This window comes from Petaurus breviceps, unplaced genomic scaffold (assembly GCF_028583685.1).
Source record: "Petaurus breviceps papuanus isolate PSGF00001 unplaced genomic scaffold, PetGlider_PUasm1.0 68, whole genome shotgun sequence".
NCBI lineage: Eukaryota > Metazoa > Chordata > Mammalia > Diprotodontia > Petauridae > Petaurus > Petaurus breviceps.
In genome coordinates, this window is record NW_027186452.1 from 403,872 (window position 1) to 532,226 (window position 128,355).

General features: G+C 40.1%; 2 protein-coding genes across 3 annotated transcripts; one reads left to right on the plus strand and one right to left on the minus strand.

Annotated features, from left to right (window-relative positions):
• The first annotated feature begins 10,220 nt into the window (after positions 1-10,220).
• DYNC1H1 (dynein cytoplasmic 1 heavy chain 1) lies at positions 10,221-110,960 on the plus strand. 2 transcript variants are annotated; one of them, XM_069104194.1, is made up of 78 exons: positions 10,221-10,926; positions 22,161-22,248; positions 26,945-27,118; positions 27,261-27,516; positions 29,509-29,695; positions 30,302-30,573; positions 30,666-30,893; positions 32,519-33,595; positions 34,529-34,708; positions 38,065-38,214; positions 39,703-39,849; positions 40,903-41,043; positions 42,143-42,319; positions 42,437-42,547; positions 42,629-42,748; positions 43,253-43,492; positions 48,608-48,763; positions 48,851-48,964; positions 49,248-49,358; positions 49,440-49,649; positions 50,140-50,286; positions 51,241-51,407; positions 51,509-51,682; positions 55,543-55,708; positions 55,792-55,980; positions 56,082-56,282; positions 57,468-57,750; positions 58,052-58,152; positions 58,780-58,939; positions 59,791-60,034; positions 60,209-60,392; positions 62,351-62,563; positions 63,041-63,279; positions 63,622-63,778; positions 64,759-64,986; positions 65,458-65,688; positions 65,877-66,017; positions 66,467-66,700; positions 66,801-67,007; positions 69,417-69,538; positions 70,215-70,380; positions 70,612-70,775; positions 72,046-72,175; positions 73,372-73,505; positions 73,785-73,899; positions 74,249-74,410; positions 74,491-74,705; positions 74,816-75,020; positions 76,386-76,559; positions 76,686-76,805; positions 76,919-77,039; positions 79,030-79,225; positions 79,909-80,026; positions 80,137-80,352; positions 80,695-80,907; positions 81,056-81,183; positions 83,343-83,496; positions 83,888-84,034; positions 84,132-84,282; positions 90,244-90,497; positions 94,348-94,482; positions 94,603-94,697; positions 95,049-95,223; positions 95,430-95,505; positions 99,405-99,565; positions 100,644-100,755; positions 100,850-100,910; positions 101,014-101,137; positions 101,299-101,412; positions 104,397-104,567; positions 104,781-104,998; positions 105,197-105,300; positions 105,967-106,178; positions 107,272-107,425; positions 109,214-109,356; positions 109,703-109,871; positions 110,138-110,265; positions 110,599-110,960. In XM_069104194.1, exons 1-78 carry the CDS (start codon positions 10,671-10,673, stop codon positions 110,725-110,727), a joined length of 13,947 nt encoding a protein of 4,648 aa, XP_068960295.1. In that variant the 5' UTR covers positions 10,221-10,670; the 3' UTR covers positions 110,728-110,960. The 2 variants fall into 2 exon arrangements, with proteins under 2 accessions (XP_068960295.1, XP_068960297.1); XM_069104196.1 differs by lacking the exon at positions 79,030-79,225 and adding an exon at positions 79,553-79,748.
• Positions 110,961-121,756: 10,796 nt separating this feature from the next.
• LOC138174053 (uncharacterized) lies at positions 121,757-127,201 on the minus strand. The gene is made up of 3 exons (XM_069104197.1): positions 127,019-127,201; positions 126,017-126,067; positions 121,757-122,351 (listed from the first exon to the last, which is right to left on the minus strand). The coding sequence occupies exons 1-3, from the start codon at positions 127,172-127,174 to the stop codon at positions 121,788-121,790; spliced, it is 771 nt and encodes a 256-aa protein (XP_068960298.1). The 5' UTR covers positions 127,175-127,201; the 3' UTR covers positions 121,757-121,787.
• Positions 127,202-128,355: the final 1,154 nt, after the last annotated feature.

A 128,355-nucleotide genomic window follows, 5' to 3' on the forward strand; every position in this document is an offset into this window, starting at 1 on the left:
CAGTGAGCACGTCATCCTGTTCTTCCCCAGTGATTTGCTTATTGAATAAAGGTACATTTTTCTGTTCACATTTACCTGTTTATTAAAATTGCTGTCAATGTTCATTAAAATAAGCCCTCCCCTGAAAATAAGCCCTCTGGTGTTTTTCTGTCCAAAAAAATAATAAGACAGTGTCTTATTATCGGGGAAACACGGTATTTCCCAGTGAATTATGGTCAATACGTCTGCGCAGTTGACATTAAAAGTGCATGTTCCTTTAAGCACTGACCACTCCTTAACTCCTCCCTAATTCCACCCTTACTCACCTAGTTAGCATAATTGACATCTGATTAATTGCCTAGACTCCTTAAAAACTATGCCTATGTCTTCTTTAAGTTTGCAGGTTCTCTAAGAACTCTTGCCTGCTGTAAATAGTAACAATAAACTTTTACAATCCTGACTTCAAGAGTTCTTGGGCCTACTGAATTCTTTTCCAGACTGAATCGAAGGCATTCTGGTCAGTGATATTGATCAGAGTTCCTGTATAACCTATTGCCATCCCCCCATCAGTCTTGTGAATTGTTTCAGTTATGTCCAATTCTTTGTGACCCCATTTGGGGTTTACTTGGGAAAGATACTGGAATGGTTTACCACTTCCTTTTCTAGCTCTTATTACAGATGAACAGGGTTAAGTTACTTGCCCAGGGTCACATAACTATTAAGTGTCTGAGGATGGATTTGAACTCATGAAGACGAGTTTTCCTGGTTCCAACTTTAGTGCTCTATCCACTGCCCCACCTAACTGCCCTTCTCCAATAGTTACAAGGTAGTTATTATACACCAAAGCCCCCTAAACCTGCCAGAAGGGGCCCCTACCAGGGTCCCTGAAAACCACCTAATAGGCCATAATAGTGAGGGAACGTTTCACCTGTGTTGCTAGAAACGTGCCCCAGATTCAGGTCTGTTTATGTTTGTATCCAGGGCCTTGCTAGGTAATCAAGGCTTCACTAGAAACGGCATTAACGGCATTACACCCCCTACCCCCCTTGGAACCACATTTTGTTGACTAGCAACACCTAACTCTATATAAGAGTATCTTACAGAAGACTCCGTGCTGTCTTCCCTACTGGGGAGGCAGTCACCGGCCGCTTAATAAACACTCCTATCAAACTATAATTGGTTTCGATGTCTTGCTTTCTTGGCTGTCCATTACAGTTATTTGGTATTTACTTACATTTACTCTTTCTACTTAGTCTGCACTTGTTATCTTCCTGCAGTAAGAACAATATTCTAACCCTTCCTCTCCATGCAGGTTAGGCTAACTTTTCCTTAAAAGGTATTGAGATATTTATAGGGCTTGGTTGGAAAGAAAAGGGAATAAGCACCTACTATGGGCCAGACACACAAGAAGTAGCTAGGCGGTTCAGTAGATAGAACACTAGACCTGGAGTCAGGAAGCATTTAGTTCAAGTCCAGCCTCAGACACTAGCTATGTGACCCTGGACGAGTCATTTAACCTCTGTTTGCCTTAATCTACTGGAGAAGGAAATGGCAAACGGCTCTAGTAGTTTACCAAAAAAATGCCATGGACAATATGGTTCACCGGGTCAGGAGAAGTGAACTGGATTTAACAACTGAGCAACACTGAGCCAGGCACTGTGGAAAACACTTCACAAAGATTATCTCCTTTGATTGGTTGTTCAGAATGTTGGTGTTACTTCATCGGCTCCTGAATACAAAGCGTTCAAGAGGAAGGGAGAGACTAGGCTGGTAGGAGGGGGAACAGGATCCAGATGAAAGCTTTGGATCAGTTAAATCAACTCTAGAGGTTCTCAATGCCTCTCCTGTTGAATATTCTCCTACTATGGTGAAGTCAATGACTTTTTAATAATTGTTGAATGACTTTTAGGTGTTTCATTTTATTCCATTAAACCAGTTAGGCCCAGCTGAGGCTACTGCTCCATTGGTGAGTAGGGATTGTTTCATTATATTTATATTTCTAGTGCCTAGCTGTGTCTGGCACTCTTAGCAGGTGCTTAATAAATGCTTGTTGATTGATAAGCCATACCTAAATTTTGTCTTAAAGAGTTGGGGTAACGGGGAGCCAGAAAGAGAGAAAGCCTGACACCTCCCTCTTTGGGGTCACGATCACCCCTTAATTGAACTTGAGTCTCTGTGGACCAGATTGGAGCGTGTGTGGGTGTGTGCCTGAGTCTGTAGGCGGTTGGGGGGGAAGGGGGGGCCAGGGTTTAGCCATGGGATTAAAGCAATAATGATAAGGTTTTCAAAACACTTTGGAATCATTGCTTTATTTGATCCTGAAAACAAGCCTGTGAGGTAAATACTATAGATTCTATTATTTTTATTTTACATTTAAGGAAACTGAGTCCCAGGAGAGTCAGAGTGATCTACACTACAAATGGGGTTCAAACCCCAGTCTTTCCTGACTCAATTCCAGAAATCTTTCTACTTTATCACAATTTCTACAACAGAAAATCAATAATGTTTTTATTTATATTTTTTAAATAAAGTTTTTTGAAGCTGGGCATGCATTTCTTCTTGCTGCTGACACATCAAGGTCAGTGTGCAGAATCTTTATGAAAGCAGCTTCATAGGAGATGGGTTTTTTTTTCCACCTGGAATTCCTGCCAGACTGCAGGGCTGAAGCATTTCCTCAGACACTGGAGAGCCTGCCAGTTAAAAGGGTTCTTGCTGACTCATAAAGGGCCTGCAGACATCTTTGTGTGGAGATATTCCCTTCCTGGACTTTGGTACTGAAAATGCTTAGTCACCTACAGAGGCAGCAATGCGACATTTCTCTGAGCCTGAAATCAGATTTCTCTCTTCCCCACTCAACGAGGCCCTTAGGCTACTTTCTAATCCTTTCCTTCACCTCTGATTAACTCTTTATAAAGCTCCCTGCAGGGGCTGATCCAAACCTCTTTCCTCAAGCCCCTCACCTCTCTCTAAAAAAAAAAAATCCTTACATCGTGGTCACAAAAAAGATCCCGATATTTTTTTATGGGGGGGGGCAGGTTACAGTGTGAGGTCGGCCTATTCTATTTTAAAAAGTGCAGCCTATTTAAAACTTGCTAGCCATTACTAGAAGTAAAAATAACTTTAAAGAAATAGAAATTTGTTCATCTTCATTGAAGTCTCTCCCTTTTCCTATCCATCATCCAAATTCTTTTTTTTTTAAATTTTTTTTGCTTTTTGGAGGGCAATTGGGGCTAAGTGACTTGCCCAAGGTCTCAAGGCTAGCTTTTTTGTTAAGTGTCTGAGGCCGAATTTGAACTCAGGTCCTCCTGACTCCAGGGCCTGTACTCTATTCACTGTGCCACCTAGCTGCCCCTATTACCCCTTTTTTACAGATAAGGAAACTGTGAGGTAAGCAAAGGTGCAGTAACTTGCCTAGCTAGGATCAGACAGCTAGAAAGTTTCTGAGGTTGTATTTGAATTAAGGTCTTTCCAAGCCCAGCACTCTCCACTGTGTCTCCGACTACTTCATGTGGCAGGGGTAGAATAATGATGGCAGTAATTTCCGAACTTTTAGAGCAGAGTGCTATGGTTTGAGCTGTGTAACTTGCATACGATCACTTAAAAGTTTTTATATTTTAAGCTCTGAATTTTCGTCATTTTTCTTCCATCTTTGCCCTAGTGAGAAAGCAAGAAAAACGAAACTGGTCATCATTTAACATGTATAGGCAAGGAAAACAAATTCCCACCTTAATTACCAGAAAAAAAAGTCCAAAATTAGACAAAACTCCCATTAACTTTAATTTCCATTCCATTAACCATGTTTGTTCATGAACCTGAAATTATGGGTGGTCTTGGTCTTCATTATTAAGAATTCCTAAAGTCACTTTAAAATGTTATTGTTACAAAAGTTGTCCTGCTTCTGCTCATTTCACTTTTGCATATTATTTTTATGGCTATATGTTTCTTAGTTTTCACACATAATAGTTTAATGTTAGTGAGAGCAAATGATAATTTGACTCTTTCAGGGAGACATATCTTTTGTTGTCATTTTGTTGTATTTGTTTTCTTAAAGGAAAAGATGATTTTTTTCTAATTTTTTTTTAAACAAGAAACATACATTTAAAAATTGTAGGTTTTTTCTTTTTTATACTTGAACACCAATCAGAAAGTTACCCTTTAGGAATTTTTTGTCACAAAAGAAGAAAAGCAAGAATACCCCGCTCCATTGAAAACTAGAGGAAATAATGTTTTGTAATGTATGGCTTCATGACATGGGGTAGGGGTTTTTAGACATAAGAACAACGATACAGAATAATTTGCTTCATGTAAACTATGTTTGAGGGTAAAAAGAAAAGTTTAGAGAAAATGCTATAGGTTTTGATTAACCAGTTAAATGTCAACTCTTTCTTTTTCTGATCACTTAAATATTTTTTTTGCAATTTAGGCTTATGGAATGAAATTAGAGAAGTCTGGTGAACTTTCTTCAGCTTTCTTAGCAACAACTCTTTTTGAGAACATTGATGATCTATTTTCTTTTCAAAGCTAATGCTTTCCCTTGTGCCCCAATGCTGTCCCTGTATACATTTTTAGTGAGCTTGCCAATGTTTCTCACTTAGCTTTAAGTTTTCTCTACCTGCTGGGTCCCTCTGTGATGTCTGTAAATGATAGCCTGCATTTACAGTATTTAAGGGTTCAAAGTGCTTTACATATATTATCTGTTTTTATCTTTACTACATCAACAATAAAAATTTATATATAGTACCCACCCTGTACCAAGCAGAGTTCTACCAGAATGTTTTGGGCCATTTAACTCATTTAAAAAAAAACCTGGTAATTACATTTCACTATAATTGGTTTCCTTTGTAAAAAAAAAAAAATTATTTTTAAAATGACTTTAAACACATTATTCCCAGAAAGGGACCACAGGCTTCACCAGACTGCCAAAGGGGTCCAGGACACAGCAAAGGTTAAGCACCCTTTACAGTGAGATAAGAAAACTGAAGGCCTCAGTGGCTACATGATCTGGGGTTATAGTTTATTTTAAAGAACCAGATTTTTAAGTTATGTCATCATTTTATGCATTTAGTCTGAGAATTGAAGGAATTTTCATATCCTCCATTCAACATTCAACTAGGTTTACATTCACTCTTGTATGGGAAGATCTTCAGATTCCCATTCTCATTACAACTCTTTCTATCATTGGGTAATTAAACTCTCAGACCCTCAGTTTTCTTATCAGTGAAACTGGAGGGTTTGACACCATTAGATTCCAGTGCATCAATCCAACCCCACCCCCTTTTTATTCGTTCTCCCTGTGCCCCAGGGTCAATAGGGACTGTTGCCGCTGATTGACTGACTCCTCCCCCCTCCTTCTCCTTCCTTTCCCTATTGAGAAGTGCTTCTGAGACCCTAGTGGTCCAGCTTGGGTGTATTAGGGCTAGACCTTGAGTCTTCTCTGAAGGCTTCATCCTAGGAGCTTGCAAGTTCGAATCTGAAGAAAAGTAGCTGCAGATACAGAAGGTGGGGTTCGTTCACTACTTGGGGCCCTGCTCTTTTATTTTTTTAAGCTACCTCACCGGGTTGTGGGTTTGGATCAAGGGATGTCTTTTTACCCCCTTCCTCTCCCAGTCAGTAGTTACTTATCATTCCTGGGGTTTGAGTGAAGGGGACCACTTCCCTACCTGGAGAGTAGACCCCATAATGGGCTGGAGGGACCCTTTACTCTTTGGTTTGGGAGGACAGGCAAATAGTGCACTTTTCTGTTTTTTTGTCCTAGCATCCTGGCACTGTACAGGGTATAGAACAGCCATGTAATGAATGCTTGCTTACGTGAGTGGGGGACATGGGCGGCATCATAACTTCAGGGGAAGGGCCCTTAACCTGGGGTCCTGGAAATTATTCTTAGAAAAAATTTGCTGATAACAGTTCCAATATATTTTCTTTATATTCCTATGCAATTTTTAAAATTCATTATGAACATTATCTGTTGTGATGAAAACAATAACCTAGAATTGCAAAATTTATGATCAAAAATGCTATTGAAGCCTATTTCCCCTTAACTTTCTTATTTCCTTTTTCATCATGGATAATAAGGAACTATCCTTTGCATGACTTCACATATATAATGGATGTTGTATTCCTTGATTTATCAATGTTTTGCGGGGGAGAAGGGGGAGGTAGACGATTTGAAACTTTAAAAAAGTAAAAAAAAAAATCCTTACAGTGTGGTCACAAAAAAGCCCCTGATTTTTTTTTATTGGTGGGGGGTGGGGCAGGTTACAGTGTTGAGCTCGGCTTATTCTATTTTAAAAAGAGCAACCCATTTAAAACTTGCTAGCCATTACTAGAAATAAAAACGACAACTTTAAAGTCTGGTACAAACACCCCACCCTCCCTCCTTTCCCCCAAAAAGGAGTTTAGTTATTAAATGCCCTGTGTGGTGGTCTTGAATAGAGCCATTCAGAGAACCTGGGGGTAATCAAGATAAGGTAATTCAGAATGTCTTGTTTCATGTTGGTTGAAATGAAGGCCTCAACATAAGTTCCTACATCTCCCCTACAAGATAGATACTAAACATACCTGTGTACAGCATGCCTACAACATATGGTCCCCCATGTAAAAGCATGGTATTTTTGTTGTTTTTGCTTTACTCCAGTTTCAGAAGATAACATAGTCCTTGCCAAGGCTAAACTCTCTTCTCATGCCCCTGATGTCTGTCTCTTCTAGGAACTTGCCCTATCAATCTTTTCCTCTCTGTCTCTTATTTTTAATCTTTTCACCTCCTATAATGTGGTTTCTGATTCTACAGTTTGTACTGAGACATCCAACTCCAAAGTTTCTGCTGAACTCTAATTTTTCAATTCAATGGTCCATTTCCAAGTCTCACCCTCCTTAACATTATTGCAGTTTTTGAGACTATTGACTATCCCACCCTCCTAGGCTACTCACCCCTCCTTTCGTTTCCATGGTGATGCCTCTCTCCTAGTTCTCCAACTACCTCTCTGATGGTTTCTCTTTTGGTGTCCTTTGCCAGATCATCATGTATCTCTGGAGAGATCCTTAAACTTTCTGTCTTGAGTCTTCTTTTTTTATATCCTCTTTTTAAAAATATAAGTAATTTCATTCATTCCCATGTTTTTAATTATAATTTCAGTGTAGATGACTTTCAAATCTATATATACCTGGCTATGATCTCTTTCCTGAACTCCAGACCTTCACAGTCAGGACTGTACCTATTGGACATCCATTCCTCAATGTCCCAGTGAACACCTCAAACTCAACATATCTAAAAGAGAATTCATCATCTTGCTTATCCTCCTTCTTGTCACCTACTTCCATTTCTCCTGACTTACCTATTTCTGTTGAGGACAGCTATCCTCCCACCCACGAAGGTTCAAAACCTCATACATCTCAAATGAGTCTTCATTTTCTTTTCCATAGCTCTTCCCCTACTCCCATATTCAATTAGTTGCCAAATTCTACTGATTCAACTTCTGTAATTTCTCCAGTGGACTCTTCATAACCACACAAAGTCTCATTCTGCCTGAAAGTTTTCCCCATTCAACACATACAAAGAAGGGGAGGTAAGGGAAAGGCTTTTTCTAGTTCATTCACTTGCTTTTGTTTTCACTTCTGTGCTTGGGGGCACAAGAGACCAAGATGAGATTGGGAGTGGGAAAGAATGATTTGGTAGCTTCATTGGGCTAGAAGAGGAGATTCAATAGGAAGAAAGAAATGAGGGCCTGACAGCACTTCAGTAAAAGGACTAAGGTAGACTAGGGTTAGTTTTCAACAGTGTATTAATAGCAACTTGGGCAAGAATTGTTAAAGGAGCCTGGGGAATGGGGTGGGAAAGGGAGGGATACTAAGGGGCTCAGGCTAAAAAGTAGCAGCTGCATTAAGAGGAACCAGAGGAGGGAGGCCTAACAGTGCCTAGTCAGGAAAAAAGATTGTAACTCAAATGGTAGTAAAGGCTCAGGTTCAGAAAAAGCAGAGGGAGGAACAGTTAAAGAGACAAAGAGTAGGGGCAGCTAGGTGGCACAGTGACTAGAGCACCGGCCCTGGAGTTAGGAGGACCCAAGTTTAAATTTGACCTCAGACACTTGACACACTAGCTGTGTGACTTTGGGAAAGTCACTTAACCCCAATTGCCCTCCAAAAAGCAAAAAAAAAAAAGAGAGTTGAGGAAGCAGGAAGATGAACTTTCAACCACCTTCAGACACTTTGAGACCCACTGGAATTCTGTAGAAGGTAGTATCTTCAATAGTTCATGCCCTTCCCCTTCTCTTCAATCACACAGGCACCACGGAGGTCAGGCCTTTATATAGACTATTACAATATTGTTCGTGACTCTTGAACATATTTTTGGGATGCTATAAAGACCTTCCTATCCTCAGATTCTATAATTTTCTAATTCTGTAAAAGGGGATTAATACTTGAATTATTTGCTTCACAGCTTTGCTCTTTCAGCAAGTAGACCAGGGCCTGACCAAAAAAAAACCCAAATATATATATATATATATATATATATGTATGTATATATATATATATACACATATGTTTATATACATTTATATATATATATATATCAGATACTTAGTAAATACATCTTGACTGATTATTGTAAGAAGAGAGGGAACTGTTATTATTTTAATCTACTAGAGGACCTTTATGTTTTTAATGGAGTATAACCTGACTGGGGATATGAATGAATTATTGAGGTTTCCTCTATAATATGCAAACTTTCAGGAGGCAGGACCCATTTTCCCATTTAGATTTCCCATTTTCCAGGTCAGAAAACAAGACCCTATTTCATCAATGCTACAGAGCAAAGAGTCTTAGGGGTTTAGAGCTGCATGGATCTTTAGAGATATCATTTAGTCTAATCCCCTCATTTGACTGATGAGGAAATTGTTGCCCAGAGATTTGTTGAAAGTTACAAAGATCACTATTTGTAAGCAATCAATCATTAAACGTTTATTAAGTGCCTACTATGAGCCGGGCATTGTACAAAGTTCTGGGGATACAAAAAAAGCAAAATACAGTTCCTACCCTCAAGGAGCTCACAGTCTAATGAGGGAGACAATATACAAACAGATATATGCAAAGCAAACCATATGCAGAATAAATAGGAAATAACATAATTTCAAAAGGCCCTAGAATTAAGAGAGGTTGGGGAAAGTATCTTGTAGAAAATGTGAATTTAATTAGGACTTAAAGGAAGCCAGGGAGGTTAGTAATCTGAGCAGAGGAGGGAAAGCTTTCCAGGCACGGGGAACAGAGAATGCCCCGAGACATGTTGGGGTGTAAGGTAACACTGGAAAGGTAGGAGGGGCTAGGTTATAAAGGGCTTTGAATGTCAAACACACTCAAACATTTTGTAGAATGTTCCTGGAGGCAGTTAGAAGCCACAGTGCCATGAATGGACCTTTGTTTTAAGAAAATCACTTTAATGGCTTAATGAAGGATGCACTGGAGTGGGGAAAGTTGAGGCAGGCTGACCCATTAGTAGGCTATTGTAATAGTCCAGGCATGAGGTAATGAGGGCTTGTACCTGAGTGACAGCAGTATCAGAGGATAGAAGGGGACATACATAAGAAATGCTGCAAAGGTACAATTGATAGGCCTTGGCAACAGCTTGGATATGAGAAGACTCCTGGGTTTCAAGATGAGGGGTTGGGAGGATGGTATAGTAGGTACTGTTGAAAAAGAAGGAAAAAAATGTCACCATGGGTTGTATTTATAGGGTTGGAGGGAGCAGATAGTGCCTGAGGTAGGCTTAGAACTATAATTGTCCCAGACTCTAGGTCTAACAGTATACCACTTAGACAGGCTGATAATTTCATCTCTTCCCACAGTTTCATTTTTAATTCTCTGCACATGACTACCTAATCGAGGTATCAATTAAAATTAATTTAGTAAGCATTTATTGAGGACCTACTATGTGCAAGATACCATGTTAAGTGGTCGGTATACAAAAAGAAAAGCTTTTGCCTTCCAACCATCCCCCTCCTAAGCTCTGTCAACAACTGCCTAAGGAGCATCATTTTCAATATATCTAAAATGAAAATTATTGAGTTCCTTTGGAGGGTCAGATGATCTGGGTTCGAATCCTGCCTCTGTCTTTTACGACCTGTGACTTTGGGCAAGGCACTTAGCCTCTTTGGGTCTCAGTCCACACCGGTAAAATGGGCATCATGATATCACTTAAAGTCCTAGGGTTGTCATGAGGATCAAATAATTCAAGTCAAGTCAAAAAGCATTTATTAAGTATATGTTCAAGGCACTGAGAATATGCAAAGCTGTCAGTAAACTTTAAAGGACTATCAGCAGCAGCAGCATCTTCTTTTAATCCCTCCCTAATTCCTCTTGCCCCTCTCCCTTTTTTTCTCTAGCTCTGTGCTAGCCAGTGGGGGCGGCAGGGTGTCTGGACTACAAGTCCCAGGAGTCATTGCGGCGAGGCCGCCGGCGCGCGAGTCTCGTGATGGGCGCTACTTAGGGCGGGGTCTTGCCTCCCCGCCCTGATCTGTCTGTCTCCCTGGCGGCCGGTGGGGTTGTCCACTAGGTCTGAGTCGCTTGGCCTGATCGGTTCCTCTCTCTCGGCTCTCGCCAGTTCTCCCGACACTCTTTATCGGCCACACACGCCACCTTCTCCTCCCTCGCATACACCCTCCCCTCTCCGCGGCAGCCGCAGCCGCAGCGGCAGCGGTCCCATGTCGGAGCCCGGGGGCGGCGGCAGCGAGGATGGCTCGGCTGGCCTGGAGGTGTCGGCGGTGCAGAACGTGGCGGACGTGGCCGTGCTGCAGAAACACCTGCGCAAGCTAGTGCCGCTGCTGCTGGAAGATGGCGGCGAGGCCCCGGCCGCGCTGGAGGCGGCCCTGGAGGAGAAGAGCGCCCTGGAGCAGATGCGCAAGTTCCTGTCCGACCCGCAGGTCCACACCGTCCTGGTGGAGAGGTCCACGCTTAAAGGTGCCTGCCCCACCCCAGCCCAGGGCTCCCAGATCCCCAGCCCCACCCCGTCGGCGGGGATGGGTGGGTGAAGTCTTCCTAGCCTTACCCAAGCCCCCAGCCCGCCGACCCCACCCACCCACTGCAGGGAGGGGCGCTGGAAGCAGCGCCCAGGGGGAGGGCGGAGCCCGCATCCCGGGAGGGGGCACCCTAGCCACGCCATCCCCGGGGAGGGAGGGAGGAAAGCGTTCATCAGTTTCTGTTTCCCGGGTTACCCTTTGGTCATGCAGGGGGACTAGACAGGGCGGTCGCCAAGGTCTTTTCCAGCCCAGACTTTGCACGGGTCCAGGATTCCGAGGCCCTAAGCTGTGGGATTCGGGCAGACGGGTGACCTCAGAGGCTATCTAGACCAAAGCCAGTCATTTGATGGAGGGAGGAGACCAAAGTCATTGTCTCTCCTCCTAGCTCTCAAAATGGCCGTATTGGGTGGAGCCTCTTCTTGTTAAGTTGGAGTTTGGGTCTCTGCCAGCTTTAGTTTCCCTTTCCCAGTGGGAGTAGGATTAGGAACGTATCAGGACCTGAGGAATTACATTCAATCAAAAGCCTTGAGAGACGAAGAAGAATCCTTTACACCCTAGGTTCTATGGTCTCAATTCAATAAAGACAACTTCAACCCCTTTTCTTTACAGATGGGTAAACTGAGTCTCAAAGAAGGGAGCCGCCTTGCCCAACCAAGGTCATGCAGCTACTTAATGATCCAGAAAGGATTAGAATTAACACTTGTTCTCCCTAGCAGCATGGGTAGCTGAAAGAGCATTAGTAATGGGTTCAGGAGAGACCTGGTTTCCAGAACACCGCCTTTGCTTGTTCTTGGCAAATTACATAAATCTTTGACCCTCAGTATTCGCACGGGCAAAATATGAGCCATTTCCCACGTGGAGTTGTTAAGGTTAGATGGGTATTTGTAAAGTATTTGACAAACCTTGGACATGTTACTTCTTATTTTGACTGAACCACCTGGCATTATCACGACCAATAACTGTTCAGACTTTTATCTCCAAAAAAACAAGACCAGGTTTTCTCAAAGAGTCTAAAGCTTGTGTGACGTCGAGAATTTCATCTTGATGCTTTCAGACTGATCAGTTCTTATTCCTAATTGTTATCATTAATACAGAACACAAGTTGCAAGTCATACTATGCTTCTCCTTTTTCAGCAAAGCAATGTATTGGATATTTATTATGTTAATTATGCATTGGCATTATTTCCTTTCCCTGAATATGGGTGTAGAAATCAATAGGGCTAGTTTTTTTTGGTTTTGTTTGTTTGATGTATCACATTCTCATTCTTATGTATTCTTTTCATAATTTGTGTGATAATAGTGAATTATTTTGAAATCCTGGTTACAGACCCAAAGAAATTATTTTATCTGCTTCTAAACCAGGCATTATATTAAAAGAATTTTGTCCTGTGATTTGTTAATAGATTGCTCTTGATCAACCTAGTTTTCTTAAATTCTAACTACTGTAACATCACAATTGCACCTTCTTTTTATTTGAATTGTGTCCATTATTAATAGTATAGAAATACTGATTAGAGAGCATTTTTTTCCCTAAAAAAATTTTCTGCAGTATCCCTTCTGGTACAAATCTAAAGTGGTCTCCCTATTTACTTAATTTTTTCCCCCTCTCAGGAAAAATAAGCATCCCAACTTTTGTATCAACTCCATAATGACTTGCAGTTTTGAAAACTGGCTCAGTGTCTCAAATATTTGAAAATGCAATTTCACTTTTTTATCTTTAAAAATGACTAAATTTTTGTTGTTAACTCCTACGGTAGACATAATTTTGTTTTTTCACTTACTGAGATTTAAACAAAGATTACATTTAAGTTGACATTTAGAAACAAAAATATCTTTGTTGTAAACCTTTTAGCTCATATTTCTTCCACAGTGCCTCATCATGGTGTAACTAACGTGATAACCCAGAGGGGCAACTTAGGGTAAAGGAAGAAGACCTCTATTCAAATCTTACCTCTGTTACTTAAGAGCTCTGGGACCATGGATGTGTATCTAAACCTCTCTGAGTCTGGATATTCTCATCCATAAAAGGAGGATAATAGTACCTCTAGTATCTGTTCTTCATAGGAGTTTGAGACATATATGACATCCTATCATATATGTAAAGCGCTTTGTTCTTATGTCTTTAAGTTGTAGAACAGCTGCTGATTCTCAGCATTAAGAGGGAATTTCCTCACTGGGAGTTTGCTATAAAGATGAAATCACAGTACATGTTGGCAGTGCTTGTTCAAGTTCTAGTAAGTAAATTGGGAGAGGCTTAATAGATGCTAGGTTATTAGGTGTTTTTGTTTTGTTTTGAGGGGAAGGTGACTACAGCAGCTCTTGAAAATGCCCTCTCAAGTATGTAGGGGTTGTAGAGGGAGGGAGTGCCTACTTCAAGGGATGAAATAATAAATCTTTTTGAAGTACTGAAGTGAGCTTAAAGTTACTTGTAGTGTGAGATAAATGTGATGTTTCAGTATTACTTAAGAGCTTTATTATGTTATATTCCTTTTAAGAATTTGTTTTTGTTTTTTGTTTTTTTTTGCTTTTTGGAGGGCACCTGGGGCTAATCGACTTGCCCAACGTCACATGGCTAAATTTTTGTGTTGAGTATCTGAGTCCGGATTTGAACTCAGGTCCTCTTGACTCCAGGGCCGGTGCTTTATTCACTGCACCACCTAGCCACCCCAAGGATTTGTTTTAAAATTTTTAAATTAGGTTTGAAGTTTTCAGTTATTAGGACCTAGTTCATTGCAATACAAATCAGAAAATCTCTGTTTCAGTTAGTATGGAAACAAACCCTACTTGTTCAAACCAACTAAGGACTGTCAACATTGATACACTCATGAATATGTTTAAAATTGCATTTATTTTGTTGAAATGTGTCATTATTAAGTGACAAAAGATCAATAAAACTTTATTTTTATATCTTTTAAGAGGTTAAAAGATTTAAACTGTTTCTTTTCATGGAACACTGCTTTGATACTTTGAATCTGAGATTTCATAGACTCTTAAGATCTGGTAGGAAATTTAAGAGGCCATCCAGTACAAACTATATCTGAGAGGAATCTCCCTTGTAGTAAAGCTGACCAAATGGTCCCCTAGCAGACTTCTGCTTGGGGACCTTCAGTGAGGAGAATCCCTTTACTTCTTCAGATGGCCTTGTTCTCCTTTTGGAGACTGCTCCAGTGGTTAAGAAATGTTTTCTGTCATCCAGACTAAAATCAGCTATGCCACTCACTGTGTCTTGTTCTAGCCAGTAGGACTAAGCAGAATAAGTCAGATCTTTCCACATGAAAATCTTTTAAGATGTTTGAAAACTGTTATCATGTCCCCAAGTCTTCTACTAGGTTTGATGTCCCCAGTTTTTCTACCTATCCTTGTATGGTATCGTCTCTAATCCTTTCTCAGTCCTGATCGCCCACTTTTGAATGAATTCTAGCTTGACTGTATTTCATAAAATTGGACCCAGAATTCAGTACAATGCTTCTGATGCAGTCTGACCATAGCAGAGCACAATGGAACTATTACTTAGCTTTCTGTGAATCCTGTGCCTATGTTAATGCATCTTAAGATGACTTTTTTGTTGCCTGCTATTTCACATCATTAACTTAGTTTGCAATCTACTAAGACTCAAAGATAATTTTCATAAAAGTTGTTGTCTCAGCTATGACTCCCCCATCCTATGCTTGTAAAATGATTTTTTAAAATCCAAATATAGAATTTTGTTTATTTCTTTTAAATTTCCTTGTATTCAGTTCAGTCAGTCATTCTAATCTTTTGAGGTCTTCTTAAAGCCTGTGAACCAACTTAGTCATTATTTTCTAGCTTTGTGCCATTTGCACATGTAATAAGTGTACCTTCTATTTTTATTTTACTTATTCATTTATTTTTGCTTTTTGGAGGGGGAAGATAGGGCATTTGGGGTTAAGTGACTTGCCCAAAGTCACATGGCTAGTTTTTGTTTTAAGTGTCTGAGGCCAAATTTGAACTCAGGTCCTCCTGACTCCAGGGCTGGTGCTCTATTCACTGCACCACCTAGCCACCCCATAAGTACCTTTCATGGCTTTATTCTGAAAATAAAAATTTTGAACAATATATGGCCAAGGATAGTTCCCTGGAGCACTTGACAAGAAAGCTCTCTCCAAATTGACATTAACCCATTGATGACTACTCTTGGTTCTGGTCACTAAATTTCCCTAAATCTATTATGTGTCATAATTTTTTTAATAAATATAGCATGAGAAGCTTTATCAAATGCTTTGCTAATATCTAAGTATACTATATATATATATATATACACATACATACATAGCATTTCCTGTCTAGTTATCCTGTTGAAAAAGAAAAAGTTTGTTCTTTTAATTTTTAAAAATTCTTATTTACTAAGGTTCTTTGGACATGGCAAGTCCGGTAGGAGAATGCCGAAAGCCTGAGTGTTGATCTAGGGCAGAACAGGCTGGAAGGCAGGAGAGAATCCAGGAAGGATTGGGTATCCCAAAACAAGGATATCAGGGCAGATTTGATTGCAGGAGAGCAATACTCCAAGTGGAGTCAGTGACATAATACAGTAGTAGTACTGTATTTCAGTTAACAGGACACTGGGCTGCAAGTTAAATAATCAGGATTCTTAGTCCTGGGTTTTACCATTAATTAAATATCTGGCCTTAGGAAATTCAGAGTCATTCTAACCTCCTTCTTAGAGATAGTTTGGCATGGAGGTTGGAGCAAGAGTCACAGGCAGATCTGAATCTAAATCCTGACTCACATAACCACAAGTCATTGTACTTTCTCTCACCCTCAGTTTCTTCATTACTTTGAAGTCATCAGCACTTCAGACTTGACCCTGAAGGCAAGAGGAGAGCAGTATGTCTTAGATTTCATGTCTACCTCTGACATAGGACTCTAGCATGTTGAAAGATGAAGGCTTACTGCCATGGGGGGCGGCGGGGAGGAGAAGGAAGGGGAGAAAATTTGAAACTCAAGGGATTGTGGAACTGAATCTTGTAAACTAAAACTAAACAAATTAATAAAGACTAAAAAAAAAAAGATAGAGGCTTAGAGTTAAGGAAGTGGGGTTTGCCTTGAAGCATTTCCAACAACTTTACATCTGCCATCTGTGTGTCTAGGATCTCATGCCTGTTGTTCACCATGGCCCATCACTCACCTATACATTCTTGGAGACTCAGATTTGAATTTGAAAGGAAAAGCTAGAGGAATAGCCAGGAAAAGAAGATAAGGAAAACTTCCAAAGATCTCAAATAGATTTAAGACATTCTGTGATAGAAGAAAGGGAATATTGTGAATTAGTAGAATTTTGTGAGTATAAAGGGGAGGAGACAGTTTGTGGATAGGAAAAGGTCGGAGATATAGGAAATAAGTAGGAAATAGGTACATAAGGAAGTAGGGAAGCTGTTTGGTATAGTGAAAATAGTGTTGAATTTGAGGTTAGAAGATGGGTTCAAATTGCACTTCTGCTACTTTCAGGCATTAGCCTCTGGGATCTTGGGTAAGATATTTCATTTTGCTGGGCCAGGGTGAGTGAAATCAGTGTCTCTGATGCTTATTACCTGTATGACCCTGGAGAAGTCTCTTAACCTCCTCAGGCTTTGGTTTCCCCATTCCCAAAGTTAAGGAAATGATCTAAAATCCATCTTAACTCTAGGTCCATTGAGAGTGCTGGTAGACAAGGTAAATATATGGAAATTAGGTAAATAGTTCCAATTTGTAATATACCCATAGGTCATTTATTCCTACCTTAATACCTGTCCTTGCTAGAAAATAATATAATCCTTTAGGTTACCCACCTTTTTTTCCTCTTTGTTTCAGTTACTACTTAATGTTGTGTGGGCAGGAATTCACCTTTTTCACAAGATAATATTGGAAGTCATAAAACATTTGGAGTACTTTAAAACAGTCTAATATAACCTTAAAATTAACTGACATTTTGCACACTGTCCCTGCAAACTAAATCTCAAAATTTGATAAAAGGAAATCTACAATTATGAGTCATTATAATACATGATACTAGCTTGACCTTACTGCCTTTGAAGCAGCTCTATAACAGAGCCTTGGACTTGGGAGTTAGAAGGGCTTGGGTCCAAATTCCACCTCAGACTTTTATTAGCTGTATGACCCTGGGCAAGTGACTCAATCTCTTTGGGCCTCAGTTTCCTTATCTTTAAAATTAGGGGATTGGATTTGACCTCGAAGGTTCCATTAAGCACTAAATTATAATAGCTATTATGTAGTGCTTTTTAAAGGTTTGCAAAGTACATATATAGGGTTTCTGAAAAGTCTTGGTGTAATTTTTATTGATGGTAAAGCTGAAAACTAAACAGACTTTTGGGACACCTTGTATTATCTTTTTGATCCTCTCAACAACCTGTGAGGTAGGTGCTCTTATTTTTTTTTTTTTTAAGCAGTCGGGGTTAAGTAACTTGCTCAAGGTTACACGGCCAGTTATTTCTGGGTCTGGTGCTGAGTATCTGAGCCCGGATTTGATCCAGGTCATCCTGACACTGGAGCCAGTGCTCTTACTCGCTGAGCCACCTGGCCGCCCCTAAGCAATTGGGGTTAAGTAACTTGCTGAAGGTTACACGGCTAGGTGTTTCTGGGTGGGTGCTAAGTGTCTGAGCTCGGGATTCGATCTCCAGGTCTTCTCAAACACTGGAGCTGGTGCTCTTACTCACTGTGCTACCTGGCCACCCCATAGGTGCTCTTATTACAGATGAGGAAACTGAGGCTGAGAAAAGCCAAGTGATTTTCTCAGGGTGACATAGCTAGTTAGTATCTAAGGCAAGTTTTGAGCTCATGCCTCCCTGATTCCAAGTCCAGAGCTCTGGTGCCTAAAGCAGGCTCATCCTATGCCCACTTGCCATGGAGAAGTGTTACTACTTGAGTACTAAGTAGTTTTGAAATGTATCACTAATCCAGGTGGTAATGGGACGGTTCTGACTAATAGGCAACTGATTTGTCAAACATCAGATTCAGAATATTTGGTGGCTTTGGTTAAAATTTGTATATTGTATTTCTGTATATAGAGAAAACTGGTTATTTAGGAGACCTATTAATAGAATACTTTAGGAATGTGCTACTATTGAAGTTAATTGCACTGTCGTTCTTGAGGCAATGCCTCATTAGACTTCATATCTACCTTGGTCATAGGACTCTAGCATGATTGCCTTTTCTTCTACCCTCACCCCTTTTTTTTCTTTTTTCTTTTTGGAGGGGGGGAAGGCAGGGCAATTGGGGTTAAGTGACTTGCCCAAGGTCATACAGCTAGTAAGTGTTAAGTGTCTGAGGCTGGATTTGAACTCATATCTTTCTGACTCCAGGGCCAGTGACTCTATTCATGTGCCACCTAGCTGCCCCTACCCTCACCCTTTGAAACTGATTTCTGGGAAAGTAATAACAATAGCTTATATTAATGTTAGGGTTATAAAGAGCTTTACATGCACCATGTGTTACTTGATCCTCACAAATACCTCGTGAGGTAAATGATGTAAGTCTGTCTACCATCATGTGAGAAAACTGATATTCAGGAAAGTTAAGATTTGCCCAGGGTCACACATGTGGGGTAAATGGACCCAACCCTAGTGGTCTAAGCCTCTTAACCAACACTCCTACTACAGTATATCTGTCTCTCCTAGTCTTCCTTCAGTGTTACTTAATTTGTAAATGTGCTCATCTTCAAAATGGTTGAAAAGCCCAGTTGGATCAGAGTTTGAGAAAATTTTAAGTGAAAATCTACCACTGATAAATATGCTCAATCCCCAATTCATAATTCATAAACATTGAAGAATCACTTCTATCCAATATATATAGAGTAGCTTGTTATTTTTAATGTAGCAAGCTAGTAAAGGCTTTCATAAGTGAATAGCTGTAAGAAATATTGTAACTTAAATGAATAAGGAAATCAGTATGTGTTGTCTTTGGAGATTATGTCACTGGGCGTATTTTTATGCTGCATTGCAGTAGTCTTATTGCTGAAGTGTAAGTATTCCTGATGCTCAAGTGACTCACCATTTCAGTGGGCCTCAGATTTCCTTTTCCTCTTTAAATGTAGTGTAGCCAAAAGATTAGGAATCACAGAAATGGAAATCTTAGCTAGAGACAAAGTTTGGGTTGCATGTTTTCTCCAGGTTTTTATTTATATAGCTAGTCAAAAGGGTTTTTTTTGTTTGGTTGGTTTTTTTGTTTGTTTTTAGGGAAATTCAAAGATAATAGTACTTGAATAATGCCAAACAAAATTTCCTTTTGTAGCTAAATAAAGAAAATGTAACAGATGTGGAGACTGTGGTATCTTTTAACATATATCACAATCTTACTCTGTTAAGAATAGAAATGTCAGTTTCCTGATTGATGTTTTCAATGTGTTTAGAAACACACTGCACTTAGGTACACATCTTTGGGCTTGTTCCCGTCCTAAGAAAATACTTGTTTTATGTTATCTATTCAAGAAACTTTGTTTTTAATAGTGGCATGTAATTATTTTTTTTAATTTGTCTTCATAGAATCTAGTAACATTTAAAGAAAACATTTTGTTGCATTTGTTTTTGAGAACACTTTTGATACTGAAAAAGGTGATTACGTGTTCAATCCTTTTACGTCTTGTAGGCTATGTTTTTTGTGTGTGTGGTATAGCTGAAAGAAACCCCTTCTTTTGTGTTTGAGAACATAGGCTTCATTGATTAGCTGTGTTCCATCAGCTTCTTCCTGCATCATTTGTGTCGAGATTTGACCTGTGATTTCCAAGAGCAATATGGGGTCCTGTATCTATAGCTATGTTTTTTAATTAGACCTGTGATTTCATTACGTAGAGAGCTCCTGACGAAGAATGTCCTCCAGCAGAGCAAGTCCGAGTGTGCTCTACAGGTTGGAGGGTTGGCAGGAACACTGAGATGAAGTGACTGGCTTATACAGGCTCACCCAGTCATTGTGTGGCAGGTGTGACTGACTCCAAAGCCAGTTCTCAGTCCCTTAGAACACACTGCTTCTCTCTTATGAAGTATCTCGGTGACTCTTTGCATCAGTGCTTCTCCTACTGAACTATCAAACGTGTGATATGACTAGGGGTTCAATGAAAACATCCCTTCCCTTCATTTATTCATTAATTCATTAATTTACTTATTTATGGAGTTCATTTAAATTTTTTTTGATTGCCAAATTCTCTCTCTTTTGCCCACTCTTCCCCTCTCCTTGAGAAGGCAAGAAATGTGATATCAGTTATATATATATAGCAAGTCATGCAAAACATTTCCTTATTAGACATGTTGCATAAAAATAATATAAAAAGCAAGAAACCTAAGCAAAAAAGGTATCTTTCCACTGGGGCAGCTAGCTAGGTCCTGGTGCAGTGAATAGAGCACCAGCCATGGAGTCAGGAGGACCTAAGTTCAAATCCGGCCTCAGACACTTAACACAAAAACTAGCCATGTGACCTTGAGCAAGTCACTTAACCCCAATTGCCCTCCAAAAAGCAAAAAACAAAAAAGGCAAGAAACCTATAGAAAGTGAAAAAAATATACTTCAATCTGCATTCAGGGTAATAAATCATTTCAGTATTAGGAAGTTTTCTAAAAGGGATTGGCCCTTCTCCCAACACAGCATGAGAACCTTTGATCCCAGAGGCACTATACTTTGCCAGCCTGCAGCTATGACCTCTGCCTTTTGTATTCAGTTCACTAAAATTATTTGCTGTTTTGTGTGATCACTCTTGGTAATGTACCCTCCCCCACCCCACAAGGTAGCCTTGTGCCTCTACCACAGAGCCCTGAAAAAAAAAAATGGTTGTATTTTTCAGAGATTTTCTCTGACCAAATCAGTTAAGAAACACTGCCTTGGGGTGGCCAGGTGGTGCAGTGAATAGAGCACTGGCCCTGGAGTCAGGAAGACCTGAGTTCAAATCCGGCCTCAGACACTTAACACAAAAACTAGCCATGTGACCTTAGGCAAGTCACTTAACCCTAGTTGCTCTCCAAAAAGCAAAAAAAAAAAAAAAAGACAGAAACACTGCCCTACATGCATAATGACTGATCAGTAACTTGAAAGGTAGATACTCAAAACAGATGGTGCACTTCTTCAAATCAAATATTTTGTTGTTGTTTAGTTCTATCCATCTTTTCATGATCTCATTTGCAATTTTCTTGGCAAAGATACTAGAGTGGTTTGTTGTTTCCTTGTCTAGCTTATTTTACTAATTTGGAAACTGAGGCTATCAGGGTTAAGTGACTTGCTTGGGGTCAGCTAGTAAGTATCTGAGGCCAGATTTGAACTTGTGAAGATGAATCTTCCTGACTCCAGGCCCAGCACTATCCATTGCACTACCCAGCTGCCCTCAGATCAAATGAGATCATAACAAATCAGAGCAGATCAAATGAAATCATATTTGTAAAGCCCTTAGCACAGTGCCTAGCACATAATAGGTGCTTAATAAATGCTCATTTCTTCCTTTATATTCTGTGTAGACATCCAGAGATCCTTCGGTGTAAGTGTCTTTATGTTAACAAATATTATTAAAAAGATTTAAAGTTCTAGTATGTGCCTTGTACTTGTTTTATATCAGAAGTACTTTTCAGATGACATACTTGTGAATTTTGCATATCATTTAAGTTTCCTCATGTGTTAAATGAGGCGGCAGAGCTAGTGATAGGTATAGAACCTTGTAATTGATGGTAAAACAAAAATTATTCATTTGTATGTAGTCCCTTATTAGAAATCTCTATAGATGATTGTTGTTTATATATGTTGTCACAAAAGGAATTTATTTGTAGCTCTAGTTAGCTATCATATTTAGCCTCTATATTGAATTTAACACTTACTAGCTATGTGTCCCCTGGGCAAGTCACTTAACCCTGTTTCCCTTATTTTCCTATCTGGAAAATGAGCTGGAGAAGGAAATGGCAATCGATTCCAGTATCTTTGTCAAGAAAACTCTAAATGGGGTCATAAAATCACTGAACAATAACTGAATTTAAGATTTCTTAGGGTAAACATTGTTTATTAAGGTCATAAAACTTAAGTCATTTATATGAACATTTCTGACTGATGGCTTTTTTATTTTCTTTTAAAAACCTGGAAGAGCCTGGAAACATAAGCCCCCCCCCCCAATTAATGTCTATAATTGCTAACCAAAACTGAAAAAAAAAAATCTGATTAATTTTTTTAAAAAGATTTTTTTGTTTTGTTTTGTAGAGGATGTTGGTGATGAAGGTGAAGAGGAAAAAGAATTTATTTCCTATAATATCAACATTGACATTCACTATGGACTTAAATCCAATAGGTGAGTAGTAAAAGTTAAAATGGAATAAAAGTCATTTATTAAGACTTTACTATGTTTAAAGCATTGTACTAAGCCCTGGGAATATAAATAGAAAGCTGAGATAGTCTGTATTTTTAAGTCATTTTAGTCAACAAATATTAAGCAACCACTCTGTGCTGGGCTGTGTGATTAATGCTGAGGGTACAGATGATGAAACAGTTCTTGCTCTCAAGGAGATAGCATCAAATGGGGAGACAGCATGCAAACCACCATGTGCAGAGGATGAACTGGAGATAATCCCAGCTTCTCATGGAAGGTGGAATTTCAGCTGAGACTTGAAGGAATACAGGTAATGGAGATGATGAGAGAGAGAGAGCTTTCCATGAATTCGGGTCAGGCAATGAAAAGGCCTGGAGTATGGAGAAGGGGGCTCTTATTCAAGCCACGGCAAAGAAGCCAATGTTATTGAATGTCAGAGTGTGTGTTTATGTGTGGGTGGAGTGGAGAGACTAAGATGTAAAAAGCTGGGAAATGCAGGAGATTGTAATGAACATGTCAGAAAGAGGAGTTTATATTTGAACCTGGAAGTGATGAGGAAGCCATTGGAATTTATTGAATAAGGGTTGGCATAGTCAGACCTGTGCTTTGGGAAGAATTCAGCAGCCAAGTGGAGGATGTACTGGAGTGGTGAGACCCACCACCTGTTGCAGGAGTCCTGGTTTGAAGTGATGAGGGCCTGCATTAGAAACTTGAGAGGAGGATAGAGGGGATATCCAAGAGACGAAGCAAAGGTGGGATGGACTGGACTTGTAACAGATTAAATACTGGAGGGAGTGGGAGTGGCAAGAGAGAGGAAGGAGTTGAGGGTGATGTTACTTGGGTAACCGGCCTGGCCGACTGGGAGGATGGCAGTGCTCTCAACAGCGGCGGGGAGTTAAAAAGAGGGGAGCTTTTTGGGGGCGGGGCAGAGTGGGGAGAACATAATGAGTCCGCGTTTTGAACATGATGAGTTTTAGATGTCTACTGGACCTTCCATGCATAATGTCCAGAAGGCAGTTGGAAGATGAGGAGGAGGTCAGGAAGCAGGTTAGAACTGAATAGAGGTCAGAGTCATTTGCATAGAGTTAATAGTTGAGAGGGAGCTGATGCGATTACCACGTGAAGCAGAGTGGGAGAAAGGGGCCGAGAATAAAGCCCTGGGAAGATACCTACCATTAGCAGATGTGATTTGGCTGAAGAACCAGCAAAGGAGATTGAGAAGGAAGAGCCAGACAAGTAGGATGAGAACCAGCAGTGACTTAGAAACCTAGAGAGAAGAGAGTATCAAGGAGAAGAGGATAATTGGCAGTGTCAAAGGCTACAGAGCGGTCAAGAAGGACAAGACTGGAAGATAAAAAGGCCACTGAGATTTGACAGTTAAGAGATTATTGGTAACTTTGGAAGGGAGCAGTTTTAGGTGAATGATGAGCAAGGAAGCTGCTCTGTAGAGTTAGAAAGAAAGTGAGAGAAATGGAAATGGAGGCACTAACTGTAACTGACTTTCTCAAGGAGTTTGGGCCACAGGAGAGGAGACGCACATGATGGAAGAGAGAGGATGATAGCCTTTGGAGATGGATGGATCAAATAAGGGTTTTTTGAGGATGGGGAGTTAGAGGTATTTTTGTAGGCAGTAGGCAAGTAGCCAGTTGACAAGTTGTAAATGTGACTATCGATGGCTACTGAAGTGAAGGTAAGTGAAAGAGTGGGGATGTTAGGGCAGTCTTAGTGTGTTGGAGAAGATGAGATAGAATGGTATTTATTGCTCGTGCAGGCAGAGGGGTTTTCCTTGACAAGGAGAAGAACCACCTCATTAGATAGGAGATGATGGTAGAGGGTATCTCAGTGATGTGAGATGAAGAGGGAGCTTTGTGAATGGGTGCAGTTTTTAAGTGAAATATGGGGGGGGGGGTCCTCAGCTGAGAGGGTGAGCCATGGGAAGTTTGAAGAGGGATGAGAAGGTTTAGAAGAGCCAGAGTGAATTGATTATCAGGATGTGTAAAAGGGTTGACTTGCCACAGTGAAGACCCAGTTGAGATTATGTCACATAGATTTGTAGCAGACCCAGTCACCATGTTCTTTCTAAGGGGGGAGATAATAGATATAGGCTAGAAAAACCTGGTAACCTGTAGGCTATACTGGCAAGGAAGATGGTAAGGCTTGGTGGTCTGGATGGTAAACGATACAGTTTGGCTAGAGTATAGAGGAGACATATGACTGGTATCGTTAGTGTTATTTCAACTGATAAAACTACGTCCAGTTCTAACGTTGAACAACTTAATAGTACCAAAGAATTTGGAGTGAATAATTTTTTCCAGTTCTTTAGTAGCTCTGGCTGCTAAGAAAGTGGAGGCAGCAGCAGTGTTGGCAGAAACATTTGCTGGGGCCATTGGTCCTCTGGGTGACTGTGGGTGGGGTTGGGCTTGTAAGTATGGCCTTGGTAGTGTGCTACTTCTCATGGGCCTCTGGGATGTGGGGTCTGCTGCTTCACTCATGTTACCTCCTTTCTCTCTTGGGGTTCCTAGTTTGCTGTAGCTTAACTTCTTTCCACCTGCTGGTTGGTTGTAGATAGGATGGTGCTGTTCTTCAGTTTAATGCTAAAGTTTCATTCCTCTTAGGGGAAAGAAAGTAGCCATCGATAGTCACATTTACACCTTCAGATAAGTACAACAAAGTAACAATAAGATTTTTTGTTGTGAAAATGAATTTCTGTGTAGGTCCTAGCCTAAGTGAGTATACATTGACATAGTATTGAATCCTTAGAATAAAATGCAGTGTGGTACATGCTGATGCTGGCCTGGGAGTTGAGAATCTCAGATTTCATTCACAGTATTTTCTGGTTGGTTGTGATATTCAGTGTTTCATTGGAATTGATATACTTCTCGAGGAGATAATTGATTCCTTTTACTATAAACTAATGATTCTAATTGGTGTAAGAAGTTAAAGTGCTTTTAAAAGAGAGTGATGATAATTATTATAGCAGCATTTCTTAAGCATCTACTGTATGCCAGCCCCATACTAAGCATGTTACAGTGATCTCATTTTATCCTCATAACAACCCTGAGAAGAAGGTACTGTTATTATCCCCATTTTACAGATGAGGATACTGAGGCAAACAGAGATTAAAGTGTCTGAACTTCAATTTGAATTCAGGTCTTACTGACTCTAGGCCCAGCACTCAAGCCATTTTTCCACCTAGCTGCCTCTCAAAAATCATAATAATAATAGTTTAAGATCCAACATGGAGAGGTTCTCTCCACGCATGGCATTACTTAGCACTGTTCTGTTTCATGTCCACATGACAGACTATTAGTCCCTATCAGAGAATGCATGAAATGTTTGCTGTTAGTTAAGGAGGGTGGGTAGGGAGGAGTTTAATTAAGGAAATCCATCACCTTTTAGTAGAGGAAACTCAGAAGTACATGCCCTTCTGATGGGTTAACTCAGATTGATCATTTAGCTGAGTTATATATTTAAGATTCTTTTTAGCTGTTGTTTTCCTTAATTATAAACTGATAAACATGTAAAAAAGCATGAAATTTACATACCCCAAGAACAGATAGAAAGATTTGCACTGACTGTTATGTTTTTTTATGTGTAAATTTAACACACTTCTATCTACATTGGTTTTTTTTTTTTTGGTTTGCCTTTTGAACGTCTCTCTTCTGTGAATTTTTAAGCATTTTGTTAACATTTTTCTTTTTTTTTCTTTTAGCATCATTCACCAATTCTTAATTCTTATAATTCCCTTCCTCCGTTGGCAGCAAAAGCCCTCCCTTGTAACAATTAAAAATGGTCAGAGAAAACAAGTCCACGTTCCACATGGTTGGCTTTGTCCAAAAATATATGTCTCATTCTGTGTCTCTAGTCTATTATATTTCTGCCAGGATGGGAGAAACGTGATTCCTTTTTATTCTTCTGGAGTTATACATTGTTCAGAGTTCTTAAGACTTTCAAAGTTTTTTCTTTTTTTTTTTTTAAAGCAATTGGGGTTAAGTAATTTGCTCAAGGTTACACAGCCAGGTGTTTCTGGGTGTGGTGCTAAGTGTCTGAGCCCGGATTCTATCCCCAGGTCATCCCAACACTGGGGCCGGTGCTCTTACTCACTGAGCCACCTGGCCGCCCCAAAGTTTTTTTCTTTATGATACTGTTGTTACTGTATAAATTATTCTCCTGGTTCTTCCCTCTTAACTCTGCATCAGTTAATATTTTTATGTGTATAGGTCCTTTCTGTCATTCTTTGAGCTCTTAGTATATGCCAATTTGTCGTATCATTGGATCAAAGGCTATGTACAGTTTAGTAACTTTTGGGGCATACATTGTAATTGCCTTCTGAAATAATTGGACTACTTTTCAGCCGCATGAGCAGTGCATTACTGCCTGTCCTCCTACATTCCCTTCAGCAACTGTCAGTTTTCTTTTTTGTTAGTTTTGCTAATCTGATAGGGGTGGGTGTGTATGTTGGGTGGGTGGGTGTATTTGGGGGGGAACCTAAGAGTTTTAATTTGCATTTCTCTTTATTACCATTGAGTTAGAGCATTTTTTCATGTGGTTATTAGTAGCTTGTATTTATTTTGAGAACTGCCTGTTCATATGTTTTGAGCATTTTTTACTTGGAATGGTTGTTATGTTTAGCTGAATTGAAACATGCTAAAATAATGTTCTCCTGTTTCCTTTTCAGCCTTGCATTCATTAAACGGACTCCAGTGATTGATGCTGACAAACCGGTGTCTTCCCAGCTTCGAGTTCTGACACTGAGTGAAGATTCTCCATATGAGACATTACATTCTTTCATTAGCAATGCAGTGGCTCCATTTTTTAAGTCCTACATCAGAGAGTCTGGCAAGGCAGATAGGTAAAAAAAAAATCTTTGGTTTATTTGAAATATTAAACAGATTGCTAAGATTGTTACATGTGAAGTAATACTGCTTGTTGGAAAGAGGCAGAAAATTATGTAAGCTACTGATAGACTTTTGATATTTTTCCTATCTTTTCAGGGATGGTGATAAAATGGCTCCTTCAGTTGAGAAAAAGATTGCAGAACTTGAGATGGGGCTTCTTCATTTACAACAGAATATTGAAATTCCAGAAATTAGCTTACCTATTCATCCAATTATTACAAATGTTGCAAAGCAGTGTTATGAACGTGGAGAAAAGCCAAAGGTTACAGACTTTGGGGATAAGGTTGAAGATCCAACTTTTCTAAATCAGCTGCAGTCTGGAGTCAACCGGTGGATACGAGAAATTCAGAAAGTAAGAAGGGGAATGAATACCTAAAATGTTTACTTTGTAAAATGTAGTTTGAGATCTTCATGGGTGAATAGGCCTACATTTTTCTCTTAAAGAAAATATTAATGCTCGGACAGCTAGGTGGAACAGTGAATAGAGCACTGGCCCTGGAATCAGGAGGACCTGAATTCAAATCCGGCCTTAGACACTTAACACTTACTAGCTCTGTTAAGTGGGCTAGTCACTTAACCCCAACTGCCCTGCCTTCCCCCTCCAAAAAAAAAAAAATGAAAAGAAAATATTAATGCTGTTACTGAGGATTACTTTAGCCCTTGGTTGAATCTGATGTTTTATATTTGGAATATTAAGATAATCAAGGATTTGTTTAGGATATTTGGAGATACAGTTAGAAATTGTTGAAAAGTCATAACCTATAGGGATACAAGGAATTTCAGAGTTGGAGCAGCCATCTAATTGAACACATGTCCAAAAGAATGCTTACTTCAACTAGTCAGTCACATGGTCACTAAGCCTCTCTTTGACCATTTGACTAGAATGGAAGCCATTTAAGGCTTCTAGTGAGAGGAAGCTGCTGTCTCCAGAGGCAGCCCATTCCGCAGCTTTACAGGTGGTTGTCAGGAAGCTTTTCCTGAACATCAGATCCATTTTTGCCTCTTTTTCTACCCTTTGCTCCTGGTTTTCCCCTTTGGAATCAGTAAACAAATCTAATCTTTTTTCCACATGGCAACCTTTTAAATACTTGATGACAGCTATCATACCTCCTTTGAGGCTTCTCGTCTCTAGGCTAAACTCACCCCTAGTTCCTTCAGCCAGTCCTATGGTGTGGACACAAGACTCTTTCACAGTCATAATAGCTAACATGTGTATCACCTGCAACATGCCAGGCACTGTGCCAAGCGCTTTAACAACCCTAGGAGGCAGGTGCTACTGTTATCTCCATTTCACAGATGGAACCAAGGCAAGCAGAGTGACTTGCCCAGAGTCACACAGTTGGTAAATGCTGAGGCCAAGTTTGAACTTGAGTCTTCCTGTCTCCAGGCCTGGTACTCTATCCACTGTACTACCTACTTTGGTTGTGTTCCTCTAGGCACTTTCCAGCATATATATACATATACCCTTTCCTAAACTGGCATCCAGAACTGAGCACAGTATTCCAGATGTAGTCTAATCAGGGTATAGTAGAGCAGAACTATAAATCAGCCTACTTATTCATAGGAACTTAGAGGTACAAAGGACCTTATTCTTGGAAGCCCTCCCAAGGACACAGTTAGCTTTTTTGGCTTCTGTATAATACTGTTGACTTAGATTGCACTTGCAACTGGCTCAACCCCTCAGCTGTTATTGGTTTGGTTTTTTTTTTTTTTTTAAGAAAGACTGCTGTGTAACAAAGTCTTCTTTTTGTCTCATACTTGTAAAGTTGGTTTTTTAAAAACCTTATTATAAGACTTCATACTTTTTCCTATTAAATTTCATCTCATTAGAGTCACCCCAGTGTTCAAACCTATCAGTGTCTTTTTTAGATCTTGGCTTTGTCAACCACTGTGTTAGCTACCCCTCTTAGCTTTGTGTTTTTTGGAAATTTGAATAGTATCCACCCATGTCTTTAACCAAGTAATTAATAAAGTAGTAAACAACAAAGGACCAAACCACAGATACCTTTCATTTCAGTTTTTCCTAATTTTTATTTCCAAGTAAAACAACTTTCACTCCCAGTAAAGGAAACCAGCTTGAATTATAAGATTGGGTTTTTAATAAATAGATTTAGGTTTTGATTGTGGTGGTGTTTTTAAAAAACCTTTGCTTTTATATTTTGTTTATGCTTATTTCTACATATTGGCTTCCCTCGCAGAACGAACCTCCTAGAGGTTCCTCCTAGAGGGCAGGAACTATTTGATTTTTGTCTTTATATCCCTAGCAGCTAGAACAGTGCCTGCTATATACCACATGCTTGGCAAAAATTTTTTTAATTGATTAATGTAATATCTGTCTTTAAAGGTGACCAAACTAGACCGAGATCCAGCATCAGGAACTGCCTTACAGGAAATAAGTTTTTGGCTAAACTTGGAGCGTGCTTTGTACCGAATTCAGGAAAAACGTGAAAGCCCAGAGGTTCTTTTAACCCTGGATATCTTGAAGCATGGCAAACGATTTCATGCAACAGTCAGCTTTGATACAGATACAGGTAAAAAAGAAAAAGTGCTAAACTCTAACCTGAAGATGATTGACTTGGTTTTTTGGGTTTTTTTGAGTGTTTTATACTAATGGTTTTTGGCAAAGCTCCTGATGTGTTGTGCTTCCTTGCTCACTTTTCCTTCTTTATGCATCTCTTTGGCCATATAGTCTGCCCTTACCATAGCTGCCAACCAAACATTTGACAGCCTAGGAGTGATAGAGGAAAGATGATCAGGATAATCTCCATTTAGAAAACTCAGGGGAGAAAAATGGTTTCCCTGCTATTTACTCTAATTCCTTTCCCCTCACTACTTCTACTTTTTCTCCTTCTACCCCTGCCCTACCATCTAAAAACTCCTGGTCTTCCATGTCTACAGAACTGTTGAGATATGTTTGACTTGATAGTGAGCTGTGGCTGCTGAGTGCTTTCTGAAATTCCAAGATTGGTACTTTGTGAGAAAAGGCTGACCAAGAGGCCAAATAAAAGACTTGGCCTAGCTAGGGTCATGTAGTGGTAAATTCGGAATCAGGACTTGAACCCCAGTCTTCTTACTTCTGATATAGTGGTGTACAGTAGTTATAAGACAATGATTAACTTTTCTCTATTGTACTCTAGGTCTGAAACAGGCTTTGGAAACTGTAAATGACTATAACCCTCTGATGAAAGATTTCCCTCTGAATGATTTGCTATCTGCTACTGAGCTTGACAAAATAAGGCAGGCCCTGGTTGCGATTTTTACCCACTTGAGAAAAATCAGAAATACAAAATACCCTATTCAGAGGGCCTTGCGTCTGGTGGAGGCCATTTCAAGAGACTTGAGTTCTCAGCTACTCAAAGTGCTGGGGACAAGAAAACTCATGCATGTGGCATATGAAGAATTTGAAAAGGTAAGTTTTACTGCAGAGAGAAGCAGTACTTTAGGGAGACAGAGAAGAAGCTTGTTTTGAAAATCTTCCCACCCTTGTTTATGCTCTGGTAGGTCATGGTCGCATGCTTTGAAGTTTTCCAGACGTGGGACGATGAGTATGAGAAATTGCAGGTGCTTCTGAGAGACATCGTCAAGAGGAAGAGAGAAGAAAACCTTAAGATGGTCTGGAGGATCAACCCTGCACACAGAAAACTTCAGGCCCGCCTTGACCAAATGCGGAAATTCAGACGCCAGCATGAGCAGCTAAGAGCTGTCATTGTCCGAGTGCTCAGGCCACAAGTAAGGTTCTAATCCTCAGAGTCATTGGAAGCATTCCTTTTGTACTTTTTCTGCCTGTTATACTCATGACTTACTTCTACTGAATGTGGTTGCTAGAATACACTTAAAACACAGTTAAAGTTTTTTTATTCATAGCTTTTCTTTATAATAACGTTAGCTCCAATACTTTCCTCCTTCCTCTCCTTCCCAAAGAGTCTTTCCTTGAGGCAAAGAATAAAAAAGGAGAAAAGGCAATTCAACAAAACCATATCAAAAACATATCAAACAAGTCTGACAGTGTATGCATTATTCCATATTCATTGTCTCTACCTCTGCAAAGAGGGGAAGGAGTTATATTTTCTCATCTCTTCTGCAGGGTGTCTTCTTTCTTGATTCCTTCCCCCTTTTTCTCTCTCCCTCCACCAAATCACATTTCTTCCACTCAAGCCAACCTCATCATTCATTACTTCCTGGAACAGAAAGATCTGCTTGACTGTCACCTGCACATCCTTGCCCCTCCGTACCTTCTGCATCTATTATTATTCTCTAAAACTCCTGTCTCTTTTCCACCAATCCAAAATCTAGCTTAAAACTCACCTTCTGGGAGCATTCCCTGATTGATTTCATTTTCCACTTATAAGCAGTCAAATACTTAACTGATTGGTGTTCTATTGTACCAAGTGCTTGCAGTTTTAATTAATATGATTTTTAAAGATTGCTTTATAGTGCTAAATAGTGGGTCACATTTTTGAGGGGGCTTAGCTAGATTATAATCTCCTGTAGAGCAGGGACCACGGTATGCTCTTTTAGCATTTACTACAGGGATTAGTACATAGCAGGTTGACAAGAAGTTGTTTACTGACAAATGAAGAAAACAAGTTTTTTTCTTGATCTTTAAAAATCTAATTTAATATTTTACTAAGTTATTTTTACCTATTAAGTTTATGTAAAAATTTGAAAATATCTTTTGCAATTAACTTAATGTTTTGTAATTCATTTATATGACCTAAGTGCTAGTTTTAGTGATATTTAGTTTGTGTACTGATATAATTGTTGGGTTAAGAAATTACTATAGAATTCTAGTATTAAAATACTGGAACATTTTTTCCCCAAAGTAACTAGAACCATTTGGAATTGTTCTTTGAGCACCAGAGCTGTCTTCAGTATATCTCATAGCTGAATTTTAAAATTTAAATTTGCCTAAAGGATAATGGAAAGCTAAATATTGAAAATATAGGTTTGTGCAGTTGTCTGTATTAATAAGCAAAGGATTTGTCTATTTGTAGTAACCCCTTTTTTTTTTAATTTTGCTTTTTGGAGGGCAGTTGGGGTTAAGTAACTTGCCCAAGGTTACATGGCTAGTGGTTTGTTTTTTTTTGTGTGTGGGTGTTAAGTTTCTGAGGCTGGAACCAAACTCTGGTCCTCCTGACTCTGGGGCCAGAGCTTTACTCGCTGCACCACCTAGCTGCCCCCTGTAGTAACAACTTTTTTGTATTATTTTGTTGTGCTGTGGTAATGAAATACTTTGCACTAAGATGAAATATTTCATGGTGGGGAGTGTCTCTCTATGCACTATGGGACATAGTACCTATGCCCAGTAAAATTCAAACTTTTTAGATGGTTTTTGCTGCATGTTTTCTCTTCAGGTCACTGCTGTTGCCCAGCAGAGTCAAGGAGATGTGCCTGAACCCCCGGATATGAAAGTAGCTGAAGTTCTCTTTGATGCTGCTGATGCTAATGCTATTGAAGAAGTGAACCTTGCTTATGAGAATGTCAAGGAAGTAGACGGATTGGATGTTTCTAAAGAAGGTACTGAAGCTTGGGAGGCTGCAATGAAGAGGTATGATGAGAGGATCGACAGAGTGGAAACCCGGATCACTGCTCGCCTTAGGGATCAACTTGGCACAGCAAAGAATGCGAACGAAATGTTCAGAATCTTCTCCAGGTTCAACGCCCTGTTTGTCAGGCCTCACATTCGTGGTGCCATTCGAGAGTATCAAACACAGCTAATCCAGCGTGTGAAAGATGACATTGAATCTCTTCATGACAAATTTAAGGTTCAGTACCCTCAAAGTCAAGCCTGTAAGATGAGTCACGTTCGTGATTTGCCTCCAGTGTCTGGGTCCATCATTTGGGCTAAACAGATTGATAGACAACTTACTGCCTACATGAAACGGGTTGAAGATGTCCTGGGCAAAGGTTGGGAGAACCATGTTGAGGGTCAGAAACTCAAGCAGGATGGAGACAGTTTCCGCATGAAGCTCAACACTCAAGAAATATTTGATGATTGGGCAAGGAAGGTGCAACAGCGTAACCTTGGAGTTTCTGGTCGTATTTTCACCATTGAAAGCACTCGGGTTAGAGGCCGAAGTGGAAATGTTCTTAAACTAAAAGTTAACTTCCTTCCTGAGATCATTACACTTTCCAAAGAAGTTCGGAATCTCAAGTGGCTTGGTTTCCGCGTTCCCTTGGCAATTGTGAACAAAGCTCATCAGGCAAACCAGCTTTATCCGTTTGCTATCTCTCTGATCGAAAGTGTCCGTACATATGAGCGCACATGTGAAAAAGTGGAGGAACGCAATACCATCTCCCTTCTGGTGGCTGGCCTAAAGAAAGAAGTACAGGCGCTGATTGGAGAAGGCATCGCCCTGGTGTGGGAATCGTACAAACTTGACCCATATGTGCAGCGGCTGGCAGAGACTGTGTTCAACTTTCAAGAAAAGGTTTGTTTTGTTGTAAAAGTAATTTGACAGATGTTTTAGAAATCAACACCAGTTGCTATTCTGTGAAATCCATAGGATTTCATACATATTTGTCAGCGGCTGAGGCGGGCAGCGTGGCAGTGGATAGATAGCCAGCCTCAGAGCCAGAAAGAGTTGGGTTCAGTTCCAGCCTTTGACATATATTGACTGGATGATCCTGCCAAGTCACTTAACTTCTCTCCATGCTCTGGGTGACTCTCTAAGACTGCAAGTTTCAAAGAGGGTGCTGGTCCACATTGGTAAGGGAATTTTCCTTGCCAGGGAGTCCCAGTCCACAGTGCATCCCTATCCCTGTTCCTTTGTTAAGTGTTCTAGGGATGTCTTAGATATTTTTCTTTTTCTTTTTTTTTTTTTGAGGGGACAAGGCAGGGTAGTTGGGGTTAAGTGACTTGCCCAAGGTCACATGACTAGTGTTAAAGTGTTTGAGGCCATATTTGAACTCAGGTCCTCCTGACTCCAGGGCCAGTGCTCTATTCACTATACCACCTAACTGCCCCTAGATATTTTAATAGACAAAATAGCTATAATTGTTTCATAGCTTTGATACCTAATTTCTATTGAAGATTAATCCAGAATGTGTTATGGTGGTTTTAAGTAGTACTGAATGCTGAAAGTTGAGCAGTGGAAGAAAAATTCTCTTGATTCAGACTGTTTCAGGATACTATCTTGGTGGTAAGAGTTAGAAAAGAAATGTTATTACATATATCTAGCACTGAAATTTAATGTGTATCATCAGATATTGACATTAACCTCCTTTGAGTATTTGGTTCTTTTCTACTCCTATTATAAACCTGCCAGTAAAATTACTTAAGTGACCAGGGGAAAAGTGAATAAATTGAGATTGTTGCAACAAACTAAAGCAATGGCTTCAATATTATATTTATTGTCCTACAGGTGGATGATCTACTTATTATTGAGGAAAAAATTGACCTTGAAGTTCGTTCCTTAGAAACTTGTATGTATGATCACAAGACTTTCTCTGAGATCTTGAATAGAGTCCAGAAAGCAGTGGATGACCTGAATCTTCATTCCTATTCCAATTTACCCATTTGGGTTAACAAACTTGACATGGAGGTAAGGGATGATTGGGAGTCCTTTTAAATTAGTCTTTTCACTGAGAAAGGTAGCAGTAATTTTCTTTTCTAAGGATAACATAAGCAGTGCCCAGGTGAGGATTGAGTTATATTTTAAAACGTAATTTTATAAATTAGAAATTTGGAGCATTGCTTGAAATTGAATATAAACCATCTTTTCCAGTAGAGTCTTATAAAGGTAGAGGGAAATGGTAAAGTCCAAGGTTAGCTTCAGAATTTTCATTTATGTATAACAAAGTTAACTCACATTAATACTATTTTTGAATTGCTGGGACTTACCTTGTACAAGAAGGAAGAGGGTGGGAAAAACATTCCACCTTTCTTGGGCATGGGGACAGAACTTCAAAATGAAGGCATTTTATCTGTAGTCCTCTTCTCCTTGCCTTTCTATGTCCATTACTTCCCCTTAGTGTTCCCAGTCTGTCTGCACCCCAGACAGGTACTGCTGCCTAAAGGACTCAGTGGTTGGGTTTTTTCCCCTACCCCAAAATCAAAACCACCTATGTGCTCATTATCACTACACTGAGTTTTGGGTGTTAGGAAGGAAATTATTTGATGGAACTAATTAATACAGAGAATGTGAATTAACTCTGCTTCCTGAATTATAAACTGTTTAGAAGAGAATTTTTGGTAGAATTTTCAATACGATAACAAAGCGAAGCAGAAAAAGAAGGGAAGAATATCTACCTGGCCTTCCTCACCTCCCTCCTTCCTGGCTGCTTAACTTTTTCTCACTGCTTAGTTTAGTTTATTCTTCCCTTCATTTTCTGATTTCACATATTCTCTTAAAATCTGGGGGAGTGAGAGAGGGGGGTGTGTGGGTGTGTGTGAGTAGTACACTTGGTAAGGCTTAATGGGCAGGACTGATAAGTTTATTCAGCAAACATTTATATAGGCACTTACATACAGTGTATTGTGCTAACCTGGGAACATTACAAAGAGAAATAGGATCAAGGCAGTGCTCTCAAATTGCACTTACTATCAACTGCTTTTTTTGGGGGGGGGGCATTTGGGGTTAAGCCCAAGGTCACATGGCTGGTAAGTGTTAAGTGTCTTAGGCTGGATTTGAACTCAGGTCCTCCTGACTCCAGGGCCAGTGCTCTGTTCACTGTACCACCTAGCTGCCCCTAATTGCACTTATTATCTAGCAGAACTAAAACAGAAACTTAAAATACAGAAATTCAAATGCATTTGTATCTAAAAGAGAGTACAAAGTGTCATCATTCCTAGCTTCTCATTCTCACTTTTCATAACCAATCTGTTGTCAAGTTTCTACCTTTATGATCTCTCCAGTCTGACACTACCATCACCTGGACATAGGCCTTCATCACTCTATGCTTTGACTCCTGCAGCAGCCTATTAGTCAATCTCTCTGTCTCCACTCTGGTTCATCTCCTGAGCTGTCAAAGTGATTTTTCTAAAGGGCAGGTCTGACCGCGTCACCCCCCATTACTTCCAGGATCAAATAAAAAATTCTGGTTTTTTTTAAGCCCTTTACAACCCGACTCCTGCCTCTCATTTTTCTTCCCGTGATGCTGGCCTCGTTGCTGTTCCCTACACAAGACCTTTCATCTCCCAACTCCATGTACTTTCGTTGCCTGTCTTCCATGCTCTCCTGCACTCTGTCAGATCTCAGCTAAAATCCTCCCTTCAAGAAGCTTTCTCTGCCTCCCTTTAATGCTAGTATCTAATCTCTCTAAGATTATTTCCAGTTTGTTTTGTTTACATATAGTTGCTTGTGTGTCTGTCTCCCCCCACTGGCATATGAGCTCCTTGAGGGCAGGGGCAGTTTTTGCCTGTCTTTGTACCCTTAGCACAATGACTGGCACCCATAAGTTCCTAATAAATGACTGTTGACTGAGCATCTCAGAAAAGAAAATAGATCATCCCTAGCTGTATGGGTTTGATGATTCTGTTTCCTGTTGGCATTTGAGCTTGTCTGTGAAAAAGGATTCGCCTGTTGATAGGTTCAAGGGGATTTGAAATGAGATTGGTGTGGGAGGCTGTTTGAAAAACAAAGAATTTATTATGGAGCGTGCCTGCGTGCGTGCATATGTGTCTGTGTGTAAGTAGTGCAGTTGGTAGGACCACTTAACGAGGTGTTGTTAGGTCAGGTCTAAATAAAGGTGGCCATTAGACTAGAGCCATGTCATTTAGTTAGTCCTTTTTTTTTTTTTTTACATATTTTTCCCTTTTTGTTCAGTCAAGGCTATATAGTAGACCAGTCTGCTTTTGAGTTTTTGGACACACGAGGTCTGAGAGGTCCTGGCTTTCACATGTACACTTTAAAATTTAAAAACCTTATTTCAATTGATGCTCACTGGCCCTCAGCTTCTTATCTCAGAGCATTGATGTCCTAAAGACAAAATTCTAGTTAAGATGCTTGAGGCAGGGAAATCAATTAAGAAGCTGTTACATTAGTCTAGGTGAGAGATGAGACCCTGAAATAAGTGAGTGGCAGCATGAGTGAAGATGAACTGGATCTGAGAGATGTTGGGGAGGTAAAAATGACAAGCTTGGCAACTGATTGACTGTGTGGGGTGAAGAGTTGAGAATAATGCCAAGAGTTATAAGTCTGGTAGAACGGAAGAACAGCTTTCCCCCTGACAAAAGTGGGAAATTAAAAAGAGGCATGGGATTTGGATGATGAGTTCCATTTTAGATGTGTTGTAGTCAAGATACCTGTGGGACACTGAATGTGAAAAGGTGAATAGGTAGTTGGTAATGTAGGACTAAAGCTCAGGAGAGAGACTGGGGCTGGATACATAGATCCTGGAGTCTCCACTTAATGATCTGCCTAGAAGATAATAAGGCTCTTGGGAGCCGATGTAATTACCAAGACACAGTGAGTATAGAAGAAAGAAGACAAAGGATAGAAGCTTAGGGTACTCCTACAGGAAGGGGGCAGGATTTAGATGATGCACCCGTGGTGGGACACATAGGAGGTTAACTAGGAGACAGCTGTTGTCTGAATAGATAGAGCATCCAGGATGATGGGGGGGAAGCCCAGTGGTGGGGAGGGGCCAACAATGTCATAGGTTGTCTGAGAGTTAAAGAAGGGTGAAGATTAAAACAAGGTTTTTGGATATCAAAATTAGGAGATCTTAAGGTACCTTTATGGACAGTCATTGTGGTTGAATGATGAAATGAGAAGTCAGTTAAGAAGCTCAAGGGTAAGGAAGGGGGGAGAGGAAGTAGAGACAACCAGTAACAGCACAGGCATCCCCTTCCCACCCTTTCATAGCTAAAATGCCCCTAAGGATTTTGTTTTGTTTTGGAAGGTAGAGTGGTGGGGTAAAAAATTGTTCTTGGTTAATAGTATTTCTTTCTCTTTAGATTGAAAGAATATTAGGTGTTCGTCTGCAAGCTGGCCTGAGGGCTTGGACCCAAGTCCTTCTTGGACAGGCTGATGATAAAGCTGAAGTTGACATGGATACAGATGCTCCTCAAGTTAGTCACAAACCAGGTGGCGAACCAAAGATTAAAGTAAGTGTCACTGGGTCAGAGGAACTCCTGAGCCCCGAATGGCTAAGTCTCATTCAGTCTCTTCTTCATGCATGATTTCTGACTTAGCAAATAAGCAAATATGCTTCAAGAAGTTAACATAAAGGCCTACAAATAGATGACTCACCTAGCATTTTTCAGAACTTTTTCACTGGTTTAGCATTTTTTAAGCCAAAATGATAAATTATGGATAGAATAGTAGAGAGGTACACAGTGTTCTTCTGTCCTTTCTTACCCTACACACCTTCTGCTTCTGGGTGAATAGGAATAATTAATGGGGACTACTGCACAGTACATTGTAAACCTTAGCTTAGTAGGCTTTACCTAGAAAAATAATTCTGCTTAGCTAATCAGAAATGTTCAACAAGGACTTTGGTCAATGAATCCACTTCTTTTTTTCCTTACCTGCTAGGTTTTTCTTTTTCCAGCAGTGTAGCTAGAGGAATGAGAAGTAGATTTGGTCAGGATCGCTAGGTTCAGATTTAGGCCCCAACACTTACCAGTTGTGTTGTAAACACAAATAAGTTATTTAACTTTTCTGAGCCTTGGTCTTCTCATCTTATGTTGAGAGTAATAACTTGCATAATCCATTTGGAGCTATTGTGAGGAAAGTACTTTCCAAACATTAGAAGTGTGATATGAATATGAGTAGTAGTTTTTCATAATGCTTTAAATATATTTTTTTTGGAGGGGGAAGGCAGGACAATTGGAGTTAAGTGACTTGTCCAAGGTCACACAATTAGTTAAGTGTTAAGTGTCTGAGGCCGAATTTGAACTCAGGTCCTCCTGACTCCAGGGCTGGTGCTCTATTCACTGCATCACCTAGCTGCCCCTAAACATACTTTTTTGAACATCATGGGCATAGTTCAGTTTTGTCCTTGTTAGGCTGATTAAACCCTTAGAGATCATAAATAAAGAATCTTGGAGGTCATAATTTAGTGCTATGTAGTTAGAGACTGAACTGGAATTAAATCTTAGTTGTTGAAATAGTCTTCAGCCAGTTAGAAAATCACAAATTTTGAAAGTTGATTTATTAGACTTTCATCAGTGCTTTTCGTATGCTGCATACTAGTCATGAATGGCATTACATGCATGCCCAACCTAATTTAATTAGTTCAGTGAAATCCTATGAAATCTTTGCTGTTTCTGTCAGCTTCTACTGAGTAAAAGTTATTTATATACACTCAGTGTATACTTATTGATTCTGTCTTATGCAGCCATCAGTGTGCAAGGTTATATGCAAGTATATATATGAATACAAAAGAAGGGTGAGTGTCTCTGGCCTTAGGTTATTTTTAGTCCTATCTAGATGGGGGTGAAAACCAAACAACCCAGCAGCGTGAAACATTTAGAAAAAGGTATGATTCTGTCTAATAAAAAACAAGTTTTGTTACTCAGAGAAGGGAGTGTTTTATGTATGGATATACAACTTCTTCAGGTTACTTAATTGGCAACTTATTTTTTCTTCAGAATGTTGTTCATGAATTAAGAATAACTAATCAGGTGATTTATTTGAATCCACCAATTGAAGAATGCAGATATAAGCTCTATCAAGAAATGTTTTCCTGGAAGACAATTATACTTTCACTTCCCAGAATTCAGAGCCAGAGGTATCAGGTAAGCATTACAATAGCAGTGGTTCCTAAACATTTCATCCTATAACTGACCTCATATGAATTAGCCACTGTTCAAAGGATTCTTGTGATGTTTTCCTTTCAAAAAAAAAAGGCCCTGCTAGTCAATTCATTCTGTAGAACTGCCCAGATTATTCAGAACCAGAGCTCTATCCCATCTTATTTGGCATTCCAGAAAAAAATTTTTTAATTAAAATTGCTATCCCTGAAATTAACAAACATCTATAAGCATGAACATTTCCATATACAAAGAGCAAAAAAGGGTATTGTGTATGAACCTGTAACTCTTTATTTTTTTAATTCATAATAGAGAACTGAAAAAGTAATTGGTAACTGACCTTGTAAAAATTCTATATATTTTCAAACTTGGCAGTTTTTCAACTAATTATTTATTGCACTGTTGCTATCTGCCAAGGCACCATAATAGACACTGAGGATTCCAACACTATCTTTACACTCATGGAATTTACAGTTTAGCTAGGCAGTCCTACCAGATTCTTTTTTCTTAACTAACCATTACCCTAGTTTATCAGTCCCTTTGAATTGTATCATTTTGCCTGAAGTATTAGCAAGGTTTAACTTGGTTTAATTCTGTGCTTTCCTGGATAGAAAGGAAATAATTTGCTTTGAATCAGACTTTGAGTGTGTCTGTTATACACTTAAGTAACACAGTGGACCACGCCATATTTTCTTAGTTTGATGTTAATCTTTTGTTTTTTAAAGCAATCGGGGTGTTAAGTAACTTGCTCAAGGTTACACGGACAGTTATTTCTGGGTGTGGTGCTGTATATCTGAGCCTGGGATTCGATCTCCAGGTCATCCTGGAGCCAGTGCTCTTACTCGCTGAGCCACCTGGCCGCCCCTTGATGTTAATCTTAATAACAAGAGTTACATAGTACTACATGGTGATTTGCAGTACTTAAATTTGACATTCTATTAGTTATTTTCTCAGTGTGACTTAGATGCGATGTGACTTTGAGGAGCTTAACATGGTTTTATACAGATGGCTTATATTGAGAGGCTCCTTTTTTATTAGGTGGGTGTACACTATGAATTGTCTGAAGAAGAAAAGTTCTACAGGAATGCTTTAACACGGATGCCTGATGGCCCTGTTGCCCTTGAAGAGGCTTATTCTGCAGTTGTGGGCATTGTGACCGAAGTTGAGCAGTATGTCAAGGTAATAGCCTTTATTTAAAACTCTGGGTTCGTTGTTCTTGAGCCTTTGTAGTATATCCTAAAATGGGAATTGGTTCAAAAGTATTTTCATTTAAAAAAATTATTTTATTTTAAAAATAAATTATTTTTTAAACATTATTTCTTTTTTTCTTTTTTTTTGGAGGGCAGTTGGGGTTAAGTAACTTGCCCAAGGTTACACAGCTAGTTTTTTTGTGTGGGTGTTAAGTGGCTGATGCTGGAACCGAACTCCAGTCCTCTTGAATCCAGGGCTGGCGCTTTACTCACTGCGCCACCTAACTGCTCCAAATTATTTCATTTTTTAAAAAATTACCCCCATCCACTCTTATAAATATGATGGTGAACATTTTCAACATGTATAATGATATGTTGTTTATTTAGAAATAATTATATTTAAATTAATTACCCTAGTAATGGAACCATTTTCTTAGGTTAGCTATAAACAATTTAAACTTTACTGCCCCAAATCTGAACATCCTAAGACTAAAGAGTGAGGTCTCCATGTTCTATGCTAAAGATGGATAGATTCATACTGGCATATGATTGGATAGGGTCAATATGGACTTTGAAGTTGGTTTAAACTGTGCAGTTGAATGGATCGTAAGTATCTGTTGTGTCCCAGAAACCATCTCTGTTACAAGAAGTAATTTTCATTCTTGAAAAGCAGAGGTTCTAGTTTCCTCTGTTTTGGTTACACATCAATGATATTGGAAGATAATGGGATAGCGTTCACCAACGTCATGCACTGGAAGCACTCTCTATGGAAAGAGAATAAGGTTTGGATACTTTTCAACAAATAGGAATAGGGTCTGGACCTGGGCTTCATGGGTACAAAGTACCTCACTGGTAAGGTAGCTGTACCTTCTGCAGGTTGGCACCATCTCTGCAACTTAGAATCTTAAGAGTGCTGCCCATAGCACTGAGAGATTAAGTGACCAGGGCCATTCAGCCAGTGTTGGTGGGGAAACTTGACCTCAGGTCTTTGTGGTTCTAAGGCCAGCCCTCTGGCTCCTATGCTATGCTGCTTCTCTCCAGGTTCTGAACATTTATTTTAGCAGTATTACTATCTTCTATATTTCCAGGTCTGGCTTCAGTATCAGTGTTTATGGGATATGCAGGCTGAGAACATCTACAATAGACTTGGAGAAGATCTGAATAAATGGCAAGCTCTCTTGGTTCAAATCAGGAAAGCCAGAGGAACTTTTGACAATGCAGAAACTAAGAAAGATTTTGGACCGGTAGTTATAGACTATGGCAAAGTAAGTTTTATTATTGAAGAACAGTCCGCAAAAGATCAAATTTATTTTGGGTAAAATATTACTGGAGCATAAATTTCTGAAATATAACTAAATGTTGTGACCTTATTCTCTTTATAGGTACAATCTAAGGTGAATTTGAAGTATGATTCTTGGCATAAAGAGGTCCTCAGTAAGTTTGGACAAATGTTGGGGACAAACATGTCAGAATTCCATTCACAGATCTCAAAGGTAAAGTGTAATTTTTGTAGTGTTGACTAATCTACAAATGTGACTCATTTTCATGCTAAAGTATGGAACTCTTTGTAACAGTCTCGACAAGAATTAGAACAGCATTCTGTGGACACAGCTAGCACCTCTGATGCTGTGACGTTTATAACGTATGTGCAGTCTTTAAAACGGAAGATCAAGCAGTTTGAGAAACAAGTTGAGGTAAGATGGATTCGTGGCTGCATGTTTAAATGTTTAGATTAGTTTAAATTTTTGTGAGGCAGGCCAACATATCCCCTTATCAAAAGTTATTTCTGTAACTTATCTCAGCTAAACTTTGGGATTGTGAGTTCTGTTTATTCCTTTTCTTAGAATTGACCATTTTTACTATAGTTGTTGAAATTAAAATAATAAAATACAGATATCCTTAAGGCTTAAATAAGTGGGAGGCCAACGTACAGTTTTCAAGTACCCTTTGATATATGGTCAAGGCCGAGGAAATCTGTGATCATTTGATCAGGGCCACTAACAGTGGTTGGATGAACCATGGGAATTTGGGCTTTGTCTCCTAATTTTATAAAATGTCAGCTACTAGGAGGTAGGATTAACATAGCCTTTATCTTGGTTTAAGCTGTGCACTCAAATGCATTATAAGCATCTGTTGAATTCCAGAAATCATCTGGATTGCAAGAAGTAATTTTTATGGTGATTTTTATTTCTTAAAAGCTTTACCGTAATGGCCAGCGCTTGCTTGAAAAGCAGAGGTTCCAGTTTCCTCCATCTTGGTTATACATTGATAATATTGAAGGAGAATGGGGAGCATTCAATGATATCATGCGTCGCAAAGACTCTGCCATTCAGCAACAAGTGGCGAACCTCCAAATGAAGATTGTCCAGGAGGACAGGGCAGTGGAGAGCCGAACAACAGATTTGTTGACAGATTGGGAGAAAACAAAACCTGTTACTGTGAGTTGTGTGTGTCTGTCTGTGTGTGTGTCTGTCTTCTGGAGCACTTAATGACCCACTTATCTCCAGCAGCAATGGTGGGCAGTAGTTAGGCTTGTAGTGCACAGTACTAACTAAAATGCCAAATTTCCCCAGAAATATTTAACTTGATATTCGATAAGGCATGCATTCTTTCCTTTTCCAGTCTGCATGACCCTCAAAGTCTCTACTCCTCTCTCAGCACCACTCAGTTGTCAAAGGTATCTCCCCTCTGTTAAGATAAATCCTCAATATATTGTTGGCACAGCCCTGCATATGTCTAATCCACATGCCCTCATTTTTTCTTTGTCTTAGCCCTTGCTCCTTCTTCAGGTTAACCACTAGGCTACTAGAACAGAAGAGGATTTGGGGTTTTAACTTCTGTTTTTTAAAGTAAACTCACTGAAATTGGTAGTTCAAATGTTTTCTAAATTTCTTATAGGCATGGAGTAAAATTTCACATTATGATTTTCTAGACCAGAACCGTTCTGTGAAGTTTGGATTCAGTCAGAGGGCCACACTTGAGGACCTAGAGGGCCACATGTGGCCTTCAAAGCCACAGGTTCCCCACCCCTGTTCTAGACAATATGGAAGGCTTCTTTATCTGAAAGTTGCTTTGGGTTCTGAATCTAATTCTACCCCTAAGAAAAGCTTAGGGAAATAGGGTGATAGGTAGATTGTCTGTTTTAGCCCCATTAGGGAATTTGAAAATCAGCTCTCAGATATGCCTTTTACCTCAAATGAAAAGTGTGGGCCCAGCTGAGAAAAGACATGAGATCATAGGCCTTAGTCTGGCCCTTCTTCTTTTGCGTGTGAGAGGCCTTCAGTAGCATCACTGACACACAGCCTAACACAGCATCACAGGCTCTGTTATTGCACCAAAAGAGAGTGAGCCAGAGAGTATTTTATGAGTGTGGTGTCTTCTCTTATGGTTGATTCTTCTTGCTTGTTTTAGAACCTCTGCTCCTTATTTCTGGGGACAAATGGGGCTAAGGGAAATGGAGGAAGTGAGTCACCTTTCATTAAAACTTAGAAAAATGATAGTGCTTCAATAGAGCATGGGAACTGGAAGGAGCCTTAGAGATTGTCTAGTTCAGGCTTCACTTTTGATAGCTCTAGCAGGAGGGCTTTACTTGATAGTTTCCTGGTCATTACAGTTCAAATAGTCAAACAACCAGCATTTCAGTTCAGCCTACATTTATTAAGCACCTATTATGTGTAATTTGTTCAGTCATTTCAGTAGTGTCTGACCCCATTTGGAATTTTATTTTTTGTAGAGGGGAAGGCAGGGCAGTTGGGGTTAAGTGACTTGCCAGTGGCTAGTTAAGTGTCTGAGGCTAGATTTGAACTCAGGTTCTCCTGACTCCAGGGCTGGTGCTTAATTCACTGTGCCACCTAGCCGCCCCTTAGAGTTTTCTTGACAAAGATTCCGGAGTGGCTTGTCATTTCCTTCTCCAGTTCATTTTACAGATGAGGAGACTGAGGGAAACAGGGTTTAGTGACTCGCCCAGGATCACACAGCTAGTGTCTGAGGCCAGATTTGAACTTGGGTCTTCCTGACTCCAGACCTGTCACTCTATATACTGTGCCACCTAGCTGCCTGATTATGTGCAATGCACATAGTCTACCCTAGTGTACTGGCAGCGAGTCTACAAGCATAGATTGAGTGCCTAATAGAGCAGACAAAGACAAAAATGAAACAGTCCTCACCCTGAGGACTAGGTCTGTGGGTAGAGATGACATGTATGTCTACAAATATATGCAAAATAAATAGAAGCGGGGGGAGAATGCCCTGTCATTCAAGGGGATCAGGAAAACTTCATTAAAGGAAAATAAAAACTCTAAGAGGTTTAATATTAAAGATTTATTATTAATTAAAGATCCTAGTAACTGTAATTGAGGAAAAGATATGTTCTGGGGGAAGGAGAAGGCACATTCTATGTGAAGGTATACAGAGGTGGGTGATGGTATGGTGAATGTGAAGCACAGTTTGTCTGGACCAAGAGTACATGGCAGAGAATAACATACATAGTAAAACTGGCCAGGTCATGAAGGGCTTTCTCTGCCAAGCTGGAGTTTGGTTTTGGCCCTAGAGGTAACGGGGAACTACTAGATTTTGTATAAGGGAGTTACATGGTTGGTCCTATTGCTTTGGGAAAATTACTTTGGCAGCTTTGGAGGATCTTAGAGAGAGCAGAGATTTGAGGAATGGACATCAATTAAGATCAATGACTGAACAAAAGAACCATTTATCTAATGCTTACTGTGTATAATCATTACTATAATAGTAAGATATCAATCATATTTATCCGGGTGAGAGGTAAAGAGGACCTGGGTTTGGGATGATGGCCATGTGAGTGGAGAGGAAAGGAGAGATCCAAGAGAAGTAGATGTGGAAATAACACATCTGTGGGGCAGAGTGCAGTGTCTGGGAGAAGGCCCAGGGTTTGAAAGCTAAAGAAAGGTGAAGGGGGAGAGAATTGAGATTAGGCCAATTAAAGAGACCCTTAGTAGCCTTTAAGAAAAACAGTTTCTATGGAGTGGTGGGGACTAGAACCCAGATGCCAGAGGACTGAGAAGGATGAGGCTGTCATTGAAGCCTCCTCTTTCTAAGGAGTTTAGCAGTGGTGGAGAGAACAGATTAGGATGGTAGCTTGTGTGTTAATAGGGCATTAATAGAATGGGAGTAGGTGAGACAATGAAGAAACAGCCAGGAGAGGAAGAGAAAGGGAATACTTGATGGGGCAAGTTTGAGGAGAAGAGAAAGAAGATCTGTGATCAAGGTTATATATGGAATGATTAACCTTGGCAAAGAGAGAAGACATTGCATCCTCTGAGCCTATAGCAAAAGAGCAAAGGTTAGATAACGATGTAGTAGAAAGGTTTTCAGACATGGAGTTAAGGAAGATCAGAAATGCCACAAAAGATGAATTTCATTATCCTAGGAGGCGAAGTCATTTGCTGGCAGAGGCTCCGGGGATGTATTAGTGGCCTGAGGAGAAATGAGAATATTTATTATAATTGCTTTGAGTAGTATGATAATCAACTGAAGAAGAATAAAAGAGCTGTTGCAGCACCGAGAGCCCAGGGGAGATGAGGAAGCAAGCCAGTTGGTACGGTTTTGTGGCTGCTTCCTTCAGCAGCTTGGATGCAATGCATCCAGGTCTAGAAGGCGAGTGACCCCGAGTTGAAGAGGACTGGTCAGGGCATTAATGGGGCCAGAGAAAAGGGATTAAAGAGTAAAGGCAGTTCATTATTAAACTTGGTAATTATGGAGTGTAGGAAGGAAAATGTCAGGCAGAAAAAGGAATGATGAATTAGGAGAAAAAGGAAGGATGGAGGGACTAGAGTATTCTCTAGTACAGGACAGAGTATGCTCTGAAGAGTGAGGAAAAGAAAACATGAGTTTATGATCAGAGAAGGGAATTTCAGACTTCACAAGTCAGAGAGGTTAGGTAGCTTAAAGTTTAGATGATAAGGTCTAAGATGTGAACATCCATGTTGGTGGCTGGACTGAAGTAGAGATAAAGATCAGAGGAGTTTGATGAACTGGGAGTTCAGAGTATTTGAAGGGTTGTCAACCCAAATAGTGAAATACCTTAGACAAATACAAAGGTAGGAATGAAGAGGAGGATTTTGCAGCTTGTACAGACTCCTTGAGAAAGGCATGATCAATAGAGGGCAGCAAGGATCTGGATAGGGTGATACACTGGGTAGATTGGACCCGAAAAGAGAAGGGTGCTTGGTGGTAGTGGCAGAGGGAAGTGGTGTTGGGCAGTGGAGAAGGTGGCCAAGTTTGAGGCATCCAAGGATAACCAAGGTGCTATGAGTGCCAGCAAACACAGAGTTTTTGACAATGGAATGAGTGTTTCAGAGAGCATGCTAGAATGAGAAGGCAGAGGGAAATAGAGACGTTGAAAGGGTAAGGATGAGGGTATATAGAAATCTAATACAGAAAAGGGGATTGTAGTCTCAGTGGGTAGCCATTTTACCACAGGAATTAAAGAGTTAAAGAGTCATATGACTAAGGAAGTACTGCGTATTTGAGTACCAGCTGATCAGAGGCTTGACAGCAGTGCTGTCAGGATCTACTAGTAAAAGAGGTCTCCCAGACTGGGTAATGTGAAGTTATAGTGGGTGGGAGACTGAAGTAAAAACTACAGTTTCCTTATGATGGGGTGGGGTCGTGGCGGAGAGAGTTGGCAGAAGGTGTGGTCATGGATTTCTTGAATTCTGTGCAGTCCTGAACATGAGTTTAAAAATATTTTACCTTGCTGTTTGGAGATTTTTAAGATTTACATTTTAAATTAAAAATTTTAACTTTCATTCTTCTTTGGAAAAAATTGGAATGTTTTTATTAATCTTACACAGTCATTCTGAAAAGGTGAAAGAAAAGTCTGTACAGCAGATATAGTCATTACAATCTAAAAACATTATTTCAGGCAAGAAAAATTATTCATATCATTCCCTCTAATACTTTACTTAATAATCCTTATATACAGAGAAGTTTGTTATAAGTCCCCCAAATTTTAAAATTTAAAAGGACATTTAAAAATGGCCCATGATTCTTTGATGTTTTTTACTTAAAGTTTTGTAATTTTATTTACTCTATCTTATCCAGAAAACATGTCATTTGAGTGCTCAAGATCAGTCTCTGAACTCTTTCTTGCTCATATTATTTCCTCTGCCTCAAAGGAAGGCCAATTTAAATGACACTCCAGTGAAACTTCCCTGATTTTTTTTTTTTCCCTTCACACCCCCTGGACTTAACATAACACTTTGTTGAACCCACTTAGGTATTTTCTATTCTTGCTATTTGTGTGTATACCATATCCCTCCTACTTGAACGATAAGCTTCCTAATGTCAGGTATTGTGTTTTAAGTAAATTTTTTATCTTGCACAAGTAGGCACTAACAAATAGATACTTGTTTAGAGTAAAGTGAAATCTGTTTGGACTTTTTCTCACCTAAAGGAGCACAATTTAAAATGCTTGGTTGTGTTTGCAGCTGCTCAAACTTCTAAGCAATGAATATTAACTTTTTCCACCCTGAACCTCAGCATTGCACTTATTTTTAATTTGGCATGACCTGTTTTAGGGCAACCTTCGTCCAGAGGAGGCTCTTCAGGCACTTACTATCTATGAAGGGAAGTTTGGGAGGTTGAAGGATGATCGTGAGAAATGTGCCAAGGCCAAAGAAGCTTTGGAGCTCACAGACACAGGCCTTCTCAGTGGCAGTGAAGAACGTGTACAGGTATACACTGTGTATAATTTCTCAGTAAAAACTGTGGAGAGATTTTTATTTTCTGTCCCTTAAATAGAATTGCTTCTTTCTTAATAGGTAGCTTTGGAAGAGTTACAAGATCTCAAAGGTGTTTGGTCTGAACTTTCTAAAGTCTGGGAGCAAATTGATCAAATGAAGGAGCAACCGTGGGTTTCAGTACAACCACGAAAGGTACGCTTCTTTTAACTCTGTATTCCTGTGTGACTTTGTGCAGCAGATTCAGCCTAACACTATTTAAGGCCTTTGTAAAGATTGATATTGAATGTTAACAAAATATAATTTACTTTCTGTGGACCAGATTTGGCCATTTAGATTCTTATTAGATCTAATTTAAAACTTAGAATTCAGTAATAACAGCTGTGCAGAAGTTCTAGCGAGAGTCACTTCACCATTACTACATAAAGGGGCTTGTTGATTGGTTAACTAAATAGCAATTTGACTTTTTTTCTTTCAGCTGCGACAAAATTTAGATGCTCTTCTGAACCAGCTGAAAAACTTCCCTGCCCGTTTACGGCAGTATGCTTCCTATGAATTTGTCCAGAGGCTTCTGAAGGGCTACATGAAAGTAGGTAACACCTTAATTTTCTCACTTACAGTAAATTGTGTTAGAGGCTTATGTTCATGAGTAAATTCATTGTCACCATAGATCAACATGTTGGTGATCGAACTGAAATCGGAGGCGCTTAAAGATCGGCATTGGAAGCAACTGATGAAGAGACTTCATGTTAATTGGGTTGTTTCTGAGTTAACCCTTGGCCAGATCTGGGATGTTGACCTGCAGAAGAATGAAGCAGTTGTCAAAGATGTCCTGCTTGTAGCACAAGGGGAAATGGCTTTGGAAGAATTTTTGAAACAGGTAACTATTAAAAGTTGGAGGGCTTCTGTTCAGTATGATAATGTAGTGCTGTGGACTGGGAGCCAGAAGTCTTGGCTTGAAATTTGGTCTCCCACATAGTGGGTATGTGACCCTGGGCAAATTGCAGTCTCTTGGAGCCTATTTCCTTATCTGTAAGATGGGGGAATATTTGCAGAAGCCGTCTCACAGAGCTGCTAGAATTAAAGGAGGTAATGTAGATGCAGTGCTTTGTAAAAAGACACAAAATGCTATCAAATGTAACATTAAACTTCTGGCAACTGGGTGACATGGTAAATTATAAGTGGGGTTAGAAAATATTCATTACTCACTAAATATATCCTTGTGGAGGGGATAGTGGGGCAGGAGGCATGATTTCAACATTTTCTAACAAATGTCGATAAACAATTATATCTTCTTAAATCTTCCTAACTGTTAATATTCATGATGCTGAATGCTCAAATACTGATATACTTTTCTTCCCTAAATTCAGATTAGAGAAGTGTGGAACACCTACGAATTAGACTTAGTTAACTATCAGAATAAGTGTCGCCTGATTCGGGGATGGGATGACCTTTTCAATAAGGTCAAAGAACACATCAACAGCGTCTCTGCCATGAAGTTATCTCCATATTACAAGGTATTTTGTGCCCCAGTTATATCATTTCATTGGTCACATTTTCACATGCCTGTTGATCTTCATTTATATGGAACTGATGAATTGGTTAGAGGCCCATTAAATTTGAGTCCAGAATAATGAGTGAATGGAACTTTTAACACTTTAAAATGAATTCTAAATTACCATGTGTAATGGTATTTAATTGGGTATTTAATGCAAACTGAGAAGATCATGATTTACTGTGGCCTAGGGGTGGAGAACTCTTGTACTCTACATTTATCCTGTAGTTTTCAGGATGATTGAATTAAGAATGTTTGGAAACTAATCTCCAATTAAGAGAGAAGACTTTGATTGAAGAGATTAAGACAGTGTGACCTAGGGTTGGAGAACTTTGACCTTTACATTTAGATGATTGAGTTAAGGACTTCTCCAATTAAGAAGAAAGGAAGCCTTGCATTAAGGACTTTACTAAAGGATTGAGTTACCAAATGATTGTACTTTGTTTAAAACTATGTGACCAGGGGTGGCTAGTCGGAGCAGTGAATAGAGCACTGGCCCTGGAGTCAGGAGGACCTGAGTTCAAATCCGGCCTCAGACACTTGACACACTTACTAGCTGTGTGACCTTGGGCAAGTCAACCCCAATAGCCCTCCAAAAAAAAAGGCAAAAAACCCCCAAAACTATGTGACCACTTTGGTGAAAACTATGTGGCCATTTTAGTGATAAGTTATGTCATAACATTGTGAATGCTATACTTTGATTTTTGTAAATGTTTTGTTTTAATTTACTGCTGAATAAATAGAGAGTTCACTATACTATGTAATGAGAACCTTGAAGCTGTTCACAGCAGCAGTCCTCTGGAGAGCTGCTCATGCTTGGCTTTACACCATGTAACTGTCAGAGAGACCACTAGATATAAATGTAGATGGGATTCTGAAGGTTAGCAATTAATTTCTCCTACTTTTTTACAACCAGGTTTTTGAGGAGGATGCTTTGAGCTGGGAGGACAAATTGAATCGGATCATGGCTCTCTTTGATGTGTGGATTGATGTTCAGAGACGGTGGGTCTACCTTGAAGGCATCTTTACAGGCAGTGCTGATATTAAGCATCTTCTGCCAGTGGAAACCCAAAGATTCCAAAGGTGTGTTTTGAAGTCACGAATCTCCAGAAATAGTTATCCTTGACTATACTTTAAGCTTTTATTATTAAAAAACCTAATTCATATTTTCATTGCATTTCTAGCATCAGTACAGAGTTTTTGGCATTAATGAAAAAGGTATCAAAATCCCCGCTTGTTATGGATGTTCTGAATATCCAGGGTGTGCAGAGGTCTTTGGAGAGGCTGGCAGACTTGCTTGGAAAGATCCAAAAAGCATTAGGAGAATACCTGGAAAGAGAGAGATCGTCCTTCCCGAGGTATTTAATTTTTGACAAGTTTAATTTCATATATAGTTTAATTTCAGCTTTAAAATTCAGCTTTTTAATTTCAATCTTTTATTAATACTCATCTAGTGAGTTTGTTTACCATTTTCTGTACCACATATTGTTTGATTTAATTTGCTAATTGAATACTACTAACTGCTGATTAATTCTCAATTGGAACCAGTAATATTAACTAATAACTTCAGATTTTCCTGTCAACTTCATTAAATTCTTGAGCAGCTAGCTTAATAGAAGATAATAAGAAACACTCTGATGAAATACAGAGTCAGGAAACCTGGGCTTGACTTTGGGCTCTACTTTGACCATAGTCAAGTCATTTAATTTCTCTGAGCCTCCTTTTCCATTTACAAAATAGAGTTAATGCTGCCATTCCTTACTGTCTGCCCAGAGTCTGTGGGCAAAGAGAAACAACTGTATAAGTCTTGAGTGGGACAGTGATGGAGAGGGAGCACACCTGCAGGTTCTTTGTATGGGGAAGCTCCCTCCACTAATGCAGCTTGGTGTCTTCTCTGTGATTCATGTCTTAGTTGCCTAGAGCAGGGGTATCAAACTTGCTACTAGCAAAAGGCCAGAACTAGATTAAGATATATTTGAGAAATGTTTAACAAAACAAAAATACAACAAAACATAGATGATTAGTATGCAGGGAGCAAAGATGTGTTTCTATTTGAATTTGAATCCCCTGGTCTAGAGCTCTGAGAGGTTAAAGTGACTTAAACCCAAGTCCTCCAGGCTCTGAGGCCAGCTCTCCATACACTATGCATCTGAATTCAAGTTGTAATAATTAATAATAAATACCAGAGGTTAGGGTGGGCCACAACTTTTAGGTTATGGGGAGGCTAGTTCCTCTGATAAGAGGCAACCTTTGATGCCTGGCTAAATCAGAAGTTCCCTTTGATTTGGCTAGCTCCATGGGAGATAGTTTTCTGACACAGGCCCACACTCTCTTATCAGATTGATCAGGTGTTCTGATTATCCCTGACCAGTAAGTACTTTACCAAATTAAATATTTGTTGTCCCAGCAGATCAAACTAAGGTACTTTTTGTCCTGTAGGTTCAAATTTCTAATTCTTGATGATTCTCTGGGGATCTGAAAAAGTTGAAACACTTTTCTCTTGATTGCCTTGCACTAAAGAATCTCAGTAAGGTCCACATGCCATAGTTTTTATTAGTCTGCTTCATGCCATCCATGTATCTTGAGTCCCAACAAAATCTATGCAAAACATTTCTTAGACACTCCCCAAATTGACAGTCTTTTGTGAGGGTGTAGCCCTGCTATACTGATGGACCTAGAGATTTCATTCACCTCTGAATATTTCATCACATAAATTTAACAAATATTTTACAAAGTTCTCATAGGTTACCTTAACTTGCCTTGGTGTTTGTAAGGGCCTGTTCTAACCTTCCCCAAAATAGGAAAGAATAAAATGTAAAATAAAACAGACACCTAACAACATCAAGAAATAAATAAAGGGCAAAGGGAAAAACAAAATCTTTCCCCTCAAAGGAAAAGTCTAGACCAGTTATGCTCCCAAGGCATATGGGGTTCTCCCACCAGGGAGCTGGTTCATGGGCTCTGTTGGAAGGTACTCTCAAGTGAGAAACTAAACTCTTTTGTAGGAAAATTCTTTCTCTGGGTTCTTACAATACACATAGGACAATGTATAAATTTTTTCAGTGTATCCTTGCAACACATAGGGCAACCATGTGGAGATCTGGTTTTAACCCTAAACTAGGGAAAGTAGGTTACCTCAAAAAAAAACTTCACAAACTAAGATGGGCCCTCAAAACACATAAGGCACCTGAGTAACAATTAAGCATTTGGAGTCTGGCATCCTGAATAAATGCCCAAAATATTACCCCTGACCCAGGTATCCTACTCCCAAAGGACTATGGGTGCACATGGACCAATTTGATCCTGGGAAAGTGACTTCCAAGGGATTAATTTTCCTCAAGATTCTGTACTTATTTCAGTATAAACTTCAAGGAAGTTTTTCAAGCAAAGTTTAGTATGGTTTAAGTCAAGGACTACCCTGAAAATGGAACATAAAGGAACTAACTGTACAATAAGGTATTAGGTAATGGGATAGCTTTTTATTTCATGCCAAGATTATTGTAGCCTTGCTAAAGTGATAAAGGAAAGATGTGGCTTTATTATTATGGGTAACTGTCATATGTTTCTTTTTTCATGAAAGGTATTATTAGCACAAGAGGGATAACTGAGTAGCATAAATTTTCTGGAGCGGAAAAATGTTTTAGCTGCAATTAAAATTAAGAAATTAGGTCTGAGTTTTTCATTTTAATGTCTGCAAAAGGCCAGTCTACTTAAAATGGACAGGTTGAACACAAACAACATTTTTTTTCTTTTTTTTTTTATGCCTTTTGGAGGGCAATTGGGGTTAAGTAACTTGCCCAAGGTTACACGGCTAGTTTTTTGTGGGTGTGGGTGTTAAGTGTCTGAGGCCAGAACCGAACTCGGGTCCTCCGAACTTGGGTCCTCGGACTCCAGGCCGGAGCTCTTAGTCAATGCGCCACCTAGCCGCGCGACCCCCCCGAACAACATTTTTCTGTGCGATAAAGTATCAGTATTCTCTTGAAGAATGTTAATATTATATTGACATCATAATGTGGCTAGATAGATTTTAAGTATATTTCAGTCTTTCTGAAAATACTTAAAAAAAAAAAAAGATTAGTCTGTATCTCCCCTGGGTACTTTAGTTACTGACTGCCTGAGGTGATGGGGGAAGGGGAGGCGCTAGATCAGGCAGTCTGTAGAAACCCCTTTCTGTTTTGAATGTCAGTTGGTATACCCAGGGTGGGGCCTTATTTAATTTACATTTTAAACTTCCTTATTAATATCTTTTGGTTTTATATTTATCATTTCTGTATATGAGTGCACAGTCTCTGTTCCTTTTCTCTCCCCTCCCCCCATTCCTAGAATGGAACCCTTCCCTGTAGCAAAGGAAAAAAACAGTTAAACCAAAGCAACTGATAGAGTAGTGGCGTCTGACAAGCATTCTGTTCTTGTGGCCTGGCTGATCTGATTGGTTGTAATGGGACCCTTGATCCATAGGAAAATGCAGTCCAGGGGAAAGCCTAAGTAAAAAGCTACAAAGCAACTTAGAGTTAACTTTCATTTTTAAAGATTTAATTTTCCTGCTTTTAAAATTAAGTAAAGTGGAAAGCGTTGGTGGGGCGGGGGATGGGGATGAGGTGGGCAGAGGAGAGGCCAACATTTCTAGCGTCAGATCCTTCTAGTTCCTAGCAAATGGTTCTAGCTTTTCTTGAGAGATGATGAGTTCTCTGTAACTGTGTATTTCTAACACTCAAAATACTCACCAATCCCACCAACTTGCTTGTCTGTCCCAGCTCCAGGCAACCTAGGCCTGTCTCTGGTAACATCTGAAAGAATTCTGAAGTTAAATGGATGGCTTGACATTCTGTAATCTAAATTCCTCTTACTCAAGGAACCTTCCATCTGTCTATGTCTCTGTTACTCTTAATGCTAGAAGTAGGGTTAGTAACTTCATTTTACTTCATTTAAATTTTGTTTTTACATCACCTTTACTCATTTCTGAATGTCATCTCTTGATGAGATGAAGAAGAAAAAGGGGGAAAGAAGAAAGGAGATACATCTGCTCATCTTAGAAAACTTGCTAGCAGTCAGAAGAAATTCAGCCTGGGTTAAATCCACTTCCGGCTTAAGTTAACTCACTGCTTATGGTCTAGTCCGTCAGGATAATGTGTTTTAAGATTTAACCATAAATTGAGTCTCTGTATTTATACTACAGTGTTACTGGAACAGCTTAAAATAAGTCCTTTGTATTTACTAGGTTCTACTTTGTTGGTGATGAAGATTTGCTTGAGATAATTGGAAACAGCAAGAATGTGGCAAAATTGCAGAAACATTTCAAAAAAATGTTTGCTGGAGTTTCTAGCATCATTTTAAATGAAGATAACTCCGTTGTCTTGGGAATTTCATCTCGTGAAGGAGAAGAGGTAGCCAGAAGTTCAGTTTTGTGACATGGGAAGTAACATTTCACATATCTACAGGTCTCATTTTAAAAATTTAATTATTTCAGGTCATGTTTAAAACTCCTGTGTCAATCACAGAACATCCCAAAATCAATGAATGGCTCACACTGGTGGAAAAAGAAATGAGAGTCACCCTAGCTAAACTTCTTGCTGAGTCTGTTACAGAAGTGGAAATCTTTGGCAAGGCAACTTCAATTGATCCTAATACCTATATCACTTGGATTGACAAGTACCAGGTAATTTGGCTTAAAATTTGTTCAAATATGTATCTCTAAGGAGAGCTGTATTTACTGATTTTGAAAACTTCTCCTTTACATTTAATTGTTTTAATTTTCAGGCCCAGCTTGTTGTTTTGTCAGCCCAGATAGCTTGGTCTGAAAATGTAGAATCTGCCCTGACCACCGTTGGAGGTGGGGGCGGTGATTCAGCGGCTCCTCTGCAGTCCGTGCTCAGCAATGTGGAGGTCACATTGAATGTTCTGGCAGACTCCGTGCTAATGGAACAGCCCCCATTACGCAGAAGGAAATTGGAACATTTGGTGAGTGTTGTGCCCTGATTATATATTTGAAGTCATGACTACAAAGAAAACAAACCTGAAAAGTCTCCATAATTATTTTAAAAGGTAGGGGACCCAAGAAGGAAAATTTGTAGGCCATCCACAGGAAAAATGAAGATCTGAGCCAGGTGAAAGATAAATGCTCTGTTGGAGGAGTATATGGGTTCTGGAAAGTGCCCTAGGTGAATTCCTTCCCATCCTTTAAAGTTCAGCTTAAATATCACCTCCATCAAGCCTTATCTGATGTTCCTGGTCAGTAGTAACTCTCTTTTAGGTGTCTCATAGGACTTTATTTAGCAAGTCTAATCCACATGTCATGTTTATTATGTTGTCCCTGTCTCATTTCCTCAGTCACTAAGCTCTCTGAAGGGAGAGATGTTGTTTTATTTAAGCTTATTTTCCCTAAGCTCTAGCCCAGTGCTTTTGTACATTGTAGGAGTTTAATAAATGTTTACTGAATGAAGGAATTTTAGGCTACACACTCTGAATGTTTTCTTCCCAAGTGGCTGCAGTGGTTGTTAGGAAGGATTTCTTGAGTCAGAAGAAAGCAGAAGGGTGTGCATACTTAGAGACTCACATGCTAGGGCTTAGCCCAGGGGTAGGGAACCTGTGGCCTCTGGCTTCCCCACCCCTGGCTTAGCCTGTCTTAGATATAGGACACATTTGTGGGGTATTTACTAGAACTAAAAGTTAACAAGTGAGTTGTAGCCCTCTTATAGAAATTACTGTTTTGTATTTATAATAGAAAATTCTTAATAGTAATAGCTAGCATTTATATAGCACTTCAGGGTTTGCAAAGTTTGCGAAGAATATGGGTAAAGACCCATATTACCTCATTCTATCCTCACAACAACCCTAGAGATAGGTACTGTTATTATTACCATTTTACAGTTGAAGAAACTAAGGCAAATAGAGAGTAAGTGACTTACCTAGCTAATTAAGTGTCTGAGGTCAAATTTGAACTCAAGTCTTTCCTGGTTCTAGGCCCAAAGCTCTGCCACCCTGTCTGTCATAAAATTTATTCCTACATGTTGAAATAATCTACAAAAGTCTTTGAAATAATGCTTAAATTAAGTCTAACAACATCCCCCCCACCAAATGCAAAGAACACATTGCATTGCTTTAGTTACTGATAAATTGTTTTCTTATTCTCCTGTCTGACTTTAGATTACAGAGTTAGTTCACCAGAGAGATGTTACAAGATCCCTGCTTAAAAGCAAGATTGACAACTCTAAATCCTTTGAATGGCTTAGCCAGATGAGATTCTACTTTGATCCTAAGCAGACTGATGTATTGCAACAGCTGTCTATTCAAATGGCTAATGCCAAGTTTAATTATGGTTTTGAGTACCTTGGTGTTCAGGATAAATTGGTACAAACTCCACTTACTGACCGCTGCTATTTGACAATGACACAAGCCTTGGAGGCGAGACTCGGAGGATCTCCATTTGGTGAGTTGTTATAATTGCACATCAGTGTTATGTTCATGAGTTCATGTATATGTAGTATTTTAAGGTTCACAAAGCACTGTCCTCATAGTTCTCTGCTACCCACTGTTACAGAGGAGAAAACAGACAGGAAAGGGAAGTGACTTGCCCTCAGTCACATAGCCATTGGAGCTGAGACTCACACTCCACTCTCCTGGAGTCTATGTCCAGTGCAGAAGTATTTCAACATTTCATGAAAATTGGTGAAGGATGTCTGGTAGTGATCTATGTTCATGCCCTGACTATGTCTTTCTTCAAATGTTAGGTCCTGCTGGCACTGGCAAAACAGAATCTGTCAAAGCTCTTGGACACCAGCTCGGGCGATTTGTTCTTGTTTTTAACTGTGATGAAACATTTGATTTCCAGGTAAAAGGGATTTTTTTATGTGATATAACTACCATTTGGTGCCAGTAGAGTATCAGTTGGGAGATTTCAGGTTATCAGATTATGCTAAGACTTGATTCTATGAGGAACATAGAGCATGTCTGCTGTGTGTAGCACCTGGGTAGTCATTAGGTAGGAACAATTTTAGAAATTATCAACAGATGTAGCAGACGTGTTTGGAGGTGGCCCAGGGTTCTCAGATCTTCTTGCCTCAGGTCCCTTTCAACTTAATAAATGTGCTGCCAGCCTAACTCTGGAATGGAAGTCCCCTGAAGTCAGAGGGGCAACTCCTTTTGTCTGTACCCTCCGCACTTAGGACTTTGCCCAGAGCAGGTGCTAAATAACTGCTTTGGGTATTGGACAATTGTAAAGCTTGGAAATTTAAAAAATTCCTATTTAAGAAAGGCTAAGCAACTGTAACTTAAAGACATCAAGGCTTTGGAATAATTTTTTAAATTGATTCAGTTTTAGAAGATGTTTTCAAAATTAAGTGAAGAAATATTCGCATGGTATTTGGTCAAGTTTTACTGGGTAGTAGTGGATGCAAGGAAAGGCAATCCAGAGGTATGAGCTTTTTTGCTAATCCAATGATTCTTTCCCTTTTTTTAGGCAATGGGGCGTATCTTTGTGGGACTTTGCCAGGTGGGTGCTTGGGGCTGCTTTGATGAATTCAACAGATTAGAGGAGCGCATGCTCTCTGCTGTGTCCCAGCAGGTTCAGTGCATTCAGGAGGCCCTGCGAGAACACTCTAATCCCAACTATGATAAGAGTAAGCATTTATTAATAGTCCTTTTTCCATTAAATAACATAAATATGAAATACATGCTTATATCTATATAGGTATATGTATACATACCCACATGTCTATATATAAGGAGAGGTTTCTTTGTGATAACTTAACCTTTCAGTGATGATTTATGACTGTCATTTACATCTCAGTGATACAGTCAGGATCTGTTGAAGAGGCTAAGAATATTTGTCTCCCAACGCTAAAGGGCCCCGGACCATATTGCTCTCTGGGTTCTTATATCTGTTTTTCAGTCTTTTACTGCCGTCAGCGCTTTTGACTTCAGATAGGCCAAACACATCTTTTCTGTTTTTTAATCTTTCAAAAATGGGCATATCATGTTCTTATGTCACATTTGCTTTTTGAATCTCTCCCTCCCCCATTCCCCTACTCACTGTGTAGTGAGCCATCTCTTATAATAGCAGAGATTTAAAGGGGAAAAAATGTTTAGCAAAATGAACCAACATGCCAACTATATATGATGTATGCAGTATGCTGAGAAATTCATAAGCAAAATATAATGTGTTAAGTGAGGTTAGAGGAAGAGAGGTCAGGGAAGGTTTGAACTAGAAGTTTGGGTGTGGTTTCACCAGACAAATGTGGCAGTAGTAAGGGGATGAGGATGCCATCACAGCACAGAGAATGGGGAGTGAAGGCACAGATACAGGAGAGCATTGAGAGGGAAGGAGCCCCATTAGAATTATTCCATTCCTGTTATTGTTTGAAGTTGGACTTTTCTTTGGGGTTTCATATTTTGGATTTAAGAAACTACTGAAGAGAGGCCTTTTTTTTCTAATATACTGAAAAATTGAAGTCCTAATGTTAAATTTTAGCTTCTGCACCCATAACTTGTGAATTGTTGAACAAACAAGTCAAAGTGAGCCCTGATATGGCTATCTTCATTACCATGAATCCTGGCTACGCGGGCAGATCAAATCTTCCAGACAACTTAAAGAAGTTATTCCGAAGCTTGGCAATGACAAAGCCAGATCGCCAATTGATTGCCCAGGTCATGTTGTATTCCCAGGGCTTCCGAACTGCTGAAGTACTTGCCAACAAGATTGTACCATTCTTTAAGTGAGTAACAGTCATCCACAGTCACATTTATTTATTAGACAGAAGTGGGTTTTTTTAAACATTTTTAGCAAAAGGTTTTTTTATTTGTAATTATCATTGCTGACATTTTTTCTAACTCGGTGCTTACAATAATCTTTTTAGTTAAAAGAGAAATGTGTTTTTCCCCACTTTCAGGCTATGTGATGAACAGCTTTCATCTCAAAGTCATTATGATTTTGGTCTTCGAGCTTTGAAGAGTGTGTTGGTAAGTGCAGGTAATGTGAAGAGGGAGAGAATTCAGAAGATAAAAAGAGAAAAGGAAGAACGTGGTGAAGTAGTTGACGAAGGGGAAATTGCTGAAAATCTACCAGAACAAGAGGTATATACAAATATTTATTCAACTTCTATACAGATACTGACAATATCATTTAGGAATTTGTCTTGACTTATGGTACATTACTCAGGGTTATTTTCTAAAGCCTTCATCTGTTCTTTTTTTTTCTATATTGTCTTCTTCCATGATCTCATGCACTTTCAAAGTACTTTTCAGTAGCCTTAGCCTCTCTTATTAAACTCCAGACTCTTCTCTAATTGCCTGTTGTGCATCTCTTTCTGAAGGTTCTGTAGCCCCAACACCTCCAAATTGGAATTCTTCTGTTTTCACCCCTAAAATAAAAACTCTTTATTCATCCTGACCCCACTGTTTCTATTAATGATACCACCATCTTCACCATCATCCGTTCAGAACAGTTGCACGCAAAAACTCACTGTCATGTTGGACTCTTTCCTTTGTCACTTCTAATCAGTATCGTCTTGATTATTGTCCCATCAGTCCATCTTCTTTTCTCCATTCTTAATGCCACCACACTAGTCCTTGTCCTCATGAGTATAACAGTAATGACAGCTGACAAAGTGTTGTATAACACTTTGTAGTCATTGTCTCATTTGATTGCCAAAACTACCTTGTTAGTTAGGTGTTGTTATTGTCCTCATTTTTTCTGTATGTGTGTGTGTGTGTGTGTGTTTTAATTTTTGGAGGGGGAAGGTAAGGCAGTTGTTAAGGGTTAAATGAATTGCCCAAGGTCATACAGCTAGTTAAGTGTCAAGTGTCTGAGGCTGGATTTGAACTCAGGACCACTGCCCTATTCACTGTACCACCTAACTGCCCCATCCTCATTTTTAAAAATTTATCTCATCATGTCTTGCTTTTACTCTTGTAGTAGTTTCTTGCCTAATGTTTCTACTTGTTTCTTGCCCTCATTCCGTCCTACCTGATTTTCTTCCAGGTTACTTTTCCCCAGTCATAGCTTTGATTGTCTTCACACTAATACAACACTAGAAGTAGCTCCTTATTACCTGGCATTCTATACCCTCAGTGCTTTGGTCCCAGCCCAAGAAGGGATCCCAACCTGCTCTTCTATCACTCCTCTTTATTTCCAAACTAGACTGGGGTCTATATAGTTATCTTTTGCCCTGATCCTAATCCAGATCTCCCTTTCTATTTTCTGTCCATGAATTAAAGTCTAGGTCAAATGCTGTCTCTTCCATCAAGCCTTCACGTTGAATGAATGGCCCATATTTTACAGTTTATTATTCTATTTGCCTGTATTATAGAAGTAGGCTTGTATGCAGAGTTCCCTGCCTCCATTATCTTTTCCTTTATCCATCCTTTCTTCAACATTTATGAAAGATTGATTTTTCTGAAGTACAGTGCCAATCCTGTACCAATTGGTTTAAAAAAACCTCCAACAATCTGGCCTTTCATGGCTTCCCATTCAGATGACTGAATAAAGTGCAGACTCCTTAGACTAGAATTTAACATTGTAATAAAATTTGTTTGTTCACTCTTCCCTGAACATGGTAGATGCACTCCTTTCATTTTCATTGACTCTTTTTTTTGTTAGCACTGGTTTGTTTTGCCTGAAGGGCTTTCTGTCTATAATGTCACGAGGCTCCTGCCTTCCATGTATATTCTGCCACCTGAATTCTTTAGCCGCTCCAGTTATACTTCATTGCACTTATAACTTAACTTTATTATTGTATATGTGTCTAGCTTCCCCTTCTATGTTGATTTTATTTAGAGCATGCATTATTTTTTGTTTCTCTGGTAAATACTTCAGGGCATATGGTGCCTATAGTAGGTTAAATTGATAAGTTAAATTGAATTGATTAAATTGAACTAAATGTCTTCACCTAACTCTTAGCCAGACAAACTAGAGAAGCTTTGGAATTCAAGGCAATCTGAATTTTTAGCTGGTAAATAGGAAGGATTGTGATAGATGAGGATTGAGGTTTTTTTCTTCTCTCTGAAATTTATAATCTGTTGTATTTATTTAGATTCTAATTCAGAGTGTCTGTGAAACGATGGTACCAAAGCTTGTGGCAGAAGATATTCCCTTGCTCTTCAGTCTTCTCTCTGATGTATTTCCTGGGGTCCAGTATCATCGTGGTGAGATGACAGCACTACGAGAAGAGCTCAAGAAAGTTTGTCAGGAAATGTACCTGACCTATGGTGATGGAGAAGAAGTTGGTGGAATGTGGGTTGAAAAGGTATCTCAAAAGTTATATATGTAATGTGTTCACAGGCGTACGTGTACACACACACACACACACACACACACTATCTTATGCCAGCATTTTGGTATAGATTTAGAAAAACTTCACTATTTGCATCATCATCATATAAATGTGTAAGAAGTGCAATGCAGAGATAATCTTGTGGTCCATCCAGTTCACTATTCTGCCTTGGCACTGAGTGATATTTTGTGGGAAGGATTAATACTTGGTTCTCTGTGTTACAAGAAGAGTTATGTACTATAAACATTCCTAAATTTCCCTTAATTCAAATGGAACAGTCTTCCATGGATTATGTTAAACCTTTCTTGAATATATTTGTGTAAATTTATTTGTAAAGTTCACAGGGCCAAATTTGTAGCATACAATGGCCATATAAAAGGGATGAATCCTGTATAGATCTCTTTTGAATATACAAAATATCAAAGGGTGTGGTTTTGTTTTATTTTGTAGGTGCTTCAGCTCTATCAGATTACCCAAATAAATCATGGTCTAATGATGGTGGGACCTTCAGGAAGTGGGAAGAGCATGGCTTGGAGAGTTCTCCTGAAAGCCCTGGAAAGATTAGAAGGCGTGGAAGGGGTAGCACACATCATTGACCCGAAAGCAATCAGCAAGGACCATCTTTATGGTACCCTGGATCCAAATACTCGAGAATGGACAGATGGGTTGTTCACACATGTTCTCAGAAAGTAAGTTAAGGTTTTCACCTAGATTCGGTATTCAAAGTTAATTAAATAGATTCAGTATTCGAAGTTAATTAACTTAATCTTGTTTCTTGCATTAAAGTGTAATAGTAGTGGCAATAGCAAAACAGATGCTCACAGTTTATATAATTACTTTGTTAGGTAGAACATTTATCCCCATTTTACAACTGAGGAAATAAGTTCAGAAAAGTGAAGCAGCTTACTTTTAAATGTTATAGATCTGTTATGACTATAATTTCACTAATACCTCGATCCTGGGGGCGAGTAGGAAAAAAAGTGCAGTTCTTTCTTAATCAGATTTTTATTTAAATTTTTCTTTGAATTCAGAATCATCGATAATGTAAGAGGCGAACTCCAGAAACGCCAGTGGATCATCTTTGATGGAGATGTGGATCCTGAGTGGGTTGAGAACTTAAACTCTGTACTAGATGACAATAAACTACTAACGTTGCCAAATGGAGAGCGCCTCAGTCTTCCACCCAATGTAAATTGTGCTCCTTTACATTTTTGTTGTTAAATAGTCTTCCTTTACTATCTATCTAGCTGAAATTCAGTCTGGCACCATTAGAAGAAGTTACAAAGGTAGAATTCTATTTCAGTAACCATTTATATAAATAGGACTGTAAACTGGAAAAAATTATGATTAGTCACGATTCTTGGTTACTAAATTGTTTCTTCTTTTGGGTAGCGAATACCATCTTGAGGAGAAGGGAGTAGTAAGACATAACTAAAAAGGAATCTGTATTCTGCTTTTTACAATCTGATATGCTGATAACCCAGTTGTGAAAAGTAGGTATTTATCATAGGCCTATAAAACTAATGACCTGCTGGGTGGGCATGCTGTGTAGAACTGGGCTGTTATAAGAGGTGGAAGGAATACTGTTTAGATCTTAAATATCTAGAGCTAAATTTTGCAACTTTAAAAACTGAACTATAGTATCAGTCTAAGAGATAGAAGGCCCAGTTCCTCTTGACCATTTGTTAATCTTGCCATCAGTTAGCCAAGTTTTGGGTTTTTATCCAAACAGATGGTAGCTCTTGTAATTATGACCATGCTTGGTCAAGAGAGGCAGCTTGGTGTAGTGGAGAGGAAGCTGGCCTTGAAGGTGGAAAGACCTGGATTCAGAACCCTGCCTCTGATATGGACAGGCTATATGACCCAAGGCAAGTCAGTTCCCCTAAATCACCTCTCTAAGAACAAATGTTAGAGAACGGTCTGCCCTGCATTGCAGGAGATCACCTAGAGGAACCTATGCTAGTGAAATCATAGTCCAGCCATTATCTTTATACAGAGTCCAGTATCAAGAATTTCTTTGACTAAGTAGGTGAATATTCTGGTTGTGGGAACTAGCTTGTTTTGAACCCTTTGTTTGTATGACACTTTAATTTTTCTGTTTATAAACAGATGAAAGAATTTGATTTTTAACCGCACAGCATCAAATCTACTGCTTGTGTTCCTTCTAGGTTAGAATTATGTTTGAAGTACAAGATTTGAAATATGCGACACTGGCCACAGTATCAAGATGCGGAATGGTCTGGTTTAGTGAGGATGTTCTGAGTACTGACATGATATTCAACAACTTTCTGGCCAGACTACGTAGCATCCCATTGGATGAAGGTGAAGATGAAGCCCAGCGTAGACGGAAGGGAAAAGAGGATGAAGGTGAAGAAGCTGCTTCACCAATGTTGCAGGTAGGATTTAAAGCATCTTGCACTAAATGTAGCAGATGTTTCAGAAATGAAGACTGTAACAGCAGACATTTGAGAATATTCCTAGAGTCTGAAGGACTGCTTCCAGGATGAAGGTTCTTGACCTTTTTTTTGTATCATCTTGGATCCCTTTTGATAGTCTGGAAAACCAATGGACTTCACAGAATGTTTTTTAACATACATACATACATATATATATACATGTATATATGCACACACTTACATGCTTTTAACATACAGAATACATAGTATTATATTGAATTACATCTATTAAAAAAGAAGGTCATGGACTCCAGGTTAAGAACCTCTGTTTTAGGAGGTAGCTGAGAACTCAAGTGTTAACTATGTAAACATTTTTTTATTGTAGCCATGAGATATACTCATCTTGTGGTTCGTGATAAAAAATATTCTAGGCTATTAATAATAACTGTTAATTTGTTACTTATTTTATAGATCCAGAGAGATGCAGCAACAATCATGCAGCCATACTTCACGTCTAATGGATTGGTCACTAAGGCACTTGAGCATGCTTTCAAGTTAGAACACATCATGGACCTCACTCGGTTACGATGTCTTGGCTCACTTTTCTCCATGTTGCATCAGGCCTGCCGAAATGTTGCCCAGTACAATGCAAACCATCCTGACTTTCCCATGCAGATAGATCAACTAGAACGCTATATTCAGGTACTTAAACTATTGAATTTGAAGGAACCCCCAAACTTGGAGACCAGTCTGCTGTTTTAAGATAGAATGGTTTTTTTTTTTTTTATTTTAAGAGAATTTAAGCTAGATGAACCTTTACTATGTCTGGGTAGCTTCATCTCTTACCTTGTAATTTGTGGAAAATTAAATTATAATTTCTTTGCCAACAGCGATACTTGGTTTATGCCATCTTGTGGTCTTTGTCTGGAGATAGTCGTCTGAAAATGAGAGCTGAGCTGGGTGAATACATCAGAAGAATTACAACTGTGCCATTGCCCACTGCACCTAATATACCCATAATTGATTATGAAGTAAGTGCCTGTAGGTTCTGGTCTTTCCAAACTTACTTCAAAACCCACATTTCTGTTCAGTGTTTGTTGGCTGATAGGTTTGATTAATCCCAAAACATACTTGCAGTGAGTTTAAACTTTGTTTTCATTTGTTGATGCTGAGGGACAGCAAGAAATGCAAGTACTCCAGGAGTGAATCCACAGCCCTAGCCTAGTGTAATGGGAAGATTTGGGATTGGAGGAATTGGGTTTGTTCTCTCATAATTCTGCTACTTATTAGCTGGGCAGATTAGGCAGATTTCTTCCCTTAGTTTCCTCATCTGTAAGTTATAGGGTTTGCATTTCATTCTCTTTAATGTTCCTTCTACTCTAGGTATTGTGATTCTGATTGAAAGTTTTAGTGTACGTGAATATAAATAAACGAATATGACTCAAGGAGCTATCCTAACCTAGTATTCCTTGTTGTATAGGTTTCTATTACTGGCGAATGGGCACCATGGCAGTCCAAGGTTCCTCAGATTGAAGTAGAGACACACAAGGTTGCTGCTCCTGATGTTGTTGTACCAACCTTAGACACAGTCCGTCATGAAGCCCTCTTGTATACCTGGCTAGCGGAGCATAAGCCTTTAGTCCTGTGTGGACCACCAGGTTCTGGGAAGACTATGACTCTCTTTAGCGCTCTCAGGGCTTTGCCTGATATGGAGGTAAAAGAAAAACAACATGCAAACTGAGATGGCATGGACTTAAACTCTAGTACTCACATTAAAACACTTTCTCCACCCCTTCTTCTTTTGTTTTCCCAAGGTTGTTGGGCTTAACTTCTCAAGTGCTACTACTCCAGAACTCCTTCTAAAGACCTTTGATCACTACTGTGAGTACAGGCGTACACCAAATGGAGTGGTGTTGGCCCCAGTTCAGCTTGGAAAGTGGTTGGTTTTGTTTTGTGATGAAATCAACTTGCCAGATATGGATAAATATGGAACACAGAGGGTCATATCATTTATCAGACAGGTTTGTATACTTCAAAATAACAATAAAATAATTGTGTCTGTCATCTCTGATAGAGTTTCTCATGTTATACTTGTGAATAAGGAATCTGGGCTTGATGGTCATATAATTAGGTTACTGGGGAACTAGTTTAATGACAAACATGAAGAATAGTCATAGATTAAGGTCAACTTGGAGGGCAGTCTCTAGCAGAACACCCTAAAGTTCTGTCCTTGGATATTTCTGTCAAAAGTTTAGATGGAAACAAAGCTTGGCACTTTTCTCAGATTTGTATTTGACTTGGAAGAAACATAAAGGGATGGTTAACTCATTTTAGATAACTGAATCCAGATTGAAAAAGTTTATAGGGGCAGCTAGGTGGCACAGTGAATAGAGCACCGGCCCTGGAGTCAGGAGGACCTGAGTTCAAATCCAGTCTCAGACACTTGACATAAAAACTAGTTGTGTGACCTTGGGCAAGTCACTTAACCCCAATTGCCCTGCCTTCCCCCCTCCAAAAAAAAAAAAAGAAAAAGTTTATAGCAGCTTAGTATGGTGGGCCAAATAAAATGAAGTTTAATAAGGATAAATCTAAAGTTATAATGCTTAAGTTCAGAAAGTTGCCTTCATTGACATGTTGGGGTAGATATAACTAGATACAGATAACAGTTCTATGAGCGAAATCTGGGAATTTTATTGGACCACAAGTTCAGATGAGTCAGTAGAGTGATGTGGCAGCAAAAAAACAAAGAAAAACCTAACAACAACAAAAAGCTAATGCTGTCTTAGATTGCATTAAGAAGACCATACGTAGTATCTTAAAAGGTGAAATTAAGAGGTGAGAGGAATATAATGAGAGGAGATGGGGAGAGACAGAATGGGGTAAACTACCTCATATAGAAGAGACAAGGGAAAACTTACAATGGAGGGGAAGAACAGGAAGGCAAAAGGGAATGAATCAAACTTATTCTCGTTGAATTTGGCTTAGGGAGGGAATGACATACACACTAAATAGGGTATCTCACCCTACAGGAGAGTAGGGGGGAAGGGGATGAGAGGGGGGATTATGGAAGAGAGGGCAGGCTAGGGGGGAGGGAAGTTGAAAGCACCCACTTTTGAAAAGGGATGGGATCAAAGTAGAGAATAGAACAAGTGTGGGGTGGGATAGGATGGAGGGAAATATAGTTAGTCTTTCACAATATATCCACTATGGAAATGTTTTGCATAGCTACACATGTACAACCTATGTTGAATTGCTTATCTTCCCAGTAAGTGTGGGTGACAAGGGAGGAAGGGAAAGAATCTGTAATTCAGAGTTTTAAAATCAAATGTTTAAATATAAATATTTATTATTATTATTACTATTTTACGTATACCTGGGAAATAAGACATACAGGCACTGGGGCATAGAGATCTACCATGCCCTACTGAAAAGTCGGAGTGGGGATGGAGGAAGATATGGGAAAGAGCAGATTGGGGGAGGGGATATTCAGTGGGATCACTGTTTTGGGGTGGTGGGTAGGGGAAAAATGGGGAAAAAATTTGTAACTCAAAATCTTGTGGAAATGAATGATGTAAACTAAAAAATAAAAAAGAGAATAAAAAAGACCACACAGTATCTAGAATGAGGGTGGTAATAGTTCCCTAAACTTTGCCTTTCCATGCCATACCTGGAGTTCATCTCTTGGGAACCATAGTTTAGGAAGGACATAGGTTACATTGTGCTTAGAATAAGGCAACCATAATTGTAAAGGACTTTGAGATGATGTTAGAGAAAGAGCTGTTGAAGGAACTGGGGATGTTTACCTTGGGGAGAGAAAACTTATGGAGAACATCATAGCTCTCAAATAAGAGTAGGTGTTAGATTTGTTCTTGGTACCAGAGGGCAGAACTAGGAGCAATACGTTAGAAATGGTAAAGAGGTAGATTTTGGCTCTGTTTTAAGGAAAAAGAACTTCAAAATTAGAGCTAACGGGGCGGCCAGGTAGCACAGTGAGTAAGAGCACCAGCCCCAGTGTCGGGATGACCTGGGGATCGAATCCGGGCTCAGATACTTAGTACCACACCCAGAAATATAACTGGCCATGTAACCTTGAGCAAGTTACTTAACCCCAATTGCTTAAAAAAAAAAAAAGAGCTATCCGTAAGTGGAGGGGATGTTAGCTTTGAAAGTTATGATTTCTGCTTCATTGGTGTTCTTTAAGAAGAGTTTGGACAACTTGTTTTTGGGGATGTTCATGAGATTCCTTTTCAGGTATGAATTGGATTGTTCATCATCCTTTGGTTCTCCATTTCCCCCAGTTCTCCGTTAGGGAATTGGGGAAAAGATTATTTTATCTTATGGGAGTATTTCTCTGCTATTCTTTAATTATATCTTTCCAATTCTTAGATTCTTTGATTGTAATCTTTCATATTCCCATTTTTGTCCTTCAGATGGTAGAACATGGAGGCTTCTACCGAACATCTGATCAAACATGGGTGAAACTGGAGAGAATTCAGTTTGTTGGAGCTTGTAATCCACCTACTGACCCTGGAAGAAAGCCTCTTTCACACAGGTAATAGCTTTGCACGTTTTACTATTTTAGCACAAACCCAATATTACTTGTAATATGATTTACACAAATAAAATCCAAGTTTATAAAAGGTAGTAAAAAAAATATGGTAGCATAGAGTAGTATAAATCTCCTAGTAGGTAGTATCCATAATTTAGTTAGGGAATCTCAGTTCTTAGTCTAGCTGTGCCAGGTGGCCTTGGACAAGTGATTTTCCCCTTTGAGGGTCTTGGTTTCAGTACATATAAAACAAAGATGGTGTACCTTTTCAGTTCTTAGTTTTATGACTCATGCTAATTCTTTGCAATCATTCTCCCTGGCTTTCTTGCCCTGTTTGTTCTAGAAAAAAATAATTTTATTCTTAAATTAACACACCTTACCTTTCTAGCTGTCTGTATTGATTTGATGCCATTTGATTTTGCCCTCTGAGTACTTATAGAGCCAAACCAACAATTTCATGGAATTTGAAATCTAGGATGACTATAGAGGCCAGTAATGCTTTACTTTTAGTGAGTTCTTTTCCAGATCTAACAAATGAAACTTTCAAGTAAAGATTAAGCAGCAGTGATTTGGACCAAAATGGGACAGGGGATAGTAAATGTTTGTTGGATTTGATTGAATGGTTAACTTGAGTGTTAGGTGAAATTTCCTATTTAAAATGGTTTGTTGCTTTCACCAGATTTTTGCGCCACGTACCTGTAGTGTATGTGGATTATCCAGGACCTGCATCACTGACTCAAATATATGGCACATTCAACCGAGCAATGCTGAGACTCATTCCATCTCTTCGAACATATGCAGAACCCCTTACAGCTGCAATGGTTGAATTCTACACAATGTCTCAGGTACTTTCACGTGCATGTATTTGCATAAAATAATTATGTTATTTGTCTTATGATGCATGTTTAACTTTTGATTCAACAAACACTTGTTAAATGTCTCCACCATCCAGAGCAGAATGTACTAGATGCTGGGGAATATAGGATCAATAATGACCAAGGGTCATATGCTCTCTACCCTTGTTAATCGGTAGTAAAATATTCTTAGGTAACTTTTGAACTTTTGTAACTTTTTAGGAAAGATTTACTCAGGACACTCAGCCTCATTACATCTATTCACCCCGTGAAATGACCCGATGGGTAAGGGGCATCTTTGAAGCCTTAAGACCCTTGGAGACTTTGCCTGTGGAAGGACTTATTAGAATTTGGGCACATGAAGCTCTCCGTCTCTTCCAAGACAGGTAAGGAAAATGAAATGTTTGAAAATATAACTTATTTGAAATTTTTGCCCTCTGAAATGACAAGCAGTTAACCACACTGTATTCGGCTTTCAGTATTGATTACTCCATTCTTTATCCTCCTAGACCCAGGAGGACATCATGAGCTCATGATGCATTCAGTGAGAAAAGAAGCTTTTGCTCATTTGAGCTCTCTTGATAGTCCTTCCTCCCAGTGCCTACCACAGTACCTGGCACATAGTACACATTTAATAAACACTTGTTGACTCCGGTGGTAACCTTGTCATCATTCCATCTGGCCCGTTCAGTTTCAGGGATGACCTTGGGTGCAGTTAAAGTCCAGCTCACCAGTGCATGGCACCCAGGTACTGGGGGCGTGGGCAGACATTTGTGTAAAATCCATTGTCTGAGCACATTGGCCTTATAATCTAGTAGAGCAGCATGGAACAGGCAGATGGCACAAAATAATCATGAGTTCATCAGCCTCTACAGAAGTGCTCCATTTCCTCATCATATTGGAGGGGTTACTCTGAACTGTTGAAGCCTGAGAAATGGGCCCTGCCAACCTGGTAAAACTTCAAGGAAAAACGTATTTTGAATTGTCTTTTCTGAAGACCAGCCTAGCAACTTATGGCAGGGCTTGTTACCCCAGAAAAATGGTTATTACTTATTGATTGATCCTGTCATTCAGTGCTTTTGCTGTGCCTTCCAGCTTTGTGTCACCATCATCATCCACTCTCACTTTGATCCACTCTTACTGTCCAGAATTTTATATAGTTAATAAGTGTCTGAGGCCAATCTGAACTCAGGAAGCTGAGTTTTGTTGATTCCAAGCCCAGGCTCCATCCATTGCACCATCTAGCTGCCACTTTCTCCTCATAGCACAATCATATCCTATTACATTCATATACTGTAGTTTGTTTAGCCATTCCCCAAATGATGGACACAAAAAGAATTGCTCTAAATACTTTGGTACATCTAGAACCTTTTCCTCTTTCTTTGATCTCTTTAGAGTATAGGCTTAGTCACATTACTGCTGGGTCAAAGAGTAGGCACAGTTTAGTAACTTCTTGAACATAGTTCCAGACTGCCCTCCAGAATGGCTGGAGCGGGTCAGAACTCTTATCAGCAGTTAGAACAGTGTGCTTTTTTTCTAATGGTTCCCACAGATTTATCCCAAGAGCATATAAAACATTGTGTGTAGGAACAGCATTTGGATCTCGACCCTTTATCTTCTAAATCACTGTTTATTATTCTTTTCCTTAAAAAACAGACTTGTGGAAGACGAGGAGAGACGCTGGACTGATGAGAATATTGATATGGTGGCTCTAAAGCACTTCCCTAACATTGACAAAGAAAAAGCCATGAGCAGGCCCATCTTATATAGCAACTGGCTGTCAAAGGTAACTTGAACCTACATTGCTTTGTTAATGATATCACCTTTTTTGTTGTCCTTTGAGGACCTCTAAATTTGACAAAGTTCTTAAATGGAGTTGCTTTTGCAGTAGGTATTTCTATTTGGAGTAATCTCAAGCTGAGAATGAGAACTTGTAAAGCAGAAAGCAAGCTTCTTGAAGGGAGGCGCTGTGTAGTTTTATCTTTGTACCCACAGTGCCTTGCACAGAGTCGATGCCGATTTTAGTGGAATGGGATTGAACTGGTTCTTTTTTTTTCTTTCTCACTTTTCCAAGATGGTCTCTCCAATTACAAAGAATCCAAACATAGCAATAGAATGTAATACTTCCCTTTACTGCAGTGTTAAGAATTTCTGACATTTCTTCCAGAATCACACAGCGTTTTTGTCCTTATCTAGATATAGGCAGCACTTCCTCCCCCCCCAAGTTTGATTTGTATAAAACCTGTGACTTATAACTAATGCCGTACATATTTTCTTACTAAGGGATTTTGTTTTATGGGTGCATCTTACCTACACTTGTACTAGCACATCAGCGGAGCAGCCTGGATTTTGTCAGTTTAGTACACCTGAGGTAGGATTGTTGTCTAAATTGGTAGGGCTTCCCTAAATCATATTGATTTTCATTACCTGCTAAGGTAATTTATTAACAGTATGCATTTTTCATATATTTGTGTATCATGTAACGATTTCAAAAATGCTTTTACAAATGTTATCTCATTTAGTTTTCACCACAGCCCTATGAAATAGGCCAAAAGTTATAAAATAGGGGGCGGCTAGGTGGCACAATGAATAAAGCACTGGCCCTGGAGTCAGGAGGACCCGAATTCAAATCCAGCCTCATGTGACCTTGGGCAACCCTCTTAACCCCAATTAGCCCTGCCTTTCCCCTCCAAAAAAAAAAAGCAAAAAAAAAAAATAGTGTCCTTTTAGTTGCCTATCCTACTTATTTTTAAGCATTTTTAAGGATAGAAAAGTCACTCTTGACCCTAAATGTTTGTGCTCTCTTAACTTCAGGTATATATGAAACCCTTAAAACTTAAATATTTAATTCCTTAAATCTCAATTAAGTTCCACTTCTGAAATCTTAGCTTACCGTTCTTGTTGATATGATTCTCCTTACTTGTGTTAAATAGAACTGTGGAGGTGTATGCATATGTGTGTGGTGTTTTTTGTTTTTGGCAGGATTACATCCCAGTGGATCAAGAAGAGTTGAGAGACTATGTCAAAGCTAGGTTGAAAGTGTTCTATGAAGAAGAACTTGATGTGCCTCTTGTTCTGTTTAATGAAGTTCTAGATCATGTCCTCAGGATTGACCGGTAGGTGGAGTACTGTCCTTCCTGGTGTGAGAACAGATGCTGTAATTGGCTAAAACACAAAACAAAGCAAACCCTTCTTTCCAGCTTGTAAATCAGCTTAAGCCGATATAGGAGCAAAGAAAAATTTGAATTTAAGTCCTGAAATGTGCGAGACTTAAGACTTCATCTTCCATAATGCTGCTAGATCTCAGAACCTTTTGTGTTGATTCATCTTCAAAGTGCCACAAAAATCTTATGAACGTTGCATTGGGTTGTCTTATTTTTTAATGTTTTTTTCAGAATCTTCCGTCAGCCTCAAGGTCATTTGCTGCTTATTGGAGTTAGTGGAGCAGGAAAGACTACTCTTTCCAGATTTGTTGCTTGGATGAATGGTTTAAGTGTCTATCAGATTAAGGTAGGTACAACCTGATGTCCCTTTACAGCACCAAAAGGCTGTGCTGGTAATACTATTTTAGTTACTAATATACAGCATTCCCCTAGAACAGGGGTGGGGAATCTACAGCCTCAAGGCCACATGTGGCCCTCTAAGTCCTCATATATCCCTTTGATTGAATCCAAGCTTCACAGAACAAATCCCCTTAATAAAAGAATTTGTTCTGTAAAACTCGGACACAATCAGAAGGCGGTACCCAAGGACCTAGAATCCCACGTGTGGTCTTGAGGCTGTAGGTTTTCCAACCATGCCCTAGAAGAATAAGATCTAAAGTCATAAATTAATTTTACCCTATGAATTAACTTCATAGGTCCACAGAAAGTACACCGGTGAAGATTTTGATGAAGATCTCAGGACTGTGTTGAGACGTTCTGGGTGTAAAAATGAAAAGATAGCGTTCATCATGGATGAGTCCAATGTACTGGATTCTGGGTTCCTAGAACGAATGAATACCCTCCTTGCCAATGGAGAGGTAATTGAATAATACATTCAATTCAACCTGTCTGATAATTACCAGATATTTGAAAATGTGGTTTTTTTTTTCCCCATTAGGTTCCTGGTCTCTTTGAGGGAGATGAGTACGCCACCCTTATGACTCAGTGCAAAGAGGGCGCACAGAAAGAAGGCTTAATGCTGGATTCACATGAAGAATTGTACAAATGGTTCACTAGCCAAGTTATCCGCAATCTCCATGTTGTGTTTACCATGAATCCTTCTTCTGAGGGCCTGAAGGACAGAGCTGCTACCTCACCTGCCCTTTTCAACAGGTAGCCTGATACACCATCACTCTCTGTTCCAGACACAGTCCCTTAGGTTCCTGATTTACCACAGAGGAAATGCTGATGTATGGAAAGACATAAGACTCTGTCTTTTTTAGGTGTGTGCTCAACTGGTTTGGGGACTGGTCCACCGAAGCCCTCTATCAAGTCGGCAAGGAATTCACTAGTAAAATGGACCTGGAGAAGCCAAATTACGTTGTGCCAGATTACATGCCAGTTGTTTATGATAAGTTACCACAGCCACCATCCCACCGGGAAGCCATCGTGAATAGCTGTGTGTTTGTTCATCAGACTCTTCATCAGGTAGATTCTATCACTAGACTAATTTGCAAAAATCACATTTACCCTACATATACAAAAGTACAATTTTCAGTCAGAATTTTGACGAATTTAAACCTGTCACCATATCATATGCAAGAATATACTGTTGAAAATCTTTAGTGTGAGGCTTATTCTTACTAAGGTGAACAGAATGAAAATGATTCTTTTTCTTTTAAATGTTTAATATTCTTTATAATCAAAATTATCATATAATTAAATCAATGAAATGCTTTTCAATAATAAAAAAGCAATGCTTTGATTGTAGGAAATTGCAGTCACCCTGTTTGACCACATAGAATATTAGGGAATTAAGGATCCAAATGCTATCTAATTTTAATTCATGGAGTTGCTTCATTCTTTGCTTTTGGATAAATTGAGGGATATTGGCTATTATACATAGAATTTTAACCATCAAATCATCTCCTTCCCACCCCACTCCTTTTCATCACAGGTAAAAAGTCATACCAAAAAAATTAAGGTCTTCTCCATTAAGTAATATATGCATATGATATTTATAAATATTTCAAACAGAGAAATTGGCTTAAAAATTGGACTTCATCAACCTTGACTAACAATTATCTTAATTTCCTTTTGAAAGTAAAAGACCTAATACAGTTGAAATCTGAATATTAAAAATACAGACAGCATCCTCACAAATAAAAGCCCATCTAATTTGCATCATTCTTTAAATCAGGAGTGTTCAACTGTTTAACAGTTATTCATGATTAGAGATTTCTGACTGGTAAAATTAATTTAATCATCAGGTAGAGTTATGATGAATGAATAAGCCTGTATTAGTGCTTATCCTGTGCAAAGCTCTGTGTTAAGTGTGGGTACTCCAGATCAGAGCGTAAGGCAGTTTTTGTTCTCGGGGAGCTCAGGGGCTAATAGGAAACCCCACATATGGAAGGTTTCAGCTCAGGACACATTTTAAATTTCTAAAGGTTTTTTTTTTCTCATGAGTATGCTAAATAAGGCAGCAGATTTCTTTCTCATTTTTTGGGAAATGTCATCAAACCCACCAATTCTCCCTTAAAGCCACCAAATAAATTTCCTTTCTGGAACATGCTGCTTTCACTCTCTTAACTGTGTTTCCTCTGCCTGGGCTATGCCATCTCTGCTTTAGGCCTCTCTGTGTAAGAGAATCCCATGCCCTGGCCAGTCTGGCATTCACAAAGTCCACTCCAATTAGGTCTGCTTTGTATCCTTGCCTCCATATTTAGCCATGTGACACCTTGCATACTTTTGAACAAAAATCTCTTATTCAGTATTTCCCTTTTGGAATTTGATTCTGCTTGCTAGGTGTCCTCTTTATTCCTTTTTTTTTTTGTATCTTTCATTTTAAAGGCTAATGCTCGGTTAGCAAAACGAGGAGGCAGAACTATGGCGATCACACCTCGTCATTATTTAGACTTCATCAACCATTATGCTAATCTCTTCAATGAAAAGCGCAGCGAACTGGAAGAGCAGCAGATGCATTTGAATGTTGGCCTTAGAAAAATCAAAGAAACCGTTGACCAGGTATTTTCTTTAAATGTGGCTTTTTTCGATTTGAGGCGAAAGGATGGTGGGAAGGGAGGAGGGAAAGAGCAAAGCGGGTTAGTCAGTCGCCAGCCCACACCACCCTCCTGTGCTCTGTGACCGCAGGTGGAGGAGCTGCGGCGGGACCTGAGGATAAAAAGCCAGGAGCTGGAAGTCAAGAACGCTGCTGCCAATGACAAACTGAAGAAGATGGTGAAGGATCAGCAAGAAGCAGAAAAGAAAAAGGTCACTACTTCGTTTCATTTCATATCCCTAAAGCTTTTTGATCTTCCCTCCAAGATACTGAATAAAAATTAAGTAGCGGCCAGTATGTGACTCCAGACCGTGTTTCTTTATAGGTTATGAGCCAAGAAATTCAGGAGCAGCTGCACAAGCAGCAGGAAGTGATTGCAGACAAGCAGATGAGTGTCAAGGAAGATCTAGATAAAGTGGAGCCTGCTGTCATTGAAGCACAGAATGGTACGTGAGCCCAACAAAGGGCTGAGCTTCCTAGGAAAAGAGCCTTAGAGGTCAGGGCCGACAAACTCGGCTATCCCTGAGGTGGTGCCCAGTGGGGTGACACGTACTGCCAAGACATTGTCTTTCTGCACCTTTCTAAGAGCAAAATGCGTAAATCCTTAAAAAGGAAGACCTTAAAAGGGGCATCATCCTCACCTCAGAGAGAATAGTCCATACATAACCTCTCATATTTCATAAGGAACACACCATTAGTGTGTCAGGGGAAAGAGCAGAGAACTAACACCTGGGAGACCTGGAATCTCCTCATGGCTCTGCCCCAGGTCAGTGTGGGGATCTGTGGGTGAGCCAGCCGAGTCCCAGACAGGTTGAAGTAGTTGAATTAAAAATATATCTCTTCCAGGTCTGAAATTGAAATTGAAAAACACTGTTATATATACTTCATTCTCCTTTTTAATTCAGAGATTGGGGTTTATTTGTTTTTAGCTGATTGGGTCATTTCATTTGCATGCCATCCCTGTTAATGCATTATATTGGAATACACGGTGCCACTTCAGAAGCCAGTACTAAAACATTCTGGTTCTAAGTTAGTACTTTAAATTGAAGTAGAGACAGCAGTCATTTCTTCTCCCTTTTCTTCCCTTCCCTTAATCTGCCAAAATTCATTTTCCATCTGCAAAGTAATTATGTTGACAAAATATTTCTCCCTGACACCTCTGTAATTCATTTTCAATCTTAGAATTTTCTGTTTCATTCTTTTACTGCCATTAAGTTTCTAATGATAAAACCTTGAATTTTTATAGTTTTCTCATTCTTTAAGGTAAAAGACTCAGGTTCTAGGGCATTACATTTAAAACTAATGTCATGAGGTGGCTAGGTGGTGCAGTTAGTAGAGCACCAGCCCTGGAGTCGGGAGGACCTGAGTTCAAATCTGGCCTCAGACAGTTAACACGTACTAACTGTGTGACCTTCGGCAAGTCACTTAACTCCAAGTGCCCCTACAAAAAAGCAAAAAAAAAAAAGTACTCATAAAATTAATGCCTTATGTAATGTTAACTTCCTTATGGATTCTTTGGAGGCAGTGGTTCCTCAACCTTTGGAAACATGGTAAATTGATTTAAATTTTTATTGCTCATTTTATTCAGGATAAGATCTAATTCTATCCTTATTACAGCTCTTAATCGAATTTGAGGCTAGGAAATCACACAAGTCAGTTGATGTAAGATTTGGTCATTGTTTTAGAATTTTAAATTTCATCCTTATGCTCCTATCACTTGAAATTATAAATCATGTTGGGTTCTCTCTATTTCTAGTTCGCATTTTTCCTTCATTGTTTAAAATTTTCTAATTTTTTCCATTTCCATTCCATATTTTATAAGCATGAACAAATTACTAGTAGTAAAGATTTCCCCTGCCAGAAGTAATTTTTTTTTATTTCTTGGTGGTGGTATCTTACATAGTGAAACTCTCTTCATTATTGTTTTTCAAGGATTCAGTTACTAAAAAGGAATGGGAAAATTGGGCTGAAAAGTGCAAAATAAAACACACAGATAATTTTGATATTGTATACAGCTTCCCTTTGTGAAGAGGGTTTTACTATGTGTCTTTTCAAATGTCATTAGGGTTGTCATTGTGAATGATAAGTAACCTCTGTTCAGTACATCTGGTGTATAAGTTTACTACAGCAGATTTTGCAGAAGTACTGGGCTTCATGTTGCTACCTCTGTCTAGCTCATTGGTATTCTGTATGATAAAATTCCATTTCTAGTGATGGGAATTCAGAAGAGCTAAAGCCCTAGGATGTCTGCCAAATCTTACATTAGTCTAGCAGATCTTTTTAGCTATAGCATGAATTTCTGGAGGAGACTCAAAGCTTCAGGTTGTGATTATTATTCCTGTCTTACTGTGTTTGTACTCGATCTTCCTTTTCCCCTCTCCCCAATCAATACTTTCTCTTCCTTTTGTTCCAACTGGTTTGACTGCTGTCTTTTAGCTGTAAAATCAATAAAGAAGCAACACCTGGTAGAGGTCCGCTCTATGGCAAATCCCCCTGCAGCGGTGAAGCTGGCCCTAGAGTCCATCTGTCTGCTGTTGGGTGAAAGCACCACTGACTGGAAACAGATACGTTCCATCATTATGAGGGAAAACTTCATACCAACTATTGTAAACTTTTCTGCTGAGGAGATCAGGTGATTAAATGAACGTACAGTGCTATTGCTGGGAATTGAAAGAAATTGTTCGTAACGTATTTGGAGATAGTTGTCTTCATCTGGAAAGAGGAACTTAAATTTGGCCGTGTGATTTTCTTATATTTAGCAGACATCCTCATTAACTTTATGATAATCACCTCTTTGGTGTTGTTCCCTAAAAGATACCATGTTTTATCAAAGGGGCATCTTTTTAGGCAAATTTTTTGGAAGTGAAGAACTGAAATTTCTTTCGGACATTCCCAGCAGTAGTGTTACAATTCCTTAACCTGTTGCATGCTGAATGCTGTTTTCATCCCCCACAAATAGCTGTGAGCTCTATAAGGAAGCAGCATCTTGTTGAAGTAAGAGCAATGGCCAACCCTCCTGCTGCAGTAAAACTGGCTTTAGAGTCAATCTGTCTTCTGTTGGGTGAGGAAACTAATGATTGGAAAAAGATCAGACCAGTTATTCTCAGAGATAATTTCATCAGCAGCATTGTCAACTTTAATATTGAAGAACTAAGGTATTGGTTTTAGTTTTGTCTTTAGTGGTCATTTGGGGTAATGTATAGAAACATTGTAGAGACTTGGAAGTAGAACTTTTACACTTTGAAGAACTGAATCCCAGAGATGCTGCACTGCTGTTCTCTCACATTCATACTAAAGAGCCCAATTCTTTTGCAGCGACGCCATAAGGGAAAAGATGAAGAAGAATTACATGTCCAACCCAAGTTATAATTACGAAATTGTAAACAGAGCATCTTTGGCTTGTGGCCCCATGGTTAAATGGGCAATTGCACAGGTAACTGGTTGTGGAATGACCATTCTTAGAAGCATTTACTTGTGAAATTTAGTGACTGGGGGAGTTCTTAAACTGCCTGTGATATTCATCTGCTTTGGTATATCTGACAGCTTAACTATGCAGACATGTTAAAGCGAGTAGAGCCTTTGCGGAATGAGCTCCAGAAACTGGAAGATGACGCTAAAGACAACCAGCAGAAAGCTAACGAGGTCGAACAGATGATACGGGACCTGGAAGCTAGCATTGCTCGGTACAAGGAGGAGTATGCTGTGCTGATCTCTGAGGCCCAGGCAATTAAAGCGGACCTGGCTGCTGTGGAGGCAAAAGTAAGGTTTTGCCTGCTGTTACTTAATCTGGTTCTTGTTCCGCTTTTCTAGACTCCAAAATTACAAAAAATGCTAGAAGATGGTATTTGAGATTCATGTGTAAGACTTGCATTTTGATAGAAAAAAGGGTGACTTCATCTGATGTATATAATGCTTTAAAACCAGTTTGAGGCCATGTGGTACATACAGGTTCTATATCAGCAGGATTTTCTACGTGCCTTCATTAGCATTTTGTGAGAGTAGAAACATTAGGCACCAAGAGTGTTCTATCTGTTCTTGGATAAATAACCCAGCTGTAAGTGCTGCACATGGTCTTAATTAAATCGTATGCTTTAACTTTAGGTAAACCGAAGTACTGCTCTTCTCAAGAGTTTGTCTGCTGAGCGAGAACGCTGGGAGAAAACAAGTGAAACCTTCAAAAACCAAATGTCGACTATTGCAGGAGATTGTCTGTTGTCCGCTGCCTTCATTGCTTATGCTGGCTATTTTGACCAACAGATGCGTCAAAACTTATTTACTACTTGGTCCCATCACTTACAACAAGCAAATATACAGGTAAAAATCCACTGAGGCTTATTATATTCTGGTGTTAAAGGCATAAGACCAAACTTAATATTTTATTAGCTTTTGTAAAGACAACTGTAGAATTTTATGCAAAAGGGAGTTTTGATGAAGGAAAAATAATAAAGATTTAATATTTCAGTTCCGTACAGACATTGCAAGGACAGAATATCTTTCAAATGCTGATGAGCGGCTTCGGTGGCAAGCAAGTTCCTTACCTGCAGATGATTTGTGCACTGAAAATGCAATCATGCTTAAACGGTTTAATAGGTATGTTTACAAGCATCTCAAACCAATTCCTTCAAAGGACAACTAAAAAGTGTTTGGTAATTTTTCATTTCACCATTGGTGAATTTTCAAACTCCCCCCTCTTTTCTGAGAATAAGCATTGGGGATGCTTTAAGAACTGGAATTGTTTCACCTGGAGAGAACACTGGAGTGGCCAGTGTTGTGCTTTTTTCATGAGATAGGGATGAGAGAAAACAGAATTTAACTGCAGTGATAAATGAAGGTGGTTAGATACCAAACATAATCTGTGTTTAAGCCCTCCTCTTTATAATGGGGTATACAGCATAGTTGTAAAATAGATAAAATGTAGATAGGGAAGGGAAGCTCTCGCAGCTGAGGAGATCAGGAATGGCTTTGTGCAGAAGGGGGAGTATTTGAAGGAAGTAGCAATTCTAAGAGGCAGAGGGAAGGAGGGATCGTGTGCATCTGGGGCATGTGGGGTGGCCAGTAAGGACAGCAGTTTGGCAGAACCATGGCGAATGAGGAGGGAGAGAATAATGTATGATGAAACTGGAAAGGTAGGTTGAGGATAGTTGTAAAGGGCTTTAAAGGTCAAATGGAGGAGTTTATATCTGACTCTAGATGCAATAGGGAGCTGGCACTTACTGAGTAAGGGAATAACTTGGCCAGATCTGCACTTATGGAAAATCAGGACTTTGGCAACAATGTATGGGATGGATTTGAAAGGGCAAAGACTGGAGACAAGGAAACCTCTTAAGGTGACAATAATCTGGGTAAGAGGTATTGAGGGCTTGAATCGGAGGTATGTATATGAGTAAAGAAGGGGAGGAATGTGAAAGGTGTTGTGGATTTCAAAGGATAGGAGAGACCTGGGCATATTCAAAGGTAGTGGGAAAGGACCAGGAGATAGGGAGAGTTTGAAGATGAGAAAGGGGGTGGGAATTATTCTGAGGGTAACATGCAAAAGAAAATGGGATCAAGGGAACTTACAGAAGGGTTGGCCCTTAGCAAAAAGAAGGGCTGCCTCATCTAAGACTGAGAGAGAGGAGGAGACAGTAGGAGATAATATCAAGGGGCTTTGAGATGAAGAACAGGAGAGAAGAGGGAACCCATAGCAATGTCTTCAACTTTCTCAATAAAGTGAATGAATGGTAAGGTTAGCTGAGAGGGTGAAGGACCTTGTGGGGAGGGATGTGGGAGGAGGATTGGGACCAGGAAAGGAAGCTTGGGAAGAGAAGAGATGGTTTGGAAAAGCTTCTGTTGGTAGTGAAATGGAGGACTAATTAAGGATAAATAAACGAATTGCCTTGTTGCATTGAGGGCTGATAACATAAATTTGTGATGTACTCAGGCAGCACAGTTTTGTGACTAGATGGCTTCTTAATTCTATAATACTTTTTACTGTTGTAACATTTCATTTATATCTGGTGTTAGATTTGTTTTAAATTTAATATCAATTCTATGGATTTATATGCAAACCAAGGACATCCTCAATGAGGGTGTTAGTAGAGAACAACAATCTCTTCACAAGTGATATTTACCACAGGTCTACATAAATAGAATATAAAAGATGCCATGGTGCTTATTTTTTTGTTGATTATAGAAAAATTTTTGATTTGGTAGACAGAACAAAGGCAGCAGCCTTGTGAACTCTTCTATAAAAAGTATCTCCCGTTCATACATTAAGATCAGTCCTGATTCCTTGGAAGATGTCAACAACTCTGATAGCTAAAATCTGATAACCAACAGATGGATGGTCAGACTCCCCAGGTACTGCCCTGGTGTGTGGCATGTTGGGAGAGAGAGGCTTTTGGCACAATCTGTGGGCCCCTTGTAGTGACTTTAGGGTGGACATCTATGAAAATGGCACAGATGGGTCACAGTCTGCACCATTGGAGAGAGTTCCTGATTGATAAGAGCAGAGGTCTATTTTACTACTTAATACTTGTAGCATTTGGTCTTTGCAAACTTGGTGTTGCTTATAACAAAAGCTGTAGGGTTATACTATTAAGAAGCATGTTTTCTTTTGTTTAAACAGTAGTGATATGAATGTTCATACAATTCATCAGAAACTTAGCATCAATTTGTGCAAATCATTTTATAATTATTTACCACTTCTTGTTTTTCCTCTTGCAATGGGTTTGTTTTTGCTAAGCTGACATTTTATTATATGATTATAGATATCCATTGATCATTGATCCTTCTGGACAAGCCACAGAATTCATAATGAATGAATATAAAGATAGGAAAATTACTCGAACAAGCTTTTTGGATGATGCCTTCAGAAAGAATTTAGAAAGTGCACTGAGATTTGGTAACCCCCTTCTTGTCCAGGTGCGTAGTTAAAATATTTTTTAACTTCATGGATCCTAGGTTAAGAACTCCTGCTTGATTTTTAGGAATTGTGAGCTAAGACAAAAGAAAACCATATACAAATGAAAACATTCTGATAATTTGAGAACCCTGAAGATTTATTTAATAGTAGAATAGAGGGGATAGAACTTAGAAATTGTAACTTTACAAAAAATAGTGCAAGAATAAAACTCATAGGTTCAGTGGGAAAACCTAATTTGAAACCTGTTGGGAAAGCTCTCGGTTAACTAAATGGTTGCAGATGTTTGTCCTGGTTATTAAGAGTGTCCATTTATTTATTAAAGTCATTATTTAGTTGATGCTAATTGTGGAAGGTGTTTTATTCAGTATTTACACTTGTATTCCTCTTTAGGATGTGGAGAGCTATGACCCAGTTTTGAATCCAGTGCTGAATCGCGAAGTCCGGAGAACAGGTGGAAGAGTGCTGATTACCCTTGGGGATCAGGACATAGACTTGTCTCCATCGTTTGTCATCTTCCTGTCCACCAGAGACCCAACAGTAAGGAGGGAGACAGACCATGTATAAAAATGTATTGAGTTTTAGGGTATTGTCCGTGACTACAAAGTAGAATGTATTGCATTGTCCTTTTTGATAGGTTGAATTCCCACCAGATCTCTGTTCCCGTGTGACATTTGTGAACTTCACAGTAACCCGAAGCAGTTTACAAAGCCAGTGTCTGAATGAGGTTCTTAAAGCAGAAAGACCTGATGTGGATGAAAAACGTTCTGATCTCCTTAAACTTCAAGGTGTGTGCCTAAATCTAACTGTAAGCTAAAATGAAGTCTTGAGAAAATTTTACAGTTTATTTGGTAAAAGTTAGAAGGTTGAGGAGGGGCAGCTAGGTGGTATAGTGGATACAGTGCTGGCTCTGGATTCAGGAACACCCATCTTCCTGAGTTCAGATCTGACCTCAGACACTTACTAGCTGTGTGACTCTGAACAAGTCACTTAACCTGGTTTACCCCAGTTTACTCCTCTATAAAATGAGCTGGAGAAGGAAATGGCAAACGACTCTAGTATCTTTGCCAAGAAAACCTCAAATGGGGTCACGAAGGGTCAGACATGACTGAAATGACTGAACAACAACAAGAACAGAAGGTTGAAAAAGTTCAGCATTCTAAGTTTTGTCACACATATCCAGGGGACTTTAACTTTGACAGAAGAAATGGTGGATGCCATATTCTGCAAGACCAAGGAATGGGAGCCAGACTATGTGGATCCTCCACCTGCCTCTCCCCTTGACAGGGCTTGACTTTCATAGTGAGCTGTAGCCTGGATATTAACAGTTATCCCCCTCTGAGGATTCCCCAGTTGAGTACACCCATGGAGACACTTGGCAGCCTCTAGAGCATGAGTCACGATGCCTTTCAGTAAGGTTTTAATCCTGCTGCCAGGGGTTGTTTGCCTTCTGCTTTGGCCTATAATAACTTTTTGATGCCTTCAAAGCCAGCAGTAAGATTCTGTAAGAATCTTCCGGAACGTGTCACAGAAAATTAATGGATGCTTCAGTTCATCGTTATTTGCTACCTCTCTCAGAGAGGAGTAGACCCCAAGGAAAGTTTGTGCTTCCCTTTTAAGTAGCTGCCTTCTTTACGTTGTTACTGTAGACTGAAGATGAATGCAAATCTGACATGTCAAATTGCTTTCTTTTTAGCAGTAGGTGTTAACCATTGTATTTAACACTAGAAATTGTGCTGATCGTTGCTCTTTTGCCAGTGGCCACCAATTCCCTTTGACCTTTCCCTTGGTCTGTATTCTGAGTTGACAACTAAGACATAGGGATATTACTTTCCCTTTCCCTTTGTCCCCTTTCATTTCAAGTCATCTTAGTCTTCAGGTCTGCTTGGGCTCTCTCATTACTTTTGCTTACACGCTTCCTCAGTTCTGCTGTTGATCCATATGCCTTTCCCTGTGCCTGCCATCTTGGGCCAATAGGACACCCTACTATTGTATACTGAAAAGGTTTTACAGCTTGGTCCCTCAGAACTTCATGCTGTCTAGAACCGAAAAGCTATCTCTTTTCCTAACATCTGTATTTCTGTTGATGGCAACACCAGTCACCTTTGATTCTTCTCACCCCCTACAACCACTCGTTTGTCAGATTCTGTCAATTTTACCTCCATGATCTTGCCACATTTATCCCCTTTATTCTTATACTTTACCACCCTGATTCATATCTTCATCTTTTCTTTTTCTTTTTTTTTTTGCTTTTTGGAGGGCAATTGGGGTTAAGTGACTTGCCCAAAGTCACGTGACTAGTTTTTGTGTTAAGTGTCTGAGGCCGGATTTGAACTCAGGTCCTCCTGACTCCAGAGCTGGTGCTCTATTCACTGCACCACCTAGCCACTCCCATCTTTTCTTACTTTACACTATTGTTCTAATTTTCTTACCTATAAGTAACCTCCTCTCTGATCTTTAAAAGCATTGTCCAAGTCTCTGGTTGTGTTTAATCCTCTGCTTAAAAAACAAACAAAACCCAATAACCCTTCATGGGCTTATACTGACTATCAGAGCATAAATTCTTGAGCTTGGTTTTCCTCAGAGAGCTCCTCTATAAAGCCTTCCTGCAAAGCCACGCACATGCAGCTCTCCAGAGGACTGCTGCTGTGAACAGCTTTAAAGGTTCTGATTACTTAATATAGTGGACTCTATTCAATAACACATCAGAGCAAAACATTCACAGAAAACCAAGGTACAGCATTCACAATGTTACAGCTTATCACAGAAAATCAAAATACAGCATTTACCATGTCACAGCTCAACAACTTATCACTAAAGTGGTCACATAGTTTTAAAGAAATTACATTCATTTAGTCAATCACAAAATCCTTAATTCAATCACAAAGTACAGAAGTCAAAGTTCTCCACCCCTAGGTCACAGTAAATCATAATCTTCTCAGTCAGTACGCAGTATCCAAGTAAAGTCTTCTTTCAGCTTGACTCAAAGCTGACCCTCGGCTTCCATGGTTCCTTTTCCATGGTCCCAGCAACTTGTCCAGCTCCTTGTCCAGTTCTTTGTCCAGTTCCCATTCCATATTGAAGTTCACAGTGCCCAGTCCACCTCAAGGACTTCACAGTTTCTGTTTCTGGGAAGACACAGCTCAACAGAGCCACAATAATATTCATATATATTGCGGGTACCATCATCAATTCACTAGCTGCCTGGGAAATAAACTCAGACCGGGGCGGCCAGGTAGCACAGCTAGTAAGAGCACCGGCTCCAGTGTTGAGAAGACCTGGAGATCGAATCCCGAGCTCAGACACTTAGCACCCACCCAGAAACACCTGGCCGTGTAACCTTGAGCAAGTTACTTAACCCCAATTGCTTAGGGGCGGCCAGGTGGCTCAGTGAGTAAGAGCACTGGCTCCAGTGTCAGGATGACCTGGATCAAATCCGGGCTCAGATACTCAGCACCACACCCAGAAATAACTGGCCGTGTAACCTTGAGCAAGTTACTTTACCCCAATTGCTTTAAAAAAAAAAAAAAAGAAATAAACTCAGATCCACAGACAAGGTCCAAGAGGTCAGCACAAATCATCAGTAAAGTCCCAGGACCTCCAAAACCCTCCTCCAGGACTTCTGTACACATACAACCAGAAAATCCTCTTTCAGGGCTTCTACTAAGGTCCCAGGGCTTCTGTATCACAAACAAGCATCAACACAGACAGAGCAGACAAATGGTGCCAGAATACTACAAGTTTTCTCCTTCTTGACTTGCCACCACAAGAGTCCTCTTCTTAGTTCTGCCATCTCATCCCTTTTTTCCTCTACCCACCGCCCCAAAATAGCAGCCCCGCAGGATATCCCCTCCTCCAATCTGCTCTCTCCCATACCCCTTTCAACTTTTCCAGTGGATCTCTATGCCCCAGTGCCTGTATATCTTAATTCCGAATTACATGTAAAATAGTATTAATAAGTGTGTGTGTGTGTGTGTGTGTATATCTATATTTGAATATTTGATTTTAAAACTTTGAATTCCAGATTCATTTCCTTCCTCCCTTGTTACCCACACTTACTGGGAAGATAAGCAGTTCAGTATAGATTGTACATGTGTGGCTAATGCAAAACAATAACATAGTAGATATATTGTAAAAGACTGGCTATATTTCCCTCCCTCCTATCCCACCTCCCACTTGTTCTATTCTCTATTTTGATCCTGTCCCTTTTCAAAAGTGGGTGCTTCCAACTTCCCTCCCCCCCCCCCCCAGCCTGCCCTCCCTTCCATCATCCCCTCTCTCCTCCCCTTCCCCCCCTACTCTCCTGGCGGTTAAGATACCCTATTTAGTGTGTATTTCATTCCCTCCTCAAGCCAAATTCAATGGGAATAATTCTTTTGCCTTCCTATTCTTCCCCTCCATTGTAACCATTTTCCCTTGCCTCTTCTGTATGAGATAGTTTACCCCATTCTTTCTCTCCCCATCTCCTCTCATTATATTCCTCTCTCACCTCTTTATTTCACCTTTTAAGTATCATTCCTTCCTATTAAATTGGTCCTGTGCCATCTATCTATGTATACCTGTGAACATGTATACACACATTCATATATGTATTCATATGCCCATATACCCTCATATATTTCTATTCCCTTCAACTACTGAGAAAAGTTTCATAAGTTACAATTATTGTTTTTCCATGTAGGAATGTTAGTAGTTCCACTTTGATAAGTTCCTTATGATTTCTTTTCCCGGTTTACCTTCTCATGCATCTTTTGCTTCTTATATCTGAATGTCAAATTTTCTATTCAACTCTGGTTTTTTCAGCAAGAATGCTTGAAAGTCCTCTATTCCACTGAATGACCATATTTTCCCCTGAAACATGATACTCAGTTTGGCTGGGTAGGTGACTCTTGGTTTTAATCCCAGCTCCTTTGACCTCTGGAATATCATATTCCAAGCCCTTCAGTCCCTCAGTGTAAAAGCTGCCAGATCCTGGGTTATCCTGATTGTGTTTCCACAGTATTCAAATTGTTTCTTCCTGGCTTCTTGTAATATTCTCTCCATAATCTGGGAATTCCAGAACCTGGCTATAACATTCTTAGGGGTTTTCTTTTTGGGATCTTTTTCAGGAGGTGATCAGTGGATTCTTTCCACCTCTATTTTGCCCTCTGGTTCTAAAACATCAGGGCAGTTTTCTTTGAGAACTTCCTGGAGGATGATTTCTAGGTTCTTTTTTTGATCATGGCTTCCAGGGAGGCCAATCATTTTAAAATTATCTCTCCTGGATCTATTCTCCAGGTCAGTGGTTTTTCCCATGAGGTATTTCACATTGCCTTCTGTTCTTTCATTTGTTTGGATCTGTTTAACATCATCTTGATTTCTCATAAAGTCATTAGCTTTCATTTGCCCCACTCTAATTCTGAAGCAATGATTCTCCTCATTGAGCTTTTGAGGTTCTTTTTCCATCTGGCAAATTCGGCTTTTTAAGGCATTCTTCTCCTCGTTGCCTTTTTGAGCCTCTTTTGCCATTTGAGTTAGTCTATTTTTTAAGGTGTGATTTTTCCTCAGTCAGGCTGTTGACTCTCATTTCATAATTTTCTTGCATTGTTCTCATTTCTCTTCCCAATTTTTCCTCCACTTCTCTTATCTGCTTCTTAAGGTCCTCTATGGCCTGTAACCAGCTCGTATTTTCCTTTGAAGCTTTTGGTGCAGGAGTTCTGACTTCACTGTCTTCCTCCTGTTCCATGCTTTGCTCCTTTTTTGTCCCTAAAATAGGAGTCTAATGTTGGAATCTTCTGTCTGCTTTGTTTCCTTTGCCTGGTCATGTCGCCCCTCAGTCACTTGACCACTGGGCTTTTTGCCACAGTAGAACTCTTCCACCAGACATGGGAGCTTTCGTTCCAAATGCTGAAGTTTTCTCAGCTGCCGGAGGTATTAGATGGGTGCCCTCTCTGAGGTCTCCACATGCTCTGGCAAGCTGGACACACACCCCAGGACCTCCACCCTAGACTGCAATCCAGATCCAAGCAGATTAAAGCAAGAGCAATTACCCCTCAGACTGATCGCTTGGTCCCCCTACACTCTGCAGGCCAGGAGCTGAAGCTGCCATGTGGCGCTGGCTGGCTGTGCCAGGCGTCTCAGTGGCTTCTCGCCCTGGGGGCAAATGCCACGCACTCCCACTTACTGGGTCCCAAAGTCCAGACTACACTGGCCTCTCACTTTGTCCTTCGAATCTGTGTGTTGATAAATCTGGAAAAGGCCACAGCTGCTGCTGATCTTGGGTCCCTCTGGGGCGGTGGCTGGTCAGAACCACCCTGGGGCTAACGCCTTGGGGTGTGAGGCTGGGCTTGGCTCCTAGAGCGCTGGGCTGGCCAATTCCTACGGGCCTGCCCGGCTGTCCTCAGTGGGAGGTTAGCTTCTCTGTGTCATTTTGTGGGTTCTGCAGCTCCAAAGTTTGTTTAGACTCCGCTTTTTACATGGATTGGGGAAGGTGGAATCTGGAGCAGCGGGAGGTCCTGCTTCTACTCTGCTGTCTTGACTCCGCCCCCCCCTCCCAAGAATCACATGTTCTGTTTCTTAACAGACTTGATGTAAGGCTCAAAAGAAACTTGAACTGAAACAAGGTGTTAATTCAATAGCTGAAACAAGGTGTGAACTACTTTTGTGTTTGCCTTTCATTACACTTCCTTGAGCTTCTTGTACAGAGTGGGGAAATGTTTGGTGAATGACTGAATTTCACTACTATAGCTAAAGTTGTTATTTTGTTTAAGGTGAATTCCAGTTGCGTCTACGCCAGTTAGAAAAATCTCTGCTGCAAGCTCTTAATGAGGTTAAAGGCCGTATTTTAGATGATGACACCATTATTACTACCTTGGAGAATCTGAAGAAGGAAGCAGCAGAGGTCACTCGCAAAGTAGAAGAAACGGACATCGTCATGCAGGAAGTTGAAACTGTCTCCCAGCAATATCTACCACTTTCTACTGCCTGTAGCAGTATTTACTTTACTATGGAGTCATTGAAGCAGGTAAAAAATATGGAGGCTCTTGCCTTGGTCTTGAACAGATTTTGGCTTTTTTACCTTTTCAAGAGTTTATGTAATTTAGACCCTCACTTTGGGGCTCAAATCAAAGTTTATTACTTTTCCAACCTTGGTTTGACTGGTTATATTTTTAACCTTATGTGCGAAATGACATTTAATAATCAAGTGTTTTTAAACTCCTGATGTATGCTGGGCACTGTGCTTGGAGCTGAAGATACAAAGACCAAAAAAAAAGCAATTCCCACTCTCAGGGAGATGATATATATGGTTATGTATAGGAATATACAATATATAAGGTAGGTTAGTATGAGGTAGTTAGGAACCCCCCATTGCAGTTTGGGGGTTTAGGAAGGGCATTGTGGAGAAGGTGTGGTACTTGAGCTGTGTCTTGAAGGAAATGAGAGATTCTCTGAAGCAGAGGTGAGGAGAGCCAGGATTCCAGACATGGGGAATGGCCAGAAGAGAGAGGCCAGTTTGACTGAAGTATCTAAATTGTGGGAAGGGGAGTGGTGTATGATGGCACTTCGGGCTAGTTGTGAAGGATTTTAAAAGTCAAACAAGTTTATATTTAGTTTTAGAGATCATAATAAAATAGCACTGTATTTTATTAAGTAGGGGAATGATATGGCCATATCTGCCCTTAAAGAAAATTACTTTGGGGGCAGCTAGGTGGCGCAGGGAATAGAGCACTGGCCCTGGAGTCAGGAGGACCTGAGTTCAAATCCGGCCTCAGACACTTAACACACACACACAAAAACTAGCTGTGTGACCTTGGGCAAGTCACTTAACCCCAGTTGCCCTCCAAAAAAAAAAGAAGAAGAAAATTACTTTGGAAACTCTGGGGAGAGAGAGACTTGAGGCAGGCAGGCCTTTTGCAATAGGCCAGATCAGGGAGGTGGGGGGGAAGGGGATCTTTAAAGGATTGAACTAAAGTGGCAGCCCTATGTGACCAGGGACTGTGGAATGGATGCAAGTGATGCTGGAGAGAAAATGAAAGCAGAGTTTGTTAACTGCTCTACGAAGCAAGGGAGAATAGGGAGTGGTGCATACTTGTGAAGTTATTAACTTATGAAATGGAAGGATGGCAGTCTCTTCAACAGAAATAAGGAAATTTAGAAGGGAGAGAGCTGTTCCACTTGACCAGTGAGGTTGGAAACCACATTGCAAAAGGTTGTGGAATGAGAGAAGGGAATGTAGAGGCATCAAATATAGAGAGATTTTTTTCCAAGAATTTGGCTGAGGAATGCAGGAAAGATATAGGAAGGTAGTTTAGAGAGATGACAGGGTTTAATGAAGGTTTTTTTAAGGATGGAGGAGACTTAAGAATAATATTCAAGTTAGATTTATGGTTCATATTAGTCACTAGGATTATTGTAGGTCTGAAGGAAGCATCATCAGAGAGAATTAGAAATAAAATTATCCTACCTTTACAGATTTCAGGAAGAGATAGAAAATTTAGCATTCTTCAGTCTAGAAAGCCAATACTTAAGGAGGAGAGAGAATGTGATTGAAGGGTATGGATAGAGTAAACATGAACTTAACCAAATCTTAGAATATTATAGTTTATGGTTCCTCAGCTCTTGGAGAAATAGTATTAGTTCAGATCAAAAGAATTGACTTCCTGTGTTCCCTTATGCGAGTCACTTAACCTTTTGGGCCTCAGTTTCCTTATCTGTTAACTTAGTGGTTTAGATTAGATGACCTCTGGGTCCCTTCCATTTCTAGATTGGTAATCTTATGACTCTAAGTACAGTTTTACATGCTAAGAGTATTAACTACTGAACATATGAAGAGGAAGGGTTTAAATTTACTGATGGACAATCTGTGACTGGTTTTTAAGGGCAGCTGGAGTTATACATCTCTGACCTTTTGGAGCTGAGAGCAAGTTTTTCCCATTTTCCCAAATCTGCCTGTGCTTGTTGCCTCCATCTACTTTGCGATCCCTCACTCCCTTTATACCACTATTCTCAGAATGCTAAAACTGGGTAACTCCTTAGTGTGAAACAGTGTTGATGTAGTTTCTTTTTAAAATTGCTTTTTAAAAATTACTAAAAATTTCATTGCTGCCTTTCATTTGTTTATGATGATAAGTAGTAGTCATAGCATTTCTTTTTCATATTTTCCATTTCCGTTGTAGTTGTTTATATTGTTTCCCCTAGTTCTGCTTTCTTTGATTTGTATCAGTTCATGTAAGTCTTCCCAAGCTTCTGTATGTTTCATGTTATTCATTTCTTAAGGCATGATAATGATTCCATTACATTCCTATTTGTTTAGTCATTTCCCATTTGCTAAGTATTGGCTTTGTTGCCAGTTCTTTGCTATCATAAAGAAAAGGTGTTACTTTAAATATTTTAGTATATTTGGGGCATTTCCTTTCTTCGGCCTATTTAGAGTAAATACCTAGTAGTGACCTTTTGATCTAGTGATGCTGGTCTCCTGACTGTCCCTTGAACAAGACTCTCAATCCTTGGGCTCTGGGCATTTTCTGTGGCTGTCCTCCATTCCTCCAACACTCTTCCCCACTCCCAACTACTGATCTCCCTGGCTTTCCCACATTCCAACTAAAATCCCACCTTCCACAGGAAGCCTTCCCCACCCCTCTTAATTTTAGTGCTTTTCCTCAGCTATTTCCTGTTTTTCCTATGTAGTTTGCTTTGTATATATTTGTGTGAGCTCCCCAAGTACAGGGACTGTCTTTTGCCTCATTTTGTATTCTCATTGCTTAGTACAGTGCCTAGCACCTAGTAGGTGCTTAATAAATGTTTATTGATTAAATGGACATTTTGTTCAATTCATTAGCATAACTCCAAATTGTTTTCCACAGTGGTTGGACCAGTTCACAGATCTACTAACATTATAGTATGCTTGTCTTTACACAGCCCATCAAATACTGCTTGACCATTTCATCTTTATCAATTTACTAGGTGTGAAGGGAAACCTCAGAATTGTTTTTGCTTTGTATTCCTATTATTAATGATTTGGTGCAGTCTTTCACACAGAAAATACTTTGTAGTTCTTTTGAGAACTGGTTATTTATATATGCTTTGACCACTTATTTATTATAAAATGGCTTGGCTATCACACACACATGCACCTTTATGTCTTGAATATTAGATCCATATAAAAGATATATACTGCAAAAAATTTTCTCCATTGAGCAGCTTCCCTTCTTATCCTAGCTGTTAATTTTGCACAAAGCCTTCCAATTTTATGTAATTGAAATGACTTATCTTTTTTTTTTGGAGGGTAATTGGGGTTAAGCAATTTGCCCAAGGTCACATGGCTAGTTTTTGTGCTAAGTGTTTGAGGCTGGATTTGAACTCAGGTCCTCCTGACTTCAGGGCTGGTGCTCTATTCCTTGCACCACCTAGCCACCCTGAGATGACATCTTTTATGAACACCCCTGTCTTTTGTTTATGAACACTCCCCCTTAGCTATGTCTACAAAAGTTTTTCTTCTAATTTTTTTAAATGGTGTGACTGTGAATACTTGGATTGTATATCCATTTTAAGGTTGTTATTATATTTGGTGTAAGTAGCAAAATTTCTGAGACCTATGGTTGTAGAACAATTGTAAGGTTATCAGGATTATTACCTTCATGGACTAATTTGCTGGTGACTAGCTCCAATGTCAGCAAGAGTTGTTTTTGTTTAAAAAAAAAAAGTTTGTTTTTTTTCTGTTGTGTTCTCACTGTTATTTGAAAAGTGGAGGAAACAGTCACTTGAGAGAAATTCTCATTCAGACTTAGGTGGATTTTTAAAAAACTTTCTAATTTTGTTTCATTTTCGTGTGTAGATTTGGGCAGTCTAACATTGGCTAAATTATTTCTTTTCAGATACACTTCTTATATCAATATTCCCTTCAGTTTTTCCTGGATATTTATCACAATGTCTTATATGAGAATCCAAACTTAAAGAGCATTACTGATCACACCCAGCGGCTCTCAATCATTACCAAGGATCTCTTCCAGGTAAAAGATGGGTTGCCTATTTATTTACAAGTTTCTTGTGAAGTTTGTTTACTCCAGTGTAAATAACTGATTCAGTGATTTGTCTTTGAGAACATAAGCCTCTGTCCCTTCTGTCAACAGGTTGCTTTTAACAGAGTGGCCAGAGGCATGCTGCATCAAGATCACATCACCTTTGCAATGCTTTTAGCAAGAATTAAACTGAAAGGCACTATTGGGTAAATTTATTTTTCCTTGTTCAAATCGACCATTGTATAAAGAAGTAGTCGTCATGTTTTCATATTCTGTATACTAATATGCTATATACTTAAGCCCTATGCTTGATACAAAGTAAAAAATGTGACCAAAAGCTCCCGGCCTTTGTGAAGGAAGCCAACTAGAATGTGTGTTCTTTTACAAATGATTACAGAAGTAGAAACAAAGGGAAACAACTTTGTGTTTTTCCTATGTTAACTTGTTGGATTTCTGCTGTAATTTTTATTTATTCCATGATCAAGTGGTATTTTGGTCACTAATGATAGTGAATGTGAATGTAAGAAATCTGAGTTAAAGAGATATTTCATGTACAGGGAACCTACCTATGATGCTGAATTCCAGCACTTCTTGAGAGGGAAAGAAATCGTCCTTAGCACTGGTGTTGTTCCCAAAATTAATGGATTGACCGTAGAACAGACAGAAGCAATGATGAGACTGAGCTGCCTTCCTGCATTTAAAGATCTAGTTGGAAAAGTTCAAGCTGATGAGGTAAGTGCTTTAATTAACAGCTGTTACGAAGAAGCATGGCCTTGTCCCAGAAAACTGGACGTAAGGAATTGTGCCGGTAAAACAGCATAAATTGTACTTGTGAAATCTTGACTCAGGCTTTCAATATGTGAGCCTCAAAATAAACTTATTGCTTTTTAATGTGCTTTCTTTGCATAATGGTAATGTGTTAAATGTTTCCATTACAGCAATTCTGCATTTGGTTGGACAGCAGCTCCCCAGAGCAGACTGTGCCCTACCTCTGGAGTGAAGAAAAGCCTGCAAGTGAGTTCAGGCCCAGGTTTTTTTCCTCTTGTAATTATAACTCATTGAGGATTGATCCCTAGGCTACAGTTGTCTTGATTTTTCAGTCCAGTTCAATCTTGTTTCTTAAAGAGACCTCTCAAGGAATTGAAGTTTAGCTAATGAGAAACAGTTGTGTAAATGTCCCAGGCAAGAACAAGTAGTGGGTGCCAAATTCTTTAGTGTATTAGCCATTGAGGAATCAGTAGTGTGGGAACTTTTAAGTTTTACAGATGGTACCTGTCAGTGGGCTGTCAGGATAAGGGGGCTGTCAACTCTGTGGAGTTTTGCTCTAGTAGTTTTTTTGTTTTGTTAATTATTTATTTTTAGTTTATAACATTCAATTCCACAATCCCATGAGTTCCAAATTTTCTCTTCCCCCTCCCCCCCATGGCAGCATGCATTCCAATATAGGTTCTACAAATACCTTCGCATTGAACATTAGTCAAGTTGTAAAGAAGAGTTATAACCAATGGAGTGAACAGTGAGAAAGAAGGAACAAAACAAAACTCAAAAGAGAGAGCCAGTAGTCTGCTTCAGTCTGCATGCAGGCTCTGCAGTCCTTTCTCAGGATGTGGACATCTCTTTCCATCAGGAGTCTTTGGGAGTTGTCTTATAAGCTTGCATTGCTGAGAAAAGCCCAGTCTATCAGAGTTAGTCGTCACAGATACGAAGTGTCTGTAATTGTGTACAAAGTTCTCCTGCTTCTGCTCTCCACATTCTTGTTCTAGTAGTTTTGCAGGGGAACAGTTGGCTCCAAGTTGACCCCGGGAGCTACTAGCAAGTAAGACAGAGGTCTTGGGATTTCATTTCCAGTCTACTTAAAGAATAGGTGGAAGTTTGCCATAACCCCTCAGAATGCATGAGATACTTCTTTTCTGCCAGGGTCTAGTAACTGTCATCTGGTTTCAAAGTGCAGGCTCATCTTCCTTCCAAAAAAAAAAAAAAAAAGTAAAGAGGCTCTTCTCGTGTTGTCAGGGAGATGGGAGTGCCATTAAAGAACAGTAGGAAGAATTCACTGAAAACAAATGGGGTTTAAGAAAGGATTCAGGGAAACAGTGAGAAATCCTGACCTTATATGACCCACAGGAGAGGGAAAAGGACCAAGGAATGCTTAGAGATAGTAGAAATTAGGATCTTGAAGAAGGAGGGAGTTGGACCATCTCAGGAGGAGGCTGCTCTTTGTCCTTTAAAGAATGGTGGATGAGGAGTGGCAAGGTAGCACAGCGAGTAAGAGCACTGGCCCCAGTGTCAGGATGACCTGGGGATCAAATCCTGGGCTCAGACACTTAGCACCCACCCAGAAACACGTGGCCTTGTAACCTTGAGCAAGTTAAGTTACTTAACCCCAATTGCTTAGGGGCGGCCAGGTGGCTCAGTGAGTAAGAGCACCGGCCCCAGTGTCGGGATGACCTGGGGATCAAATCCGGGCTCAGATACTTAGCACCACACTCAGAAATATAACGCCATGTAACCTTGAGCAAGTTACTTAACGCCATTTGCTTAAAAAAAAAAAGAAAAAAGAATGGTGGATGGACAGCTGTCATCAGATTGTTGAGTAAAGGCCAGAAGAAAGCATTAGCATGCAAGTTGGCTCCCTAACAATGCCAATGATGCCCTAATGAAGTTGGCTCTTTGTTAATGTAATAGTAACAGTAGGAAGTCCCAAAAATTATATCTAGAATGCAGCTTCCTAAATAAATGTCTGTCAATCAACAAGCATTTTTTAAGCTTCTCCTAGGCCCTGAAAATACAAGTACACAGAATGAAACCATCTCTGCTCTCATGGAGCTTACATTCTGATGGGAGGAAATAAGTACATGTGCATATGGCATAAATACAAAGTTTAATATAAAGTAGTTTGGAAGGAAAAGCAAATCAAGTCAAGAAAAATTCCCATGTTGGCCATATCCAAAAAATATTTGGTTGAAACTACATCCTGAGACCATCAGTCAGATAGGTAGTATGCTTCATTCTGGATCCTCTGGAATAGTAGTTAATGATTGCATTTATCAGAATGCTTATTAAGTCTTTTAAGTTGTTTGTTTTTATAATTTAGTTGTCATATAAATTGTTCTCCTGCTTCTGCTTACTTCTGTTTGTATAGATCTACCTAGGTGTTTCTAAAACAATGTCCTTCATCATTTCTTACAGCATAACAGTATTTCTTAACATTTACACACCATCATTCATCCATTTTTCAATTTGACTGTCACCTTCTAAGGTGTCAGGGTTTTGCCACCACAAAAGATCTGCTATAGATAATCTGCAGGGCCACACTTGGACCTAGAGGGCCTTGAGGCCACACGCCTGCTGTAGGTCCTTTTCCTCTTTCTTTGATCTCTTTGGAGTATATGGACCTAGTCATGGTATCCTTGCATCAAAGGGTATGCACAGTTCAAGCAGTTCCAGATTGTCCAGAATGGCTGAACCCATTTGCAGTTCCATCATGAATGTGCATTGATGTGCCTATTTTCTAAGAACCTCTTCAGTATTTATCATTTTCTTCTTTTATCACTTGAATTTTACTTCTCTTACTGGCAGAATTATAGACTATATTATGAATGATTAATGAACTTCTGGAACAGGAAGCTCTGATCCCAGAGAGCTGACTGGGCTTCATTAAGAGCAAATCACTCCAGACTAACTCATTTCCCCTTTGTGGCAGTGTCACTGGATAGGTAGATAGGACATAGGAATGCTGTGGTTATAAATGTTAAACTAGATTTTAGGAAATTGTCAGTTTTTCATTCAGACAGATAATCTACTATCTGATGGTCTAGTGAGAAAAACGGAAGTCTGTGGGCTCAATAGTAGTGCTATTTTCTGGAATCAGAAAAGATGCATGGCTGTACCCAGAGTAGATGTTAATGGTTCACATCATTTTGGAGAGAAATTTCTAGCAGACTACCCCAGGGACCAATCCTTGTTACAAAATGTAAATAACACAAGGCCAGTAACTTGGGTGAAAGCAGCCTTTTCAGATTTGCAGCTGACACAAGACTAGTAGGGAGAGGTATCACATTTTGTTAGGATAGTGTCAGATTCTAAAATTATACCAACAAACAAAATTTATGAAGATGAAAATATAATAGAGGCAAATGTAAAATCTTAAACTTGCATCTAAGGAAATTAGCTTTGCATGATAAAGTGAAGTGAACATCCTTGGATAGCTTTTGTCTGAAAAGATCAGGTATGTGATATGAAACCCAGAAAAGCTAGTGCAACCTTAGGCTGCCCTAAGGAAGGAACAGCAGTATCCCAAATGAGGCGGGCAGGAGTGCCACTTTACTCCTCTGGAGTTAGAATGTGCCTAGGTTTTGTTAGAATCCCGGGTGCCACATTTTAAGAAGAACATTAATATACTGGAGGGACTCTAGAAGAGGCACCCTTAGAGGGCCTTCCGGCCAGGTGGGCAAAGAAACTTTAGAAATAGCACACGGGGAGGTAGGAATGGGTGTTGGTGCAAGGAAACTGGCTTCAGGGATTTGAAAGACTTAGAAGAGGAAACAGTTTGTTCTGAGTGGCACCAAGCAAAGATCAGTGGCTGGAAGTTGTCGAGGTGGATTTGCCAGCACCAGGATGGGCTGCCTCATACCAGAAGTCTTGCCAGCACCTACCTAGGATGTTGCAGCTGGGATTCTTGGTAAAATTCTGATTGGACGCTGCTGCCTCATAGGTCTCTTCCAGCTTTGAGACTCTGAGATGTTTTAATAGCAATGGAAGAAAACAGATCCAGACTTCTATTGCAAGTCAAGCAGGCTGTCATCAAATGTGAAAAACAAAAGGGAAACCTGTGGGAAGAGAGATTTCTAATATATTGAAAGAAATTGAATTCTTGGGTGCTTCTGCATTCTTGTAATGACCCTTCTTCATTTCAGCCCCCATTGGTCAAGCCATCCACCGTCTGCTGCTGATCCAGGCTTTCCGTCCTGATCGCCTTCTAGCCATGGCGCATATGTTTGTTTCCACAAATCTCGGTGAATCTTTCATGTCCATCATGGAACAGCCATTAGATCTGACACACATTGTGGATACTGAGGTAATACAAACCAGGTTTATAAAACACAGACATTAAGGAGCAGCACTTTATCTTACTCACAATTCAGACAGTAGTTTTCTCTCACGAGAGCAATGCAACCTGGGAAATACATTAGAATCACTGTGTGGATTGGGGCAGCTAGGTGGTGCCATAGTGCACAGAGTGCCAGACCTGCAGTCAGTGAGATTCATCTTCCCGAGTTCAAACCTGTCCTCAGACACTTATTAGCTGTGTGAGCCTGGGCCAGTCACTTTACCCTCTTTGCCAAGACTTCCTCCTCTGTGAAATGAGCTGCAGAGGGAAATGGCAAAACCATTCCAGTATCTTTGTCAAGAATCCAAATGGGGTCATGACAAGTTGGACATGACTGAACAATAACAAAAATGGAATGATTGGGTCTGTAGTCTCTATCAATTCTGCCTTCACCCATATCCATTACCTTTTATTCAATTCTGGGCATGTGAAGGACATGGAAACCCTAGCATACATCCAGAGTAGAGTGTCTAGGATTGTGAGGGAACTTCAACCTGTATGAGAAAGATCCATTGAAGGAGTTAGAGATGCTCAGTTTGGGAGGAGACTTGGGTGGGAATGCAGACTGTAGTAAGCTGTCACTTATATAAAGGCCTTTGGACTCGGGCCAGTTGGGGAAAGTTGCAGGGAGGCACGTTTCAGTCCCAGTTAGCTCTGTCCAACACTGGCAGGGGCTGCCTCAGGGAGCAGAGAGGGAGCATCTCCTCATCACTGGAGACAACAAGCAGAGGCTGGAGGGAAGAGGGGAAATGAGGGGAAGAGAAAACATCCTGACGTTCCCTTCCAGCCCCATTCAGTGCTTCTTTGGCCTCTTGTGCATTGTAAGTCTGGCAGCTGAGGTGATAGCCAGAGGCCTTTGTGAAACCTGTGGGGGCTTGTTCTTGATAGCGCTTTAATTTCTAATGAAGAAAGAATGTATATTCTTAAAAGCTCACAGTATTCCCTTTCTCCTCCTGTTCCCATAGGCATGAGGATGTATGGAAAGATAGATGCAGTTTCTGTTTTTATCTGGGTTTTTATCTTATTGGATATACTTTCTTTCTAGGTAAAACCAAACACTCCAGTCCTGATGTGTTCTGTGCCTGGTTATGATGCCAGTGGACACGTGGAAGATCTTGCAGCTGAACAGAACACACAGATCACGTCCATTGCGATTGGTAAGGATGCTTCGCTCTCTGCTCGAGAAGTCCTGGCACTACATCTTGGGGACTGAAAGCCAAGTGTAACCTTCCATGCTTTTTCTGTCTGTAGGCTCTGCTGAAGGCTTTAACCAAGCAGACAAGGCAATAAACACAGCAGTCAAGTCTGGCAGGTAGATGGTGGCTTTATTTTTTTCCTCAGTGAAAATCTTAGCAGTCAAGCATCATGGGTCAGGGTGTGAAGTGTGCTGGAGTGCCTCCTCTTGCTTTTTCTAGGTGGGTGATGCTGAAAAACGTCCATCTGGCCCCGGGCTGGCTGATGCAGCTGGAGAAGAAGCTCCATTCTCTGCAGCCCCACGCTTGCTTCAGGCTCTTCCTCACAATGGAGATTAATCCTAAGGTACGAGTGAAGATCCTGTCTCAGTGTGCTTCTTAAATGCTGCCTCATCCAGGCTCTGAAACACACAGCCAGGTTGGGGGCTTCTTGGTGGGTGCATTGGACTTTCAGTGAGTCGTGCACTAGAGACATGAGGGTTGATACAGGGCTGCGTTTTGCCTCAGGTGCCCGTGAACTTGCTCCGTGCTGGGCGCATCTTTGTGTTTGAGCCCCCTCCCGGTGTAAAAGCCAACATGCTGAGGACCTTCAGCAGCATTCCTGTGTCAAGAATATGCAAGGTAAGCACAACGTACACTGCTCTTTGCTGTGCAGATTCCAAAGGTAAACGCTTCTTGACGTAACCTGTCTCCCACCATGAGCCATGCCCAGCTTAGGAGCAAGCTGTGTTCCCAAAGTTCCTTTCTTAAGGCAGTTATTCTCCATAGAAAAAGTGCTCTGGGTAGTTGGTGATGATCCCCTTATTGCAGTCTTTTTATAACTAGTGTCGCCAAACTGTAGAATTAATGGTCTCGGCCTGACTTGTCAGTCCTGGGAGGAGAGGATTTTGGGTGTAAGGAGGATGAAGAGTTTCTTGCCCCCTTTCTTGAATAAAGAATACCAGGCAAATTTCTTAAATACTCACCCACCTCTCCTACTTCCTAGTACCCAGCTGCTAAAATTTCATGTTCTAGAATCTTCTCCCCTCCCCACCCAAATAATGTGTCTAGAATAGACTCTTCACTAGTTAAGATGAAGTCATCTTAGTGGCCTAATTCACACTAATGTGTGACCGGACTGATAATTCCAGGACTCTCTAATTGGTAAAATTTCAGGCAGTATAACAAAGTGAAGGAAGTTGATTCGGGGAGTGTGGCAAAGATATCCTTGTGGCAGAAAGCTAGTATCTGACTGGTAGGAGACCCCCAAGACTTAGTTCTCCCTCTTGCACAGCTTCCTTTCATCAGCTTCTCAGTTCATAAAAGTAACCATGGCACCAGCAGAGATGGGCACTGCAGTGTTATCTGGATGAGGTATTTGAAGGCTAAGAGAAGGTCAGAACAAGCCTATGCTCTCATTGGGAAAGATGAGAAGTCGCATGGCCATAAGTATTAATTAATGCCCCAGAAGTGGAACTCACCTCAAACTAGCCGTGCAGGCATTTGGGTATATCTTGTGTGCTGTGTGCTGTGCACAAACATCGCTCCGCATATTTTACTCATGCTTTAAAGCGACACGGGGTTAATCTCAGATGGTGGGGGTGGTTTGTTTAGTGTCAGCATCACCTCCCTGATGGGTGATGACACAGCTGGATGGGAAGCTGAATCATGACACAGGAATTCCTGAATGGCAGGGAACTTCCTTCAAGTGTGTGGAAAGCTCTGGTCCAGATTGTCACCTTGTTAAGAGAGAAAGCAACTGCTGGCCATGTCAGCCTCAGCCTTCTTAAACATTCCACTCTTTTTGGAGTTGAGAAGCCCAGATGAATGGTAAAGTCCAGTTGTATTAATAAGTCAATAATTGATCATTATAAGATTTTAAAGAGAACGAGATAGTGGCCTCAGTAACCAGTTTCTTAATTTCATTAGTGTTGTTTTCATTCCATAGGGTATGAGTACAGGGACTGGGCCTGAGATTTCATTAGAGTAGGTGTCTTCTCAGAAAGGGCACACCCCACCCGACCCCATCCCTACCAGGGCAAGTAGGCAAGGTAGGCACTTTCTCTGTTACTTATGGTCTTGGAGAGTTTCCTAGAATACTGAAAGATGAAGTCATTTAGGCAGTTATATGTCAGTGAGGGGACTGGAACTCAGGTCTTCCTGGTCCTGAGGCTGGCTCATCCTTTGTCCATAAATCCTCCTTTCCAGTAACTTCAGACATATTGTTATGCCTTCTGTATTCTTCTACCATTAGTAACCAGGTTCCTGCTGTCATTGGGCCTCATCTTATTTTTTTTTCTTTTTGGAGGGGAGAAGGCAGGGCAGTTGGGGTTAAGTGACTTGCCCGAGGTCAAACAGCTAGTAAGTGTTAAGTGTCTGAGGCTCCTGACTCTATTCTCTGTGCCACCTAGCCACCCCCCTCGTCCTGTTTTTTTAGAAGTACATGTGGACCATAGGCTCACACACACACAGCAGTGGAATGATTAGAAGCATAGTGTCCTGAGTGAGGGAGATGATACCATAAGCCTGATGTACTCTGTTCTGCTATCCTGTGGGCACATTATTTTGGAGAGACATTGCAAAATTTGAGTGGATCCAAAGGAGGGTAATTAGAATGGTTAAAGGACTTGAAACTGCCTAATAGCGATAATATTAGCATTCACTGGAGCGTTAAAGTTTGCAGAGAGCTTTGTAGATATCATTTTATCTTTACAACAACCCTGAGAAGTAAGTGCTGTTGTTATCCCCATTTTACAGATTGAGAACTGAGGCAGACAGAACTTAAATGACCTACCCAGGGATACCTAGCTACTAAGTGTCTACAGCTGGACTTGAACCTGTCTTCCTGATTCCATGGGTCTAACACTATTTACTGCCACCTAAGCTGTTTTATGAGGACTAGTTAAAGGAGCTGGAAAATGTTTAGCCTAGAGAAGAGAAAACTTGCAGAAATACATGCTCGTTTTCTTCCCCAAGTAACTGAAGGATTTCTGTGGGATAGAATTGTTGTCTAATATGTGTTACAATAATGGAGATAATTAGTAGAAATTACAGGAAAGCAGATCTTGGCTTAATAAGGAAGAGCTGCCCTAAAAGGTGATGGACTGTCCAGTAAAGGTCTCTACCTTAAAGCTAGAAGCTGGGATGACTTGATTTTAGGGCTCATTATAAAGAAGAAGCCTGCATTAGGCAGGGGTTTGTAGTAGATCAGAGGTATCAGACTTGCTGCCCAAGCTAATTAAAATTGGGGCAATGTCTAGCAAAGTAAATAGAAATAATTTTTTTAAAATAGAGCATAGATAATGCCAGTTTGTGATTTTTTGAGTCAATATATATGATCTATAGGGAACTCATTGTATTTGAGTTTGACACCACTGCAATTGGTGACACCCTTAATTAGGCTTCAGTAATTCTATACAAATGATTGCTCATTAGTAAACTTTTATTTTTTGGTTTTGTCGTTATGTGCACATAGCAGGGGTGCAATCACTGTTAGAAGGAATGGGAGGAGGGAAGTAGGGTGAATTGTTGTAGACTTAAATTTATTGCACTGATTCTGATTTAGTTGTATATGCTGTTTAGAAGTTGGGGCCTCATATTTTTTCCCTTCTTGGTGATTTCTTTAGTCTCCCAATGAGCGTGCCCGCTTATATTTTCTGCTGGCCTGGTTCCATGCAATCATCCAAGAACGCTTGAGATATGCACCCCTGGGCTGGTCAAAGAAGTACGAATTTGGAGAATCTGATTTACGCTCTGCCTGCGATACAGTAGATACATGGCTTGATGATACAGCAAAGGCAAGTCAATTCCATATTTCCTCTTAATCATCTGCTTCCTTGGGAAACATTTTGAAAATGGGAGGTGTTCTGTGTTCTGGAAATGAGCAGCCCCTTAGTAATAACTAAAACCCAGTAGAGGCACTTTCTGAGATTCTTTAGAATTGAAATCCAGACTTTGCCCATCCATCCTTTGTTCTTGAATTGGTGACACAGGCTATTCTCTCCACCCAGGGCCGACAGAACATTTCTCCTGATAAAATCCCGTGGTCAGCTCTGAAGACACTGATGGCACAGTCCATTTATGGAGGGCGTGTCGATAATGAATTTGACCAGCGTTTGCTGAATACTTTCCTGGAGCGTTTATTTACAACTAAAAGCTTTGATAGTGAATTTAAACTGGCCTGTAAGGTTGATGGGCACAAAGACATTCAAATGCCAGATGGTATCAGGTATTCAAATGCTTTCATTTGGACTTAATTTGTAGCAGGTATTACTTGTCTTCTGACATAGAATAGCTTTTTTTCCCCTTTGATCTGCCTTGACCTTTCACCATCCAAGGTCTGGCTCAGTTTACATAAAATACTTGGAATCACATATATAGTCTAAGATGACACTTCTGCATTTGACCTCTGTGTTTTATTTTCCAGACGAGAAGAATTCGTACAATGGGTTGAACTGCTTCCAGACACCCAGACACCTTCGTGGCTTGGCTTACCAAATAATGCTGAGAAAGTCCTTCTCACCACGCAGGGTACCTTGTCACTTCTGTATCACAATTAGTTTGAGCCTGTCTCTTTGCTTGAACGATGATCTGGTTTAAGGATTTTTCTGTTCATTGCTTTTTCTCTTACTTTTGGTTGCTAGTCCTCTGATAGCAAGTAAAAAGAAGGAAGAAAACCGTTGAAATAGTAGACATTGGCAGCATGCTCATAGCTGCATAAAAGATTTGTTAGGAGGATAAGTTGAATTTATTGGTCAGTATTCCCTTGCAGAATCTGTTCTAGAGCTTGGAAAGGATCTTCAGATCTTTTCTCTTTAACCAGCTCTTAACTTGCTGAATCTATTTTTCTTGATCTACCACAGTGATGAAAACAACTGACTCTGTGCCAAGCTTCTTCAGCTTCTTGTCTCAGACTTTATGTATCTGAGCCATTCTTTCTGGATTCCTTCCAACAGTGTAATTTGTTAACCGTGTGACTCCCCAGTAGTGGTCACTTGTCATCATATCTGACAGGTCTGAGAAGTTCTCTGTCGTGGTTTGGCTATATGCCTCTGGAAGGCAGCATTCCTTGCACTCAAGTAGTCTATGATCTAATAGGGGGAAATGTAAATAATTATAAATTATTTATGTAATATGTATGTAAATAATTGCTACAAAAGAGATTGCTACCTTTAAATGTATGTGTGTTTGGCTTAGGCATTGACATGATCAGTAAAATGCTGAAGATGCAGATGTTGGAGGATGAAGATGACCTGGCTTATGCAGAAACTGAGAAGAAGACAAGGACAGATTCCACTTCTGACGGCCGCCCAGCTTGGATGCGAACTCTCCACACCACCGCGTCCAACTGGCTGCATCTCATCCCACTGACTCTGAATCACCTGAAGCGAACTGTAGAAAACATTAAGGCATGGTCCTTTTTTCCTTTATGATTTTATATTTATATTTATATACATATATATTTACCAATTAAATATAAAATTTTTTAACATACATTTCTTTAAAATTTTGAGTTTCAAATTCTCTCCCTGCCCTCATTGAGAAGGCAAGTCATTTGATATAGGTCATACATCTGCAGTGAAGAAATATTCTTTAATTCATTTTTCCAAGTGTGTCTCTAGGAAGGAAACGAGAATATCTTTCTTGGTGAGAACCAAGGCACTGTAGTAGAAGAAACAGGTGTCTCTTTTAACAGTACACCATTCAGAGAACAGGTCATGGGACAGATGATTTGATTCCTTTGTGGAACATTTATATACATATATTCTAGGAAGAGCAATGAGAATGTCCAGTATTTCTCTAAGTATAGTGAAGGCATCTGATTACAGTAACCTTTATAAACTCTTGTCCAATTTATGCTCAGTCTGGTTTCAGAAACTCACTTTTCCAGTGTCTGTATGGACACATGTATGTACAGTTATTTCGTTTAACAAGTAGAATGAATACGCAGAATATTATCCTTTGTGCTGAGCAGCAGACATTTTTCCTGAACCTTGCTTGTTCATCATACTTAGCTAGTAACCATTTCAGCCTCTACCCAGCTTTGCAAAACAGATCTGCCATGATAGACACATTGCTCTAAGCTCTCTGGTTTGGTGATTTCCACCTGCTGAGGAAGGGAGAGGAGGGGAGGGGAGGGGAGGCAAGGGGAAGCGAGGCTTGCACTGGCCCAGCCTCACTGAGAGTGCTGCAAGCACATGCTCCAGGAACCAGTGGAAGCCCTGGGATGCTTCTTGAGGAATCAGTGGGCATACTGTGTCCTGAATATGAGGCAGGCACCAGCTGAGGTACTGAAGGTGCAAGGGAAAAAAAAATTGTCTCTGCCCCCAAAGAAACAAGGTACAAATATATAAATAAATGTGAAGTATATGCAAGGTAAATATGAAGTAATTCCAGGGAGCCATATAAAATTGTGGAGCTCTGAGTGCTAATCTTGTTTGAGTTTTGGAAGAAAGCTGCTATTTTCCCTTCAGTTTATCCTTAATTTCACTTTAAACGTAGGACCCTCTGTTCAGATTCTTTGAGAGAGAAGTGAAAATGGGGGCCAAGTTACTCCAAGATGTCCGCCAGGATCTTGCTGATGTGGTTCAGGTGTGTGAAGGAAAAAAGAAGCAAACCAACTATCTACGGACACTTATCAACGAACTGGTGAAAGGTACTGTGGCTTCTTTGTCCTCGCTGTCTGGTCTCACCAGCCAGGGAGGCTGCGCTCTGATCAGGGATTCACAGAATGCGACACTTGGGCTGTTGCAGTGCTCTGTTGGCCCAGCAGCTTGGCTAGCATAGAACATCTTGAAATAAGCTTCATCTTTAACACGATACATTTCACTTTGTGAGGTGGTCGTTCCTTCTGGGTACAGACCAGTGTGGACTCCTGCCCTAGGGGGAGAGAGCCTGCTGTCTCAACCCTAATGTTTTGAAAGCTAAATATTAAATGCCACTTTGAGGAACTGAAGGGGCACAATACATTGAGCGACGGATGTGGAGTCGGGAAGACTTGAGTTCAAAACCTTACTAGACTTGTGACCCTGGCAAGTCATTTAACTTCTCTCAGCCTCAATTTACTCATCTGTAAAAGGGTATAATAATAGCACCTCATGGAGTGATTGTGAGATATGTAAAGCACTTTGCAAAGTTCTGTGTGATGCTGGCTGTTATTACTGTGTGCAGAGTGCTAGTCTGAGCTCTGGGAATACAGATACAAAAGGACAGTCTTTTGAGGGATACAGCATTGATTTCTCTTTCCTGAACTGACTCCTTCATTACCCTGTTTCCTTTAGTAGCCCCAAAGCTCATGAATCCACCTGCTCTCCTTTCTGCTGTCCTTGATTAAAAGGTTTCTTCTTGGGGCTGATCTCCTCCCAGCCCTCTGCCAGGTGGTTTTTTTGTTTTGTTTTTTGGAGGGGCAGTTGGGCTTAAGTGATTTGCCCAAGGTCACATGGCTAGTAAGTGTTAAGTGTCTGAGGCCCCATTTGAACTCAGGTCCTCCTGACTCCAGGGCCGGTGCTCTATTCACTGTGCCACCTAGCCACCCCATGCTAGGTGTTTTTTAAAATGATCCCTGCTAAAGAGTGTTGGTGATGAGCGACAAAGACTGCTGAGGTCTTTGTAGGCAACGAACTGGTCGTGTCCATTTCAGAGAAAAAGGGGTCTGAGGCTAGATTTTTCAGCTTGCCTTACCTTTATGTCTTCCTCCACCAAGTCCCTCATAGACTCTTGTGCCAGGGGAACACGGGGTCTGTGGAGGGTCATACTAAGCCATGTGCATGTATCTGTTCTCTGAGAACCAGACTGGCTAAGTCAGAATCTTGTTACCAGATGCACTCACGAAGAGTCTGAAGTAGAGGGTTTAGTGGGTCCTGTATTTGTGTCAGTGAACTCACAGGACTTTGGAGTATCTCCATCAGCTGTTATCAGTGTCCTCTTACATAATGTAGATTGAAAAAGGTTGGATTGGGGGGGGGGGGGAGGAAGATAAAATGAAAATACTTATGCGTTTTTTAAATATCTGCATTGATCCTTTCTTCTTTTGGAATATAGCACTACTGAACTTCCAGCCAGCCAATGACCAGAGCTTTCAGATGCTTTGGGAATAGGATTTTTTTAAAGAGTAGTAATACAGGATAATTAAAACCATTCTATGGTCTCTATGCCTAGTGTTTTAAAAAAATGTGTCCTGAAACACTGGATTTGGTTCTTGGAATCAAATATATTCTGGATCCAGGCATCCTTCTCAAGAACTTTTGGATAAATCTGTTAACTGGTTCAAATTATATGTAAACGGTTAGGGTCTGGTGAGTTTGAAAATGCTGTTGTGATTCGCAATAGTTAAGAGTGGATACCTACCCAAGTTAGAGGCGAAGATTTTACAAATGTGTCTGGTTTTTGAGCTGGCATGGCATACTCAGACACTGTCCTGCATATCCCCATTGTCCTTTTGCAGGTATCTTGCCTCGGAGCTGGTCCCACTACACGGTGCCTGCTGGCATGACAGTTATTCAGTGGGTTTCAGATTTCAGCGAACGAATTAAACAGCTTCAGAATATTTCCCTGGCAGCTGCGTCTGGTGGGGCAAAAGAACTCAAGGTACTTCCTCTGACTGAAATGAGAACAATTTCCATTGGAAATCTAGGAGTTGTCAGCGGCTACTCTGGGCTGACATTAAGGGAGGAGTCAAGACTTCATTGGGGAACCTAGTTTGGCAGGTTTGTAGCCTGTCATTTGGAATTAGCTGAGACTGCCAAGTGGACCTTAAATGTAGTCTCTTCAGATCGAGAGGTTGACTTGGTTTTTAATTGCAAGGCAAACTCAAAATATGCTTGCAGAAAGTCTGATATCATCTCAGCATTCATGCTGAGAGACCTTTGGTTTCAGAGCAGAAAGATTCTCATCATATACATGGCCTAAAAACTGCTCTTTCTTTTGGGGACAGAATATCCACGTGTGCCTTGGTGGCCTATTTGTTCCCGAGGCTTATATTACGGCCACCAGGCAGTATGTGGCCCAAGCAAACAGCTGGTCCCTGGAGGAGCTTTGCCTGGAAGTCAATGTCACAACTGCCCAGAATGCCGTGCTGGATGCCTGCAGCTTTGGGGTCACAGGTGAGCTGAGGGAAAGGCCTCTGGTCCTGCCTGCTCTTGGTCTGGTTGAAGGGCTTGGTGTGGGCACAATTATAATGGAGATGGCGAGCTGAGAGCCACACGAGCTGCCACGTCCTCAAGTGTGTATTTATCTGTTAGGCTAAACAGATAGTCTTGATCCATTTCTAGGCAGTTTTCCCCTTTCATGTTTGTCCCTGGGGAGGGTGGGTATTAACTCTTATCAGATTCTCTATTTGCTTAAATTTTGGTTAATATGTTTCTTGTAGGTTTGAAGCTTCAGGGAGCCACATGCAACAATAACAAATTGTCTCTCTCTAATGCAATTTCGACCATACTACCTATAACCCAGCTTCGTTGGATCAAGCAGACAAATGCAGAGAAAAAAGCGAATGTGGTGAGTTATCTTGGGGGCCTCCCCATCCTCAGTTCATGGAGTCAGGTGCAGTAGTTACAGTAGAGCCACGGGCAGGGTCAGGTGATAGTGCTTGGGGAGCAGCTGGTGATTCTGGACATCAGCTGCTGGCTTTCATCTTGCAGTGCACCTAGCCCTCAATTGAGCTTTTTGTTAGGTAAGGCCTTTAATACTAAAGTGCTGTCAGTTTGGGTGCTTTAACCAATCTTGTGATGAACCACCCATTTTCCTGTTGATCATCTCTGCTCTTTTGGGTGTTGATGTCTTGCCTGGAGCATTGAGCTCTTCTTTGTACATTTGTTTTCTCTTCTGCAGGTCACCTTACCTGTCTATCTGAACTTCACCCGGGCAGATCTCATCTTTACTGTGGACTTTGAAATTGCTACAAAAGAAGACCCTCGGAGCTTCTATGAGCGTGGGGTGGCGGTCCTGTGCACCGAGTGACCTCTTGCTGCTCTCCCTGTGACTCGTGTGCTGGTGGGCACCTGAAATACTGCATTTCATGCTTACATTGTATTCAGAGGGTTAGGGATTGTATGAAAAGGGATTTGTGCAAGTGGATAAATGGGAGATTGGAAGTTGTGTGTTTGAGGCATAGAAGGGACAGTGAAAAGGAAAAGGAAACAGTGGTTTGAAGATGCAGTTTTTATATTATGAAATAAAGTTTTCAAGCATGACTGTGAGTCAGTCCCCTTCCTTGGTGTCACTGTGCCAGTATTGGCACTTGTTAGGAGCAGATGAAAACGCTAGAAGTTGTAGGCAGAAGGAGCAGTCAGGTCCCTCTTCAGTGGTGGGGCCAGGGCCACTGCACTTCTAAATGCACAGCTGAGCTTGTGCCCAAATGAGGTGCCCATCTTCCAGGTGTTCATGGGAGCTGGCAGGTACCCAAAGTCACAGGGTAGAAAAGAGTATTGACTTTGGAGTCGGGAACTGGGTTCAGATCCTACTGCTGTCATCTGTGCTGAGTAGGTGAGATTAAAGGGTCTCTTAAGTCACTGAACCCCAACTGCCTAGCCCTCCCCCCTCCAAAAAGAAAAAAAAAACCCATCATGAATCCAGTTGTTTTAATATGCCAACACTGATGCAAAGAATCAAGTAGAGAAATTGTATGAAGAACTCAGTTTCCTGATTAAACAAGTATATATTTTAATGCTCATTCAGTGACTTCAATACAGAGAGGATAAAAAAAAGTTTGGGAAAAATGTCTCTGGGTAAGATATGGGAAGTAGAGGACATATCCTGTGGAAAGCTGGGAAGTGCTAGATGTGACAAGCACTTTATCATAGAAAGGGAAACACGGGTCAGACAGCTGCTTCTTTAGAGCTAAGGTCTGAATCGGTACCAAATTAGGAGAAAGTTTGAAAAGGTGCAAATCAATTTCCAAACTGATTCATTTAAACAAGTTAACACCCAAAAATGGGAACATGAATAAAAGAACAGACATTGACCTAAACTATGTAGCCTTTTTTAAAGGAAGTTCAGCAACATACATCAACAGCTAAAAAGCTTAGAAACTGTCCTTACTAGCAAACATTTCATCTCCTTACTAGAGATGGCAGCCAGTATAAACTCATCTGTAAAAATATTTCAGAGGATGATGGTACAAGATTGATCAACATCAATAAATAGTACCCAGGAAAACAAGTTTCCAAAAAGCAAAGATCCACGCAAAGCCACCCCAATGCTTCCATATCTATTATTTTTTTTTTTTTTGCTTTTTGGAGGGCAATTGGGGTTAAGTGGCTTGCCCAAGGTCACACAGCTAGTTTTTGTGTTAAGTGTCTGAGGCTGGATTTGAACACAGGTCCTCCTGACTCCAGGGCCAGTGGAATGGTGCATTCACTGCGCCACCTAGGCCCCCCCCCCCCAATATCTATTATTCTTAATCCCTTATCCTTGACCTACTTTTCCCAACTTTCATATCCTCACCCTTGGAGTAACCAATCTCTGCTTCTGAGAATCCATATAGGATATAGGTTAAGAAATTCAGAAGATCACACCAACTAGAAATCTGTGGTGCATGATTACACATAGACCCTCACTCTACAACTACTGACTCCTCTGAGTCCCCTGGTGTATGATCTGTATCTGTTTCTTGTCTCCAGCCCTACTTCTGCCCCCTTAACTTTAGATAACCCTAGACTTTACTGAGAAGACGGAGGCCCTCTCTACATGAACTTTGTACTTCCTCCATTCCTCAAATCCCAGTTGTGACTTTCCTCCTGTCGGGTTTAAGGAGTAGACTTTTACCTGCTTCTTTAATCCCATGGCCACAGGAGTGGGGAATCTGTGACCATGAGGCTACATGTGCCCCCTAGATAGATCCTCAGATGCAGCCCTTTGAATTCAAACTTCACAGAACAAACCCCTTTAGGAGGATTTGTTCTGGTCAAAAGGCTGCACCCAAGGACCTAGAAGTCCATATGTGGCAATAGGAACAAGTGAGCACCCCCTGTACTAAAAAGAAGACTATAGGCAATCACAAATTGCTACTACACAGAGCTGGCTTTTTGACGTATCCTGCAAATTGAACACGGTAATTCCAACAATGCCCTATTTTATCTCTGTGGAACGTTCTGCATATTTTTCTATGCTTCGTTGGCAGTCTTTTTTTGGTATCACCGTCGTTATTCCATTATATTTCAGCATAATTGGCTCCCTCAATTAAGTCTCCCCTTGTAACAACTAGGAATAGTCAAGCTAAAGGTCCACTCACTCATAGGCCATGTCTGGAAATACATGCCTCATTCTGTACCCCTTGTGCATCACCTGTCTGCCAAGATGTAGGAAACTTGACTCATCAGGCTTCTGGAGTCATGGGTGATCATGATTCTTAAGTCTTTCATTGTTTTTCTTTATAATGTAGACATTGTATAAATTGTACTTCTACTCAGCATCAATTCATAAAATTCTCTCAGGTTTCTCTTAATCACTAGTAACTCAGCACCCAGGCTAAGGGAGAAAAGGCCTGTGCAACAAATCCAGGAGGAAAAAAAAAGGATTACTTATACTGTCAAGTGAGGCCTCAGAAGGTTTGGTGACAGGAGCAGAATGCCAGGATTCTCCAAATCTGTTCTCAAAGTATGGTGGTTTCCCAGCCTTCTCTTTTGGTATTCGGAAAATCCCATTGGTGATTGTGTATTAGAGATGTTCCCTACTTTTCAAGGGCTCTGGGAGAGTAAAATTGGTAGGGAGCAAGGTGCTGTTTTCTCTGTTTTCAGGTCTGCATTTTGGGCTCTTTGAGAACAGTAATTGGCTGAGGAAAATGAAAATATGAGAGTGAGATGTTTCCTGATTTAATCAGGAAAATTGACTAACAAAGGTAGTGGGGTCTCATCTAAGATGCCAGGTGCTATGGGGCCGATGAACACTTTATGGCATTATTATGGGGCAAAATAATAATCAGCCACTTTGGAGAGACTAAAAGCAAAAAAGCAAACAGCCGCAGTACTTAGAGGATACATGTCAGATGTTATGTGGCTAAAAACCTCAGGGAGGAGTTCTGTCTTTTAAATTATCTGTCAAATGTCAGAAGAATGCCTGGGTGAGGGATCAAAAATCTCCTAAAGGCGCTTATGGGATTTTCCCCCACTTTGGATTCACATATGAAATGCCAATTCAGAATCCATAAAGGAAGAAGAATAAATTTTTAATACATAAATATCCCAATAGGGGAATAAAGTCTTTAAAGTACATACATACACATATAGTTGATTCTCATGCATGGTAGTTATGATCTGTAAAGTCTCAAACGCTGAATTAGCAGATTCCAAAACCATTGCTCCTAAGGGAAATACAGAATGAGATTCCTGCAAGCCTCTGGTCACATTTACTTTCGCACTTTCCAAAGAAGCTCCGAGTACAGATGGACAAAATTTCCTCTTCCCTTCTCTGGATGTACCGCATTGAACTCAAAGCCAACAGCACTATAACTCATCCCTGAATGAAGCTTATCCAACATGTCTTTTCACTGTAAGGTACAACACAGCCTTCTTGTGTGCTAAGGAACAGACATGTGGGGGCCATTTTAAACAGTGAAATCACCAAGAAAAATAAAAAATGAGAAAAACAGCACTAGACTGTTAAAGGGTGCTTGTTACCGTATGAAAATGGAAACAAAGCAGAACATTGCCCTGTTCAACCCCAGCCAGAAACATGCGCATCAGGTGACTCCTGCTCTGTGTGTGAATGACTGCCAAAGTGTTCCAAGGATTGATTTTGAGGTTACAAATAAACTTTAGCAAGTAGGCAGATTCACAAATGTGGAATCAATGACAAGGACCAACTATGTCCATATATGTGTGTGTATATATGTATATTGAACACACATGTGTGCATGTATTGGCTATAGCAAGCAATATTGACTGGTTTAAATTCCTGAGTTGAAGGATAGTACTTGCAATTACAAAATTCTATAAAGCAAAATTATGACCTTATCCACATCAGTCACAAAGACCACACGTTAGATTCTGAATTGCAATAGAGCGCAGTAGGTCCTCCAATGTGGTCAAATGCCCTAGTTAAGGGGAAGAAGGGGTTGGGAGATGCTGTTGGACATGGTTATCATACAGTAGCCTCAAATGTAACTGTTACAAAGCATTTATCATATCAAGTTCACTTCCAAATCCAGAGGACAAAGTCACTCCCTTGTTTTTGGACCTGACATTTTGGCTGTGGGGACAATTCACTCACTGGAATTGTCTCAGGGCTGTGCTGGTGGACCAGAAATTCTGGCTTGGAGCCTGGCTCCCAGAGCCCTGGTGGCTTGTTCTGCTGACCTTCACAGCTCACAAGATCAAAGTCTAATCTGTTTCACTCCAAGTCTTGTTGATTTTACCTTTACAACTCTCCCCTCTACACCCCCTTCTCTCTTCTGACAGTGCTGCTACCCTGGTTTGGGCCTTCTTCATCACCTCCCTCCTGGACTATGGCAATAGTCTGCTGGCTGGTTTCTGCCACACAAGCCTCTTCCCCATTCCAGTCCATCTTCCACTCAGCTATCAAAATGAACTTCCTGAAGTGCAAGTCCAACCATGTCACTCATACATTCGATAAACTCCAGTGGCTTCCTATTACCTCTAGGACCAAAAATTCTCTTCGGTTTTTAAAACCCTTCATAAAACCTTGTCCCTTCCTACCTTTCAGTCTCCTTCCTTTCTACATTCTCCAGAATCCAGCAGCACCAGCCTTCTTGCTACTCCACACACACCTCCTGACTGGCCATTTTCCCTGGCTGTCCTTCATGCTGGAATGCTCTCCCCTCCTCATCTCTGCCTTCTGGCTCCCCTGGCTTCCTTCAAATCTCAGCTCAGATTTCACCTTCGGCAAGAAGCCTTTCCAAATCCCTCTTAATTCTAGTACCTTGCCTCTGAGATTAGCTCCAATTTATCCTGTATATATTTTGTTTATGCATAGTAGTTTAAATGCTGTCTCTCTTGAGGGCAGGGGCTGTCTTTGACCTTCCTTATCGACAGCACCTAGCCTAGAGCCAGGCACAAAGTAGGCTCTTAAAAAATGCTTGTTGGGGCAGCTAGTTGGCGCACATAAGTTCATTACCTGAGATTTACTCCAACGAAAACTAGGACTGTGATTGGTCCATAATTACACCGACTTGCAAAAGGGGCTCTCCAGAATCCATAGCAACAAGTAAAATAGAGTTGGACATCTTCTGGAAAGTCCCCAAGCAGATACCTCCATCATGAGAGAGACCTAGTGCCACGAAAAATATCTCAGTTGTGCACAGTCTCCCACCAGTCTCTTCCAAACTTTTCTACCAAGGCTTGTTCAAAATAAATCTGAATCAAAACCCTAGAAACTGGTTGTAGTGATCACTAAAACTCTTAACTATTAGTCAATATTAATCAATCTTAAATCCTCTCCTCCCCTTTGATTCTAAGGAGTCATGTCTCCATTGAATCACTATTTCATAAACCAAATTAACATGATCAAACGTGATCAGTATCCCTTAGGATTAAATTAGTAATGAGGCAATGGAAAGCAATAATTACAAGGTGCAACACTTTATACAAGAAGTTAGAAAGGAAAACTTCCAAGAAGCTTAGAACCAGAGGGCAAAGTAAAAACATTTTTTTAAGCAATCAGGGCTAAGTAACTTGCTCAAGGTTACGCGGCCAGGTATTTCTGGGTGTGGTGCTGAGTGTCTGAACCCGGATTTGAACCCCAGGTCATCCCGACACTGGAGACATGTTCTTACTTGCTGAGCCACCTGGCCGCCCCTAAGCAATTGGGGTTAAGTAACTTGCTCAAGGTTACACGGCCAGTTATTTCTGGGTGTGGTGCTAAGTATTTGAACCCAGATTTGATCCCCAGGTCATCCTGACACCAGAGCCGGTGCTCTTACTCACTGAGCCACCTGGCCGCCCCCAAAGTAAAAATTAAAAAAGAAAAGCAACACTAATTACCTCCAAAAAGATCCTTAAAGATCACCTCCAACAATAAAAACTCCCAGGATTATTATAGCTAAACTGCAGAATTCCCAGGTCAAGGAGAAACTACTGCAAGCATCTTAGAAAGAAAGAAATCAAATAGTATTGAGCCACAGCCAGAATCACACAAGATTTAGCAGCTATCATGATAAAGAAGTTGAGTTCTGGTTTTTATTCCAATGACTTGGAATAATGATCTTCTGGAAGGCAAAGGAGCTAGGATTACAATTTAGAATAACCTACCCAGCAAAACTGAGTATAATCCTATGTAGCAGCAAGCACCCCAAGTGTCCTCAGGGTGTCTGCCACAACAGGTTCTTGGATCTGCTTTGATAAAGGAAAGCAACTCAAAATGGGTTAACAAGCTTATTTTAATCAGCCAGACATATATCGTTTACCTTGTTCAGGGGAAAAAGGTCAGCACCCTGAACTTCAAAGTATACAGGCAGAATTATCAAGACAGAAACAGATCTAGTAGACAGATTTCAAACTGTCCAACCATTACATCCATACCCAGTCAACATCTGGGTTTTTTCAAAGCCGGGGGGCTCAGGAAAATGGCTTCCCAGAATCCAGATCAAATCACAGAACACTTCTCAAAGTGAGCCCCCAAAACAAAGCCTCACATCAGGGCTTATATAGCCTCCTGGCTCAGAGAATGTAACAACCTTATTGACCCACTGGCCAATCAAAAAGTATCTGCTGAAAAACAAGCCTCCCACCCCAGGCTTCAGGTGCACTTTAGCCTAGGGGCAGGGAAGATCTTCAAAATTTACATTCCCATTACATCCTATGAGGGGAAAATGGATATTTAATGAAATAGAGGACTTTCAAGCATTCTTGATGAAAAGACCAAAGCTAAGTGGAAAATCTAACATTCAAACACAAGACTCAGGAGAAGCATAAAAAGATAAACCTGAAAGAGTAATAATCATAAGGGATTCAATAAGGCTAAACTGTTTACATCCCTACATGGGAAGATGATACATGTAAGAATGAAGAACTTTACTATTATTAGGATAGTTAGAAGGGGTCTACACAGACAGAGGGCTCGGGTGTGAATCGATTGTGCTGGGATTATCTAAAAAAATGGAAGGGTGAGAAAGAGGGATGCACTGGTAGAAGAGGGAAGAAAGGAAGAATGATCTCATGTAAAAGAGGAAGGGCAAGGAAGAATTGTTATAGCAGAGGGGAAAGTTGGGGACAAAAAGTGGGCAATGTGTGAACCTCTCTCATCTGAACTTGTTCAAAGAGGAAGAACCTGTATATACACACAGTTCGTTATAGAAATTCATCTTACCCCAAAGAGAAACAAAAGGGAAAGGGGCTAAAATGTGAAAAGAGAGAGGGTTGATTAAGGAAGGTTGGTCTGAAGCAAAACAGACTTTTAAGGAGGGGACAAGTTTAAAAAAAAAAAAGAGGGGCAGCTAGATGGTGCAGTGAATAAAGAATCAGCCCTGGAGTCAGGAGGACCTGAGTTCAAATCCAGCCCCAGACACTTAACACTTACTAGCCATGTGACCTTGGGCAAGTCACTTAACCCCAATTGCCATGTCTCCCCCCCTCCAAAAAGCAAAAATAAATGAAAATAAAAAATAAAAAGAGAAGGATAAATAGAAGAGAGTAAGATGGAGGGAAATACACAGTTATCAATCATGACTGTGAAGGTAAAGGGATTAATTCACTCATAAAATGAAAGAGAATAGCAGAGTAAATTAAAAACCAGAACCCCACAACATGTTGTTTAAAAAGGACACATTTGAAACAAACAACAATAATGTACCACAGATTTAAAATATAAGGCTAGGATAGAATCTATTTATGCTTCAGCTGGATCAAAAAAGGCAGGGGTAACAATTATGATCTCAGATAAAGGAAAAACAAAAACAGACCTATTTAAAAGAGATAAGCAGGGAAACTGCATTTTACTAAAAAGGTACCACGGATAATCAATATCAATACTGAAGATACATGCACCAAATGGCCTGCTGTCCAAATTCTTGAAGGAAAAGGTAAATGAATTATGAGACAAAATGGTAAAATCTATACATCTTGATTCTGCCATTTAGTACCAGTGTGAGCTTAGGTTGGTCACTTAAGGGAGGTAAAAGAAAAAAGCATTTGTCAAGTTCCTACTATGTACCAGGCACTGTGCTGCTAAGTACTTTACAACTGTTGTCTTGTTTGATCCTTACAACAACCTGGCAGATACATGGTATTATTATCCTCATTTGGCAGTAGAGGAAACTGAGGCAGACCTAGGTTAAGTGACTTTTCCAGGGACACACAGCTAGTAGGTGTCTAAGGCCAGATTTGTATTCAGGTCTTCCTGAGTCTAAGGCCCAGTGTTCTAACCTCTGCCAGAGAGGTTAGATTCCTCAGATTCCTCAGCTCTAATGTCTCTTCCAACTCAACCTCCGATCCTATGGATCAGTTCTGACCCTGGAACCTCAGGCAAAGCACTTAATCTCATTGGTTCTCATTGTCTTCAACTGTTCCTCTAGGAATCTTAGAGCAAAGACCAAGTCAGCTCCGGCTCTCAGTTACCCTGTCTCATCATTCTGGTCACTGGTGAATAAAAGCATCAGAATCCAGTGCCTCAGTCTGTCTGTACCTCTACTCTACCAGGCTCCTTAAGAGATTCACAAAGGACTCATTTTCATTGGTTACATTTTATTGGCACTTCTTGAAACCAGCAAAAGGCTGAAGTACCTAAACTCAATGATGAAAACTTGAGTCCCAGCTGCAGCTGTGGAAGAAGACAGAAATTCACCTTACTGCCCAGGTCACTACAAACTTGCTTACCATAATAAGGGAGAAAAATGTTACATACACTTTCAGGTGGGCAGGGAAATAGGGGAAAAAAGATGATAAAAGCATATTATTTCAGATTTTACTAATTAAGAACATATAAATTTATTTTCTGTCTAACAAATACTTCATAAAGTAGCATAAATGAAATTATTAGAGAACTTTGAAAAAAATAAGAACAAGGTGTTTTCTCATTGAAAAAACTAATCATACAACATTCTCATCCATCATTTAAAATTCTTATCCATCCTTAACAGTAGAGACTGATGCTAATCTTTATGAACTGTTACTGAATATACTAAAATAATAAACTCTTATTTCTTAAAAATATTGTATTACTTGAACTATTACTTCACTATACTAGTTTAGTCTGTACTGTCATCTGAATTTATCAAGCTTTACTGTATCTAGAGAGACTAGAATAGGCTATAGTTTTCTGTAACACTTTGTGGTTTTATTCAGTAGTGATCTATTGCTTTAATACTTTTTTTAAAAACCCATGATTTCTTTGACATGAGTGTTCCCTTGTCCAATGCAGATTATAACCCTTCCACATCTTAGGGGATGGGTTTCTAACTTGAGCTCCACAGACCCCTAATGAAGAGTTTGAGGTGGGTGTCTGTAAACTTGGTACATTTAATGCTTGGCTAACCATATTTTCTTTGTTAACAGTAGTTTGTTATCCTACATTTTATTTTTTTTTTATTTTTTTTATTTTTAAGCAATCGGGGTTAAGTAACTTGCTCAAGGTTACACGGCCAGTTATTTCTGGATGTGGTGCTGAGTGTCTGAGCCTGGGATTCGATCTCCAGGTCGTCCCAACACTGAAACCGGTGCTCTTACTCACTGAGCCACCTGGCCGCCCCTAAGCAATTGGGGTTAAGTAACTTGCTCAAGGTTACACGGCCAGGTGTTTCTGGGTGGGTGCTAAGTGTCTGAGCCCAGGATTCGATCTCCAGGTCTTCTCAACACTGGAGCCGGTGCTCTTACTTGCTGTGCTACCTGGCCGCCCCTATCCTACATTTTATTAAAAGGCATCTATATGCTTCACTGGACTGTCAAAGGTTCAAAAAAAGGTCTCAAGACTCCCTGCTTCAGTGGATGGTTTCAATAAATTGCTGGGGCCAAAAAAAAATTCTTCACCTGGTGGCTGTTCTAGTGACATAACTCTTTACTTTGCATTCAGCTGGGCTGGTCCTTAGACCATTACTGGCCAAGCTCTCCAGAGCCTGGAGCCATCTCTGCACAACTATAAAGTGCCAAAGGAGGATTTCAATTAAGAACAACGTGTTACAAATCATTCATAGAGAGGGATATGTATATATATATTTAGAGCCCAAAAGGGGCATTAGAGATTATTTAGTCCTGTCTTTCAACATTGCAGAGGAGGAAACTGAGGCACAGAGAAGGTTGCCAGTCACACAGATTGATGTAGCTGAAGTCCTCTGACTTCAAATCCAGTACCCTTTCGATTGAACACACTCACACATGTTCATATGTAACATATACCCTCTCATATTTGCACACAGGGATAGTGACAAGGCCTGTTATAGCATATGTAAGGAATTCCTGGATAAAGAATTCCTCTACCAATGCAGGACTGCACCTTCTCTGCAACATCTTAGTCTCAAAGAGGTGTCTAACAACCATGGAGAGGTTAAGTGATTTGCCCAAGGTCCCACAGCCAGTACGTATCAGAGGTAAGACTCAAACTTTTATACTTCTGGCTCTGAGACTGGCTCTCTCTACACTCTACTATGCCACCTAACATGCATATATGTTTAGATATGTGTCATGAACACAGCACATATGTGCATATGTTGTACACGCTTATGAAGAATATACTGTGTGTATAAAATCTCCCTGCCCCTAACCAGGCTCATTTACATATATAGTGTGCTTGTGTTTTTCTCTATCTATACAGATATATAACTATGTTGTATGTAAATACACAATAAATGCATACATGTGTGCATTTGTATATCTCTGCATAGGCATATACACATGTAAAACTGTCCATGCATAGGTATCAATTAAATATCTGATTCAGAGCAAGCCAAATTAAAATGAATCCATAGGGAATTATGACAACACAGCTTTAAAAGTCTCACTAAAGACTCAAGTAAAGCATCTTAAGTCCATCATGGACCTGCTTCAGTGACTTTCTGAAAGAATCAGATGTGAATCACATCATCGTGTTTCCCTAAACTGCTTTAGAATTCACTGAAAGAAGCCACTTACCTTAGCTTATGCCATGTGCTGTTTCTTTCTTTTAATTTTTTCACACTCTGAATGTGGTAGTTCCAGTTTCCTCTTGAACAGTGGTGGTTTATACAACTTAATGTCCTTATCATGCATGAGCCTGGAAGGCAGCAAGGGCACTCTTGCCATGTTTTCCAAGTGTCTTACAGGTTTAGGAGGATCAATATTCATGAACCAGGAATGTTCTAACTTTGGCCCCTGCACCTCGGGAATTATTCTAGAATCCACAGACAATTCAGATGGCTCTGAAAGTCTCGATGAACAATCTCTCACCTCTTGACTGATGATCTCTACTGGCAATCTTACTTCGCTCATGGGCTGCATGTACACGTCATTTGTTTCTAGTGCTGGAGAGCTCCAGCTGGCAGATTTGGCAAGTTCTGGACTTTTCAGAAAGGTGTAGTCTTGGACAGCGACCTCTTCTGGGATATGTGAGTTCTGTGAATTTGAAACTTCGCTGCAGCTCATGTCCCCAAGGGAACAATTATTCAAACTGTAGTCTGAAAGATTCAGTATATCTTCAGAGTCACCATCATAAGGATCTAAAAACTATGACAACAAAATTATTTTTAAAAGTCAGTAGTTTCTAGCCATGTCAAAATTTTTATGGAACTACCTACCCACAGGTACAAATAATCTCTTCTATGATTATTGACTTAGTCAACTTTTTGCATCAGTCTTGCCTATATAGTTAAAAATTGCATTGAATTGGGGCAGCTAGGTGACACAGTGAATAGAGCACTGGCCCTGGAGTCAGGAGGTCCTGAGTTCAAATCCAGTCTCAGATACTTGACACACTTACTAGCTGTGTGACCTTGGGCAAGTCACTTAACCCCAATTGCCTTGCCTTTCCCCTCCTCCCCCCCCAAAAATAGCATTAAATCAAAACTGAACCTCACCAGGGAAATATAAATGATCTGACTATAGTTGGCATAGTTTAACCTCTGTTAGGGTCAAGTGCCAACCATGCATCTGTCTCTCACTGCATCAGTTCAAATTAGGGCACATGTCAATACTATGTGTCCACCATCTTTTTGTGGAGGTGGGACAATTAGGATTTCTTTCAACTTGTTTCCTTCACAGATCTAGCCACTTTCATGTTACATGTAAAAGGAAAAATAAATCAAGGAAACACCAAGAATTTTAAAAGTTGAAATGGCAATGAATGTTCAACTAACAAATGTCTGACACTTATCTTCAGTATAACCGATTGTGCCTGTGGTCTACTCTCAAATTTAATGGTTTGCTTTAAGGCCTTTGACTGAATTTGGGTTGGAAAAATAATGGTACGTTAATGTGACCCATACTCAGGATAATTTTTTTTAAATCTCTTCAAACATTGTACACAGTAACAATACTAAACGATAACCAAATTTGACAGACTTAGCTCTTCTCAGCAATACAATGATCTAAGACAATTCCAAAAGACTCATGATGTAAAATGCTATCCACATCTAGAGAAAGAATATGGAGTTTGGGGTGGCTAGGTGGCACAGTGAATAGAGCACTGGCCCTGGAGTCAGGAGGATCTGAGTTCAAATCCGACCTCAGACAATTAACACTAGCCATGTGCCTTAACCCTAATTGCCCTGCCTTCCCCCTCCAAAAAAAGCAACAACAACAAAAAAGAATATAGAGTTTGAATACATATCAAAGCATGCTATTTTCTTTCTTTTCCTCTTTTGTGGTTTTCCCCCTTTGTTCTGATCTTCTTTCACCACATGACTAATGTAGAAACACATTTAATATGATTGTACATGTATAGCCTATATCAGATTGCTTACCTCTTGGGGGAGGGGAAGGAGAGAGGGAGAAAAAAATTTGGAATTCAAAATTTTATAAAAGTGAATAGAGGGGTGGCCAGGTGGTGCAGTGAGTAAGAGCGTCAGCCCCAGAGTCGGGAGGACCCGGGATCAGTTCTGGACTCAGATTCTTAATACCCACACAAAATAACTGGCCATGTAACCTTGGGTAAGTTACTTTACCCCAATTGCTTTAAAAAAAAAAGTGAATAGAAAAAATAAAATATTACTAAGTGGGCGGGAAAAAAAATATCCTCCCCACCCCTAACCAGGAGATGGCAGTATAACATGGCCTCATGGGCTGGCAGATACTTTATGGATTTGTACTGTAATTTTATGTTTATTCTTCCTTACCTTTTCTCTAGGTGGGTCATACTGTGCTGTATTATTATACAGTATGATGGACTCAAAAGAAGCACTACATCCCATGTGATTGCCTGATTGGTTAATTTTGCTAACAGGAAGCACAAAAAAACAGCCTTTTATTTATTGGGCCTGCAAGCATTATATTAACATCTGCTTTCAAGGCTAGTTGTTGAGTTTTTGTTTTTTTTTAAGAAAATTGTTTGATATAAGAGCCCTCCAATGAAGAAAGAGAAATAAACCAACAGGTTTTTAGTACCATATTATCAACATAGATACTGTAGCTTATATATATATCATATATTACATTCCATCTGTCAATCTACAGATGTCTATGGATAGACGAATTTGTAAAACTTCAATAATTTATTACATTCAAAGCAAGACAAAGTGGAAATGTCTTTAAGCATAATTAAACCATTGACAATTGACAAATTCAAAACCTAGGATTGGTTAAATTAATCTAAGTAGGGGTGTAGAACCTGTGACTTCAAGGTGGCATGTGGCCTCATTTATTCTGTGAAGTTTGGATTCAAACAGGCCAACTTTGAGGACCAAGAGGGCCACATGTGGCCTTGAGGGCTGCAGGTTCCCCACCCCTGATCTAAGTTGATATAGAATGGTGCCTAAAGTCATCTTCCTACAAAACAAATATAGACCACCCAAACCTACAGGTCCAGTTAAGTCTAGAAACTGGTCACATGTGAATAGCACTGTTCTAACTCAAAATGGGAAAGGAAGGGATTTTTAGTACAGTGAGACATCTGAAAATTGAATTCATTTCTTGGATTTTAATAATATAAATAAGTGCTTATAGCCAATCTATACTTCAAAATTTCACATATCCTTACATTAATTATAGTATCTGATATTTTATTTTTCCAAAGTAGCTGAACTAATTGTCTGTACAATTGTGGATTCTGTACATTCTGACCACAACATACCTTATTAGCTATGTTTCTTTTTTTATTAAAAAAATAAAGTCAATTATTTCCCAAAATGAGATTTCTTCAAAATATACCAACAATGCTAGGGATCATCAGAGGATCAATCTGATACTCTAAAAGCAGTTTCCATAGCAACCAGGTATAGCCATAGATCAAAAAAGTTCTGTTCCCTCTCTGGTTGCCAAAGTACATGAAACTATTTGTCATACCTTTGACTACATCCTCCCCATATACATCAGAAAGCAAATGCTGTGGGACCTCTCAGAGATAAGCAAAGGCAAACTTTTCTGAAAGCTACAGTCAGAGAACAGAAGTCTACCCAAATAGAAGGCTTGGGAAAAGAAAGCTGCTTAGAAAGCCCTGCAAGGGTGCCTTAGAATAAGGAGGGAAGAAAAGACAAGACCAGCACCCAGGATGCTGTGTAAAATGTCATGGGTGGCAGAGGCAGCTTGCCCCAATGGGGCCCTGACTGACTCCAGGTGGGGCAGTTTGTTGTCAGGCAGTTCTCCTTGTAGGTAGAAGAGGTCTGGAGGAAGACTGCAGTGATGTACCATGCTTGAAACTTCATCTTGTTCTATTTTTGACTCCTAACACCTCCAGGCTCTCCTACCATTGCTTTGCCCTTCAGACTGAGTCTCCTAACACTGACATGTGGTAAGTGTTTCATCCAAATGGAGGACATAGCTACAAAGGTACATTCTGCGAGACAAGATGCTCAGAAAAGGGAGAGGAAAACAGGTGATGTGGACATAAATTTTGAGCTAGAAAAATCATCATAAAATTTTAGAATGGAAAGAGTTCTAATCCAAGAACCTCATTTTGTAGATGAGAAAACTCAGGCCCGCAGAAGGCCTTTGCACCCCATACTGGGCCTTGCCCTATCTTTACCTAGGGCTTCCAAATTTATATTCCAGTCACCAGATTAAGGTCTTCCAAAATGTGCCTCGGCTGACAAGAGGGAAGCATTACAGAAAGAAAATAACCTTTTCCATTAATATTGCCATTTCTTATCCAGTTATGTTTCTAATTATCTCAAATTAAAACTATACCATTTATAAATACCCTAAGATGCTGTCAGTTTTTTAGATCTAAGTCAACCTACCTCTCTGATGATACCTTCTGCAAATTCCATGCGATTCTTTTTATGATCACCCTGGAAAAAAAGAGGCTTGAACACTCTTTACTATCAGGAAAGACATCCAACACCTTTGCACTGAAAACTAGTTCTGCATAAGCCAGGGCTTATCAGGGAATGATCAGGGAATGGCTGTCTAGCTCCCATACAATTCCCTGTGGTGCTTAGGGACCCACAAAAGGTGGTGCAACTCAGGGTAATTAGAGAAAAGTAGCTTAGGGACTTGTGAACCCTAAAGAAAGAAGGGAAACCTTTGACAAAGCATTTCCTAAAGATCCAGAAACTTAGACCAAGGTACAATATGTCCAGAAAACAAAGTTTTAGGCAGGAGCATTATTGAACATTTTGACAGATTTAAAAATAAGTATCTATTTGACACACTGAAGAGATTTAAAAATAAGTATCTGTCTGTACTGAAGCTGGACAGGATTCTAAGAAAGAGGACACTGTGGTCTGATCTCATCCTCAGTATCAGAGAATTTTAGAATTCTATGAATCATGGACTTTCAGGGCCAAAAATGACCTTAGAAATAGCCTGGTTGAACCTCCTTAAGACGTGAGGAATGAGAGGCTCAAAGACAATGTGTGATTTGGCCAAGGTCACCCAGCAGGGTAAGGAACAGAACGTGGTCTCTTAACTGATAACCTAGCGTTCTTTCCATTACATCATACTATTAAGAAATCTAGATTTTTTTCTTTTTCTTTTTTTTAAATGAAAGGAATAAGGAAGTAAGGGAATTACAAGTATGAAGGAAATAATTTCTTGGTACATCATAAGTGCTTGAGACAGGAAATCCTCACAAGACTTTGAAAGGGAAAAGACCTATGAGGAAGGAACCAAGAACTTCTTAGGGCAATGCTTCCAGGAAGACGCTTGTCTTTAGAAGTTAAGGGTTTCTAGTTCCGGTGGCACATCTCCATTCTCATATACCATTGTCCCCCCCAATTCCAACCCTAGCCACACGGAGCCCCACTTTTACCAAAAGAGAAAAGGATTTTAAGCAGTAGGAGCAGCACCTTAAAACGATGGAGCATTTTTCGTCTCTTCTTGATGCCAACCCTGGTGTTGATAACACTGAACGCCTCTCGGATGCAGCTACGCTTGTTCTGCCTTTGATCAGCCATGGTTCAGGAAGGTGGATTTTAATTTTTTTTACTTCATTAAAAATATCGTCAAAAAGAAAACACCACAAGGTAGCTTTATAATAAAGCATTAGAAAAGTGGTTTAATTGAGATCTCCCAAGAATTAAGTTCTCCAGGTAGAGACACTCCCCCTTGTCCATAGTTTTGGAACTTCGTATTTAAAAGCAAAGAAACTCAGAGTTGGAATGGGCCTCAACTGTCTAATCCAACCTTGATCTGAAATGGGACAAGTCCCACCCATGTCACTTCTGGAAAGTCGTAATCTAGCCTCTGCTTAGACATTACCAGTGATGGGGAGTCCACTACCTTAGAAGGCTGCCTTCACTGTGGGACAATTCTAATTGTTAGGAAGCCACTCTTCAAATTGAAATCTTAGCGATGTCCATCCACAGTTTCTAGCTCTGTCCTCTGAAGTTAAGCAAAACAGATTCCTCTTCTGCATGGCAGCCTTTCAGCTGTTTGAACACAGCCAACATGTCCCTCTCCTATCCCCAACCCCCCAAATCCTCTCTACTCCAATCTAATATTCCTAGATCTTTCAACCAATCCTTTATATGACAGTTTCTGGTTCTCACCATCCTGGTTGCCTCCTCTAGACATGTTCCTTTATGTCAATGACTTTCCCATAATATGGTGTCACTCATTCCTGGGGTCTACCCAGGATAGAATAGAGTAGCAGGGCCATAACCTCCTTTGTTCTGGGAACCATGCTTCCATTAATGTAGCCCATGATCTCATCAGCTTTACTTGCTGCCATGCCACCCTCAGCATTTCCACTCATACCAAGAGAAAACTCAGGTCTTTTTTCACCTGAAAGTTGTCTACCCAAAACTTGCCCATGCGGCCACCAGGGTAGATGGCTTCATAAACCCAAGTATTGGACTTTACATTGATCCCTATTAAATGTTATCTTCTTAGATTCATTCCACTGTTCCAGACTCAAGTTCTTTCTGGATATTCATTCTGTCATCCAACACATTGGCCATTTCTACTAGTGCTGTGTCACCTGAAAATATCATGTTTTTTTCCAAGAACAAAATAGAGGTAAGGACATATCCCGGGGATTCTCTACTCCACACCTTTTTCCAGGTTAACAGAGATACATTAATCACTACTGTTTGGGTCCATTTGACCAGGGAGACCCACAATAGGCACACTTATT

What these genes read in the sequence shown, in the direction of transcription:
- DYNC1H1 (XM_069104194.1), top strand. Translation starts at nt 10,671, where the DNA reads ATGTCGGAGCCCGGGGGCGGCGGCAGCGAGGATGGCTCGGCTGGCCTG. An exon ending in TGTTCAACTTTCAAGAAAAG is followed by an intron (nt 33,596 to 34,528) that starts GTTTGTTTTGTT and finishes ATTGTCCTACAG; the next exon opens with GTGGATGATCTACTTATTAT. An exon ending in ACTCGGAGGATCTCCATTTG is followed by an intron (nt 57,751 to 58,051) that starts GTGAGTTGTTAT and finishes TTCAAATGTTAG; the next exon opens with GTCCTGCTGGCACTGGCAAA.
- LOC138174053 (XM_069104197.1), bottom strand. Translation starts at nt 127,174, where the DNA reads ATGGCTGATCAAAGGCAGAACAAGCGTAGCTGCATCCGAGAGGCGTTC. An exon ending in TCTCTTTTGGTAAAAGTGGG is followed by an intron (nt 126,068 to 127,018) that starts GCTCCGTGTGGC and finishes CTTTTTTTCCAG; the next exon opens with GGTGATCATAAAAAGAATCG. An exon ending in CAGAAGGTATCATCAGAGAG is followed by an intron (nt 122,352 to 126,016) that starts GTAGGTTGACTT and finishes TTGTTGTCATAG; the next exon opens with TTTTTAGATCCTTATGATGG.